Raw genomic sequence first — 141,690 nt, forward strand, 5'->3', positions numbered from 1 at the left:
TGTTAATTTTTATGTTGACCTAAATCCAGGCTTTTAATCTCAATTAGTCATTTACTTCTGCTTAAATAAAGCACTTCATCCGAACACTTCCAAGTGCTTCATGTGGGTTTTGTTTCAATGACATTAAAGTTAGCGTAAGGCGATGTCAACAACGGGTCGACTTCACAGCGAACAACAAGCTAACAACAAGTTAACAACAAGTTAACAACAAGCGAACAACAAGCTAACAACAAGCTAACAACAAGTTAACAACAAGTTAACAACAAGCGAACAACAAGCTAACAACAAGCTAACAACAAGTTAACAGCAAGCTAACAACAAGCGAACAACAAGCTAACAAGCTAACAACAAGTTAACAACAAGCAAACAACAAGTTAACAACAAGCTAACAACAAGTTAACAACTAGCGAACAACAAGTTAACAACAAGCTAACAACAAGTTAACAACAAGCGAACAACAAGTTAACAACAAGCGAACAACAAGTTAACAACAAGCTAACAACAAGCTAACAACAAGTTAACAACAAGCTAACAACAAGTTAACAAGGGAACAACAAGTTGACAACAAGCGGACAACAAGTTAACAACAAGCGAAACAAACTAACAACAAGTAAACAACAAGCGAACAACAAGTTAACAACAAGTTAACAACAAGCTAACAACAAGTTAACAACAAGCAAACAGGGTGGACAGTGATGAAAGCACAGCCACACTCAGTATCTGGTCGTTCTGCTCCCACATGTGAGCTTTCCTGTCTTTGTTGTGGGAGTTTCCTGAACATGTGACGACACCAGTGCTTTTCTGAAAAGTTAATTTTTTTTTAAAAGGCAGAGAGCTCTGAACACAGTTCCAGCGCCCTTTCTCCAGGCGGCCACATGTGCTTTCTCTGCATTGGGAACAAATGAAGGGGAAAACCCACAGTATGAGGCCTTTAACGTCTAGCTTTTTTATAGGTGTCATAAGTCACTGCCTTTTTTTTTGTTACTAAAAAAGTTTGCAAAATATGTGACATAAGGCCAAATGTTTTGTGAGGGTAAACTAGTGATTTAAAAAGAGATTTTCATGCATTTCACATGACTTTGCGTCCACATTGGCGATGAAGATCCCCCGCTATCATTAGAACTGACATCGTTTTACTCAAGTTCTTGATCTTTCAAAGCTTTTTTTGAATTTGAATATCTCTGACTCTCATCCGTCCACGGAGACTATGTGACATTATTAAAAGCTCCAGAACAGCCACTGCATGAATCTCTGGATTTAATTTTCCTTAATTACAAAAAAGGAACTTCAACCCTCAGCTTTTACAGTCCTTAAAGTTTCAATCTCCAAGGTCTCTGTTGCTGGCACCTGTGGTGATAAGTAACCGCAGGTGTGTTTTTGGATCTCACCTCCCAGAGATCCAAACTGTGTCACCTGTGTGAGCGTTAAGAGAGGACGGAAACAAAAACAGTGAGACACTTCACACACAAGTGGAAGAGCCAGAGTCTGTTTCTGAGATATTCATTTTAGTTAATACTTATTTTTGAATATGTATTACATATGTATAGACTGGCGTCCTGTCCAGGGTGTACACTGCCTTAAGCTCGATGTCAGCTGGGATCGGCTCCAGCCCCCCCGCAACCCCGATAGGGACAAGCAGTTGAAGATGGATGGATGGATGGATATTACATATGTTTTCTTGAATTTAACAAAACAACAAATGTGATCAAATGAAATCCTGCCCGTTCACATCCCACACAGAGCCGTGCCATGTCTATTAGTGGACTCATTTCTTTAGTCCTAACTTCGAAACCTCTGTGCTAAAACAACAAACGCTGCCGTGCAACAAAACCTGAGCATATCAGTGCATCACAGCCAAACCAGTTTAACAGTTTTTCTCCAACAGTGCAGAGACCATATGTTTCCCCCCCGCTGCCTCACGCCCGCTTTGGTGCCAAACTTTCGTTCTTTGTTTAACCTTGCCCTAAAGGTTGTCGAAGTGTTTTGTCAAACTGCAAATACTGGTTTAGGTAGTGTGATTTCCTGTCTCAGCAGGCTCACTGGCACCAGATGGTCTGTGAGTGCATGTGTGTATGTACGTATGTGTACATTTTCCTATAGTTACCGAATTCATATTGACACCTTTTTCTTTCTTTTTTTTTGCTTGTTAGATGCAATCTGTGTGAGTGCAAGTTCATTTAAAAGCCAAACTAAACTAGTTTTGCTGTCGTGAATCAATTACAGTAGATCCACTAAACTTCTGACCCTGACAGGAAATCCCTTTGATCATCCCTTAAAGTAATAAACTCATAGAATTCCATTTTAATAAATATCAAGTCACCATCTCTCACCAAACGAGGTAACACAACGGTGACGGTGACCTGTAGATCGAGAGCTTTGCCTTCCTCAGCTCTCTTTTGGTCACAACGGTGCGGTAGAGCGACTGCAGCTCCGCCCCCGCTGCCCCGATTCTCCGGCCAAACTCACGCTCCATCGTCCCCTCACCCATGAACATGATCCCGAGGTACTTGAACTCCTTCACTTGGGGTAAGAACTCATTCCCTACCTTTCATTTCATCCATCGTTAAAGTTTTTGAAACCACTGCGCATGTCGAAGATCATCATCCAAACCATGAGTAAATGGAAGAACTCCTTAAACTAAGTCCAATAATTCAATTGACCCAGATGTGCTGTCACCTCGTCAGCGCTTGCACCTATGGAAAACCTTTAATACATCCATGCACGGCAGCGTTTGCCACTTTAGAATAATAGAAAAAGTCTAATTCTGACCTCCTTTCCACTGTCCATACAGCCACACACATACTAGGAGTAACCTTGGATCAAGGTACTGGTGTCTGGTAATGTAAAAGTACTCCACATTGTGTTATTATGCATGTTACCGTGATTATGCTCACGTCCCTTAAAGGAGCTGTGCTCAACATTCAGAGCATTAGCAGCAAACCAAATAATGGAGTAATGGAGTAATGGAATAATGGCGTCCTGAGCAAAAGAAAATAAATGTGGCAGCACACATCCAAACATCTCCAACGCACCCACTACTTACATTCACTCACAAGCCTTACATAAATGACATGCGTTGGGCAGGTAGTTGGCTAAATGCCACCCAGTGAGAAGAAAACATCCAAAATACACATTTAGATGATTATTTTACTACACTACGCCTCAATGCCTCATTTGCATATTTAAATTCAAATTTCAGAAAACTTGTCATGCTTAAAAACGTCTCAGGGCGCTCTCGCACTGTCCGTCCGTCCCGTGCCCCGTGCTTTAGGGTCCGTGTCCCCCCCTCCAGGCCCGTTTGTACTCACACTACCTGGGCCTCAGCGAATGCTTCTTGCTGCCTATACGTCATCACGCCGTAACACGTCACACGCATTGATTGAGGTTATCACGATGCGTGGCTTTGTTTCCAGATCTTTCCGTAGACCTCAGAGTTTTTGTGCGTCTTGTCGACTGTTTTTGAATCTTTTCATCGACCAAATCTGCAGTAAACACTCCACCTCCACATCACACCAACGTGAACCTTTCACCGCCATTGTTTTAAATATCCGCGCATGGTCCTTCTTTTTTTTTCTTTCTCTATGTCTGAACAGGCGCACATAAAGTGGGCCTTGTGCTCGTACATGTGCAAACGCGCTTTACAAAAGCCCACCTCTCCCAAACGGTCCATGGCCGGCAAGCGTGCCGCAGCTAGGCGCGGTACGGTTGCGCTCACACTGCTCACACTACTCCAGCGCAAAATCATCCCATGGTCCTTTTCAAATAAGCCATCGAGACAGTTGTAAACACTGATTAACTCGGGGCTTTATAACCACTAATACTGCTCATGCTAACATCAAACCTCTGCAGCAGCATGAAAAGAGTCCTTACACATAAAACAAAGCACCAATGGGCTCCTTCCCCTTTGATTGCATTTGGTAAACGACTTGAATGGACTTTACTATGAGAGGAGCTGGTACAGGGGCCAGTAGGTAAGTCTTTCAAAACACTCTTTTATTAAACTCTGGGTTCACTAACTACGCTGTTTGTGCTTTGTTTTATGTGTAAGGACTCTTCTCATGCTACTGCAGAGGTTTGGTGTTATTCTGAGCAGAATTAGTGGTTAAAACAGACGTTTGAATACCTTCACCGTACTGCCCCGAGCTAATCAGTGTTAGCCACGTCCGGCTGTTAGCGACTCTCCCGGATTTCTCCGTTAATAGTTCATACACGAAAAAACTGTCTCAATGGCTTTTTTGATGTATGTATTTTGTGCCAGAATAACACTTTAATGTCACTAATCAACTTGGGAACTTAACCTATTCACCTGTAGTGTCGTGCAAAATGTTTCTTTAAATGTCGTTTTCTCAAAATTAGTTTGTTTTTCTCTCTCACTGAGACAAAAATCTGAACCTCAGCAGAACTTGCTGACACCAAACCTTCTTATTTCATCCATCTCTACATGCTGAAGCTTTTTACAGAGGGCTTTGTTCAGATATAATTTACAGCCTGATGTTTACAACATTTGATTCATTAGAACAAAACTGGAGTTTTTCTAAAGGCTGATTTATGATATTTGTAAAAAACCTTTGACTTTAATATGTCAACAAAATCAAACATGTACTTTGAACCTGGTTTGTTCACATTTTGTGTTCTGGGTCATAAGATAATGCCTCGTATGCATGTTTACACATAACATCGGAAAACTTACAATACATAAAAATAATTATCTTAATGTCAGTAACCAGGGGAAGGTCCATGGTGAGATCTATAATTCAAACATGTCACCCTGTTCACCTGTAGTGTCTGCTCATAAATGCTGAGTTGGAGCTAAAATTGTCCAGTTTTTGTGTTTTTTGCTCCAGTTTTTTTAAATGCAGCAGACCAACTACGGTGTTCTTATACAATATGCTGAGAAGAACGGGTGTCGTAGGCAGCAGATGGAGCAGGTTGTGGTGTGTTTTGATTGCCAGTCTGCGCGTTAGTACGTGCGAGTGCCGAGTATTTCAAGTGCATTTCCTTTAAGAGCGTTATTACATGAATCAAATGTAATAACGAGGCTCTGCCGTACATGCATTATTACTTTAATCACATTATGACAACACTCCTGCTGGGCGAGTAGCCAGTGATCGATGAATGGACCAATGAGTGAGCGGGTCAGTCTTGCCTTCTTTCCATTCGCCGTGGTACTCCTCGCCATTGGAGTAGCTGAAGGAACCTCGTGTCAGGGTCATGGGTCCTGCTGGCACACACACAAAAAACATCATGGAGACCCAGAGCTCATCACCTGTAGCTTTGACATTCTGACACACACACACGACAACACACAAAAAAAGAAACCAACGCAGACACGGGGAGAACATGCAAACTCCACACAGAAGGGCCCCAGCCCGGATTCGAACCAGGAACCCTATTGCTGTGAGGCGACATTGCTCACACCAGTGAATCTCCTGGCATGTGAACAGGGTGTCCACATACTTTTGTAACAGGGCCTAGCATTAAAATACTATTCACTTCGTGCCCCCTCGCCTGTCTGTGCCCCCCGGCCATGATGGGCCCTTCATATCCCGCTGTTCAGTCTGACGTGACGCCCTTTCAAACCCGCCGTTGAAACAAAACAGACGACAACGGCCGAACACGTGAACAAGTACGATCACCTCATTCCTCAGTTAGACGCCTTTTTCATCTATAAGGTCAAATGACAAAAACTCAGATCTGTTCACGCCACTGCGGCGTTGTAGAAATACGAGGCTCGGAGCGACTTGGACCCGGAAATCCTATTTTGAAAGGACGTCAAGTAAAATCTTAAGATTCAAGATTCAAGATTCAAGAAGCTTTATTTATCCCGAGGGAAATTATTGTGCAACAGTTTAGACGTGCACGTGTTGGGTTCATTGATGGCTCTACGAAATCACCCGTAGGTGTGAATGGTTGTCTGTCTCTGTTCGTCTCTATGTGTCCTGTGATAGACTGGCGTCCTGTCCAGGGTGGACCCCGCCTCACGCCCGATGTCAGCTGGGATCAGCACCAGCCCCCCTGCGACCCCGAACCCGGGATAAGCGGTTGAAGATGAAATGAATGAACAGTTTCAACACAAAGGTGGGAAAGGATCAGAGTAACAATAAGCATAAAAACAAAAATAAAATAAAATAAATCAAACAATAACTAAGTGTGACAGAGTGCAACGGACATTGTGGTTAAACGCAGGTTTATACAATATACAACAATACGCAGCGTGCAGTTTAGCAGCAACGAAATTCCATTGCTAGGCAACAGCCTTGGTCCTTGTTAACTTCCTGTCAGCTAACATTCACATTCACTGCTACAGGAAATAAACTAGGACACGTTTAAAATGTTTGTTTACATCTTTGAAAAGGTCTTTATGACAGCATCAACAACAGAGGTGTTTTGTTGTTTGTTTGTTGTCTTATTTGTCTCCTGTCCGTGTTCACTGTCGCCGTTTGACACTTTAAATCCCCCGTTTTTGCTCAAATCCTTTGTCAGCTCTGTGTCCTGTGGTTCTTCCTCTTTATTGTTTCTCAAAATGAGGTTTACGGACAAACTGCCGCCGACAGGAGCACCGAGAGAGACATTTGGGGACTAAAACACACATCCGGGGCCCGTTTATTAGGCTGAATAATTGCCCAAATGCCATCAGGCGCGCGGGAGGAGGAGTGTGTATCCCTCCATCTAATGTTGCCACAGTAACGGCGCCCTAATCCCTCTCATCCTGCCGGCATGACGCTGTCTCACACACACACACACACACACACACACACACACACACACTCTCTCTCTCACACACACACACACGCTGGGAGAAATAACATGAACGGTGTTACCTGTTTTTTTAATTAAAGACCGTCCTTTCTCTCTCTACATCACGGAAAACAACGCGGCGGTTGGAGGATTTCCGCTACTCTCCGTTGACAATTTCGCCTTTTCCGTTAGCCTGTCAGTTCCCCGGCGCGAGCTTGCCTCAGCGTATCCGCAAGGCGCCGCGCTCTGATTGGCTGCCTGTCCTCCACCTCGACTCAAGACGTCCCCTCATTGGCTGCTCTCCCCTCCCTTCCGCCCCGCTGCCCAACCCTTCCGCGGGAGACATCTTTGTCGAGGGCAACGGGTTCAACGACTTAATTAGCCGGAGTGCTCCTGCGTTAAAGCGTTTGCCCTTGCCTTCCTTTACTGTTATGCGCTGCCCGGCGTCTCTGTAGGGTTATAAAACGGCAGCGAGCTCCCTTCCTAACGACACCGTGTCATTTCATGCTTCAATTTGGTGATTAGACTGCTGTTTTGGCGACTTTTGTTACTTGATTTAGTGTTTGCCCCATGTGCGCCCAAACAGCTGCAGCGGGGCGGTGGGAGCGTGTTAATGAGGTGATGTGGATTCACAGCCAATGAGACTTTAATTCACTAAAAAGCTGAGAGGGAGAAAAGAAGAATCAAGGTGACCCAAATGAAACAAGTCTCCAACGCCCTGGTTCTGTTTCTCAGGGGATTTGACTAATTCTGATTATTATTATTAATAAGCCGGCATTGAACTCGCTGGTGAACGTGGCTGGTTAAACACATTATTCATCTTTTATCAATACCCCATTAATCGAGCTACTTCTTCACCCAGCCTTTTAAGATGATGTACTTTAGGCTATAACGGCGCAATTCAAATTTCTGATAGGAAGCCGCAGCTCTTCGTTTGGTTCTTTAAAAATATTCGTAGAAAATAAAACGTAGGCTCTAAATGTGTTCGTGGACGGAGCGATAAAGTGCTGGATTTATTGGCATTGTTGGGCCCCGGTGTTATCCACAGTGCAGAAACCTTTAGGCTATATTAAATAACAAAGCAGAGGGAGAAGCACGGGTGGATTACTGAATGGCCAAACAGGCACGTGCCCAAAGGGACCATAAATTCAGGGGCCCTGACTCCAAATGTTGCTGGAAAAAACACAAAATTACCAAAATGACCACAAAGAGACAAAACAATGACTGTAGGGATGCAAAAATGACTGGAAATACACACAAAACAATGACATAGAGACAGAAAATGATGACAAAGACATACAAAATGATTAAAAATAGATGTAAAATGACCACAGAGAGAAACATAAAGGCTATATAGAAATGTAAAATGTCTTAAATAGATGCAAAACAACTCAAAATGATGCAAAATGTCTACAATAGATGCAAAACCATCACAAAAAGATGCAAAATGTCTAGAAATAGATGCAAAACCACCACAAAAAGATACAAAATGACTAAAAATAGATGCAAAACCACCACAAAAAATGCAAAATGACTAAAAATAGATGCAAAACCACCACAAAAAGACACGAAATGTCTAAAAATAGATGCAAAACCACCACAAAAAGATGCAAAATGACTACAAATAGATGCAAAACAATCAAAAATGGATGTAAAATGAGAACAAAGAAAAGCAAATTGACTACAAATCAACTAAAAGTCGACTCTTTGAATTTGGGGGTTTTGTTCCTACACAGAAAGATGCAAAATTACTAAAATGACTAAAAATAGATGCAAAACCACCACAGAAAGATACAAAATGTCTAAAATTAGATGCAGAACCACCACAAAAAGATGCAAAATGACTAAAAATAGATGCAAAACCACCACAAAAAGATGCAAAATGACTAAAATTAGATGCAAAACCACCACAAAAAAGATGCAAAACGATCAAAAATGGATGTTAAATGAGCACAAAGAGAAACAAAATTACTACAAAACAACTAAAAGTCGACTGATTGAATTCTCTCACATGTCTTTGCCCAAAAGTCACATCATAAAAGACAACAGTTCCATAACATCATCGTTGTAAAGAAACTAAACATGTGACGCTTTTGCTTATTGACTCATTTGCTGATTAAACTTGAATGGATCCCTGAGCAGCGTTTAAAGAGCTTGTCTATGGTGTTGATGGTGTTCTGTGCTGTTTTGTAACTTTCACACAGTAAATGCTGTTGTCAGTGCAGTGGTGCGTGAAATGTTCTTCTTCATATGAAAAAAATGTTTTAATCAAATATTTAAATATATGAAATATGCATTATGCCTGTTGTATGTAATTTGGAGGAGATTACAAACACTTTACAAACTTTTTAGGTCAATTAGAAGTCGGTATTTCTGTGACAGTGTTGGAAAACAAAATGGTATCACCTACAGGCATGACTACCCCCCGGTTCTGCATCTATTTTAGACATTTTGCATCTTCTTGTGATTGTTTTGCATCTATTTTAGACATTTAGCATTTTTTATGGTGGTTTCGCATCTATTTTTAGTCATTTTGCATCTTTTTGTGGTGGTTTTGCATCTATTTAAAGTCATTTTGCATCTTTTTGTGCTGGTTTTGCATCTATTTTTAGTCATTTTGCATCTTTTTGTGGTGTTCTGCATCTGTTTTTGGTTATATTAAGACTAATTTTTTGTGTGGTTGTTTTGTGTTTATTTTAAGTCATATAGCATCTCTTCCTGGTCGTTTTGCATCGATACAGTCATTTTTTTTTTCTCTTTGTGTTCAAATTTTGTTGTTTTGTTTATATTTCATTTAGCATCTCTTTGTGATCATTTTGTGTTTTGTTTTTAGCAACATTTTCTTAGTCAGAGTCCCTGGCTGCATGGGCCCCTGGCTGCATGGGCCCCTGGGCCTTTGTCTGGTACACCTGTCCAGTAATCCATCCACGCTTACAGGTGTGTCCTTTTCTTATTTCCCATGTTCATCCCACAGTTAAAGTCAGATTAAACAGTTTTTTTAAGCACGTCATGTTGAAAGAAGCGTTCAATTCACATGAATCTTGCAGAAAATATAAGAAATGAACTACAACAGATTCAAACAATGACACTAACTTACTAAATGGCTCTAACTCGTGACACTCATATTTCTAAAATCCTGGACACAGTTTGGAGAAATGTGAGTTATGATAAATCCTGCGTTGACAAATTGTTGAGCAGTCAGAAAGGGAATGCAACATAATCCGTTATAAGGGAACTTGTAGTAATCCTCGAATTGGCCAAATAAGAATATTAGTCAGCGTGAATATCAGTTTTATTAAATGGACTCTTTGGTGGCTCACTGAGAGCCTCACAGGGACGACGGGAGTCTGTTTTTTCAGTCCCGTCAAAGAGCTGCGGGCTGCTAAAATGATATTTTTGATAACAATGCCTCTTTGTATGTGTTAATATAAATATGGGCTTTTAAAAAACCCAGGCTTCAGTTTTATTTACTACCTCTTTGGAGCCGCACTGAAACATATCTGTTAATTTCAACAATGCAGTGTCTTTATGCGCATTTTTAAATCCCCGGCACACCCGCGCCCTTTGACACACATAGCTCTAAGCCATGGCAAATTTGGAGCACAGGCGCCATGTGCTGTACTCCCTATACAACATTAAAACAGACAAACATCCCATTAAACGACCAATGACAGCACATCCTCGCGCGGAGATGCTGGGAGGGGTGGAGGGGTGGAGGGGGGAGGAGGAGGAGGAGGGGGGGCGCTCTCGGTGGGTGGGACAAACGAGCGCTATAGAAAGGGGGATGCTGCAGCCCCGTCCCCCTCATATCTCACTCCACCCAGCCCTAGAATAAAAACCACCGGTGACGTGCGCGCAGGGAAGCACCCAGCAGTATGTGCGCGCCCACGGGAGGGGCCGACAGAAAATGGCGAGTCTGTGCAAAAGGCAGCAATGCACGGTAGAGAGGCGCGGCTTTCGGCAGGAACTTGACTCTTGGAGGCACAAACTCATTCACTGTGTAGGTAAGCTCGCTTGGCATTGTGTGTGTGAGTGTGTGTGTCGCGGTCCGGCGCGGTCGGAGGGTGCCGGTAACTGTGTGTTTGTTTTTTGTTTTTTGGGGAGGGTAGAGCAGAGAACCGCGGCTGTAATGTCCACTTGGAGGAACCTATAGGCTCTACATGAAGCTGTCATTTTTCTGTTACGCACGGCTGTTGCCTGGCGCCGCCTGCCTCCCACCGGACGTGTCCAAAAAAAAAAAAAAAAATTCAGCTCCCAAGTTTTCGGGCTCGTGACAGGCGCGTCGGCAGGTGTTTGTCACCTGCACGCTGTGTGTTTGTGACCTGTTCGGCCGCCGGGTGTTGTTTGGATCAGAGAGTCGGTGGTTTTTTTTGGAGACACGGGGGTTTATTTATATATTATTCCAGAGCTGTTTATTTATTGTAAGCAGGGCACGTCACGTGTGCAGATGGAGCTGCGCCTCAGCCAATCGGCTCCCCAGCTATAGGCCGGCCCGTGCCCGCGTGCGCGCCGCCGGGGCTGAGTTTTTGGTGGTGGTGGTGGGGAAGGAAGGAGGGAGGGAGGGAGGGCTGTGCGCGCTCTCAATCTCCAAACATGACCCCCCCTCCCTCCCCCCATCTACTTCCCTGGAAATCGGCTTTTGGGAGCGCGCATTGCTGCATTGGGGGAAATGTCAGTGGGAATAATTTTGTATTTTAGGCGGAAGGTAAAGGCGGTGGGGGGGTGGTGGTGGTGGTGGGAGGGGGGTCGACAGCAGGGAGAAATGCCTCAGTGCTCGCCTTCAAACCGGGATCGGTACTTGTTGAAACGCCGCTCCCGGACGCGGCGGATCAACTCTGCGGTTGAGCTTTTTTGGGTCCGGAGCGGTTTGGCATTAAGACATATTTGTGATTTTAAATGTTTATGACAGCACCGCGTCTCCGTGGCCCCGCAGCGGCCGTGACGCGCGCGTGTGTGTGTGTGTGTCCGTCTTTGTCTGCCTAAAAAACAAAAAGAGAGATGAAGAGCCAGTTCTTGACCTCTCCCTGCTTTTCTCACCAGCTCGCTTTTATTTTGGATTTTCTCATCCATACACCCCCCCCCCCACACACACACACACACACCTCCACCTCCACCGCCAACCACCTCCTCCTCTTCCATTTCTAGTGTATTTCATTAGCTCAGTGTAATCCGGATACACCGACCTATGCCGATATTATGGCAAGATTATCATCCACTCTTCGCCTCTGATCTCCTAACCTCCCCGGGTTTCCTCGGCTCTGCGCCCGGGCTCTGTAATCTGGCTTTTATCGGTGCTATAAAGGTATAAAAAGCACCGCAGAGTCGGGGTGTTGCGGCTCCGCTTGTTTTAGGATGCACTTCTGTGGTCCAGATGTTGCGCGTTGAACTGTCACCTACTTACCCACCCGAGCGCTTTCCTTAATAACCCGCATGGCCTGATTCCGAGCGGGCTTTTTAGTAAAGAAACCCTCCTAATGAAGGGATGTAGTGTCAAATTAAGAGGTTGTGTAATCTCTGACCTCCAGCATAAAGCCGAGGGGAATCAATCAGCAGTGTAAACAAAAGCCCCTTTTCTCCATTTGGCTCACTCCATCAGTTGATGTGTGGGATTTTTTCATTGAGATTATTATGGTACACCAAAATGTGCTTTTTTTTTACTCCACAGAAATGAGCTCTAACCTATTTTCTAGTTCCTTATGTTGATAAAGATAGCAGCGCCTGCTCTGTGCCCTGCTCCTGCCTTCGTTTGGAGTCTAATTAGTGCAGTTTTAATGCTTTTAGTGGGTCACAGGGTGTGAGTTCAAAGCAGCAAAGGGTGGCGTTAACACATTTTGGAGGGTGGCAGTAGCGCTGGACGATGTGACGATGCCGATTATCGATAAAAAAGTGTTTATCGTGCATCGTTTCTATGGTAATGTCGGAAAAACAATCGCTTAATGTGGTTGCAGCAATTTTTACGCCATTTGGACGCAGGTTTACATTCTGACCCTGGCACGTTTTGTTCAGTTTGCACTGAAGTTCTTCATAAAATGAGAATATATATATATATATATATATATATATATATATATATATATATACTTATATATACATATATGGGAACAGAACATTTGGCCATATTGCCCAGCTCCATATGTTGCAGTCATCATGAAAAAGAGATACACGTAAATCTATAAAAACACACACTGGACGGATGTAATTCAGGTATCTGAGTGAGGCTGCACGTCCCTATAGGAACACTATAATGATACCAACGTCAATAGAGACACAATAAGCATGATAAACATACTGTAAGCTCACTATTATGCACATTGAATCTATGTTTCACAATGATACCACAGGGGATACAAGTACCACAAAGCAGAAGAATGGACTCACAGTTGGATGCGTGTGTGTGTGTGTGTGTGTGTGTGTGTGTGTGTGTGTGTGTGTGTGTGTGTGTGTGTGTGTGTGTGTGTGTGTGTGTGTGTGTGTGTGTGTGTGTGTGTGTGTGTGTGTGTGTGTGTGTGTGTGTGTGTGTGTGTGTGTGTGTGTGTGTGTGTGTGTGTGTGTGTGTGTGTGTGTGTGTGTGTGTGTGTGTGTGTGTGTGCGCGCGTGTGTGTGTGTGCAGATATATAGGCTCTGTGTTAGTTCAGCATATTTCTTCATTTCTGGCTGTTGACGTTCATTGGTTCGCTATGCGTGACGAGTTTTAGGGCCGAGCGCGGCGGCCGTGGTTATCAGCAGTCAGATTGAAGTCTGACATGTTTGTGTGTTTGAAGGCTAATTGCCTCGGAGAGTGTGAGAAACTGGAACATCATGAGATTTGTCTTCTGACCAGCCGAAGAACGTGTTTCCAAAAGTGGAAATCAAAGAGTTGAAACCAGAGAGTTGCAGGCTCAGTGAGTTTTAACTTTAATTGGATTTATTTTGAGCAATTTGAGCAAATCTGTGCATTTGTTCGAACATTCTTAGAGCTGAATGTTTTATCATAGAAGCAGCGGCAGTGTTCAACAATGCTACGCTGCATTCAAAATCATATGGTAAAAGAAGGAGCATCAAAATATACTTTTAGTACCAAAAGTAAAGTTACTGTCGTGCAGAATGACCCGTTTCAGAATCATATGACTGAAACGTTGTTATAAGTGTTTGTCACTTTAATGTTGCAGCTGGTAAAGGTGTTAAAAGTGTAGTTTTTTCATTCATTCATTCATTCATCTTCAACCGCTTATCCCGGGGTCGGGGTCGCGGGGGGGCTGAAGCCGATCCCAGCTGACATCGGGCGTGAGGCGGGGTCCACCCTGGACAGGACACCAGTCTATCACAGGACACATAGAGACGAACAGAGACAGACAACCATTCACACCTACGGGTGATTTAGAGTCATCAATGAACCGAACACCTGCACGTCTTTGGACTGTGGGAGGAAACCGGAGAACCCGGAGGAAACCCACGCAGACACGGGGAGAACATGCAAACTCCACACAGAAGGGCCCCAGCTGGGATGCGAACCTGGAACCTTCTCGCTGTGAGGCGACAGTGCTAACCCTGTAGTTTTAATCTTTAATATTACATCATTTTTCAGCAATTTCTCATTAATAATCTGAATCTGCAAAGAATCTGAAGCTGTCAGATGAATGTAGAGCAGTACAAAGTATAAAAAAAGCATCAGAAATAAATACTCACATGAAGAACTAGTCCCTCAAAATTGTACTTACTCTAAGTCCAGTACGTGAGTAAATGTACTTGAGTACTTTCCTCCAACAAAACCAGTACGTCCTTACAGTAAAGGAGCGTAACGGAGCGGATGTTTGGCCTAAAAAGGAAACTCAATGACCAGACGAGTAGTTTCAGCTCATTAAAGAGATTTTTTTGGGGGGGAATTGGAAAAATGCACGAGGTTAAAAACTTAAAAAACTCTCGATTTGATCTTTTTCTTTTAACAGCTTTGTTATTTCAGCAGTGATCAGGTTCCCAAATCCTAGTCTGAAGTGAAGGGATGCAGCCTCATCACGCCGCCGTGTGCTGCACTGATACTTATAAAGTAGGGCCACATGTGCCAAAGAAAGGTGAAGATTATTAGTCGGTAGCAATTAAAGCCGGGCTGCTGATTCCTTTGGCACGTATTCTGGGGGAAGAGAGCGCAGCTAATTTGATTCCTGAAAGGTTGTGGCAGTGCAGGAGAGAGACAGACTGCGTGTGTGTGTGTGTGTGTGTGTGTGAAAGAGAGAGAGAGAGAGAGAGAGAGAGAGGTGTGAGTCTGAGTTGCAGATTGCTTTTTAACTTCTCCCAGCACAGTGACGGAGCCACTGGCTGAGCTCATTGTGGAGGTGGGTTTTACGGTGAGCGAAGTTCTCGCTACAGTGATTATCCGGTGACTTATTCGACCACTGGTAAAAAAGATTTTGGGCTCTTCGACTCATCCAACAGGCTGGGGAGGTGCGATAATGTCCAATGAGAGGATAGAAATGGGTTTTGCCATAGCTTTCCCTTAACCCTCCTGTTCTCCTCAGGGTCAATTTGACCCCATTTAATGTTTAACATCTCTAAATAATGATGTCTTTCTTTGTTTTTTTACTTTATATTTATGACTTTTCCTCATTTTATGGGGAAAACTCATAAAAAACCTAAAATTATCATGATTATATATATTTTTTTATTGTTCTTATCGTACATGTACTTGTGTCATCGGTGTTCCTTTGGGTCAGTTTGATCATCTGGATGATTTAATCATTATTATTATTGTTTATTTTACAATTCAAATATTATATGAGGTCAAATTCATGCTGCTGTCCTTGATAACGGACGTTACTTTCATTCCAGATGTTACAAAAAACACAAAATAGCACTTAAAATAACAGACTTACTTTAAAACACACACACAGAAATCCCTCCATGCAGTTTAACATCAGTGATATTTTTCATTTTGTTAAATAAAAACATAAAGTACCCGACTTCACTTGAGTCACACATTGATTATGATCATTTTCCAGATGTTTAAACTGCTACGGTCAAATTGACCCCAAGAATAAATGGTGTTAGTCAAATTTGAGGGCAACAGGAGGATTAAGGATGAGCTGTTTTGGGTCGTAAAGTGCCAAAATATGTTGAAAAAAACGTGGATCAGTGTTTCCCAAAACCCAAAACGACGTCCTTGAATGTCTCGTTTTGCCCACGACTCAGAGACCTTCTGTTTACTGTCACAGAGGAGGAAATAAACCCTTTATTTTTTTTAATAATGACTCAAACCCATGATTCAATTATCAGAATAGTTCATTAGTTTAATAGTTGACAAGGCCTCTGGGAAGATCCAGGACCAGGTGGAGAGATTAGATCTCCGCACTGGCCTGGGAACGCCTCAGGATCCCCCAGTTAGAGCTGGTTAATGTGGCCCGGGAAAGGGAAGTTTGGGGTCCCCTGCTAAAGCTGCTGCCCCCGAGACCCGACCCCGGATAAGAGGCTGAAGATGCGACGAGATGAGATGAGATGTTATATATTTTCTTGTTATTAACAACCTGCACAAACACAAACCTCTCTCTCTCTCTCTTCCCATGTCCCCTGTGCAACCTTTGGGGTGAAAATCTAATTTTAGATCTGCATTTTTTCTTCAGATTTGATACTTTTGACACAATTTTGACCCAAAGATATCGAAGAATAAGGACATAAATACATAAATATCCACGCTGAGATCAGAGACGCTAAAAAACGGATTTATCAGAATGGTTGCTCATCAATATTCTGTTGATACACCAATCGATTCATTATCCATCATCGCTGTCACATGATCAGACGTGTCGGTCTCTCGCGCTGCAGGTTTTTCGGGTTTATTTCCTTTTTGTCGACTTCTAATTAACCAAAGAGCTGCTGATTCTGCGGGAGGCTTTAAACGTCTATAAAAACAGCACGCCTCTCCTCTACCTCACCTTCGCGTCTCCACGTGTCACATCATCCATTTTGGGTTTAGTGTGTCATAAAGTGAGCAAGATCTCCCTGATTTATTTCTGTATCCACCGAGTCCCTCGATTACCCGCTGTACTCAGGAGTCAAATCCTCGTCTTATCGAGTCAACAAAATCCCTCCGTCCCTCTCCCCCCTCCTCCCTCCCCCCTCCTCCCTCTAAGCGGACGGCTTTTATTTCAGTAATGGACAGATGGACGCCCCGAGAGATCTGCCTGCCACTTTCTCATCTTGCTAATTCTTTTCATGGGCTTTTTTTTTGAAAAGGAAAACAAAACATGGCACATCTATCGGGAGCTGCTGGGGAGAGTGGCAGCGATCCACCCATTTGACTAGACCTGGTGCCAACACTGTAAATCTCTGAGCACCCTCTTCATTACAAATGCACACACACACACACCTCCTTCGACAGTAATGTGTGTGTGTGTGTGTGTGTGTGTGTGGAGCTATCTCAGGGGCCGATCCTTGCCAACCAGGAGCCCCGTGGGAGGAGGGCTGCTCTCTTTGGGGCGGAGGGGGAGAGGGGGTGGTTGACTGCAATCTGTGGAAAAGCAAAATACACCACTGGCACTGACAATGTCGACAGAAGGTGTGTGTGTGTGTGTGTGTGTGCATGTGTGTGTGTGTGTGTGTGTGTGGACCTTTTTATGTATCCAGAAAACGTCCACTGAGCACTGTGCTCTTTTCCAGAGCCATCCCGCCTCACATTCAAACACACTAACGCGCCTTTATCCGAACTGCCAGAAGGATTCAAATCGTCGCTGTTCGTCCCAGGGCTCCCGCGGATCCTCAAAAAGTCTCAAAAGGCATTGAATTAATCAATCTAATACATGAATTGTTATTAAAATATGTTAAATTACACTTTAAAGGGTTTTAAAAATGTTAAAACATGGGAAATGGGACTTTAATTTTTCTTTTCTGACGTGATTAGGCTCAAATCTCATAATAACGCCTCAGGATCCCCCAGTTAGAGCTGGTTAATGTGGCCCGGGAAAGGGAAGTTTGGGGTCCCCTGCTAAAGCTGCTGCCCCCGAGACCCGACCCCGGATAAGAGGCTGAAGATGAGATGAGAGGAGATAATTGACATCCATTGTTTGTTACTGGGAGGGTCAGTCCTGAGCCAGTTTTTAGTAATGGTCTTCATCCCGGCCAGCAGAAGAATCCTGATCAGATATTGGTCTCCATTATGCACCGATCCATCCAAAGGACCGAGGTACAGAACAGGACAAGATGTAGAAATCACACATCCCAACACACACTCACAGAGAACTGAGTGAACCTCCCCCCAGAAGGGTTGTACGGTACATTTGTGCATTTCCAAAAGACTCTAACGACGGTCGTTGGCACTTGGAGCACAAAGGGTTTCAGTGACATCATCGGCCTTGTGAGAGGTTAAATACCTGGATCTCACACCAGTTAGTTGGACCAGTCCCAGCCTGGTCCTCGTCCTGGTCCTGGTCCTGGTCCTGGTTCTGTTCCAGTCCCAGCCTGGTCCTGGTCCTGGTCCTGGTCCAGTCCCAGCCTGGTCAGATGCGTACATGAACTGATGAAGCCTCTTGGATGAGAGGTGAAACGTCTTCCTAGACAAATAACCAAGTCCAGTCGCTTTGGACTGAACTTGCTTTGAGGATTTCAAAAGATGCGTTTGTAATGTGAATCCATGTCGTTACACAATCTCCAAAATGGCTGGTGAGCACTTATCTGATTGCTTTTGATTCCAGTTGTGATAAAATATCAAATTAGATGCTTCCAATTATATATTATTATTACATTCTCTCCATCTCAGTGACCGTGTCGTAGTTTGGTGTGCTTTATAATTGGTAACATTTCGTTTTTTAAACATATATTTTACCAAATGCCTCTCGCCGTGACATCACGATAGCGGAGCCAACAAAACAGTCCTGTGGTTGCAGCCGGGACGCGCAGTGCAAATGCTTTTGTTTATTGTGAAATTGGTCTTAAATTTCCTTCCAGGTGGCATCAAAAAAAACTCTTAAAAAGTCTTGAATTGAACTGACCTTGAGCTGTAGGCGCCCTGTATCCGCCAAACCTGAATCTGTTCCTGATGAGTAAAACATTTCATCGTGTTTTTGTTTGTAGCTTGTGAGAAAACAGTCAAATGTTTCACAAAAAAACCCTTTTTTTTATTCGACGTGTCAAAGAAGCCGAGTGTGACAGCTTTAAAATAACAAACTGGTTTGGAGTCTCAGGAGAGGAGGACGGCAGCTGACTTCCTAAAAAACGGTTGCTGTTATTCTTTAATGCAAAGCTAAGTCTTTGTTGGATCCTGTTTCATTTGCCCGTGTTATGCAGTTCTTCCTCCCCTGGGACTTTTGCGGTGTAACTGATGGGTATCTTTGAATTATTGGCATTGAGCGTTGGAGCGACTTCAAGAGAAGCGCACGCGAGTCTTGAAACCGTACGAGAGGCCAAAAAAGTTTGGTGTTAAAGTGGAGATGAAACTGGTCCGCCCATGAGATCATTAGCCGTCATTAACCTGGATTTAACACAATCCTCGGCTTCAGTTGGTTTCACTTGGAGGCGACTCTGTTAATTCATCAACTAGTGAGTCCATCAAGGGGAAATTAGTCCTTTTTTAAAGAACCACAATAAGTGTTTCAGCTTCTCAAATGTCAGTGTTTGTTGTGTTTCTTAGTCTTCCATAAAAAACGATTATCCGGGGTCGGGTCACGGGGGCAGCAGCTTTAGCAGGGGACCCCAAACTTCCCTTTCCCGGGCCACATTAACCAGCTCTAACTGGGGGATCCTGAGGCGTTCCCAGGCCAGTGTGGAGATCTAATCTCTCCACCTGGTCATGGGTCTTCCCCGAGGCCTCCTCCCAGCTGGACGTGCCTGGAACACCTCCCTAGGGAGGCGCCCAGGGTTCATCCTTACCAGATGATCCTGAACCACCTCAACTGGCTCCTTTCAACGCAAAGGAGCAGCGGCTCTACTCCGAGTTCCTCACGGATGCTGAACTTCTCCCCCTCTCTCTAAGGGAGACTCCAGCCCCCCTCCTGAGAAAACACATTTCGGCCGCTTGTACCCGCGATCTAGTTCCTTCAGTCATGACCCAGCTTTCATGACCACAGGTGAGGGTAGGAACCAAGATTGACCTGTAGATCGAGAGCTTTGCCTTCCTCAGCTCTCTTTTCGTCACAACGGTGCTGTAGAGCGACTGCAACACCGCCCCCGCTGCTCCGATTCTCCGGCCAAACTCACGCTCCATCGTCCCCTCACTCGTGAACATGATCCCGAGGTCCTTGAACTCCTTCACTCGGGGTAAGGACTCATTCCCTACCTTTCATTTCATCTGTCGTCAAAGATTTTGAAACCACTGTGCATGTCGAAGATCATCATCCAAACCATGAGTAAACTCCTTAAACTTAGTCCAATAATTAAATCGACCCAAATGTGCCCGAACCACCTCAACTGGCTAGTTGTTCCATAAAAATAAATGGAGTATTTTGGGGGATTTGGGCTCAAAAAGCAGTTTTTCTTTGCTGTTCATTGACATTTTATAGCCTGAACTGATTGATCAGAAAATAGTCCGCGCATTAATAGACAGCAATAAAAAGCCCCCATGACTTGCAGTCAGACATCCAAGGATCCAGGGTAAAATAAATGATTCATACCTATAAGAGCTCATAGTTGTTCTGTTTGACCATTATTAGTAAAAGGTAAAAACCCAAAGATGCCGTTTGCTCCCGTGGCCTTTAACCTGGTTTGTGTTTGTGTAATTATACTTTGACACCCACCTTTATAATGCACACGTGACCCGGTGTTGTTATTGTTCTGCAGGATGTTACCATATCTCGATGGATACTGTCACGGTAATAAATGATAAAATAATCTCCTTGAATTGATCTCACAGAGGCTGATACTCATCTGATAAATACATAAAAACATAAAGATGATGCAGTGCTTATCAGTTTTGATATCTGACTTCTGTCAGTGAAGCAGTAGCACGGATTCATAACCGCAGTCCTCTTTTGTCCGTGATGTTGTTAAATTGCGTACGTCCACAGAAACACGTCTTTGTGTGTCGTTGGAACCTGATTTCTCTTTTTATGTTTGCGTCTTTTCCTTTGTTCTTCTCCTAATATCTGTTCTGTAGCTGTGTGGGAGTCGATGCCAGGTGCATTTTCTTTCATTCTCGTTCTAGTTTCTTAGTTTGTGCACTCTCTGAACATTAGTGTACAAAATAACATAAAACATAAATAAGCAACGTGGCTATGAATCAATATACAGAACATTTATGCAGATGTATAACATTTTGAATGGTGCATATGATTTTTTTGACGCTTTGGAGAAGAGAAATCACAAATCTCCCTGAAGATTTTGCCAAATAAGCTTCTTCTCTCTCTCTCTCTCTCTCTCTCTCTCTCTCTCTCTCTCTCTCTCTCTCTCTCTCTCTCTCTCTCTCTCTCTCTCTCTCTCTCTCTCTCTCTCTCTCTCTCTCTCTCTCTCTCTTCCCTTTGGTCGTCTCACCAACGACCAAAGTCCTCCATTTCCTTAAACTAAACTGTATACACAGCTTCTGCGCCAAAATTTATGTAAGCGTTCCTGTGTGTGTGCGTGTTTGTGTGTGTGTGCGTGCGTGTGTGTGTGTGTGTGTGGGAGAGAGAGAGAGAGAGATCCTTTTGTTATGTGAGCTACCTGACCTCCTTAGTACAGTTCTTTGGACACTGACGCCATGTGGGCTCATGCACGATGTGGAGTTTATGTTTGGACTACACACACACACACACAAACACACACACACACACACACACACACACACACACACACACACACACACACACACACACACTCATGGAATGTTTACTTGGACCCGCCTTTTAGTGAACTCCTTCTTATTCTTCCATAGTAGCTTCTTTTGTGTGCAAGGTCATATTTGAGAAATTAGCTTTTCAGAGTATTTGCTCAGTGGCACGGAGGAACCTTTGTGCGTGCGCGTGTGTGTGTGTGTACTTCTATCTTTGTGGGGACACTTTTGGAAAGTGCACACATTTCGTTCTTCACTTCTTCAGAGAGCTGCGTGAGACTCGGTGGTTAGTAATGAGGATTACGCTCGGGGAAAAGCCTTATTATTCTAATGAGTGAAGCCTGAAATCTCCGCGCCTCCCTGAGAATTCAGTATTAACAGAATGGGAATAAAAGTGTGTGTCATTCAGACCGTCATTAACAATTAATTAATGCTAAGTAGCACCTCGGTATTCCTGAGCAAGAGGAACCGGCTAATGGGATAATAATGGAGCTGAGCAGTCGGTTAAGCAGTGTTAAGCTGTCATGGTTCGGAGTTAAAGGGACAGACCGCAGGCAACTGCTGCGAATCATTAGAGAAAGACATAAGAATCAGCAACTTTGGTAGGGTGAATAAATGTCTGTCATGTTGTTCCCTGAGTGATATAAACAGTAGAATTACAACAAACTGGTGTTTACAGTGGAGTGTTTTAAAAGGATCTATTTCTTTAGGTGTAATCACTCCCCATGTGCATTGTTTTCCCTATCGGTGGTTCGGCATGCGCAGTGGTATTCATGTTCTACATTAAAAGTAAACTGAGTGAACTTCATCTCCGTTTGAGAATAATACGTTTATTATTATGTAGTCGTAAAGACACGACATACAGGCTACAGCTGCAAGGATTAGTCGGTTAACTGATGAGTTTATGGACAGAAAAATGATCATTAACGCTTTTGATAATCGATTGTACTGAATATCTTTGGACCGTCAGACAAAACAGGACCTTTGAAGGTGCAGTGACTATTAGGGTAATGTGACATGTTGCATTTTCCCACTAGTTTCTAGAACGATACAATACGGGATTCTTGAGGCTCGTACTGATTTTTGGGGAAAAATCCAACATGGATACCGATAAATTGACTTTTTCAGCTCGAATGAAAATAGAAATAAATTCTACGTGGACCGTGCACTGAGGTGATTATGAAAAGGGGCTGCTTTCTGAAACTAATAACTTAAATAAAGGAATGTGTGCAATGTATTGAATTAAGTTTTATATGAATTTAAAGTTCAGCATCCGTGAGGAATTCGGAGTAGAGCCGCTGCTCCTTTGTGTTGAAAGGAGCCAGTTGAGGTGGTTCAGGATCATCTGGTAAGGATGAACCCTGGGCGCCTCCCTAGGGAGGTGTTCCAGGCACGTCCAGCTGGGAGGAGGCCTCGGGGAAGACCCAGGACCAGGTGGAGAGATTAGATCTCCACACTGGCCTGGGAACGCCTCAGGATCCCCCAGTTAGAGCTGGTTAATGTGGCCCGGGAAAGGGAAGTTTGGGGTCCCCTGCTAGAGATGAATTTAAAACGGCTTTATTATTCCTGAAACCAGGCATGGTGCCGTCGAACTCCAAACCATGTGTAACATTGTCAAACAACGCAAGATGAGAACTCTGAGAAAATAAAGAATAAAACATACATACACATCATGTTCAGTATCAGTCATCTGCTGAGGATTTAAATGAATTAAAATACCAGTGATGGCGTCCTCTCCAGGGTGGACCCCGCCTCACGCCCGATGTCAGCTGGGATCGGCTCCAGCCCCCCCGTGACCCCCGACAGGGACAAGAGGTTGAAGATAAATGAATGAATGAATGAAAATACCAAAAAGACGTGCTCTTCTAGTTTCTGACATTTTATGGAGAAATAAGGAAATAAGATGAATCGATGATGAATATAGTTCCTTGTTGCAGCCCTACCGCAGACACAACAAGGCAGTTTGTTTGGAGTAAATGAAGAGCTCTTCATATATTAATATATATATATATGAAGAGCTCTTTTCCAAAACGAGATAAAAGCCAAATAAAAAAAAAACGAGTCTATATTTCCTTGTTTAAAATGGTCTCAAGATGCAGTTCCTTTCCAAACCGCGACAGCGCCAAACCTATTTTTAGCCTAAATGCGATACGTCCTCTCGACCAATCAGAACTCAGTGAGCGTTCTATGCGATCCAACATGGCGGCGCTCTGAAGCGGGAAAGTTTTTTGTTTCGTCCGTCCGTTCAACATGTTCAGACTGAGCCAATAAACCATTCTGACAAGATACATTGAATATTAACCAAATGTGTGGGTCTGGGTAAAAAATGTAATTTTCCTGAAAACTATTAAAATGGATTTATAGCGTTTTGGAAAAGAACTCCTCATATACAAAAAGGTAGAGAAAAGGATCCACAGAAGTCCAAACAGCATGTTCATCGCCAATGATGTCACCAAAATAAAGCAGAATAACAAATGTCAGGGGTCACATTGCTTGTGTATTAATAGTTGACCTTCCTAAACGTAACTGAGACACACATAATGACCATTCCTGCCAAATATAACGATTTATATCAACACATTCAATTCCCCATGGTACAGTTAACGTCACATTTGAAGTTAAAACAGCAAACGGCGTGTAAAGCCCTACATCCGGCCTCTGGATTAGCTCATCTGTCGTGGCTGAGCAGACCTTTGAGGTGTGGGCATACATGTATGTGTTGATGGGGTTTAATCCGGGCATGTTTGTTTAAAGACTCTGCACCCACTGGGAATGGCAGCGTGCCAGGACACTGCTGCGGCGGTTGCCAACAGGTGCACCCTAGGAAATGTAGTTCCCTCAAAGAGAGAGCCAGATGGGCGAGTCGGAACAATAGAGCGAGGCGGAGGGGCAGGGTGAGAGGAGGGAGTGTTTTGGAAGGTATGCTGCTTTTATAAAACAAACCCTGCGAGGACACATGACGGATGAGGTTTGCACAACAAATGACACGGAAACAATGGGCAATTATTTGCAATTCAAAGACTGAATAGGACTTCATTATGATTTGGCCTTGGACATGAGATGAAGCACACGGGGTAACACGCAGGTAAACCCTCTGCTTGCCGCTGCCTCGCGGAGAGAAACACTTGAAATTCAACAATTAAAGGTCATTTTGTTTTCAGCAGATCCTTTGTGTGTTTTTGAAGACATTCATTTGTACATGAATGAAAGAAAAAGCGTTTTCTGGAAGTAAATTAGCCCCCTCTTAACCCAAAATACAGATTTACATAGGAAAACACTTAGATTAATTTAAGATTAGTATTAAAATCTGATATACAGTATAACAATATCTTATCTGGATGAATTCACACATTTCAAAACATTTATTCAAACAAAATTAAGGTGTAAATACGCCTTTGCAATAATAAGATAATTGATTCAAATTATGATGTAAATGAAGAGCTATGTCATCAAAAAATAGGTTAACAGGATTACGACTCTGTCCAGACGTTCGGTGCCAGCTGTCATTACTTGATCATTGTCAATATTCTGTGTTAATGACACATATCAGTACAAAGGAAATATAAAAACAGACAATTACGGGATATATGTGCAAGATTTCTTTCTCAAAAAAGCAGCAAAAAAAGGGAAACATTTTGTTTAAACTTCCTTTCATTCATTCATCTTCAACCGCTTATCCCGGGGTCGGGGTCGCAGGGGGGCTGGAGCCGATCCCAGCTGACATCGGGCGTGAGGCGGGGTCCACCCTGGACAGGACTCCAGTCTATCACAGGGCACATAGAGACGCACAGAGACAGACAACCATTCACACCTACGGGCGATTTAGAGTCATCAATGAACCTTGATTTGCACAAAAAGTACGAGGACGTGTCGGATAATCACACCTCAGATTGGAAAAGTCAGAATTTAAGTTGGCGTACGGATAAAAGCCAAATGCAACAAAGTGCAAGTAAAACCAACTTGGTGAAGGAATAATGATGTCCATGAAGCTTATTACTACGTGTGTCGCGGGTACAAGCGGCCGAAATGTGTTTCCTCAGGAGGGGGGCTGGAGTCTCCCTTAGAGAGAGAGAGCGAGAGGGGGAGAAGTTCAGCATCCGTGAGGAACTCGGAGTAGAGCCGCTGCTCCTTTGCGTTGAAAGGAGCCAGTTGAGGTGGTTCAGGATCATCTGGTAAGGATGAACCCTGGGCGCCTCCCTAGGGAGGTGTTCCAGGCACGTCCAGCTGGGAGGAGGCCTCGGGGAAGACCCAGGACCAGGTGGAGAGATTAGATCTCCACACTGGCCTGGGAACGCCTCAGGATCCCCCAGTTAGAGCTGGTTAATGTGGCCCGGGAAAGGGAAGTTTGGGGTGCCCTGCTAAAGCTGCTGCCCCCGAGACCCGACCCCGGATAAGAGGCTGAAGATGAGATGAGATGAGATGAAGCTTATAACTTCAAAGTTCACTGATGAGATGAAAACTAGCGTCCGACTGAAAACATCAGATCTATGCGGAGCGATGAGGAGGCAGTAAACTTCCTTACATTAATACGTGAAACAATTACAAACGTCCTAAATCCGTCATTTTTTCTGACCGGAGCTCTTTAAACTGCGTGATCGAGTTGCGCCCTCTTCTTCTGCAGTGGTTTTATGGCACGTGACAGGAGAATTGACGCCACATACTTCTCATTTCAAATAACCAGCACCTAATATTCGCATGGTGATCGATTAAACACACAAATTCACATTGTCTGCAGCTCTGCTTGACATTTGCGCTACACTTGAATAAAAACCCGGCTTTAAGCTTCATTTCATTGTCAGTATATTTGATTTTTCGCCTTTTTCCATCTGCACAGTTTAATATCTTTACTGTTTTCACTCTGTGTGGTTGATGATCTTTCCAAATAAACTTCTGTCTGCACATTGTGAGCGAAACCGTCGTCTCCGCGGTGCCACAATGGGCTCGTTTTCAGAGCTGTCGCCGCCACATTCAGCAGCACAATAACCACAGAGGGGGGTTAGGCGATGTCAGCGTCGATAAAAACACACAGCAGTCTTTGTATGAAGAGCAGCACCGAGGATCGTCTCCTGTGACGCTTTCTAAAGCTGCAGGTTGTGTTGGGGTCTGACTCACTCACACCACTCGAGGAAGACTGACCTCCTTATCACTGTTACACACAAAACAATAGTCCGGGCAGAAGCGGCTCGTACGGGGAATGGATGGATCTTTCTCCACGTTTGAGGGATGTTGCCCTAGTGTGTTTGAGCAGTGTGAGTGCACCCGCTCCGTGCATAACTGCAGACAGCGGGCTGTCCACGGCCCGTCTGAGAGAGGCGGGCTTTTGTAAAGCACGTTTGCACGTGTACGAGCACGAGCGTGCGCACGTGTACGAGCATGAAGCCTACGACGGTTCTGACGTCATGTATGTGCGCCTGTTCGGACATAGAAAAAAGAAGGAGGGACCATGCGCGGACATTTAACAACAACAACAATGGCGGTGAAAGGTTCACGTTGGTGTGATGCGGAGGTGGAGTGTTTACTGCAGATTTGGTCGATGAAAAGATTCAAAAACAGTCGACAAGACGCACAAAAGCTCCGAGGTCTACGGAAAGATCTGTAAACAAAGCGACGCATCGTGATGACGTCATCAATGCGTGTGACGTGTTACGGCGTGATGACGTATAGGCAGCAAGAAGCATTTGCGCGAGGCCCAGGTAGTGTGAGTACAAACGGGCCTGGAGGGGGGGACAAGTACCCTAAAGCCCGGGGCGCGGTGCGGAAGGACAGTGTGAGTGCGCCCTCAAAGAGTTCATAGTACCGTATTACCCGACTAGATCGCTGCGCTCTGAGAGTGCAGAGCTACTCGTCGTTCCTAGAGTCTCCAAAAGTAGAAATGGAGGCAGAGCCTTCAGCTACCAAGCTCCTCTCCTGTGGAACCGACTCCCAAGTGTTGTTCAGGATACAGACACCGTCCCGTATTTAAGAGTAAGCTTAAAACTTTCCTTTTCTTGTGACGTGTGAACCTGTGATTCTTCACGGATGGATGTGGATTTTTGGGGCCGATAACACTAATGAAATTTGAGAGGATTGGGATGAGATGAGATGTTTTTTTAGCCCTTAAATTTCTTTAATTTCTTGCTGATTACTGGCTCATATCTGCGATGTATCAGCCACGTTCTACAAAGGAAAAATCTAAATGAAATCAGCAAAAGTTGCTCAGTTTTAACTCCCATAAACCGTCTGATTTTAATTAATCCGCTATCCTCAAGAGAAACATTACATGTGCGCCGTGATAGCCCGCTGGTAAAGATCTGAGGAACGCAGCAGCTTTAGTATCGTGTTGTTTCGTGGCCTCTACAAGCAGCGTGCGGTGGCTTTTAGGATTTATTTTTTTATGATAATAAACGAGGGTTAAGTATAAAAACAGAAATCACTATCAAGAATTAAGGAATCACATGAAAGCTGACAGTTTGGTGAGCGGGGGTCAGACGTTTACGGCGGCTCAAGGGGGAAAAAAGCCTTTTAAAATTCACAAAACAACCAAGTAATTAGAAATAAATGGGAATAAAATGCCCCTGATGTGTAAAAACACACAAAAAAAGACCAAAAAACCTCCTTCCTGTTTTGTTTTCCACCTCGCTCATATGTTATTAGTGGTGTCGACACACACGAGTGCGTCTGTTGTCCCCCGTGGGCCACTGTAGGTGATTCATGGCAGCCAATGAGCGGTCGATTCTTTCTCGTGTGATTCCAGCTTAAAAATAATAGTGTGAGTGTTTTTAATCAGAAAACCGACTTGTTCACAGCCCCGAGGAGGAGAAAACGGCGCCGTACAGCCGGCAGTAGATGAACACACCAACCCCGCATGAAATAACGTAGATTATAAAACAACCGGCATCGTAAAAAATAGTCAAAGACGCAGGGACGTGAGATGTTTTGGTTATGTGCGAGAGGAGGAAGTGAAGGGCTGACGGCAGTTTCAAGCAGGACAGAAGTTAAATCTTCGTGGCCCGTGTGGAGGAAACACTTGATTATTTAAAGGTTAAGTAAACTGGTGTTATTATATACTTTTATTTATACTTAATTTCCAATTCTAATTTGCTGTTAAAGGACCAAAACTAACAATGCAATGCTCTCAAGATGCCCTGACTTCCCTTTTCCTTTCTGTGTGACGTAGCCCCAAGCCCCTAATCTTAAATCTTTAAAGAATATATATTTTTTATGTTTTTAAAGTCTTAGTTATCCCCAAAAACAGCCGGTCACTGTAGTTTGTTTTAATCGAACAAACAAGATGAAATACTGCATTTGTTTGGGACTATTTTCAGCAGTGGATCAATACACGTTTGAGTTTTTGTGGCAGCAGGGCGGTGTGTGTGTGTGTGTGTGTGTGTGTGTGTGTGTGTGTGTGTGTGTGTGTGTGTGTGTGTGTGTGTGTGTGTGTGTGTGTGTGTGTGTGTGTGTGTGTGTGTGTCTGTGTGTGTGTGTGTCTGTGTGTGTGTTTGTGTGCGCAGCCTATATGTGTATGTGTTTCTACAATCTACAATTATGTGTGTGTGTGCGTGTGTGCGTGTGTGTGTGTGTGTGTGTGGGCGGTGTGTATGTGTGCGTGTGTGCGTGTGTGTGTGTGTGTGTGTGTGTGTGTGTGTGTGTGTGTGTGTGTGTGTGTGTGCGTGTGTGTGTTCATGGGGATTAAGTGGAACATCAGCCAGTGCAACAGTTGTGCAACAGTTGCACCTTGTTAGACGGATCCGTTCACTATTGTTTTTGCTGTTTTTGGGATTTGTTGACAATTACAAAAGTATCACCCTGCATCCTCGACAAGATGAATTATCTCTTACCTCTAAAAATGTGCACAATGCATCAGAGATCTCCCAATACTATTGTTGTGCTCGGCTGAAACGAGCACCAATCTTGTTATAGTCTTAAAGGTGTGTCAGTACTTTATTAGAGGTTTGCACCCCGGAACCTTTGTGTCGGGTTTTTGCACCCTGTGGGACTGTTATTGTGGTTGCTCCCCGCTTGTACACATGGATGGCTGGCTACACCAGAGTTTCAGTAAAGTACACAGAACTACATTGAAAGTGTGCGTGCATTATTGCCCCCGGGTTACCACAATCTGATACCAGTGCGTTGAATAAGAATATTCTATGCTGCTCACTCTGTAGGGACGTGATATGACTGTTGTCTTACAGCAGCGGTGTCAAACTCTAAGTCACAGTGGGACAAGTTTAAAAACTGGGACAAAGTTGGGGGCCAAACTCAATATTTACTAAAAAAAATAAATAAAAAAGAAAGACTGCAAATGTGCATGTGTTCCCTTCTCTCCAGATGTGTAACGTTGAACCTTTCCAGTGCAGGTCCTTGTTCTTGTCGTGGTGTTTCTTATGTTTGATTCTTTTGTGGTGTTTCGAGCTGTTTTTTTAGTAATTTTGTCACGTTTTTGTGGTGTTTTCATCAGTTTTTAGTATTTTTTTTCACATTTTGTGGTGTTTTGTGTCTGTTTTTTAGTATTTTTTTTCACGTTTTTGTGGTGTTTTCATCCATTTTTAGTAATTTTTTCGTGTTTTTGTGTTGTTTTCATCTTTATTTAGTCGTTTTTTCACATTTTGTGGTGTTTTGTGTCTGTTTTTAGTAATTTTTTCACATTTTTGTGGTGTTTTCATCCATTTTTCGTAATTTTTTTCATGTTTTTGTGGTGTTTTCATCCTTTTTTGTTAATTTTATCACGTTTTTGTGGTGTTTTGCGTCATTTATAGTCATTTTTTCCACGTTTTTGTGGTGTTTTCATGTGTTTTTAGACAACTAGCAGGTGCCAAGACCTCCATCCGATGTTGTTTAAGAAGTGCAGCCACAATTTTCTTTTCAATTCAAGAGGTATTTGGCCCACGTGCCTGAGTTTGACACCCCTGTCTTAAAGCCTTGCTCAGTTTAAAACCTTTTGTAAAACATGAACAAATGCATTCAGAGAAGGAATCCCATAGAACAGAAAAAAGCAAGGCAAATGTGTTTGTGTAGCACCTTTCAACAACAAGTTAATTCAAAGTGCTTTACATAATCAAATCAAAGGAAAGAGAAGCAAAAGAAGGAATAAACTACTTTAAAGTAGATTTTTTTGTGTGGTTAGATTATTACGCTGATTGGATAAGTGCAGAGGCTGAAACCGATACGAGGATTTAAGCAGTATTAGAGGCATTTACGATATCGACATAGAAAATGAAGTCGAAGAAACAGCTCTGGTTCAGGTTGACATTAGATTGACTGAACGGTAAATGGCATCCTGTGTGCTTCAGTGACGCTGGGATGCACATTTTCTCTCTCAGACTCGAGCATTTCTTATGCACCGCCTACAGCCCACCTTAACTCCCACCTGTCAGGGCCATTTCTGTTTCTTTGTCTACAAACCCGCAGACTGTCACTCACCTAGTTTATTTTTCCTGCAGACCGCCTGCTGCTCTCATGGCTGCTCACATGTGTAGGTGTGCACAGACGCATACGTTTCCTGTCCTGCTCTATCACAGTTGGATGACGCCCTCGTATATCGTTTGTTCTCGCATGAATATTTTACTGTCCCCGTAGAAGCACCGTAGAAGCACCGTAGAAGCACCGTAGAAGCACCTTAGAAGCGCCGTAGAAGCACCGTAGAAGCAGGCTAATGAATTGGGTTTGGCGAAGTCGCTGAGAACGTCGGGCTGAAGAGAAGCCTGGATCTCCTCCAGCGCCGCAGTCTTTTGTGTTCTCAAGAGTCTTCACCTTGAGGTAACGGAGAGACTTCAGCACAAATGATGCCTGGCTTTCAGTGCTCAGCCTGTGCTCAAGATTAGAACAGTAACCTTTGTTCAAAGCTGCCGTTTCTCTCTTGGCTCAATGGTAACCAGAGTCAAAACGATTACGACAGACAGTCCAGAACTCCATGTTATCGGACGCTATTGGCCTATCACGGACATCGGCATCTAGTGGTATCAGCGTGTTTTCCAAGATGCAGAGCAAATAATGCAGAGAAAAGATTCACGGGGTGATTTTGAACAGGGATCGACCTTTATAGATTTTTTAGGGCCTTAGCCGAAAACAGATACGGACTGACGATTCTCTTGAGCCGATATTTGGAGCCGATACGACTTTTTCTCCCTCAATTTACATCATAAAAATTTACACAATGATGAAAACAAATGTTCAGTGTCTTGATTTAAAAGAAGGAACATTTATTGAACTTAAAAATGGCGTCTCCAGCAACACAGAGCTGCCCGTGGGCGCCTGTCTGTAAATAATGCTGGGGAAAACTATCGGCGGACGCAGCAGCCCGCATCGGCCGATACCATACACCTAAAAAAGCAAATATCGGCCAATGTCGGTCTAATTTTTAAATGACCTCATGGAGCTATTTTTTATGTGTATTTAAAGGTCATCAATTGGCCAATACTGAACATGCAATACCATTAAGCCATTTATTTTATTTTGAATGTATTCTTTATTTAAATGGTCGACACTTGACTGATGCTTAACATGATGTTTATTTAACTATTTATTTTGTTTTTTATTTATAATTTATTTTATCAGTTTTTATTTAGAACTGATGAAAATATAAGACATGGTCTTAATATTGTACAATAATGTCAAATGTTCTTTAATAAAGTTTAGGAAAGCAGCGTTCTGAGTACATGTGCAGAGTTGTATCGGTGCAAATCCACATAGAAAAGGGTCTATTTTCAGTCCAGCTCACAAAGTCACTGTATCAGCTGCCGTATCAGTAAACAGTTTACAGTCGACCAAGGTTTACACGGCAACACTCGCGGGTGACGACGATAAAATATTTTATCAAGTGTGCCTTTCGTTTAGACGGCGACTGCGTTTTTGGGGAATAAAAACGCAAAAAAGTGAAACCAACCTCCAGAGTGGAAAATCTTAAAAACACTCCACTGTTGTGTTTCTGTGTAAAGGGGTAAAAACGCAATAGTGCGCTCTGAACTGCTCACGTTGGCTCACGGCGTGTACGTGTTTACGTAACATCCACGTGCAGAGTACAAGTAAACGACAACAAACATGTGGGACTATGTCCATCAGTCGGACATTCAAGGGAGACGAGGCGGTGGGAGGCTGCAGATCCCTGTCACACTGTACGGCCTCATGCTTCTCCGCTATTAGGGAGAGAAGGAGAATGAAGTTTCTACGCATACACAAGCTCCACCTGACGTGCATACTACATTGAGCTTCACACACTTTTGCGTCACCGTATGTACGCAGATTTCCCCCCAAAGACACTCGTCTAAACGCGGAATACAAAGTGAGAACATGCGCCACTTTTGCGTTTCCTTTCTAGTTCATCTTCGTCCGTTCAGGGCCTAATTGATGCATTGATCGATTCAGCTCTCTTCCAGATTTGATTCAAACACTATTGAACCTGCAACTAACCAAAGATAGAATCCCGAAGCTTTACACCCTAGCAACGGTTAAACGCAGCGTGTGAGCAAAGAGTTTAAAGGTGCTGTACTCCAAATACGGACCCTTGAATACTGAGGCGATGTCTTTGTGTGATACGGACGCACATGGCAATCCCATGCACGCACAGCACAGCTGGACCGTCTGTCACAACACACAAAAGAGAGACTCAGGTACCAACACACACAGAGGGAGAGTGACTTCATTCTCCGCTCAGGACGCCTTCACTCCACGACATCTTTACAGAGCAAATATCAGTTTGCTGCTTTATTCCTGCTCTGAATGTCGAGTACAGCTCCTTTTAAAGATGGCCAAAGATTTTCTGGTCTTCTTCCCCACAAGCTCTGATTTATGTAAAGTCATTAGTCGTCAGTATTGAACAAAACAAACCTGGCAACCCTCGCAGATAATTTACGGTTATATAGTGCAGGGGGATAGTAAAATTATTTAATGCACCTTGATGCTCACAAGCCTCTGCATCTGGCTTGTACCCAGCACTGCACTGGATACACACACACACACACACACACACACACACACACACACACACAGAGTTACTGTACATGCAGGCTTGGACTCGTGCAGGATAAGTGGAGGTGACAGGGCCAGCTGTGCTGTGTGAGGGCCGGGCTGGCTGCAAGAGCTGGGGGCTCTCAGCTCTCCTCTGTGTGTGACCATGTCACCCTCAGTTAGGTGTCAAGCCCACCAGGCTGCTACACACACGCACACACACACACACACACACACACACACACGCACACACACACACACACACACGCAGTAATAAAACTGAAGGTCAAGCAACAAACGCCGCTCTGCCGCCGCCATCACTACTGTCAGCGTCAGGAGAAATGTCACTTGCATTTTTATCTCCTCCCCCCCGCTGCATCCCTTCTCTCCTCTTCCTCATCCCTCTCTCCTTCTTCTCTTTACTTTTACCTTCTCTTAGTCTGCATTGCCTCCCCCTCTCCTCTATTTTCTGTCCTTTCACCCGCTCATATTTTCCCTCGTGTCTTCACATTTTTTCAGTCTTTCACGTCTACATTAATTTCTATTCTGCCGACGAATATTTTAACATTTTATTTAAATCGTGTCACGTGATGTCACTACAGGGCCGATTTTTTCAGAGGCAGGTTTAAAGGAATCAATCAGGTATTGTGCGTCCGCTGCTCGCTGAAGGATCTCTTGAGTTACTTTCATTTCTGCCAAGAGGCACTTATATCCAGCAACTTTTTAAAGTGTGGACACCCACCTACCAATGAGTGCGTGTGCATGTGGAGCGTGGTGCAGTGACAGCTGGAGACATTTTTGTCCCAGACTTAATTGAGGCGTAGGCAGGTCTGGATTTTTCCCTCCACGTTTTCTCTGTTTCCATTTTTACGATTTACAGACTTTCTTCTAACCTTCTTCTAACTAATATTATTACTTCTTAAACATGTACAGTACAGACCAAAAGAATTTCCTTTCTTTTCATGACTGTTGACGTTGTAGATTCACACTGAAGGCATCTGATGGCTTTTTCCCCCAAACACGACGCCCGGCTGGTGTCACACTTTGTCCTCAGTGTTCTTTAGTTGTTGTTAACGCTAACCCTAACGCTAACCCACAGCAGCGGCATCTTCTGAATCTAAATAATGCGCGTGTGGGGATTGAGGAAGTGGCGTCGCCCAGACGCGAGACTGGGAGAAAACTACAAAATAATAATAATAACAATAATAATAATAACGTGACTCAACGAGAGGCCACAACGTTATTGCGTCGAGAGATAAGAGACATTTTAGCATAGTTTTTATTTTGTAAACCACATTTCGTCTCGTTTTTATTCGTCAAACGAAATTGCATCATATATTTAGTCTTAGTCATCGTCACATGACCGGCATTCTCGTTTCGTCTCTTCTAGTTTTCGTCACGTGATGAAGGTTCCTTGACGACAATACTTCGTGGTTAGCACTGTCTCCTCACAGCGAGAGGGGTCCTGGTTTGAATCCCGGCTGGGGCCCTTCTGTGTGGAGTTTGCATGTTCTCCCCGTGTCTGCGTGGGTTTTCTCCGGGTTCTCCGGTTTCCTCCCACAGTCCAAAGACGTGCAGGTGTTCGGTTCATTGATGACTCTAAATTGCCATCGTCATCGTCACATGACCAGCATTCTCGTTTTGTCTCGTCTAGTTTTCCAAAACTATGAATGAACACGTGTGGAAATATGTACTTATCAAAAAAGTGTGAAACAACTGAAAACACGCCTGATATTCTAGTTTCTTCACCTTCTGCTCCGATCACCGCTTCGCACACACTCTGCATTCTCTCGATGAGCTTTGAGAGGTGGTCACCTGAAATGGTTTTGTGCCCTGTCACCTTCAATAAGTGGGATTTCCTGCCTTATAAACGGGGTCGGGACCATCAGAAGTCAGGTGGATCCACAGCTGATGGTCCCACTGAACAAACTGTTAGAATTTAGATTATGGCAGAAAAAAGCAGCTCAGTAAAGAAAAACGAGCGGCCGTCATGACTTTAAGGGCGTACTCACACTGTCCTTCCGCACCGCGACCCGGGCTTTAGGGTACTTGTCCCCCCTCCCTCTTCCCCCGCGCCCCAGCCCCGTTTGTACTCACACTACCTGCGCCTCGGCCAATGCTTCCTGCTGTCCATACGTCATCACGCCGTAACACGTCACACGCATTGATCGCGTGTGTGTGGCTTTGTTTACAAATCTTTCCACAGACCTCAGAGTTTTTATGCGTCTTGTCGACTGTTTTTGAATCTTTTCATCGACCAAATCTGCAGTAAACACTCCACCTCCACATCACACCAACGTGAACCTTTCACCGCTATTGTTGTTGTTGTTAAATGTCCGCGCATGGTCCCTCCTTCTATTTATATGTCCCAACAGGCGCACATAACGCTACTGCCGTAGGGCTCATGCTCGTGCTCGTACACGTGCGCATGCTCGTGCTTGTACATGTGCAAACAGCTCCGCTAAAGCCCACCTCTTTCAAGGTGGCCGCAGTTATGCGCGGAACGGGTGCGCCCTAAGAAATGAAGATCAGTCAGTCCCAAAAATTGGGAAAACTTAGAAAGTGTCGCCAAGTGCATCTACGATTTTCATAGTCCTGAAAATAAAGAAAGCTCTTTGAATGAGAAGGTGTGTCCAAACTTTTGGTCTGTACTGTATACAGATGTCGTGCCACTGGGGTCGGATCATTTTAATGTCTAGATGTACGCACACTGTAAATGTACGCACACTGTAGATGTACGCACACTGTAAATGTACGCACACTGTAAATGTACGCACACTGTAGATGTACGCACACTGTAAATGTACGCACACTGTAAATGTACGCACACTGTAGATGTACGCACACTGTAGATGTACGCACACTGTAGATGTACGCACACTGTAGATGTACGCACACTGTAGATGTACGCACACTGTAAATGTACGCACACTGTAGATGTACGAACACTGTAAATGTACGCACACTGTAAATGTACGCACACTGTAGATGTACGCACACTGTAGATGTACGCACACTGTAGATGTACGCACACTGTAAATGTACGCACACTGTAAATGTACGCACACTGTAAATGTACGCACACTGTAGATGTACGCACACCGTAAATGTACGCACACCGTAAATGTACGCACACCGTAGATGTACGCACACTGTAGATGTACGCACACTGTAGATGTACGCACACTGTAAATGTACGCATACTGTAGATGTACGCACACTGTAGATGTACGCACACTGTAGATGTACGCACACTGTAAATGTACGCATACTGTAGATGTACGCACACTGTAGATGTACGCACACTGTAGATGTACGCACACTGTAAATGTACGCATACTGTAGATGTACGCACACTGTAGATGTACGCACACTGTAGATGTACGCACACTGTAGATGTACGCACACTGTAAATGTACGCATACTGTAGATGTACGCACACTGTAGATGTACGCACACTGTAGATGTACGCACACTGTAAATGTACGCACACTGTAAATGTACGCACACTGTAGATGTACGCACACTGTAGATGTACGCACACTATAAAACCCCGTATGAGCATGAGATTTCATTATTCACTTCATTATAAAGCTGCGCAAGAAAAAAAGTGCAATTTCTTTGCGTTCCACATTCAAACGGGGAGATAAATTGTGATCCATGCGGAACAAAGGTTGTCAGAGTAATTGCTTTGTCAATGCTTTTAAAAAAGGAAAGTTCAGATGATGCTCATTGTTTGGGGCATGTGAAAGATTTCTTTCCCCCCGATGTGTGACTCCAATTTGTAGTCATTTTGCACGCTTTACTCAAAAAGCTGCATGAAACACATTTTTCTCGGCTTAATTAACGCGTCAGACTCGCGCAATTTGGAGATTTCAGGCGCCAGTGTTGCAGTTTTGACTACGAAACAATGAGAGCACTGTGAGGCGCGCTGAGGAGCTGAAAACCGTAGTAATGAATGTAAGGGTCAAAACCAGAAGGACAAATTCCTTTGAAATATCATCTAAGGGAGAAGTTGTAGTAAAAGAGTGGAGGGCGGGGGGAGGGCTGGGGGCTGACTTGCCACTAGAGTTTGTCCAAAAACTGGAAGTGCAGCTCTCCAGTCTTTTGAATCATCACTGCAGACAGTCAGAATCAGCATTGGACAACTTTGGTTCACCAAAACCTGAGGAGAGAAGTCAACTACAACCTCCGAGGAGCATTGGGGTGAGAAACATGCAATCGCTTGAAGCTTAAAATGTCGTTGATGTGCAGCTAATCGTTCAACTCGAGGCGCTGTAGAACATATAGAGGCTGCAGCTATTCGGGTTCTTTTCATTATGACTCATCTGACGGGTGTTTTTTCAGTCAGTAGTCATCGCAATTACCTAGAGACAAAAGGGAAATCAGACCAAAACCCAAAAATATCAACTAATGAAGGTATTCTTTAATTTTCCCGCTGGGAGAAATCAATCTAACTACTATTTAAAGAGAACATTTGAAGGCAAATTTACAGCGGAACAAATGTAGACTACATGTACACGTACAAGAGTGTGGACATCCAAATGTCTTGCGGTCAGCCACTGATGTAGATGGTGATAAGTTCTGTCTAGCAGCCGATGTTCCAGTTCATCCCAGAGGTGATGGAGTGGTTTGCGGTCATGGCTCAGTGCAGGCGAGTCACCAAACTGGGAAAAACCCCTCTCCATGGAGCTGACTTTGTGCAGCAGGGTCGGAAGAGGGTCCCCTCCACCCCCCCAACCCCTCAGAGATGTTAATTAATAAGCAAAAGATAGATAGATAGATAACTTTGTTTATCCCTGAGGGGAAATTAGGTCATCGTAGCAGCGGTAGAATAGATAAAATACAAAATATGAACAGAAAAGAAGGAGAAAAGAACTAAGGTGTTAGCCTAATTACCTTGTTAACTCATTAACTACCTTGTGAACTCATCAAAACATGTAAACAAACAAGATAAAACATGGTCGCATTTCTCCCTTTCTTTTTCCACATTTTCCCCCGTGTCTGCGTGGGTTTTCTCCGGGTTCTCCGGTTTCCTCCCGCAGTCCAAAGACGTGCAGGTGTTCGGTTCATTGATGACTCTAAAATTGCCATCGTCATTGTCACATGACCAGCATTCTTGTTTTTTCTCGTCTAGTTTTCGTCACGTGGCAAAGGTTCCTTGACGACAGTATTGCGTCATCATTTTCGTAGACCAAAGCAACACTAGCAGAAACAAAACAAAACTCAAACCCAAATCGTTTAAAGTTATTGTTTCAACTGCTCGCCAACAATCACCAACTCTGGTTTGATCTGGATCCTTAATTCACAGAGAAAGATGTGAAAACATGCTCTAAATGGTGTTTTCCCCGCTGCATTAAGAGCAGTTACTCTTCCGAGATACAACATTAAATTAGCAAAATAAAATTACAACTACGGCATGAAAAATCACCTAAAAACCCTACAACCAGTGATGGACTTAACCGTCATCTATGGATGATATATTTGTCCAGTCGCCCGACCCTATCGCGCACGGGGCACTGTCATGTGGAAACACTATTGCCTAAAGAACCATGTAATGCTATAGACTGAGATTTCCTGTGATTGGACCTAAAAGGTAAATACAGATAAGATAAGATAAGATAAGATAAGTCTTTATTGGTCCCCTGAGGGGAAAATTCAAAAAACAACACACTTTTAGCCACAAAGTGTGCTCCTACGACCAGTGGCTCAGCCTAGTTTGCAATTCTCTTCTTTTTAATCAATATTGCAACTCAGACATTAATGCTAACCCATGTGGAGCAAGTGGTTATAACGTAATTGTAATTTGACACATTAAAAGTTCAGGGGTTTGACCTCTTTATGAATGAAATTAAAGATTTCATACGTTGTGTGACTTTAACTTCAGATCTCTTTCAAAAAGCTGAACGAAACAAATTCCCTGGCTAATTATCATCGCACCGCAATAATGATCAGATCGGACATTTGATCTGCCACTACTTAAGCAACAATGAGAGTACTGTGCTGCACGCCGCGGAGCTGGGAGCTTGTGTGAATCAGTGTAAGAGATCAACAAGGACACAAGGACGAACTCGTGTGAATCGTATAATAGAAAACACACTTGTGAAAGAGGAAAATGGCATTAATGGAGAGGGGGCATTTACACGTGTGTCCGTAACTTGTCTGAAGTAGATGTGATGATACGCACACACAGTCACACGTTTAGGGATGAAATAAACGGATTGATGAGACTTTTTAATTATTTGCTAACTGTGGTGTTATGCTCCGTCCCGTAGCCAGAGGAAACGGCTTGGGCGGCAGCTGATTCCGTAGTTTTATAGATATGATAAATGATGATATGATATCTTACATCTGATACACGCATGTCTTTCTACATCTCACACCGACGATGGTCTCCGTATCTAACCTGTACTAACACACTAACATCCTGACACTTATTCTTCTTCTACACTTTATTCTTGTTGTTAGGCTAAAATGTTTTGTATAGTTGCACTGTCGTTATTTGCTGCTCTGTGTGCCCTGAATTTCCCCCCGGGGACAAATAAAGTTTTTTGAATTGAATTGAATTGATTGGATGGGATTCAGGAAAGATTCGATGAAGTGGTTGATTCAGTTTTGTCAGATGCTGCTGCATGATGAGCTTTATGCAAGACTCTCAATTGAGTCTTATTAAAGCTAACCTGACTCCGCCAGATGGATTGATTCGCAGTTGCTTAGCATATCCATCTGGTTTGGGGATCTTCTGGGAAGGGGCGAAAACACTGATTGCTGATTGGATAAACCATCTGTCTATCACCAACATACGGGTACGACGTGCTAACAGCGTCGGAGCAAAGCTCAGAAAGTAAACAACATGTGGGTGAAGGATATTTGTTGTGTGTGTAACGTGAATTTACGGGTAAAAGGCCCAATTTCAGGAGCCCGGTCGTTATTCCAACAGAAGGATCGCAGAGATTAAGCGACTTGCTCCATAGCTGCTAGCATCCTGACAAAACGGCCGTATGTGACAACTTGGGATGAGGACAGGCTGTTGTGTTGTCAGCTAACGAGAAAAAAGCCTTATAAAACGCATGATACGTAGGTAGGGTGGCTTGGTGGTCACAGGTTTTAGCCCCGTACACAGAGGCTGTGGTTCTTTGCTACATGCCCCTCTCCCTCTCCCATTCCCATTTCCTTTCAACCTCCAGCTATACCGCCAAAATAAAGGCACAAGAAACAATATTCTTATAAAACACACGCAGGATTTTCTTCCTGTGTTTGGAATTCACAATCTTTTGATGTAAAACCAGGAAGTATTTGAGATGATTTGGGTTTTTTTTCTGTCGTTCACGCCCGTTGCTCCGACACACTGAGGGGAAGTGTTCCTTTCTTCTGTTTCACATTGTTCCGCAGTGTGACGGTTTTGGATGTGGTTAATGAGTCATGAACATTTGGTGAACTAAGGTGTGTCTCGGCCTATCAGCGGCTCTTTGGACTGTCCACCTTTGGACTGCGAAGGTGAATTGGGCAGGAGGCTGTTTTCTGAAACAGTTCAAGGATACACGCAGCTATAAACACACTGAGGGGGAACGGCTTCCTGTGTGTGTGTGTGTGTGTGTTTGTGTGTGTGTGTGTGCGCGCGCTCTGAGCTGTAGGTGGAGCTAACCAAGAGAACATTCCTCCATATTAGTGATAATATCATGTAATATTAATGCAAGGAGGCTCCTCTGCTGCTGTGTCAATATTGAACTCTAGAGCAGCCCTCTCTCTCTCTCTCTCACACACACACACACACACACACACACACACACACACACACACACACACACACACACACACACACACACACAAGGACCCAAGAGAGCTTTAACAACTGGTCATAAATATTTCCCTTTTTGCAAATCAAAGGTCTGGTGTGCTCTCTTAGTTTACCACTGTGTGTGTGTGTGTGTGTGTGTGTGTGTGTGTGTGTGTGTGTGTGTGTGTGTGTGTGTGTGTGTGTGTGTGTGTGTGTGTGTGTGTGTGTGTGTGTGTGTGTGTGTGTGTGTGTGTGTGTGTGTGTGTGTGTGTGTGTGTGTGTGTGTGTGTGTGTATTGATGACAACAGATTAGAGAGAGCACAAAACAAATTCTGAGGTGCAGGTCGACCTTTGAGAGCCCACACGTAATCAGATTTTTGAGTGTGTGCAGCCCTGACCGTCCCTGCTTCATCTGTGAGTCTGCTCTCTCAGTTTTTCTCCATCGAGGTTTTGGCTTCTGAACATCTGAGGTCGAGGCATCTTCATATACCGTAGATATTTCCATTTTAGGACCTCCTCTGTACTGGGCATGCTCACTGAAGGTCAGCTGTGTGAGTGTATGCACCGCACGTGTGTGTGAGGATGACTTAAAAGCAGCCATATGGTCGTAACTGTGTGTGTGTGCGTGAAGCCTATATGTGTATGTGTTTCTGCAATTATATATATATATATGTGTGTGTGTGTGTGTGTGTGTGTGTGTGTGTGTGTGTGTGTGTGTGTGTGTGTGTCACATGGTTTCCCCTATTAAACCCACTGCAGCACTTAGCCTCAGCTCCAAAATGGCTTCAGATCGTCTGCTCTCAACATGGGGTGTTCCTTTTATGCTATGGTGTGTGTGTGTGTGTGTGTGTGCAAACTTGTATAGCTGTATTTGTGAGGACCAAGGTCCAAAGGCCTGCGTGGGGGGTTAAGACTTGGTTTTAAGGTTCAGGTCTGAATTAAGTGTAGGTCAGGCTAAGGGTCGGGGTTAATCATTCAGTTGTGGTAAGGGGCAAGGGAATGCATTATGTCAATACGTGTCCTCACAAAAACATTTGTGTGAGAATGTGTGTGTGTGTGTTGGTAGTGCAGATGCACTTTCAATCGCCTTGTGAGGAAGTTGTTTTTTGGCTCGGCTTGTGAACATCTTCAGGATGTGTTTTGCTGCTTCACAAAGAGAAAATAAAAGCTGGTGCCACTTTTGTAAAAAAAAAACAACAACAAAAAAACAATTATAATACTTCGATCGAGTGGAATTTAAAAATCCAAATGTGTTTTCAAACCTTTGCTCCTTTTTAACCCGTCAGAAAGTTTGAATGTTGGAAACATTCAAGTAGATCAATACGTCAGCTCCACCTTACTCTAAAATGAATTCTTCTTCTGAAATCTTTGGATTTTTGTTTATAGTTTCTGAACTGGGCGACACGGTGGAGTGGTGGTTAGCACTGTCTCCTCACAGCGAGAGCGTTCCTAGTTCGAATCCCAGCTGGGGTCCTTCTGTGTTGAGTTTTCATGTTGTCCCCGTGTCTGCGTGGGTTTTCTCTGGGTTCTCCGGTTTCCTCCCACAGTCCAAAGACGTGCAGGTGTTAATTGATGACTCTAAAATTGCCTCCATCCGTACCGTGCCCAAACAGGTTTTACGGGTAAAGTCTAGTTCGTTTGACCAGTGTGAGTGCAACCGTACCACGCCTAGCTGCGGCCAACTTGCCGGCCACGGACCGTTATGGAGAGGTGGGCTTTTGTAAAGCACGTTTGCACATGTACGAGCACGAGCACGAGGCCTACGGCGTTTCTGACGTCATTTCCTGTGCGCCTGTTGGGACATAGAAAAAAGAAGGAGGGACCATGCGCGGACATTTAAAACAATGGCGGTGAAAGGTTCACGTTGGTGTGATGCGGAGGTGGAGTGTTTACTGCAGATTTGGTCGATGAAAATATTCAAAAACAGTCGACAAGACGCACAAAAACTCAGAGGTCTACGGAAAGATTTGTAAACAAAGCGACGCATCGCCATGACGTCATCAATGCGTGTGACGTGTTACGGCGTGATGACGTATAGGCAGCAAGAAGCATTCGCCGAGGCCCAGGTAGTGTGAGTACAAACGGGCCTGGAGGGGGGGACAAGTACCCTAAAGCACGGGGCGCGGGACGGAGGCACAGTGTGAGTGCGCCCTTAGTGGCGAAACCCTCGTGTTTGCGAAGCACTGCCGACTCATTGGAATAAAAAAAGTAGAGTGAAAAAGTCAATTGTCAGTGTAACGTGCAGATGATGTTTAAGACTCTTTGACTGCGGTGTCATCATCTTTTTTGAAATACTACAAAACAAAGTCAACGTGGTAAAAGTTGTTTCTTCTGTGGCATAAATCTGAAGGAACAGCCTCATACCTACACATCCACCCAGGTGTTAAAGAAGCTAAAACATTGCTCTCACCTCAGTTTTAGCCCCAAAATAACTTTCAAAATGCCATTTTTCTCCATAAAGATCTTATTTTTTGCTCGGCAGGGTAATGCCGTTTTAATCACATGCTCTCACGCAAAGACAAAAATAATGGAATATGTAACTGATGACTTTACACTTTGAATTGGTCGTCTCCGTGTCGTGGAATCAGAGGGGACGGCGAGCCGGCCGCTTTGGTTCCGCCCCGCGCTTGTTGACCGGGATCATGTGAGGCACAAGAACATGACTTCATGTCCCAGGTTTAACCCATGACTCTGGACATCTGATGTGGTGTGCACATTTAAAGACGGGATCAAAGAAGCCGCTCCAACACTCAAACGGAGTCGATGCAGTGGAGTGGTTCACACAGAGGAACATTTAAAGCAGATGCCACAGATCTGACAGGCATCTAATTATTATTATTAATAATAATAATAATAATAATAATAATAAATTAGGTTGAAGTCTTTTTGACTTGCATCATTAATGCATCCATAATCTGGTATTTAATAAACTAACACCAAACCTCTGCAGTAGCATGTTATGGGCGGCTCAGTAGCTCAGTCCATAGGTGACTCGGCTCGGAACCGGAGGGTCGTTGGTTCGAGTCTCTGTGTGGACCATGAATGGAGCGTGGACTGGTGGCTGGAGAGGGGCCAGTTCATCTCCTGGGCACTGCCGAGGTGCTGTTGAGCATGGCACCGAATCCCCAACTGCTACAGTGACCGGTTGCCCCCTCGCTCTGACATCTCTCCATTAGTTGCATGTATATAGTGTGTGCGTGTGTGTGTGCGTGTGTGTGTGTGTGTGTGTGTGTGATTTCCCCATTGAAGGACGAATAAAGGAAGTTAAGATAGTTTATTTAGAATATGTGAAAAACCTAAATCATCATACATTAAGCAGTTGAGCAGTATTAGTGGTTAAAAAAGACGTTTGAATGCCTTCACCGTGCTACGCCGAGCTAATCAGTGTTAGCCACGTCCAGCTGTTAGAGACACTACGGGATTTCTCCATTAGCAGTTGTTAAACAATTGGTGCATGTAAGTGTCGAAAAAAAGACCGCGGGAGGGTTTTTAAAGTACACTTTAAATGAAAGGTCCAAACTCTGGGAACATTAAACAGTCTGTTAACTTTCAGGCATAAGATGCAGCCAGCGAGTAAATTCTAATAAGTTACTCCATAAATGATTTAGTGCTTACTGTACTGAAATAATTATTTGATTAATATCAGTTAATAAAGCAGTCAGTTGACAGAAAATCAACATGCAGCCTCTCCGTGTTGCTCACGTTCTCTATTTCATATCAGTATACATGGAATATTTCAAGTTCAGTTGTATTTCAATTTGAGGACATCACCTTCATCTCATCACGACCGAAAGAACGAGGTCACGGGTACAAGCGGCCGAAATGTGTTTCCTCAGGAGGGGGGCTGGAGTCTCCCTTAGAGAGAGGGGGAGAAGTTCAGCATCCGTGAGGAACTCGGAGTAGAGCCGCTGCTCCTTTGCGTTGAAAGGAGCCAGTTGAGGTGGTTCAGGATCATCTGGTAAGGATGAACCCTGGGCGCCTCCCTAGGGAGGTGTTCCAGGCACGTCCAGCTGGGAGGAGGCCTCGGGGAAGACCCAGGACCAGGTGGAGAGATTAGATCTCCACACTGGCCTGGGAACGCCTCAGGATCCCCCAGTTAGAGCTGGTTAATGTGGCCCGGGAAAGGGAAGTTTGGGGTCCCCTGCTAAAGCTGCTGCTCCTGAGACCCGACCCCGAATAAGAGGCTGAAGATGAGATGAGATGAGACCTTCATCTAATTTTTCACATTTAATTTGTGGGACAGTATTTATCATGAACGAGCCTCAAAGTGAGCGTTCAGCTTTGGATTCATCCTCTCTCTCCCTCCAGATCCACTTCAGCCAGACAAACAGATGCCTGATGCGAGCTGAATGTGGATTTTTACCCCTTAACTTTATTCGCTTCTACTGGAAAACCGTCACTTCACAAGTTCTCGAGGCTCCTCTGAAAAGTTTGAGCCCTTCCCTTCCCTTGAACACTCTCCGTGAGTCCGCTTCACCGCAGACTTTGGCTGAAGGATTACCCACAACTCACAGCATTGTGACATTAAACACAGGGTTACGGGTGAAGGTTTTATTTTAGACGGTAAACAAGGACGACCGGCACACGGCAGCTCAGCCCCCATCCGCGGTTCCGCCTGCATATTAGACTCACACAGAAACGGGGACAATAAGGATTTCACAAGGTTCACGATCAAATAAAGCTTTTTGCTGCCGCTGCGCACAAGATCGCTGGATTGATTTATAGGTATTGTAACTCGCAGTTGCTCGTAGAGGAATTGTTGGGTCTCTGTAAATCATGGTGCGGTTTACTCCGTATGTGAACACACGTGAAATCAGAGGCGTGCAAACACCTGGTGTATGCATCAAACCTTTATTTTAATTTTGCGTAATGATGCTCTCTTGACAAAAAACAAGTCTCCCTTCGCTGTAAAGAAGGTAACGTTTAAAAAAACAGTTGTAGCTACAGGGCGTGTTATGGCATTGTCATAGTAATGTGTTACGTCGCTGCAAAATGCTGCTCCCAGTCTTGTTTTCTAGCTTTTAAAGCCCTTGCAGACTCGCACACTTTCCCAGGTGCTGTCGGTTAAATCCGTGAGGATTGAGGGCGGAGATTGGGATTGGGCTTAGGGAGAGTCGCAGGCCTGAAGGGCAGAGTTTTATAACCTCGGGAGGGGAACGGTGTAGCCATGAGGGACAGTCTATTCACCGATGCAGGTGAGGTGGAGACACAACCCGTTATCCTCAAAGCAATTTCAGTCAAAAGCAACTGGACTTGGTTATTTGTCTAGGAAGACGTTTCACCTCTCATCCAAGAGGCTTCATCAGTTCATGTACGCATCTGACCAGGCTGGGACTGGACCAGGACCAGGACCAGGACCAGGCTGGGACTGGACCAGGACCAGGACCAGGACCAGGACCAGGCTGGGACTGGACCAGGACCAGGACCAGGCTGGGACTGGAACAGGACCAGGACCAGGCTGGGACTGGACCGGGGACCAGGACCAGGCTGGGACTGGAACAGGACCAGGACCAGGCTGGGACTGGAACAGGACCAGGCTGGGACTGGAACAGGACCAGGACCAGGCTGGGACTGGACCGGGGACCAGGACCAGGCTGGGACTTGTCCAACTAGCTGGTGTGAGATCCAGGATCCAACGATGACCTGGACAAATGAGAATATTCACAGGCACATCCCATGTTGTAAAAAGTGAGATTTGCATGTCTGTTTTGACTGTAAAGCCGGTCTGCTCTTTTATTTATTTTTTATATAATGGGGATATTGTAACGGACAGCAGATACGTACTCTTTACTCGATCAACATTACCAACAACACATGCGCCCGAAATGAACCCATTAGGTACAATTACTAAAACCCCAGATTCACTCTTTTATTCCAAAAACAATCTGTGTGTACACAAAGTTAGAGAGGCAGGTCACTGAACACACATCATCCCACACAGACAATCGTGTGTGTGTGTGTGTGTGTGTATGTGTGTGTGTATGTGTGTGTGTGTGTGTTTTAGGGGAATTTCTGTTTCCTTAAATCCATATATCCTTTCCCTGTGCGCCCCGCTGTCTGTGAATCGCTTCCTTTGTCTGTTAAACTCTTAAGCAGCACAACTTCATGTGAAAATCATATGATAACAAGAGTCTCACACACACGCTCAAACACACAGTATTCACATTTAATACGCACACACACACACACACACACAAACACACACATAATGAAGTCCAAAAATATGTCTTTGTCCCGTCGGCCCCTGGGCCTCCTGACCTCGTTAACTCACCCAGATTTCCACCAATCCTCACATCTGTCTGATGCTGTTCAATGTCTTTATTTGTGTGTGTGTGTGTGTGTGTGTGTGTGTGTGTGTGTGTGTGTGTGTGTGTGTGTGTGTGTGTGTGTGTGTGTGTGTGTGTGTGTGTGCGTGTGTGTGTGTGCGTGTGTGTGTGTGTAGGCAAAAGTATTTACATAAGCAAACAGCCGTTGTTTACCATGAAGCTCATTAATGCTGCTTCTGAATTTCTCGCTCCAGGTAAAAGTCACTTTCTGAAAGTTTGAGAGGAACTTCAGTGATTTAAAAGACGCAGTTTTCTTCGTTTTAATTTCACCGATTTACCCAAAATTAGAAATACAAAAAACCCATATTGTCTCACGTACTTCCTTTGGGATCCAGTCATGCAGATAATTCAAATTTTTAGTAAGTGCATGGTTCGATTTCTGCCTCTCTGCCTGACTCAACCGGCCAGTCCGGGCTGTAACGTCTCTGCTCGAGTCGGATCAAGTTCACGCAAATTTCCTTTGACTATTCGATTATTGCCTCATTGATTTTCCGCTGTTGTTTCGCAAAAATCATGTCACACAGCACAGTCGTTGCCTAGAACAGTCCCAAGACTCCCTCATCTCATTAATGAGGAGGACTGTTATACATTCTCTATTTAATATGGCTTATGATGATATGAGTTTTTGGGCTGTGATGAACATTTGAGAAGGCACATGACAGAGATCTTGTCACACATGTCTGTTAGTGCACTGAAAGTACTTTGAATGATTTTTGCGGTGTAAATTCACGTAGGGTTGGGTGTTATCTTTAGTCCTGATCGTAGATCTAGTCCTAATGTAACAAAGACTGTGGTTCTGTAAAGATACGTTGCTGTTTCATTTATTTAAGGACGAACTAAATCCCGTTTACCTTCACTGTATCGAGGGGCGGCAGTAGCTCAGTCCATAGGTGACTTGGCTGGGAACTGGAGGGATGGACTGGTGGCTGGAGAGGTGCCAGTTCATCTCCTGGGCACTGTGGAGGTGCTGTTGAGCAAGGCACCGAACCCCCAACTGCTCGGGGCGCCGGTCACTGGCAGCCCCCTCGCTCTAACATCGCTCCACTAGTTGCATGTATATAGGTCCTGTCTGTGCATGTGTGTGTATTTCGGGCCTGTGTGTGTGTAAGAATGAAAAAATAGAGTGAAAATTGAATTTCCCCATTTGCTTCTTCTTCTTCTTCTTCTTCTTCTTCTTCTTCTTCTTCTTCTATCGAGGCGGCGGCATGAATTTATCTTGGTTAATCCTGAGCACACAAAACCTAATCTATCTCGGTGGCTTGAGACCATTATGTGCATTCACACCGACTGCGTTTCATTCAAATCGGGCGGCGCAAATACTTTCAAAGTCAATAGAAAGATGGGAGAAAATAGTTGAACCAAGAACCTTTCATGTCTAAATGGTGTCGGACCAATAAACATCAGCAGGGTCAGCGCAAAACTAGCTTCAAAGACATCTGGGGTGAAATGAAGTGTTTTATTCAGCGGAGCTCTTTTCATGAGCATTGGAGAAATATATTTTTGTAACCCTTATAACTTTTAATAAATATATAGACTCAAGGTTACTGTTAAAGCGAAGTGGTTGTAAAGATTTGGGCGTGTTCACCTTTTTTTATATTGGTGATTTTAAATGTTAAATAAATCAAATATCCACATTTTAAGCTCTGCAAAAGCGTAGTCCACTGTAAAAGTCTGCAGCTAATATGGGCATTAATGAATACAATGAATAAGATTTAAGGTCGTACCAAGAATGTTCCCAAACGTAGAGAAGGATGTAATTCAGTTACGCGGTCCGAGCTCCGTAACGTCTGAATAACAAACTGCTGTTTCACATGTAATCATATCAAACTGCAGTCGAGGAGTCTGATCTGTTTTAGAATGAAATTACCCGGTGAAACCTCATTGTGCCGAAAACATGACCGCAGAAACACTCTCTCTCTCACACACACACACACACACACACACACACAGACACACACACACACACACACACACACACACACACACACACACACACCGACCTGTTCCAGTCTTACCTTCTTTAATCTGGGACGCACAACTTTTCAACATTCATGATACACAGCCTGCGGTCACTTGCGTGTTTTAGGTACAAGTGTAGCGTTCGCGTAATATTCGCTTATAGCCGGACGTGGACGCTCGCTCCGTTTGCGTTAATCTTCCTCTGTGAGTGTAGGGAAGGGTTTTTTTTGGATTAAACACCATTAGTGCGTCTGTGGGTTTCACTCTTATCCCTGTTCGTATGCACGCACACACACACACACGCACACACACACGCACACACACATTGGCATACATAAGTATAGTGTTGGTCAATCAGTCAGTTAGCATGAGGCCTCAGTAAAAGCCTGCACCATGTGTTTATGGAGAGGGGGGGGGGGAGGAGGAAGATGGAGCTTCACAGCGGGGCAGTGGCTCTCTGGTGGAGGAATCCCTGCTCCATCAGATCCTTTGTGTCTTATTCATTAAAGAGAGAAGGCGCCTTCTTCTTCCATCTCCAGGGCAGACATCATGTAGCTGTGTCTTAACTCTTTGTTGATGTGAATCGGGCACGCCCACTCCCAAATAACGACAGCGGTAGGAGCTAACGAACGTGTTACCACCGTAATCGAATGTTGGTGCAGCACAAGTCTCCTCTAAGTGACGTTCACCTGCAGCTGTTCTCTGCTAGATCGACAGCAACGCTCGTCTGTGTGCGAGGTATGAAAGCTCTGTCGTCCTGGCTTCACGTCCCATCCCATACGTCTCCATTTCAGCATTTTTATGATTTTAAATCATGACCACGATCCTTTTTTTCTCCTTAAATAACATCAATTGCCCAAATTCCCTTCATACCATCACCGCGATGCAGTTATTGTGCGCAGATATTTGAGGAATGACCAAGTGAAAAATGGTATTTCTGTAAAAAATGATGCCCTTTCTGATATTTTAAAAACATTTCTTTAACCCTCCTGTTCTCCTACGGGTCAGTTTGACCCCATTTAATGTTTAACATCTCTAAATAATGTCATTTTTTTGCTTTATATTTATGACTTTTCCTCGTTTTATGGGGAAAACTCATAAAAAACCTAAAACTGTCATGATTATATATATTTGTACTTGTGTCATCGGTGTTCCTTTGGGTCACTTTGATCATCTGGATGATTTAATCATTATTTTTATTGTTTATTTTACAATTCAAATATTATATGAGGTCAAATTCATGCTGCTGTCCTTGATAACGGACGTTACTTTCATTCCAGATGTTACAAACAACACAAAATAGCACTTAAAATAACTAAAATAACAGACTTACTTTAAAACACACAGACAGAAATCCCTCCATGCAGTTTAACATCAGTGATATTTTTCATTCTGTTAAATAAAAACATAAAGTACCCGACTTAACTTGAGTCACACATTGATTATGATCATTTTCCAGATGTTTAAACTGCTGCGGTCAAATTGAGCCCAAGAATAAATGGTGTTAGTGAAATCTGAGGGCAACAGGAGGGTTAAATGTAATTCTGCGTCAGGTTGAAGGTTTGGGAGGACGGGTCAGACACGCAGACCTTTTGCGGTTCTTACGGTAACTTTTAAGTCAACTTTCCCAAACTTTCCTCAACCCAACCAAGTGGTTTTGTTGCCTACACTGAACCAAGGAACGTCTGTTATGTTTGAAATCACAACCAGACTCCCAGACGGCTTAAAAGCGTCAAAAACGGTTCCTAACGACGACCGCTGCCGTAACAGCCGTCTGAACCTTCTTGGAGGTGTAGCAGGCTTCTTCTAACCTGTAACTATGAGTCCGCTGACCACTAATTACTGCCATTTAATGGAGTGAGTGGGTGGTTTAAAAAAAGGAAAAAGAGAAATGTCAGTGTAAAACCTGCAGCAGTGCCGTGTCACTAATGTCTCCAGTTGGACACTTTCGCTGGTATTGTCCAGTACGACACAGTTTGACGTTTTTCCGCGGCACTTTCCTGAGCACTCGCCACCAAAGTGCAAGTTTAATCCATGACACACTTCTTAGAATCTACATATCAAATTTCATGTTAGTACAGGAACATTTAAGCGTCTAATTAGTACAGGGAAGTGACCTCGATGAGAGAAAGCAGTGAGAACGTTCAGGCGAGGCTCAGGTGGCGGCTTACAATGTAAGTCAGCTAAAAATGTAAATTACGGAGTTTTTACTGCATCATTTGGAGTTTTTGAAGCAGGTTATTTTATTGTGAAGGGCTGAAGTAAGTATGGTCCCAGATGTGTTGACAACATTGATGTTAATGTGGACGACCAGCAGCTCCAAGTGTTTACGGAGAGGAGATATAAAGTAGGGTTGAGGGTAGCACACGGCTAATTCACCGGTGTTAGCGTCCTTTTGACTCCTTGGTGTGTGTGTCTGTGTGCATGTGTGTGTGTGAGCCATCTAAGCAGCAGGTATATTGTTGGAGGCAGCTCGTCTCAGCTCGTCTTGTCTCTCGAGGCTGTGATAGTACGGCTGGAACAATGGACGGGAGAAATAAATGTGATATTGAAGAGAGAGAGAGAGAGAGAGAGAGAGAGAGGAAATAAAAAAGTGGAATGATTCAATGAGGGAATAAAAGAATACGCCACTCTATTAAAGAGAGTGAACAAAGGGGAAAATAAAAACTAGAAAGGAAAGGTAAGTAGAAGCAACTTAGATGGACGTAGAGGCGAACAAGGATGGAAATGAATTAATTAGAGAAAATGAACGACTGAAAGGAAACAGAGGGAGTAAATAAAGGGTGGTTCCTGAGAGGAAAACGGTATAAAACGTATGAAGATGTTATGTGATGAGTCTCCAGATCAAGGTCGCCTCCGACCGTCACACACACCCTACAGCAACCGCGTAAGCTCTCCCGTGAACGAGTGTGTGAGTGGAGCCCTCTCGCTTTCTTTTGTCTCGTCCAACGTTTTAAATCTCGTAAGGAATTTACCCACGTGCCCCGGGGCGGGTCAAGAGGAGAGGGAGTAGGGGGCCCGGCTAAAAAAAGGTTTAGCCGCGTCGACCTTTAGACCTTTAAACAGTCAGCGGGACGTAAAAAAACGCCCCCGAAACAACGTGAAATATCAAAACAGTCAGTGGTGAAAGAGTGTCAGCGGCTCGTCCTTCAGCTTTAGGCTGTAATCAAACAATAACACACGTCATAAAGCAATAATCGATAGAAGAGCGAGAGGTGTAAGCGCCGAAAACAGAAACAGGAGGGCGTCCCCGTGGCAACGACAGTAAAACTGTGTACAATAGGAGATGTAGTGCTGTAGTTTCCTCGTCTGCCAGGCGGTGCGTGGTGCTCGTACACTGAACAATGAGGGCTCAGACGGGGGGTTCACACATTAGGATTCAGCGCCGTGTTTGGTTGCGAGGGATCCGGAGGTCCTGCTGTGTCACCAAAACAAACGGCGGGGCGGATTTTTGTGTCTCAGCGGGAGTTTTTTCACTGGTTTTGAAAATGTGAAAACGCATCTTTGCCTCCGTCCACGTAGAGCTGTCTGTGACAATGGTGTTCAGTGTGGACGGATGTAAAAAGGACAGTCAGGTGGTTTTAATGTATAAAAACAAAGTTTATATCGTGCATATTTTGAGTTTAACCTGCTGAGACGACCTGTAATATCTGAGCTGTCTCTGAAGGGAAGTTCAATTCAATTCAATTCAATTTTATTTACAGTGTCAAATCCTAACAAAAGTGATCTCAGGACACTTTACAGAGTAGGTAAAGACCCCACTCTATGACTTATTTATGATTTACAGAGACCCAACAATTCCCCCGTAGAGTACGGTGGAGACGAAAACCTTCACTATAACAGACAGGAACGTCAGACAGACCCAGCTCTGTGGAGGACGCACATCCGTCTGCACCGGTTGAGGAGGTCAAGACAGCCACTTCTGACTACATTAGATACCTTTGTTTGTCATTTAAAGGATGAAAAGAAAGAGGAGCTTTTTCTTTTTTAATGTTTTGAAGTGTCAGTTTGGGCAGAAAACAATCTGAAAGTGTAAGTGACGGACTTCCCTATTTGATAAGAGAGAGAGATACTTCGTGCAAAGTCTTGAAAGTTTGGAAAAATGCTTCATTTTAACGAATTTTGTCGAGGTTAGGGATAAATAAAATGTTAAATTCAAATATACTCGTTAAAAAATTCTTGACTTTTTATCTGGTGTTTGCTCTACATACACACGTAAATGCAAAAATATTTACAGGCAAAAAAAAAAATCTATATTTTGAGATTTTTGGGCTATTTTGATTCCATTGCACGTCTTTTTTTTTCCGACTGGGGGAAAGAAAACATTTATTTGACTTCACTTTGTTTGCGTCTGTAGATTTCCCCTAAATTTACCAAAAGTTAGCGTTAGAAAATGCCTCATTTACATATTTAAATGTGACATTTCAGAAAACTTCATCTCATCTTCAGCCTCTTATCCGGGGTCAGGTCTCGGGGGCAGCAGCTTTAGCAGGGGACCCCAAACTTCCCTTTCCCGGGCCACATTAACCAGCTCTAACTGGGGGATCCTGAGGCGTTCCCAGGCCAGTGTGGAGATCTAATCTCTCCACCTGGTCCTGGGTCTTCCCTGAGGCCTTGTAATAGAAAAATATTTGTCTTAAAGTGTAATTAAGGCACAAAATCATCCCATTGTCTTTTTTTGAACTTATGAACTTATGAACTTATGAAACATCAAATAAGTCATTGAGACAGTTTTTTTTTGTTTAACAACTATTATCGGAGAGATGCCAGAGAGTGGCTAACAGCCTGACGTGGCTAACACTGATTAGCACGGGCGGTAAGGTTGAGGCATTCAAAGGTCTTTTTCAACCACTAATACTACTGAAAATAACACCAAACCTCTGAAGAAGCATGAGAAGAGTCCCTACACAGAAAACGGAGACCCAACAACGTAGTTAGTGAACCTGGAGTTTATTAAAAGAGTGTTTTAAAGACTTACCTACTGGCCCAGGTACCAGCTCCTCTCATAGTAAAGTCCATTCAAGTGGATTACCAAAGTCAATCCAAAAGGAAGGAGCCCATTGGTGCTTTTTTTTTTATGTGTAGGGACTTCTCACATTCTCATTTATACATTTGATTCATTAAAATACATTGAAAATAGATTTTTTTAAGGTTGATGCCAGTATTTTCTCATTTATGGAGGGCTACAAAGACATATCTGTAAAAACCTTTGACTCTAACGTATCAACAAAATAGAACGAGACTTTTGAACGTGGCTCTGTGGCGTCACGAGGGCTCAGAATGTCCTCTGACCGCTCACATCTGCATTGATAATAGCCATTCAGATGTGATGGTAAAGGCTCTTTGAGAGGCTTTTGGTTCAGGTATCTTAAAAGTGTTTCACTCTTTAAAAGCTGATCCACCCCTGATGGAAACAAGAATCAAACGTCCTTGTGCAGACGAGGACGTAGGTGCAACTCCTATTATGGGAGCGGGTGATGGGGGATGTGGTGGCATTTACATTGGAAATGGTGCGGTGCACCTGGATTTACCTGTTTGGCTGCTTTGCTATAATCACTTGCAGCTCCTTTCTCAAATAGTAGAGAAGAGCACGTTTTTGCGTCCTGCAGCTGCTTCACTGTCGAAAACTGTTCAAATGGAAACTGTATTAACATCGCAAAGCAACAGTTTGCGTCTTATTCTCATTCTTCTGCAGCACTTTGCCCCTGGGGCTGTTTTTCTAGCGGATGAACCACAACACTTACAGCCCACATTGATGAGTTCATACCTGAAGAGATACAGAAAACAAAGACCTCTGAAGAAGAAGAGAGCAGCTGAACAGCTGCAGGGAGCATGAGCACTTTGTTCTCTCAGAGGTAAATTATAAAACCTCAATAATGAGCCGAACCATTCATCATTTAATGATCAAACTGCGATGTCTCGTGTGTAGCGCTGTGAGGGGAATACAGCGGTATTTAAAGACATTATCAGCTGGTGTTACGATGCTCTCGCAGTGCACCTCTGACCACAAAACTGTGGCGAAAAAACCCATCTAGAACTTCACACGCCATGATTATGGTCACATCTGAGTTTCGCGTTTCGTAAAACGTGAGTAAAATTTGGCGTAAAATCTGCCCAAGGTCTTTTTCGGCGAATACATTCTTGAAATAAGCCGCTGAGACAACACGTGAATGTTCTCATTCGTCCAGGTCAACGTTATCCTCGAAGCAGAGGTTAAATACCTGGATCTCACACCAGTTAGTTGGTCCAGTCCCAGCCTGGTCCTGGTCCTGGTCCTGGTCCTGGTCCAGTCCCAGCCTGGTCCTGGTCCTGGTCCAGTCCCAGCCTGGTCCTGGTCCTGGTCCAGTCCCAGCCTGGTCAGATGCGTACATGAACTGATGAAGTCTCTTGGATGAGAGGTGAAACGTCTTCCTAGACAAACAACCAAGTCCAGTTGCTTTGGACTGAAATTGCTTTGAGGACCATTGAGACCATTGTTTTCGTTTAACAACTATAAACGGAGAAATCCTAGAGAGTCGCTGACACTGATAACTCGGGGCAGCGCGGTTAAAGAGATAAAACATAAAACAAAGCACCAATGGGCTCCTTCCTTTTTGGAACAGGACCCTCTGGAGGCTGTGGTGGAGAGGAGGACACTGAAAAAGCTGTTCTCCATCATGGATCATCCTCTCCACCCTCTCCAACTCACACTGGTCAGACAGTGGAGCGACTTCTCCTGAAGGCTGCTTCAGCTTCGCTGTCGTAGCAACAGATACAGGAAATCTTACCTGCCACAATCCATCACTTTTTATAATGAAGAAGAATTACTTTATTTATCCCGCAACGGGGAAATAGAACTTTTTCACTCTTATTAATAATCATGTTACACACACAGGCCCGAAGTACACACACACGCACAGACAGGACCTATATAGATGCAATTAATGGAGAGATGTTACAGCGAGGGGGCTGCCAGTGACCAGCGCCCCGAGCAGTTGGGGGTTCGGTGCCTTGCCCAACAGCACCTCGGCAGTGCCCAGGAGATGAACTGGCACCTCTCCAGCCACCAGTCCACGCTCCATTCATGGTCCACACAGGGACTTGAACCAGCGACCCTACGGTTCCCAGCAAAGTCACCTATGGACTGAGCTACTGCCGCCACCTAATAACTCTCTCACCTTTGCCTGACAGAGAACTCTGCTCTCCCTACTGTTTTTTTTGTTTGTTTGTATATATTATTATTGTTATAGTATATTTAGCATATTTTTTTGTATATATTATTATAGTTTATTGTTTATAGCACACTGTACACTGTGTATATACACTATGTATATATTGGATTCTATTTATGTTATGTACAAAGTGTTTTATTTGCTGACCCACTGCTGCTGTTACAGAATAATTTCCCAGTCTGGGATCATTAAAGTCATTCTATTTTATTCTATTAAGGCATTCAAACGTCTTTTTTAACCACTAATGCTGCTGAAAATAACACCAAACCTCTGCCGTAGCATGAGAAGAGTCCCTACACACACAACAAAGCACCAATGGGCTCCTTCCTTTTGGATTGACTTTGTTAATTGACTTGAATGGACTTTACTATGAGAGGAGCTGGTACAGGGGCCAGTTGGTAAGTCTTTCAAAACACTCCGGGTTCACTAACAACGTTGTCGGTGCTTCGTCTTTTCTTTAAAATTTTGAGCGGGGCCAGAATAAGATGCATCCATTAGAGATTAAACCGTGATCACATCTGTTCCGGACGGCGGATGCCTCACATCTGTCCGCTCACATTCACTCTGCGCTTAGTGGAGAACCTCGAACCTCGCCTCTGGCTTTAATCACTGGCATTAAAAGCTTAAAAACAGAAACACCCACCCCACCCCGCTGCTGCTGTGTTCGGACTAGAGGGTGGAGGAGGGGGAGGTGTTGCCCCCGTCGGTGTGTTAGGTGGCCCAGGTCCTGCCTGCACAAATTGGATTTTCTGCTGTCCAGTAGCTCAGCTGTTGGCTAAGCATGATGTCTCTCTCTCTCTCAGTTTCAATTCAAGTGAAATGTAGGTCAAGTGGGGACCAGATGAGATTGTTTAGCAGTAACGCTGCCTGCTGCTCCGAAACAAAACAAATAGTGTGTTTGATGCAGCGTGTGCGTGTGCGTGTGCGTGTGCGTGTGTGTGTGTGTCAGGCTTGTGTGCTGAAGCGTTACTCAGTTGCATGTATAATGCTGCAGTGAGTCACTGAATCCTATTAGGTGTGTGTGTGTGTGTGTGTGTGTGTGTGTGTGTGTGTGTGCGTGTGTGTATGTATGTGTGTGTTACAGTTGCAGCTCAGTGTCCAGTGAATTCTTCAGACTCTAAAGATTTAAAAAACTCTTAAATAATGTTGTTGGATTCTTTCGTGTGTCAGTAGCGTCCTCTGCTCCTGGACAGCGTCTGCCTTTAGATTCAAGATTCAAAGGGTTTTTCGTCGTGTGTTCGGTAAAGAAACAAGTTTCCTTGTGCAATGAAAGTCTTAATCTGCTGTCCACAGAATGCCAAACAATGTAAAAAATCTAAGTATAAGAAAGAAAAATATACAAAAACAAAGCAATTTTTAAAACGGTAGCTTATTTATAGCCTCGTGAGACCGTCCTGATCTCTGAGCGCCATTGTATTTTAGTCACAGATCAGTCTGGTAACGTTTGACCATCGACCGAACCGATCAGCGTTGGTTTTTAGGTTGATTTAAGTGTAATGAAACGAGAAGAGACTGTTCAGCGTAAACAACATGGTGTGATTGGTTGATTTGGCCCGTATGTCGGTGATAGACAGGTGGTTTACCCAATCAGCAACCGGCATTTTCACCCCTTCCCAGAAGGTCTCCAAACCAGAGCTTCCCACATGGATCTGCTGAGCAAATCTAGCAATCTATCTGTCGGAGTCAGGTTAGCTTATTTAGCAAGTAAATGAAACAACAATGACGAGGAAAACAGTGCAAATATAATTGTAAACAGTGCATTTGTGCAAACTGTGCAGTTATGGCCTGTAATGTAGTCTCTGATGATTATACTCCTTTCAGCTGTTAAAGAGTCTGATGCCAGTGGGAAAGAAGGAGCTCTTTGCTCCGGTCTGAGGGCACAAGTTCCAAGTTTAAGGATCATTAAGAGCCTAAATAAGGTTTTATTAACATTACCTGTCACTGTTTTATAAAGAGGATTTTCCTCCAGACATTCTGAATGATAAAGACCTCACTTCCTGCCTTTGAGTGGATGTTAGTGCACTGATTTATGGTGAAAAAAAATTATTTTATGACTTGAAGGAACCTATTGTATCATGACTTTATTCTGACTTATTCTTTTTGTCATAGTATTCTAATATAATTCTTAAAATCTCAGTAATTTCTATTTTTTTCGTAGTTGACAGACTTGAATTCAGCCTTTGAGTTTTTATTCTCGCTCCATCTCGCGGCTGTATTTTGTATTATCGGACATCGCCTCTTCTTTCCGTCTTATAGCCGATTGCAACCTTTGCTTTTGAGGTTGTTGTTTTGAAGGCATCCAAACTAGACTCAGGTTAGTGTTGACAATAAATCACCCTACTATTATACTCCCAAGCTTTGTAGTTGTGTTTATGCTGCTTTCAGGAGGTTGCATGCAGCTCCTGTGCTTTACCTGAGCATTGTGTTGCATGCGTCTATGAGTCGGTTTTTGTAGTTCCTCTCCATGAATAGTTGCAGTGTTCATCAGAGATCATTCATTCTCAAGAGATCAGTGTAATTTCTGTTTGTTAGAAACCACGCGTTGTGCTGGCTGATGTTTTGGGTATTTATTTGACACCGTCTCCCCATTTTTCTCTTTACGTTCTGCAAGTGGAAGCACGCTCGGAGCTGTTTCCACCTCAACACAACACTTTTTTGTTGACTGTAAACTGAACTGAAGCTTTTCCTCTGCCAGCACCAAACCGCTTTTTTTGGATGGGAACATAAAAAAAGTGTGAAATTGATCCCAAACTGATGCACACTGGTTCTCAGAGAACATCCCGTGCTGTTATTGTGCAGGGAAAATGAATTTCCTTGTTTGAGTTCCAGATCATTGATTCATCAATGAGATATGATCCCAAATTACGATTCTGGTTAACATTTAATGCGTGTGTTGTTGTTCTCCTCGGGCGCTGTTTGTTCAGCTCGGCTCATACATGACACATGCAAAGTGATGATTTCAAGGCTCATTTTTGACTCGTGACCAGAACATCGCTGATTTAAGTCTCCGGGGGGAAAAATTCAGAGTGTGGAGAGTTAAAAGATTAAAACTCTGCCCTCCGTCAGAGACGTGTTGATGGTAGAAAACTACGGGAGTGCTCTGGATCTCACAATGTTCTCACAAGATGACTGGAAAAAGAGGAAATGGGTGGGAAAAAAGAAACCCATTGAAAGATCTGGCCAGTAATTGTTGAGATTTCTTGGTCTGGACTGAAGTTTTTGACAAACTAATCACAATAAATTGACTTGTTAGTGCAAACTCAACACTTCCTGTAGCTGTCTCACACTAAAAGCACCCCCTGCACCCTTAGCCATCACTGTAGCCACATTGTGAGCCAGGAAAAGCAGTTACACGACCTTATAAGTTATATTGAAGGCATCCAAACTAGACTCAGGTTAGTGTTGACAATAACTCATCCTTCTATTGTACTCCCAAGCTTTGTAGTTGTGTTTATGCTGCTTTCTGGATTTCATTTGAAGGACACTTCCCTGTGTCTGCAGCATTTAATATCATTTTATATTATTAAGCAGAATATATAGACCCCCGCCAATGCTTTCTCGCAATGTTGAACTTTATGATGCAGAAGGCATTTTTTATGAAAATCTAAATAAAAGGAAAACAGCAAATTCTCCACTTTGGAGAGAATATACAAGACAAATTGTCATCCGCTATCAAAAGAGATCATTTCTCCGATAAGACAGGATGTTGGAGATGTGGAAGCAAAGAGGCGAATCACTATCACACTGTTTATTCTGGTGTTGCCCTGTTGTGACCACATTTTGGTTGGGCGTACATCAAATTCCAGAGACTTTTGTTTTCAACCAAAATAACTCTTGTTTAATTAGTTGTATTCGGTGGATCTGGAGGAACTGGAGTGGAGGAACAAAGATAAATATCTGATGAGAATGTTGCTGGTCGTGTCGAGTGTGGAGAGTTAAAAGATTAAAACTCTTCCCTCCGTCAGAGACGTGTTGATGGTAGAAAACTGCGGGAGTGCTCTGGATCTCACAATGTCCTCACTAGACTCAGGTTAGTGTTGACAATAACTCATCCTTCTATTAAATTCCCAAGCTTTGTAGTTGTGTTTACGCTGCTTTCTGGATTTCACTTGAAGGACACTTTCCTGTGTCTGCAGCATTTAATATCATTTTATATTATTTAGTAGAATATATAGACCTCCGCCAATGCTTTCTCGCAATGTTAACAAAAGAGAAAATGGATCTGTGTATCTGTCCATGTGATAGGGATGCGCCTCAAATTGAATGTGTTCGTCCTCGGCCGGTGCTTCACTCTTCCACCGAGTTCCATGAATATCGAGCCAGTGGTTTTTCTGTAATCCTGCTGAGAAACAAACAAAACAAACCGAAAAACAGCCTCTGTGGCGGAGGTAATAATGTAAAAATGTCCCTCTATTCCATTTTCTTTATATTGTATTATGTATATATGAATTGCACAGATGTGGGTAGTGACTAGAGCTTTCACTCTCTTCACAAACCTGATTTGGCCCAATTTGACCCCTCTGGCTCTGATTTCTCAAAATTTTTGAGTTCACACAAATTTCTTAGATGCATGGATTAAAAAAGCAGTGGAAATTCAGGTTCTGGTGGATTTTTTGGGGCCCAATCATAGCCTTAGATCTCTTCACATAGCCTCTCTTCCAATACATCGTCCATTAAATTTTGTAGAGAGAGTAGTGACCGTGCGTACAAGTCCGAGTGGTGGTACGCGGGTGTCGACACAGAGCCTACGCGGACCTGAGCGCAGATGCATACAGGCTTTAAAAGAGCTGCTGATTGGCCGCATAATGATGGTGAAGTTGTGAATGCTGCAGCACACACCGTTGCCTTTACCACAACTAACAAGATTAGAGGTCAGGCTCGTTTGCTCTCCATCTGAGCGCGGATGTTTCTCATTTGATTGTAGAACGCCTCATTTGTGCCGTGGACTTCTTTTTTTTTTTTTGTTACACAGTGGAGCCATTATGCTTTACTTCGTCCAAACCCCACCTCCCTTTGCGGAGAACTTGATAGTAATTACCAGAGGAAGATTGGGCTCAGAGGCGCCGTGTTAGGAGATAATGAAGCGGGCAAAGGCTTCGGCTTCACAGCTCTTTGATGCTAACGAGGAGATTCAGCATGTGATTGTTGACTCGTGCGCCACCGCCACACAACTTTCCCACAGTGTCGCTTTCAATCGGGAAACTTTGCCACGTGCCAGAACATGCAGTCTTCATTCAAAGCTTCTGGAAGCTCGGGTGATGAACACCCCGACACAATCATCTCATCTGTTCTGAAGCTAAAGCTCCTCCGTGATCCTCCTCCTCCCGATTTACTCTGAGTGCCTTTGTGGTAGCGTTCAAAACTGTTGACCATTCATGCTTTCTAACACACAATAAAGGTGCAGGTGTAACATTTTCTCACTTACCTCTACTTGCATCTATCAGCTAGACTGCTTTAGTTGCATGCAGTGATGCAAACAGTGTCCGATATCCTACTTTGAACCTTTCACAAGAACTACTTTCTAGAAATATTCCCTGATTATAAACTAAATGTTTACTAACGTGACCAGCATGACTTCGCCTTATTTGAAGGTTGACCAGTGGACATAAGAATAGAAAAGAATAAGAATAGACCTCAGGAAAATTCAGTGTGATCCAAATGTGGACATCATTTCAGGTTGTTGCATTCAATGAAGGGGCATTTTTGCAATATAGTATTGCATTCTCACAAAGTTAAGGGATTCAAGAGAGAGATTTAACAAAGAAAAAGATCAAAATTGAAGCAGCAGAGCCTGAGATTGTGACTTTAGTCTCAGGTAGGTTGGATGAGGCCACACTCAGGCTCCAGATTAGTTTCCATGAAGAGTAAGGTTGTCACAATACCAGCGGGAAAAAAACGTCCTAGGCACACAAATCAACATCCTGCACACAGTGCTGGTGCAGGGAAAGCCATTTCTAGATGGTACAAGACTCCTTCACGACAACAGTTGAACTTTCTCCAGGGTGCACCTGAAGGTAGCACAAAGTCCTGTCGTTGATGCATTCTACTGATGTTAAAGTCTCAGTCGGACAACATTTGTTTGATCACTGAAGCCGACACTATCCTCCGATGCCCCAATAGAAAAACATACATACATTTTTTTAAATGCGCCTCTGCACCTAGAGCTTATTGTTCGTTTTGCAAAAATCCACCGGGCCCGTATCGTTCTGTCCAAATGACGTTTGTTAGCCAGCCTACCTCGGTGTAGGTGGTACTCCATGCTGTTTATAGATGAGAGAAGACACAGGTGCGCTCACAGGAATCTGGTGCACGCGCACTGACGAGCACTTGATGGGAGGGAGCGGAGGAGCTCGGTGGTAGTGGGGGACGGGTGTGAGAGTTGTAAACATTCAAAAATAAATTTTCAACTTGATTTCCCAGACCTGCTGACTGCAGCTTTAAGCAATGCTGTGATGTTGCTGTCGAGATCATGGTAAACGATAAAGTATCGATACTTTTGACAACCCTAATGAAGAGATGATGCGCTTGAATTTTCCAATTCCATTCATCTGCATTGTATTTGTACCTCAAAAAAAAAAAATTCTGCACAACCATACACCCCCTAGATGTAATTGAGAATAATTTTGGTGAACTTAGTCTTCATCTGAGACCTCAGGAAATGCTCCTGAGTGCTTGAAAGAATAAAGAAGATGTGTTCCCCGACAGAAAAATATTCCTCAATACTTATCGTCCTTAATTACAGCAAATTACACAAGCTGCAATTATTTTTTCAGGTCTGTGTTCAGTTTTAGTTCATCCATTGAGGCTTGTTTTCACCGGTTGCTATGCCAACTCTTTCGGGTAACCAGGGAGTTCAAGGTCATGCTTTCTATTGTTCTTAAAAGGCTCCACAAGTCTGTTCTCTTTCTGTGGAGACTCTGCTTCTGCTGGTGCTCAAAAAAAAAAAGGAGGCTGCATCACGACAGGACCAGTACAGAGCTCCCCTTTAGGAAGCTGAAGGTGAACAAGCAGGTGGATCCAGTTAAAACCTGCAGCTGTGCCAAGGAAGTCGTGTTTGTTGGTGCCCATTAGGAGGGGCGACAATGTCAGCCAAAAACAAAATAAAAACTAGAAAAATTCAAGGCCAAAAGGACGGCCTTGTGTCGCCCTCTTCAATCTGAAAGGGTTCTGTTTCCAGTGAATTGCAAATTGCTGCCCTTTAGAAATGATAAAGTCTTGAGTGCTCGTCGGAGGCCCTTGGTGCATTGAAGCAGAATGGTCTTTAAAAGGCAAGGTCTCTGGCTCAGTAACAGTTTAAAACCTTTTCTTTCTTTTACATTCTTTCTTCCTCCCCCCCCCTGCTGCAAGCTAATATTTTAGATTCTTTTCATTCCTGCTGTGAATAATTTGTTCCTCCGACTGAAAAGAACTTAAATGGAGGTCGATAAGCGAGAAAAATGTTTCTCAGTTCTCCGGCGTTTGCGAAACTGCCTCCACTTCCTTTCATGTCTTATTGTTGACTCTTTGTGACATTCGTTTTCTGTATTTTTTTCACTCCTTCTTTTGCGACCTTGTAGCTTAATGAAGGACCAATACAGTCCATGTGAAGAGGAACATTGGCCCATAGAGACGAGAGACTCTCTTCCAAGGGAAAGAAGGAAGGGATGCACATTTTTAATGTTTGGCAGCTGGATCAAAAGTTCAAGAGTACTTCAAGAACTCATAGAAGTTAAATTACTTTCTATGCACATGTTTTATTTTATTATTTCATCTTTTGGCGACAGTTGACGTGTCAGCGTGCAGAAGTACTACAGGGGGTCACGGTGAACAGAGACGAGACATTGACCCATTTTACCTCTGGTCAAGTCAATGACATTTTATATTTCGTACTTTGATGCTTTTATCAGAAAAAAATCACACGGCAAGGACATGAAAACACGCTATTTAAGGGAGGGTGTGACGGGAAAGGTACCAGCTGAGCCTGGACCTTCATTCTGCATGCATGTGTGTCGGAGTACAGGTCTATCTGATGCTGTTGGTGTAACGCTCGACATCCCGCTTCCTTAATCAGCAGAGTTAGGGCACTTCCGAGCACTTCTAGTTAGAAATCTTTTCAGTAAAGCGCTGCCGTCGTCGTCTTCGTCGCCGTCTCAAAGACAGAACAGCAAAGACAACAAAGACAGAACAGCCCCTTTGTGGGAGCAGATGGACTGAACACTGACTGTTGCTGGTGAGTGTTGTGGATTTTGTCACAGTATGTGTTGTAAAATCGGTGAAGCTGTGCAGTCGACCCCTCCGTGTTAACATTAACATAGCATTAAACAAGCTACCTAGCTAATGCTAATGTTATTATAGAAGCAAACCCCACTGGCAGCACTTGGAAATGCTAGGATACGTGGGACCCACGCCCTCAGTGGTTAACAGATAAATGATGAAAGTGCAACAAATCATGATGATTCAACAGAAAACTAATCTACGTGGATATTCATGGTCCATTTAAGTCTTTTATCAGTTTTTAAAGACAGAATAATCCCTGGTTGCAGCTTCTGAAATGTGAATATTTGAGGTTTCTTTCATTGTTAATTGGGGGATTTCGGCTGTTAGAAAAGTCAAAAGTCAGTGGGTTTTATACATTTTACACAGTAAAATATTCATTTATTTGTCAAAAAATACAATCAACAGCTTTAACAACAATGAAAATGATCATTAGTTGCAGCTCTGACTCAAAGCTGCCAAGATCTTTTGCACAACTCTGTCACGTTAGATTAAATGATCCTTTTTGATGTGTAACCTTTAAACGACTGATATTATTTATATTTCCATCCAAAGGCTCTTCAATCATTTCTTTTGTCATGTTCAAAGCGTGACATCGGCTTTTGTGACTTTCGCCCAGTGCCGAGCTCGGCCGAACTCTCTTCTAAACTGTCATGTAAACTTCTAATCCAAACAGTAGCATCTGTTCTTCAGCTCCCGTATGTTACAAATGAACGTCACTCCCGTGGTGGTAACACTTAGCAGGTGTGAGGATACAAAAATAGAAGAACACGAAGACTGGCATGATAGACATATGACCGAGAAGCTGAAATCTATTTCTTTCCCTTTGTAAAAAAACAAACTTCTCGGCCTCTGTGTGTTGTCAGACCATGAAGTTAATTCGCAGACAACGCCGGTGTGTTTTCGGGGCTCAGAGGCAGATGGATGAGAAACGTTGGTCCATGTGGTGCCAGTTTGGTTGCCACCAAAACTGTCGGCAAACACAGCGCGCGCTCTGTGGTCTCAGGACTATTATTTGGCTGGAAAACAGCCAAGCCATCTAATGGAGTGGAGATACATGCAGAGAGTGAGAGAGAGAGAGTGTGAGAGAGAGAGAGAGAGAGAGAGGGAGAGAGAGTGCAAAAACAGAAGACGGGAATTAAGAGGAGGTTGCATGTTTGTGTTGGGGGTCATAAAAGCAAAAAGCAATGCAATCTGCACGAAAGACCTGCGTCCACAGCAGAGGTCCTGTGCAGAAAGGTAATACTTTGCAGCATTTCCAGGTGTCGTCCCCAGGAGCGTAGTTCAGGCGCGGGGAAGCAGAAACCATCCTCGTCCTCCTTCCTGCTCTCCACCACATAATGAAATAATTAGATAATTAGATGAGTAATTGGACTTCTTATTTCTCTTTTCCTCCTGCTGTGACGTCTGCTCGGCTGAACAGATGAGAGGAGCGAACAGAGAAGGAAAGGAAGCGCAGATTTAGAGCAGCGCCACACCCGAGTCCCAAGCGTGCTCCCGGTGCATTATGGGGGAACGGGGACCCCAAATTCGCCTCAACCAATCGTTTTAAAATTGCATATACGCTCTGTGTGTGTGTATGTGTGGGTGTGTGGGTGTGTGTGTGTGTGTGTCAGAGGAAAGTGATTCGTTGCGCACATGCAGTCATCCGACGTGTTGCTGTTTGATGTTAGGGGGGCGATTCGTCAACCAATCGGAGACCTCGACCTAGTTTTTTTTTTTTATCCTCCTTCCCATCCCCAAGCCATGACCACGTTTAAATGTTGAAAGTGTGACTGGCTCAATGCCATGGCAACACAATGTAAAAACCGCCGAACGCAATGTTTAAAGTGGTTCGACGTGGTGCGTGTTCTCAGGGTTGATTCACCTTCTTGTGAGACACCACCCGATTTGGATTACGCTTACAGTGCCTTTGCTTCGTTAACAAGAGCGCGCGTGTGTCTGTGTGTGTGTGTGTGTGTGTGTGTACGTGTGTGTGCACATGTGTGTGTGCACGTGTGTGTGCGATGATGGTGCGTTAGTCACAGAAATAGCTGCCAGCGCACATCAGCCTCCTTTGAGCTCATCACCGGATACTTCAGAGAGAGAGAGAGATGAGATGAGATTAGGGATTTGGTTTGCCGAGAAGCCGTCAGATTGAATCGACACACTGTGTTTAGGCTGTGTTTCATTTTGATTTGTGCGTGTGTGTGTGTGTGTGTGTGCGTGTGTGTGCGTGTGCGTGTGCGTGTGTGTGTGTGTGTGTGTGTGCGTGTGTGTGTTTATCTCTCTCCTGCAGTTCGTTTGAGTTCTTGTGTTTTACCACGCCTCTGGCCAATCATGCACATATTTGCTTTATTCATTTCCCCCCCTCATCGTTCCCCAGGACACACACACCCACATGTACATGCACACATATGCATAGATAAAGACACAGTGCTCACGCTGTGCCAGAGGTGGTCGTGACTTATAGTAAACAAGCTTTTATATTTGTATTTGTTCTCACACACACAAAAGCATTGTTTCATCAAATCCACTGAAGTTGGATTCCTGCAGGAAAAAGGATTCTGTTGATCTCTTCTCCGCTGCGATGGTTGTGAATCACTGCTCCCTCTCTCTCTCTCTCTCTCTTTCTCTCTCCTTCTTTTCCTTTTCTCTTTCCCTCAGAAAATGCACTTGTGCCGCTGCAACCCGTTCTCATCCACTACTTATCACATACCGCTGCTTTTTGATAACGTTGGGAATTCAAACAAAAACTACTTACGTTGCTTTAGGATTAGGCATCACAACTATCTTCACAGTGGCCTCCGGTCGCTGGACTTCATCTCGTTTGCCGTCCCGTCAGTCCGTACTGAGCTTGGCAAGAAGGCATTTTCCTAAGCTGCGCATGCGACCTGGAACAAGCTCCAGCAGAGGCTGAAGCTGTCCAGCTTTGTTACTTTAGGAGACTTCAAACTGCTCATAGGAAGGCTGTTGAGACAGTCTGTGGGGATCTGCACTTGTACATAACTTAACTTGAACTTATCTTGTTCTTTGCCCTCTCAGGTCTCTCTTGCCAATGAGACCCTGGGTCTCAATGAGATTTTACCTGTATAAATAAAGGTTAATAATAAAAAAAAACAGTTAAAATTGAGGAAGATGGTCGTTTCGAACGCGGTTGAGTGGGAAAAAGAATTTAAAAAAGTCCCTGTTCAGTCACTGGAGGTATTCATGTCTAAAGAAAGAAAACTAACCTGCTTGCAAATTTGAAATCATAGGTCTCGAGGACTATAACATCAATTGGCTGTAAGCTGTAGGTGGCCGATTTTGACATTTGACCCAGAGAAATACATAAAACCCTTTGAAAGGTCACAATAATTTGTCGCATTAGAGGATATGAAGCTGGTAAACAGATGCAAACCACACAAACCAGCATAAAAAATCAACAGAACATCTAACAATATGAATAAATTAGTATTATAAGGTTAAGAAAAATAGTGTTTATTCATATTGGAACTGCGTATTCATGTAAAAACAGACCTATTGTTATTTCCAGAGGAACCCTGTGACACTGAAAAAGGTTGGCCTGTAATCATGTGCGTGTGTGTACACAGCAGAAGATAGTAATCTTCTTTATGCTGCTTTTGGTGGTGTGTCAAAATGGCCGTCCCAATAATGAAGACCATGCAAAGGAACATACTGTAACATAAAAAAGATCAACTAGAAGATTAATTATCCATCTATGTACAGTCCACTGCACTGTACTGTACCGCCAAATTAAGCAAACACGCTCACTTAGCTTTGAATCCAAATTACAGTAAATATGGAACATGTGTGGAGAGAATAGATTAGTCTGCAAGTAAATTTCTGTTTTTGTGTTTTCTGGTCGCACACTTGTCATGTGACGTCCTCGTGTCCTTCCGAATCCTGAGTCCCCCCCCCCCCTGCCACGTCCCTCATTGTCACCAGAGTGGATTATATGTTTTTTTGCTGCATGGAGGTTATAATCGGGGTCAAAGTGCAAAGACTTATACAAAATAATGTTATTTTTACTCTCTGTTTTTTTTTTAAGCAGCCTCTGTGGAAATGGCCGCAGCTAATTGGTGTGCAAAGATCATTAAGATCAAAGAGGTCTGTTGCACCATTGATTTTTAGAGCTTTGTCCATCTTGGAATAACCACAGCCTTATAGTTCACAGTTTGTTATTTACCTAAGACTGGTGATTGTCAGGCGTAGCTTTTGGCAATAATATAACATCCATATTTGGTTTTTAGTTTACGGCTAATGCTCACTACTCTGTAAGGCTTTGTGAGGAACCATCTAACTTAAACCATTTAAAACCAATGCCTAACCTCACCACTTTAACCATTATTGGTCAATGCCTTACCTCAACCACCTCACTTGAACCATTCTTGGTCAATGCCTCACCTCAACCATCTAACTTAAACCATTCTTGGTCAAGGCCTTACCTCAACCATCTAACTTTAACCATTCTTGGTCAATGCCTAACCTCAACCATCTAACTTTAACCATTCTTGGTCAATGCCTAACCTCAACCATCTAACTTAAACCATTCTTTGTCAATGCGCTACCTAAACCATCTAGCTTTAACCATTCTTGGTCAATACCTTACCTCAACCATCTAACTTTAACCATTCTTGGTCAATGCCTAACCTAAACCATCTAACTTACACCATTCTAAGTCAATGCCTAACCTAAACCATCTAACTTTAACCATTCTTGGTCAATGCCTTACCTCAACCATTTAACTTACACCATTTGTGGTCAAGGCCTTACCTCAACCCCCTAACTTTAACCATTCTTGGTCAATGCCTAACCTCCACCATCTATTAACCATTTGTGGTCAAGGTCTTACCTCAACCATCTAACTTTAACCATTCTTGGTCAATGCCTAACCTAAACCATCTAACTTACACCATTCGTGGTCAAGGCCTTACCTCAACCATCTATTAACCATTTGTGGTCAAGGCCTCACCTCAACCATCCAACTTACACCATTCGTGGTCAAGGCCTCACCTCAACCACCTAACTTTAACCATTCTTGGTCAATGCCTTACCTCAACCCCCTAACTTTAACCATTCTTGGTCAATGCCTAACCTCAACCATCCAACTTACACCATTCGTGGTCAATGCCTTATTCAACCATGTTGTGAGAGTTTTGCAAAACTTAGGGTGCAGCATCTAGACAGAGATTGGAGAAATTAAGAAATGGTTGCATCCTGGGTAGTGGTACAACAGAAAGCCCCTTCTAAGCGTTTCACATGTGCATGTCTCAGGCTACAGGACCACTGGCTACAGGAAGAACAGGACTATCTTAACTTCTTTTTCACATGTGTATTTAGTTGCCCTCAAAAATCCAACACTTGTTTTAAGATCTCATGAATACTTAACTGCCCATAAACCGAACAAGAACAGACCTCAGGTCAAGTTGTGCTTGCGTCAGCTGACTGGATACCAACTGTTTAGTTCATGCTTCACCATTAGTGGCTCATACATTGACCGATTCCTCTGACAAGTGATATCAAATCCTATTTCTACAGCTGAACAAGGCAGTCTGCCAATTAGTGGTGTATGCTTTTGGTATTGCCAACATCCACATGGACTAGAAGACTTGAAGTGCTTCTTATCTTTTGTTTTTTGGAAGAAACCCTGAAAAGAAAGGTCTAACCAGTCCTGTAGGGGCGTCAAGATACTTAAACTCAATGGCCACAAACAGTGCCAGGTCTTAGGTGCCACGTTTACTTGGCTTGTTGATCCTCCCCACCTTTCCTTCATGTTGTTTCACTCCCTCTTCTCTTAAGCCTAGACCCCTGTTAGGGTTAATTAGGTATTGATTTGATCAGGGCCAGGCAAGGGGCCCTGCTCTGAGGGCTTTGGTCATGCTAAATTATTAATGCTCATGCAGCATTATATATAGCTTAGGTCCAACGGTCACAAGAAAGCCAAACGACAGTTCCTTATCTGCCTTCCCTGTTTACTCACAGATGGATCGCGATGCTCCCTTCAGTGTCCAGTTCTTTTCCACGGCTATTTTGAAATGAGAGAGCGATGCTGTTTCTTGTGTGTGTGTGTGTATGTGTGTGTGTGTGTGTGTGTGTGTGTGTGTGTGTGTGTGTGTGAGAGTGTGTGCTTTGATTTGATAAGCATACCCTGAATTAATTTTTGAGCAGTCCAGTTGCTCAGCAGATGTCGCTCCAAGTGCACTGGGAGTGTTTTTTTCTTAAATGTTTCGGTGTAGTACTTGCTGGATTTCCCTGTTGCCATGTCCACACTGAGGCAGATGAATCCAGCACTTCCTGGATGATATCTGCTGGTTTCAGGTGACCTCATTTCAAAATGATATGAGAAAACCATAATATTCAGATATTATTTCAGCTTTGAATGAAACTAAGCCGTAAATACAGAATTAGTCAGGTGTGTGTGTGTGTGTGTGTGTGTGTGTGTGTGTGTGTGTGTGTGTGTGTGTGTGTGTGTGTGTTAACATAATCCACCACGCTTTATTATTATTGAATTCATGTTTCAGCAGCTCCTCTATCAACGAGGTTTCATTGTGTCATTCGTATGTGCACATCTCATATTTTGAGTCTATTATTAGTTGTTGTTTTTTTGTCTTTTCTGGTGCAGAGGAGGATTAGCTCCATGTCTTGTGATTCCCTCCATGCATGTATTTGTGTGTGTGTGTCTCAAAGTTTGTGTCACGCTGCTCTCGGCTTGACACAACGATTTGGCTCTTTGTGTGTGTATGTGTGTGTGTATACATTTACGTATATATGTGTGTACATGCACATGCATCGTGCGTAACACTGACAGATTCCCAGATGCCATAGTGTGTGTGCGTGTGCACGTGTGTGTGTATGTGTGCGTGTGTGTGGTCTCTTTCTCTACCATGTCATGTGTGAACGCTTTTGGGCCCAGAGTGTGTTTCGCTGACTGACCTACATTTCTGGAGCTTTTTTGCCCGTGGCTCAGGAGACTTTGTCGCTGTTATCTCATCGAGCCAATCACATCCCCTAATCTCGTTTGTCCAATTACATCCTCGATGTCGTCTGTCCAATCGCAGCCTCAGCCTCGCGGGGGAGCCGGCACATCCTCTGCCCTTACGCTGGCCCCGCCGCTGTAGATGCATTTGTGACTGTCACTTTAAATATGAAAACGCTCTCCATCTTGTGGCCCAAATAGCACGGGGCCCATGTGCAACTTTTGACTTTCAGTGCTCATTTTTCACGCTGCAAGCCTAATTATCCCCCCTCCCCTCCCCCTCCCCCTCCCAACTTGAAAGGAGAGCGGTATTTCTGTGCGTATCGGCAGCTGGAGAGGAGGAAAAAAATTTAAGCTTTTGAAAATTCTTTGAAGCTTCCATTTTTTTGTTATCAAAGCTGCCTTTGTAGGCCGCATGAATTTTGCATGTGCAGGTTTAAGGGAACTTTGTGTGTGTATGTGTGTGTGTGTGTGTTGGGGGGGGGGGTGTTTCACCCTACACAATACTGTAGTAATCTAAGACAGAGAAAGGAGATAAAAAGGAGAATGGAGAATATGGGACGAATTTCCCCCGATAGCGTTTGAGACGCTCAGGGTCAAAAATCTAATAGACCAATTTGCGCCCCATCTGTAATGACAAGAGACCCAATACGATGTTGTTTTGAATGATTTGTAATCATGAGCAGTTTTGTAAACACTTAAAATAAATGTTTCACAAGATTTGGTTCCTTTTTTCCACATTTTAAAATGCGATCTTGCAAATTTCAATTCTAACAAAAAGTCGATTTTAGCAGCAGTTGGTAAGTGGTACGCCCACTCAAGCTTCCCTCTGCCAAGCTCAGGTCCTGTGTGTGTGTGTGTGCGTGTGTGCATGTGTGCGTGCGTGTGTGTGTGTGTGTGTGTGTGTGTGTGTGTGTGTGTGTTGATGTGTCTATCACACCATCCCCACATGATAGTTCTTGCTGGAATTTAAAGGATAAGACAACTTAATTGTTACTGGCATTGGGCCAACACAAGCTGAAAAGACTAAAGGATTGGTAATGAGGGATTGCACACACACACACACACACACACACACACTCAGACACCATCCTACGCACTTATTGTCAGGGCAGTGTGACTAAAATGCTGCATAATGACGTTTCTGCATGTCCAAGCCCATAATCAGGAATGCGCAGACTGATTTGAGATGAACAGACATTTCCAAACTGAAATGAACTGAAACAACTTTATGTAGAAATTGGTCTGGTTGTCTTACAGACAGCCCAGTGTGTTGCCAGATTTACTTGGCAGGTGAAGCGAAGAGCTGCCTCCTCTCTTCCTCCTCCGTGTTTATGTAAATATTGTGACCACAAGATTGTTGAATTACTGCAGCTTCTGTTAAACCTGGAGGCTCCACATGGGCTCCATTTTTGTGCTACGGCCTTTAAAAGTCCTCCTTTTGACCCTCTCCCTTGTATTTGAATTATAGTCCATGGGAGGGGAATGTGTTGTTGTAGCCATATGCTTTAACTATTCCCCTCACCAACATAGTAAAAATGTACGGTAACACAACATAATATGGCCCGTGACTTAGAGCGCACCTACCGCCTACTTTCCACGTAGGTTGACCCATATTTCACACAAGTACAGAGTAACTCCCGCTCACTTCGGCCCCTGTTTCCCCCATGGCTTTTACAGTATAAGTTGCCTCCTGGTAATATCCCTAAAGATTGTGCAGGTATTGTACAGTAGACTATTTAATTTCTAATATACCTGGTAGTTAAAGTGATGGGTGGGAAATGACCAGGAGTTAAACTGTAAGTCCGGGCAAAGTAGCACATAAGACACGGCCTAGTTACGATGTAAAACGCGGGATAAAGTAGGGGAAGTGAGCTGCTGAAGATGGTGTAAAGCAGGATGTAAGTTAACCGGAGTTACGTGATGAGACGCAGCCTAGTTCAACTGAAAGTGCACAGGGGAAACAGCGAGGGAAGTGAGCAGGAGTTAAACTGTAAGTTCGGGCAAAGTAGCACATAATTGTACGGGAGTTACGCTCTAAGCCACGGCATAGTTACACTGTAAAACGAGTGGAAATTAGTAGGGGAAGTGAGCTGTTGAAAATGGTGTATAGCAGGATGTAAGTGATAAGACGCAGCCTAGTTAAACTGAAAATGCACAGGGGAAACGGGGGGGGGGGGGGGGGGGTGAGCAGGAGTAACTCACTGAAAAATGGGGTAACCTACGTGGAAAGTGCACGGTAGGCACGGTCTAAGTCGCGGGCCGTATTAAGTAGTGTTACCAAATGAACTTAAGTGAAGCCAAAATATCCCAGATATGTGCGCCACAACGTTGTAATTTTTGAACCAGAGTCTTCGCATTCGTGGCGATGGAACCACAGTATCGAGGTCCCACCCGTACAAACACGACCAATCAGGAGTCAATCACTGCTGTCCATCATGATGTTTCACCCCGTTATATGGCATCAAATCATTCATTAAAACCGAAATTATCAGGTAAACAAACACTCGAACAGACATCAACATGATAAAAACGACCTGAAATGACAGAAACCAGATCATGTTTGTAGCAAGATGAAGCCCTGCTAAGATATCGGGCTGAAACCTCATAAAACCACAGCTCTTAGTCCTCGAGTCTTGCATGTTCCTTCCTTATGCTGGTGCTGCAGGAGCTGAGGCGGCGTCGCAGCTCTTCATGAGGTCAGCCGTAATGATTTTATAACTGCAAAATAAATTTCCACCCAGGCTGTGGCTTATCAAGAGTTTATTCCCCGCAGTGTTAAGTATGGGGCCCGATAAGTGGCTACACTTGAACTATGCATATGTGCTCTTGTAGCCTTTCCATTCCATGTTAAAAAAAATAAAAATATGCACACATTTATACACACACACACACACACACACACACACACACACACACATGTATGTGTCTTTGTCTCCGTTTCTCTGCGACGGCCTCCATTTCCATTTAACGGAGGATGAGGTGGGGGGTGCAGGAGTTGGGAGGGGAGGGGGGGGGGGTGTTCAGGTTGAAAATTGCAATATTTATCTATGTTTCTCTGTATGTGGTTGCCAGGCAACAGCCGAACCAGGGTATTTACAGTTAATAAAATGTGAGTGACATTAGCTTGGTGTATTAGAGGTAAAGCACTAATTTGCTTTAAGAGCTGAGAAGAAAGACCAAAGGGTGTGTGTGTGTGTCTCTGTGTGTGTGTGTGTGCGTGTGTGTGTGTGTGTGTGGTTGTGTGTTTGTGTGCATAGTGACTAATAAATGCTTCCACACCCTGTCTGCAAAGGCACATTTGTGTGTGTGTGTGTGTGTGTGTGTGTGTTTGTGTGTGTGTGTGTGTGTGTGTGTGTGTGTGTGTGTGTGTGTGTGTGTGTGTGTGTGTGTGTGTGTGTGTGTGTGTGTGTGTACGCGTGTGTGTGTACGTGTGTGTGTGCGTGTGTGTGCGTCTATTGTGTGTACATGCATAATAAGCGCTCCCCCAGCCTCGTCGTTGCAGATATTTGGCGTTTGTGTGCCACAGCCTCCTCTTTTGTGTGTGTGTGTGCGTGTGTGTGTGTGTGCGTGTGAAAAGAGCTTCTATTGTCTCAGTATATGCAAGTGTGTGTGCTTGAGTGTGATTTTTATTTTGCACTGTTGTCATTTGTTTTGTCATTTATTTACACCCTCTAAATTCACAGTGAAGGGAATGCATCAGCAAAATATACCCAGCGGGAAACGCACGTTGTCATTTATGTTCCTAACCCTTCAAAAAGATGAAATAATGCCTCAGAAATCCTTTAATATTGCAGTTTGACAGTGTTTTTTTCTTCCAGATTGTGTTTTACGTAGTGTTTAAGCTGCTGTCGTTTGTTGTTTTGATGGTAAACATGTCAGCATGCGCTAAGATCACGTCTCTTCTCTTTTCCGTAGGCTTTGAGAGCATCTTGGAAGGCTTGTTTGGGCCGGGACTAGTCAAAGACATCACCCTTTTCCAAGGTAAACAAGCTCAAACACACAAACAAACAAACAAATATGCATCCGCACCCGCAGCTTTAAACAAATAATAATAAAAAACCTTAGCCGCAAAGCACATGACAGATTTCTGCTCAAACATATTTGCTTATATTTTGCTCCTCAAAGCAGAATTACACTGTGTGAAACTGTGAACATGAACTAAATCAAATCACAAATCAATAAATTCATCTGTGTTTACAAGGACCGAATGATTTAGATCTGTTTTCCTGTGCGTTACCGTTTACATTTTACACTTATTCTGCATGCATTGTTTAATTGACAGCTCTTATTTACTGGGTGTGAGAGACAATATGGACGCTCCGTAAATATTCCAAAATGACAATAAACAGCATCTATCTATTGATCTATCTCGCAGACGTGTATTGCCATGCCAATAGAATCAACAGTACTGCCAAAACGGCTTATAACACATAACAATATGATTAATTCATACGGCAGCCATGTTTAATTTATGCCTAACATGCTGGAAAGACCTGACAGATTTTACTTAATAGAGCTGGAGAAAAAAAAAAAACACGTGAAGCTGGTTTCTGATGGTCTCGACTGGGCAAAGATTTTCTCATTCCTGCAGCTGAAAAGGAAAAGGCTCCTGGTGAAGCAGCATTCACGGTGACCTACAGAAACTGGTGTCCGGCAGAACCAGTCCGTCTGGTCCTGTATTGTCTTTTTTGACAACACTGGCGGGCGCAACATCAGCTGATTTCACACCGTCTAGGTTGCATTCAGGCCTATTCCACACGTAGCCGACTCCTGGATTTTTGAAAATGGGATTTTAAATTCTTTGTTCTTAAAAAAATAAATAAAAAAATGTCAACACAAAAACTAACCTGACTCCGGCACATGGATTGATTCCCATTTGCTCAGCATATCAATCTGGGAACTCTCGTTTGGGGACCTTTTGGGAAGGGGCATAAATACTCGTTGCTGATTGGATAAACCATCTGTCTATCACCAACACGCAACCAATCAGATCAGGGCAGATGAGATGAGCGCAGCTATCGAGCAAGCCGCTCATGCTAAAAGCATCTAACAGCATTGGGGCAAAGCTAAGAGAGTAAACAACATGTCAGTAAAGGATATTTGTTACGTGAATTTACGGATAAAAGGCCCAATTTCAGGAGCCCGGTCCATATCCAACAGAAGCATCCAAGAGAAAAAAAGAGTTTGCGAGCGGCTAACTCCATAGCTGCGCTCATCTCATCCGTGGAAGCCGCCATGTCGTTTACACTGAACAGTCGCTTCTCGTTGCACCACACTTCGAGCCGCCTCAAACCCAACGCTGATTGGTTCGGTCACTGTCTCTGCCGCACGTTACAAGACTGACCTGCCATTACAATACAATGAAGCTCACAAGACCATCCTGATCTTGCGAGGCTACACAAAAACTGCATTTAAACATTGTAGTAGTGAAAACCGCAAAACTCTGACGAGTCCACACTGACAAGTGATAACTTCAAAATCAAACTTGAATCAGACTTTCTTGCCGGTCGGGGAAGAAAACGTCCTGGTCGGTGCAGGACAGTGTTCCTTAGGGCTATAGGCTGTTCTAATGTCTCATTCTGGCTGCTGGTGTCTGTCGTGACCTTTCCGATCCCCAACATGAACATTAACCTACTCAGGAGTCACACATGACCATTGGTCTTTCCTTTCCTTCTCAACTAGGTCACAATTGCATGTTCATCAGTCTGTTTTTTTTTACATTTTTTAGGTGGATAAATCCCTGAACACCCGTCCTAAAAGGAATTCAACTCCTGGGCTACAGCCCTGAATGTGTTCACTAGCTAACGATGCACATACGTTTCCCTTTTATTATCAGTGAACGGCTGCATCGATCCAGCGATTTCCTACTTGATCCAATCAGGAAGTGCCAAAAACGTCAGTTCTCCAAGTGTCCACTAGGGGCAGGTTTCATAATAGAGCAGTTTCTCATTGAGCCCCATGTTAAACAGGCCGTTTTCACAGCATCATTAAACCTTTTTTAAGGCCTGGGACAAAAAAACATTCTAGTCTGTATGTGTAGGTCATATCTCCATGACAACACTGAGGGGGGTGAATTTTTTTGTACCAGGCTACATTTTATTTTATTGAAGGTTAAAGTTTATGAATAATTAGGGGCTTGGCCTCTTGAGTGACAGCTAGCCTCTGGCCCTCACTTCTCCTCGGAGGTAACGTCAGCCAAATGGACATATGCCCCTCCCCTCAACGTCACATACATGCCCTTTTTTTAGTGAGAGAGTAAAGAGGAAATGAGGCGGAGTCAAAGTCTGACAAGATGGCGACTCCCGTAGGCGAGGAAGATTGGCTTAAGTTGAGAGAACGGACCTCGACGGAGAGGCGACGTCCATTTTTAGAGTCTATGCTGCATCCTCAATGTCTATTTATTGAATTATTTGTTTAATTGAAGCGGCCTTGTTTGTACTTGTCTTTCACATCAGCAGTGATTCATTAAAACGACACTATGTGTATTGAGTCACACGTAACTGTAAATGTTTGAAGGAGAACTGAAGGAGACAAAGATCCTTTTAGTTGTTTCAGTAACATGCTGGAAATAATCAAATGTAGCTTTTAACGGATTAATAATTGATTAAAAGAAGTAATAATCAACGGTATAGCATTTAAATGGAAGTATGTATGTTATTAAGGCTGCATGGAGCCCTATTACACACTCCATAGGTGTGCAGCAAGCCAGTTTAGTTTTTTACAGTTTGGTTTAAGCACTCAATAATAATACTCTAAACCCCTACTCTCTCTCTCTCTCTCTCTCTCTCTCTCTCTCTCTCTCTCTCTCTCTCTCTCTCTCTCTCTCTCTCTCCCCTCCTGTCACGGAGAAACAAGGTCAACATGGTGTCCTGGAGTCATGTGATCCCCTCCCCCACCAACTTAAGGCATTTTTAGAATATTTCTGGCTTGTCTACGTCATTTTCACTCATGCATTACACTCAGCCGCACACACACACACACGCACACACACACACACACACACACACACACACACACACACACACACACACACTTGCTTCTACACGGAGCTGCAGATAGTGAAACCTGTTTAGACTCACACACAAACACACTAACACCATTGTAATTTATAAACTACCCAGTTAAATGTGTGGAATTTAAACTTTGACACCCTTCAAAATGTCTATCAAATCATTTTCCCTCAAAGAGCCTTTTTTATCCTCGTCCAGATCAGTGATTCACTACGTTTCCCAGAATTCCCTTCGGCTTTAAAGAAGGGTGCACACGCATGTTGCCTTCACTGCAGTCCGTCCTCATCATGTCTGAAATGTGTTACGCGACCAAATTCATATATTTACAGTGACCCTGGTACATAGTTTTAAATAACTCTGCTGTCGTGGGATTTTTCTAGAAAATCTCCGGCCCTTTTCTTTCTAGTTTGGCAAACGTCATTTGCTCAACAGGCAATTTGTAAGGAAGTTCAGGGTGTGTGTTTCTGTATAACTTTCTTTTTGTCCGTGCAAAAATCTTGTTCTCTGCTGCAGCTGCTGAAAATGTAAAATGTCGAAAAATTGCAGTTTTATAAATAACTTTTTGTTGTATGATTCTGAGCAACTGACACTAAAAATGTTGTTTCTACACTGATCTCAAACTCCAAAATACTGCAATTTGAAATGGTAATGGTAAATGGACTTGTACTTATAAAGCGCCTTTCTAGTCTTCTGACGACTCAAGGCGTTTGTCACATTCACCCGTTCACACAGACATTCACACTGATGGCAGTGGACATCTACATACCATCTAATCTGACCATTCACACCACATTTACACACCCATGCGCAGCACGGGGAGAAATTCGGGGTTCAGTGTCTTGCCCAAGGACACTTCGACATGTGGGGAGCTGGGGATCGGCCCGCTGATCTCTCGAATGGAGGACGACCCACTCTCCCACTGAGCCACAGTCTTTGTCTTTAGTCAGCTATCCACAGTAAAGAGAAAAAAACAACACATCAAGCAACAAAACTAGAGGCAGACATGTTCGGGTGGCTACACAGACTGTTGCATACTCCAAATTGCACAAACATATGTATAATCCCCTTCCCTGGCAGACACACACTGATTTCACCAAACAAAAACTGGACTAGGAAGTAAGTGATGGATGGTGCGGTACAGTGAGCGAGAGACAGATCGTTAACCAGGTGTCATCTGAAATAATGAAGCTGTTTTTTTCCATTTACATCATGTTTAAGAAACCCGTCACCTGGTTAATTAAGTGCACGAACACCGCGCCGACTGTGGAGCTGGAACTCAAAGATTCACAACGTGTCGAGGTCTTCCTGACGCTCACAAACTCACGCACACACACACACAAATAGGAACTTGACAACCGTGAGGGTTTGGAGGTCACGTTAGCAGCAGGACTTCAGCTAATTGGCGCCTCACCGGGGATATTGTAAGTGGCACAATCACAGGGTTCAAGCACGGCTCACCTTTGACCTTTTCATCACAGCGATAGAAGTAGAGAGACAGGGAGAGTAATGGACCTTCTTTTCTGTCGCACCTCTCACGGCAGTGTGAGGAGAGCAGACTGTGATTGGAGAAGCCAGAGATGCAACCTGCTGTCGGCTCCTACGCTATAAGGGATGTATGAACCGTTGCTTGGTTCATACAGAGAATGAAGTGCGAGCACAGCTTACGCGGTCGCTGTTGTGATTAGTGCCGTAACTGCCGCAGAAGTTGTCAGTGCTCTTAAAGGAACATATAAGTGTTTTTGAAAGTTTGGATTCATAAACAGCAGCTGAAAGACACCAGTTTAACTTTTCACGTCACTCACTTCACTGTGTTCACTGTGAACAGTAAGCACCGCTACGTTACGGTTGCATGGTAACGCATTTTAAGGTTTGAGATTGATGTGAAAGGTCTACGCATTCGCGTTACGAGAGAAAATAAAAAAAGATGTTTCTCATAATTATTGTAATTATGTTGTACTGTCACTGACAAAACACAACAAGTTTTAGATTGTGCAGAAATGAATGGAGCCTAATTGCTATTGTTCCATCCATTACCTTTTTTCTTTTAAATATAGCAGTGTACTAAATATACATGTAGATAAGCTGCACTACGTCCACTACAGATGACTCCCATATTTCAGCACAGAGACTATCCAACAGCTTTTAGTCTCATGTTCTGGCATCTCCTAAATTAGGATTCATCTCATTCATTCATCTTCAACCGCTTGTCTCTGTCGGGGTCGCGGGGGGGGGGCTGGAGCCGATCCCAGCTGACATCGGGCGTGAGGCGGGGTCCACCCTGGACAGGACGCCAGTCTATCGCAGGACACATAGAGACGAACAGAGACATAGAGACAGACAACCATTCACACCTACGGGTGATTTAGAGTCATCAATGAACCGAACACCTGCACGTCTTTGGACTGTGGGAGGAAACCGGAGAACCCGGAGAAAACCCACGCAGACACGGGGAGAACATGCAAACTCCACACAGAAGGGCCCCAGCTGGGATGCGAACCTGGAACCTTCTCGCTGTGAGGCGACAGTGCTAACCACTATTTATATATTTTTTTGTTTCTCTTCCTTTTGGTCGTAACTGTGAAAATGTCCTCTTCTGTATCAAACACAAAGGACGCTGCGTAGGAACTTATTAACGACAGCGTTAATTCAGAAGTCTAACAAGGAAACGAGGAGGGGAAAGTAACACGTTCTCTGAAGTTTCCCTTTCAGTTACTGAAACTTAACAACTTAACTGCTCATTTCTTCTCCGCTCCGACCATCACCAGCTACAGCTGTGTGCTCTGAGTTCATCCGCCGTCTCTCTCTTCACCGGAACAAACACACAGACTAACCTACGTAAGCCTAACTGAGCTATTCCTGAAATGAGCTACGTAATAACTTCTTACGCACTGCTGCCAGCCTGTGTCACTAACAGCGCGTAGGGCAGGAAAGCAGTGGATGAAGACACACGACTTCTTTCACTTCCAAAAGACAAAACTGAGTTAGAAGCTCCGATAATACGGGTCAGTGCGACACCTGCTGCGGCCGCCGCCATTTTGCACAGATGTTTAAGTGAGGTGCGTGTGGAGGAGTACCTACGTGTCCGACTGCATGAATGGGAGAAGACAAAGCAACCAACTGAGATGTATGGGCTTTTAAGGCTTTCCTTTAACCCCTCTCTCTCTCTCTCTCTCTCAAGAATGATAAAGAGTGCTATGCAGAGACAACAACCCCGGAATCAGTTTGTGGCGCTCAGTGTTGATTCTGTGGCGCTGTGCCACACATTGGTCTACGTATGGGAAACTCTGGTGAGGGGAGGCAGCTGGGTAGACGAGCAGGAGGCAGGACAGGACGCGGATTAGACCGATGTAATGCAGCTGGTTTGTAAATAACGGCCGAGTCTGATGGTCTGATGGATGAACAGAAGTTCCTGAATCTCGTTGTCTCTCCAGTCAGACATTTTCTTTGTCTTGTCTTCGTGTTAATCGCCCCTCTTCTTCTTCACCTTTGGATGTTTGTAATCTTCAGGTTTTTGTGCAGGCTGCGTGATAGCAACGTCGTCGACGCGCACACTCCTTTTGCTGTGATTTCTTCGAGCGCCTCTAGTCACACACAAGCTCAATCAGATGCTACACACTTTGCAGTGATTCGGACACTGACGTTCTCACATGACTACATTATTACGGTTTCCTACTGCTCGTTTAAAAGTGGCTATGAGACTGAACATACTGTACATAGATTTGGGTGAGAGCATTTTATCTTTGAACAGGCTCTTGTAAGTTTTAGTCACATCTGTACAATAATGGGATTATTTCAGTCATATTCAACAAAGACAATATAAAGACAGGTTTGATTATTCCAACATTTTAAAGTGGAGGGAAGGACGATGAGACGCTCGACCGCCCTCCTGAAACACTTTTTTGAGCCTCTGAAAAGGTGACATTTTAGAGACTCTGATCACGTACTGTACGTTCACAGAATATTGTGACCATATTGATTTTGTTCTTGTGTTGCTGTGTTCTCTCTCTTCTTTATGTAACACACTCCTCTTTTCCTTCTCTCCTGTGCTTCCTCTCTTCCACTGCATCAATCTCTCTATCTGTCACTCTGTGGTTTCAGACTGAACAACCTGCTGTATTGGTAAAATGCATTCACATTGGGAAAGATGAACATGCACACACACACACACACTTGATTATGACCTGACGCAATACTGAGCTGAAATGCTTCTCAGTGAAGCTGAACTGACAGTTGGCATCATCTGAATCAATCATGTGCCCACGAGCGCAGGATTAATGTTGATATAAGCAGCCACTTATGAGTACTAATTGCTGATTAGTTATATATACATATGTATATGAAATGTTGCGCTGCAGCTAACGATTATTTTAATCATTAATTCATCTTCAAACAATCTATTGTTTGGTCTAAAAGACGTCAGAAAATAGTGATAAACACCTATCACATGTTCTTGTCCTTGTTGATATCATTTAATGGCAAACGAGCACGTCCCGTGTACCTTAAACACAGCACAGGAACAGTTAATGTTGTGAAATGGAACCACTTAAAGTGTAAGTCCAGTGAAAATGGACCCTGTGGTCGTTCTTGGCATGAAAATATATAAAATTAGCCATGGAGTTTTCTTTAATCAACCATGTATAGAGAATGCCGGGAGAGACGCTAACAGCTAACACTGATTAGCATGGGACGGTGCACTGAGCGCTTCCAAAACATTTCCAAACCAAAGCATTTTTTAACCACTAATACTGCTTAAAAAAAAAAAAACTTCTGCAGTAGCACGATAAGGGTCCCTACACAGAAAGTGAAGCAGTAGTTAAAGAACACAGAGTTTATCTAAAAAGACTGTTGCACAAGTCCTCGCCTTACCAGTAGGTCCATGTTGACAGGTTGTCCTTAAAAGTACGTAGATTACCGAATGCACTGGAGTTCAGTCCTTTAATTTTGTTTCTTTCAAACACAAACCATTCTGTCTCTCTTCACTTCAAGGTGAACGTTAGTCGTCTGTACCGGTGCTTGCACTTTCTTTCACTCACATGTGCTGTGCGTCTGCAGTGCATTGTTCACTGTTAGCCCTTTGGGGCTGTTAGCTTCTCTCCGGGCATTCTCTATACATCGTTGATCAACATAAAAACCTGTCTCCATGGATTATTTAATGTATTTTCATACCAAAAAAGTCCATTTTCACTGGACTTAAACTTTAAGTTAGGCAACAAAACCTTTTTCTATCCCTAACCAAGCAGAGTTAGAGACAGAAAAAGGTCATGGATTGGCTTAAAGTCAGTCGGTCAGACGTAATATATCACAAGTGTCAAAGACTTAAGTCTGTAACAAAGGTGGTAGATGTTGACTTTTGGTTTCACACAGTACACAAACACTCGTCTCCTAGGCTTAAGTCCTGTGCTTGTTTGTTATTTTACAAAAAGTTCTGCACAACCATTCGTACGATATCGTACAACGCTCTAATTGATGTCGTGAAACCGCAACGGTTAAGTTTAGGCAACAAAAGGTGAGGGTTCGGGTTAGGCCACCACCTTTTCCCATTGCCTATGTGGAGTTTAGAGCTCTCATGCTACATCACTTGATTTCCTACTTTGCTCCGGACATAATTTCAAATTGATAGTTCATTATTTACGATTATATTGTTCCGCAAGATCTAATGTTGTCACAGGAGCCTGATGCCGGAGAAACCCCTGATGCTGATGTATTTTTGACCGTTGTTTTTTAGGATTTGTTTATGTTTCTTCACCTCCTTGCATACGTAAATGCATAGTATTGTTAAACTACCCAGAAGACCCCTCTGTATATTTGTAGATTGTCAGTGAGGTGGAATACCTTCAGAACTCGAGGCTCCGCCAACTTAGAGGATGTTTTCAGTTTCTTGATGTGCAGCAGCTGAACTGCCAGGAGACAGCAGAGAATCCCTTCATCCCAGTAAACATGTTTAACAGAACGCATGCTTGGAAAGGGGTAATTAGTTCTTCGCAAATATGGCTTTAGGGCATGAATACTTCACAGACGGATACAGTCATATTTACACACACACACACACACACACACACACACACACACACACACACAGGCATTTATACATTGTTTGTGGTCTTTAGGCATTAAATGTATTCCATATCGACTCGAGCTCATCTGTCAGTCACTGGTTTGGTGAGTTTTCAAGCAGAATACTTGACATATGAAGTTAGTCACTGCTGTAATTTAATGATCGGCTGTCATTGAAAGTGAATCATTCTAATGCTCTTCGTTTGCAGCTGTCGCTCTCTCCAGGCTTGACGTCGATGTTGAATGAATGAGAACAGACGGTGTGTCGGGATTTCTCTGTTGATTCATCTACACCTCGCTTACAGCTGGCTTTTTCTTTTTGTTTGTAATACTCAGCCAGTATCTGGATGTTTAAACCGAGCTGATGCTAGAGCCAAACAAAACACAAAATATGCACCTGAATCGGAAAGATAAAGTACTTTAATGCCACCTGCAGAACTCAAAACAACAACCTCATACTAAAGCCCATTGACGATGTGCACGGAGTTGGGAGATACTGAGGGATTATGGGAGTTGGAGTGTGTCATGGTTTAACCCGTTGCTTTCTGTCTCCCTCTCTCTTATCCAGACTGCGAGCCCGTGGAAGTGTCAGACTGGTCCTTCGATGAAAACTGTCTCTTCTGCTGCTTAAGACGTGAAAAAGTCAAGGTAGGAGACATCACAGCATTTTTTGTGAGAAACTGGCGGGTGTCATCGCTGTCGCCTCACCTCGTTAAGGTCCTGGATTCAAACGGACCAGGGTTGGCCTGGCTCTTTTGTGTGGAGTTTGCATATTCTCCTCGTGTTCACAGGGCTTTTACACAGCCGATATAAATTAGGTATTAGCAGTACTCCTGCCATTGTGGGCATGGTTGCAGTAGTGGATTGACACAGTGAAGTTAAAGCTGGAGCACAGGTACCAAAGACTTTCATACAACGCTGCCTGGTAAGGCTCTCTGTATTTTGCAGCATACCCGGGTGTTGTTTTGTGTTGTGTGGCAACTGTCCCGCATTGGCGAACCGAAAGTGATGCTTTTTAGTTCAACCAGCCAGAGCCTAAGGGTGCAACAAGGGGGGACAGACCAAAGTGTCGGAGCAAAAGTATGGCAGAAATCCTGAGAAGTGTTCAAGAAACATTTCTGGAGTGGTTGATCCAGACACAAAAGAAATTCTGTGTTCATAGTAATGATTAAAGTGAAAAAGAAAGCAGATGTATGAGTAGTCAAGAAGACCCAGGCTAGTGGTGTTCCTCAGCATTGAGTCTTTACGCTAAGCTAGGCTAAGCTAAGCTAGTCAACTCACAGCTATAGTTTGTCCTCTTACTCCCAGGAAGAAACAAATCTTCTTATTTATGAAGAATGTCCAACTCTTCCTTACAAAAGACGTCAGTTTTACAGAATGAAAACAATGTTTCATTGTAATGTCGCACACAGTTCTCACGTTGATATTGTGCAGAGATAGAGATGAACTCTAATACAGCCCATATGTTACTTTTGTGAAGTAATTTTTTTTCTTTGTCCCCACGTTTTTTGTGTGTTTTTGTTCTGCCACCGTTTTCAAGCTTTTTGTTGGAGGCGGCGCATCTTTGTCTCTCCTCCTCCTCCTGCGTACTTGTGTTATTTGTGTTGTTCAACCATCATGGTCTTGACCCCAATTTAGCTTATGAAAGGAGCGTGACATAATGATTTGGAGGTGTGTGTGTGTGTGTGTGTGTGTGTGTGTGTGTGTGTGTGTGTGTAGGAGGTGGAGGATGGTGACATGGGTGTAAATTAGTGAGACTCCCACAGCAGCAGAGAGTTTCTCATCGTCTCAAAAGTGATCAGAGCAGAATAATAACGAGTGCACTGGACCGACTGTGACATATGCAGATACATGCACGGTGTGGTACCTGCTAAGACAAAGCATCCATGTGACGCACAGCTACACCCCCCCCCCCCCCCCTCCCCCCAACCCCAATGCAAATAAAGAACCTTGCATCGCCGTAGTGGGTGTTATAAACGCCACAGGGTGCACGTGGTTAAAGAGACAATTTAAATGAATAAGGAGAAAACCGAATGTTAGGTGGGAAGCAGTGATGAAAGCTCCGTTAAGGCACTTCATCAATCTTATCACATCCTTTTAAATTAATTTTAGTAGTTGATGAATTCATAAACTTTATTTTGGAGAAAATTCTTACCTTTCTGGCATTTTTACACTTTTATTTCGTAATCTTAAAATGCTCTTAATAAGCGTACGGCAGACTAAAATTAGAAAGTAATCCACCAGGTGTTGAATCGTAAAAATATTCAATTCTCAAATATGTCTGATAATGTTTATTTGGTCTGAATACAATGATTTGCCGAGCGTCCTGCCTGTCATCTGTTGCTCCGCTTCACTTGCGCTGCTCATGCTGCGTTCAAGTGCCGTAGGAAGTCCGAAGTTTCGGACCTCCAACTACGCAAAGGGCGCTGGAAAGCATTTTAAAGTGGAACCTCCAACTAGTGAAATCGGGGTAGATTGATGTCCCCCAAATTCGATAGTAGGAGGTTCACTTTGACAGGCATTTAAGTGAACTTTGCCTAGTTGGAAGTCTGAAATTTCGGACTCCCGTGGCACTTGAACGCAGCATTTCTCTCTCAACGCACTTGTTGGGGAGGAGAGAGCGTCAGAGGTCAGGCAGGGGGAAGAGGGTGGGACTTTGGAGCGAGAAAAGAAATAATTGCTTTAAGGTTGGACCCAAATATATTGTTTTCAAAACTGTAGAACATCAAAAATCCTTTAAAAAATAATGACTTGGATTAAAGTGAAAGACACGCGTCACAGTGTTTCTGTTTCAGCTGAGTTTGAGAGTCTTTACTGTGTTTTGCTGTCATTTACAACGGCCTTCTTCTCCTCAGTCTGAGAGCAACAAGCCAAACTGCAGCCACTGCTCTCAGACTATCAGTGTTAGTTGCTCTGTTTCAACAAGGTCAGCCTAAAAAATCAAATCAAATTCACAGCAGCGTTCTGAGCAGAGGAAGTCCACTGAAACATTGCAGCGCCGTGCCGTCCGTCTCAGCTGAGGACGGAGACATGTCGCGTTATAACCGACCATTCAGATGTGTGTAGAGGTGCTGTGCGGTTTACGCTGTAGCAGCCTGCTTTTGTAATTGTAATTAGGGAAATTTAATGAAGATGGACACATTTTACGGCCGTGCGCGACGCCAATAAGTCCGATTCATGCAGCTCACCAATTAATTCAATTCAATTCAGTTGCTTTTATTGGCGTGACATCTGCAACGTGCTGCCGAAGCACAATTACAAAATACAATTATTAAAGTTAACACACACACACACACACACACACACACACACACACACACACACACACACACACACAAATAATGACATAAAAAAAACGTATATATACAAGCAGCATAAGTAAAGGAGTCGATGGTGGCGATCAGAAAAACACCTCTTCCCCATGTTTCCATCTCCGTCTTTATTTCTGGGATGCAAAGTGAATGAGGGAGGGAAGGAAGTTAGAAGGGGGCGTCCTTCCCTCGGCAGTTGCTTGTTTTTCAACTTGACCCCCGTCTGACCTTCGAGGTCGGCCATCTGTCTACTAAAAACATCCTTGCTCCGCCACCGACACCATCCCCCTCCATCAAACCCCCCCCCCCCCCCCCCAATCTGTCCCCGCGTCCCTTTTCTCTGTCTCTTTCTGCTCACGCTCATAAAGCAGCAGCACACTCCTGTTGTGTTTAAAATGATATAAATATATAAGTTCCTGCGTGTAATACAGTAATTACGGATGAGACTTGAACACAACAGAAAACAATCAAAATCAATCAGCGGAGCGAAATCAATTTAACAAAGCCTGGCAGGGATTACCAGAGAGATCTTTTCGGCAGCGTTGTCTGACTGGTCAATAATTACGTTAGCCACTCAGTGTGCAAATCATAATAAAGGCAAATAATAAGAGAAAATTCACAGCAGCCTTAATTGTATTCCTCTTCTCACTCAATACAATCTTTTATTCATCTGTTAGGGCTTGAAAGCTCTCGCCGCCTCACTGTTATAGCCCTCTGCTTGTGTGTGAAATGCCAGAGGAGCTTCGGTGGGCGGGAATCATTGATTCATTGATCTGAAGCCGTGCATACTGCCAAGAGAGAGAGAGAGAGGGAGAGAGAGGGGGAGAGAGAGAGAGAGATATGAGGGGGTTAAAGGGAAAGCCTTAAAAACACACACATCCCAGTTTGTTGCTTTGTCTCCTCCCATTCATGCAAACGGACACGTACGTACTCAAATTCCCCGTTTAGTGTCGTAGACAATGGCGACGCACACCGACAGTGGTGTTAATCCCTCCTTCGATCCGGAGGCTGGATTCACGTTCCCTCTTAGCGGCTTCTGCTTTCATAATTATCTCGCATTGGCAGAGAGGCGTCTCGTCAGGCGTGGATGTCCTGAGGAAGACGTTTGATTGGCTGCAGGCTTGAAAAAAAAAGTCATCTTCCAACAACAAGAGCACCTCGATTGAGAAGTGAGCTGACATTTTAATGGCTCATCTTCACATGACACTTTCACAAGTGCCTGGAGTGGACGCATTATCAATTCTGCACGTTTTGCAGTGCAGTTTAGATAGTATTACAGTATATTTCACAAATATGTGAGTGCATGTCGCAGCCTGAGAGACTAGAATATATAACGTCTGTAGTTCATCTCCTCACATCTCATTTACTCCTCGACTTCATGTTTTTTTGTTTGTTTTATGTACATTTTTTATATCAATTCATCTTCATTCATCTGCAACCGCTTATCCCGGGGTCGGGGTCGCGGGGGGTTCTGGAGCCGATCCCAGCTGACATCGGCCGTGAGGCGGGGTACACCCTGGACAGGACGCCAGTCTATCACAGGACACATAGAGACGAACAGAGACAGACAACCATTCACACCTACGGGTGATTTAGAGTCATCAATGAACCGAACACCTGCACGTCTTTGGACTGTGGGAGGAAACCGGAGAACCCGGAGAAAACCCACGCAGACACGGGGAGAACATGCAAACTCCTCACAGAAAGGCCCTTTTTCCTTTTCTATATATATATATATATATATATATATATATATATATATATACGTTTTAGATTACGTAATGAACTGTATGTATATATATACATACATTTCCTTTCCTCTCATCTTATTATTGAATTGTATTTATCCTTGACGCTTTGCGGTTTTGTTCATCTGACATTCAGGCCAGTCAAGCATATTGAATTGAATTGAATTGAATTGAATGAGCACAAAGACAGACAGGCAGACAGACCCAGGGATGCAAAGCGGTCACAGATTTAACGACCTATAATCATATCTATAGTAATAATCTGAATATGACGAACAATACTTATGGCAGTTAATATACTAGAATGATATAAAAAGTAGGAAAAACATGGCAGTTAAGCTAATAGTAATACGGATAATAATGATTATGGTGGTGGATATGATAGAAAGATGTGAATAGTAGCAATAATAGCTGTAATACTACTTACATAGGACTAATCATTTTATGGCAGTGAATATTAGAATATGTCAAGCAGGACCACGATCTGCAAAGACGTGTGAGACAAAACAAAGCACATAGACTCCGGGGAAGAAGTGAATTCAGTAACGTACATGAATGGGACATGAATGATGGAGACAGAGAGAGAGGCAGACTAGACCTATGGCAGCGGTCCGAGGCTAACCGGAGCCAGCCCTAGCTATGAGCGTTATCAAAAGGTTTGTTTCCATTAGGGTAAAATGTGGCAGCTCGGAAAGTTTCAGGCCACGCTCTCTCAAATGGCCGTTCACTCGCCGGGTTTCCATAACAAAAAACGGCCCCAGAAGGATTTACGAGACTCTGGAGGTGACGTATCACTCTGGAGGGGTTTTGATCACCGGTGATCAGCTGATCAGTGATACAGCGGTGCTCCAGTTGCTTCTGACTTCAAGTGAGAAATACAGAGTAGGAGTAGTTTGATTTAAGGTAGCCCGTATGATTTACAACGTAAACTTATGTACAAGTAACATGAAAGAAAACACTCCACCTTGAAAATTCCAGTCACTGTAAAAGTGTGTTGATTTGCTGTGTGTGTGTGTGTGTGTGCGTGTGCGTGTGTGTGTGCGCATGCAGCAAAGGACCTCAGGTCGGCAACCCGACCGCTGCAGCTCTCATTTTAACAAGCCCGTGCAAAGATGCTCGTGCACAGATCATTTACTGCGCTGCGTTCGACCACACCGCTGGATAAAAGCGTCTACTCTACTTTGCCGCGTTGTTGTGGCGTCAAGTACTACCACACGTCACATCCCGCTGAGAGTTATATCCAGTCAGCAACTGGGCTTCTCTCAGGGGACAAAAATGGCCCTGCTCTCCCACAGGTTAAAATAACCCAAATTAGGGGCGTATCGGCGAGATAGACCTGCCTCATTTCAGGTTTTAGACCCTAATGGAAACGCACCTAAAGAGGAAAGTTCAAAGTCCACTCCTAAATGTGGAGACGGTGAAAGTTATTTTGTCATTTAAACATTATTATTGTGAAATGTTCGATTTTCACCAACAGCAGTAACGTTACACGCTCCCAGAGTAGCTGAACATTAAACGTAATAGAGCAGAGAAAGTGCAAGTTGCATTGAAACAAGGTTGGAGTGTAAGTGTCGAAGCAAATGTATAAAAGTTTCACCTTTATTTCACCACAAATACACGTAATTGACAGGTTAGTCAACAATAGTTCTAATAAAAATAGTAAGTTGTAACCCTACAGTTATGATTGTGGATATAAAAATGAAAATAATCAACATTCAGAAGATGCTTGCCAGTGAAATGTAGTCCAAAAATGAATAGATCAGAGTGCAGTGGAGCCACAGCTTCACCACACTCAGGAAAAAAAGTGCACCAACAGATTCAGAATTAACAGATTTCAAGCCAAAGGATGGAGAAGCTACAGCACATGTTCTGTTGGCAGAACATCTACAGCTGCACATTGTTAAACAATCACAATTCAATAAAACAACTGGTGTTGGAGTGTGTGATGGGAGAGTGTGTGATTGTTTCTTCTTTGACAGAACAGGCCTTAACTCGCTCATTTGTCTCTGTGTGTCTGTGTAGGAGCACGGTGTAGAGAAGGGTGGAGGCAGCCAGGTGCTGTCGGAGCAGTCTCGGATCAGCCGGCTGGAGAGACAGGCCCAAGACTTCCTCAATGCTGTGTTCCACAGAAAAGGTAACACACACACACACACACACACACACACACACACACACATACAAACACACACACACACACACACACACTCTTCTTCAGTCTTTTCATTATCTTAGAATTTCCAGAGGTGTATTTCAGACAAATTAAGTGAGAAAATTTGGTTTATTCTCAGGGGAAATCAGTTAATATAAGAATATTTCACTAAAAATGTTCTCTATACGGGAACATAATACCTGAGTGTATTATATACTTCAGACACTCATTGCATTTAATTATTTTCCATCCCGACTGGAGTTGAAGCTAGACCATGTATAGATATTTTGTAAAGCCTTCTCCCATGGACAGTAATGACAAAATGAAGTAACTGACCACAGCGGTAGTCCTCTTTTCATAGCTCAATACAATTGACCATTGCCGACAAATGTTCTTCTGCTCAGTAAAACCAAAGTGGTGAGAGTGCTTAGAGTGAATAGATTAAACTTTTCTTCTCCTTCTCATTAGTATTGTCTTTAATGTGGGTCCACACTATGCGTCATGCACAACTTGAGGACTTCAGTACACTTGATCAGGTGTTGGAGACTGACGGCTGAAGTTGTGTGTCATCTGCATAAGTATGACAATGTGTGCAGTTTGGATAAAATGGGGGACTCCTGAGGGACACCGCATGAAACTTTATCAAAGTTTTACAATTGGAACAAAGGCATTTCTGCCCTTAGGTAGACCCTAAATTGTTAAAGATCTGGGCCAGAGAGGCAGACCCACTTTTCCGACCTGTACTAACATCATTACTACGAGAGGCCATGTGGGGAAACTCTGGAGAAGGTTATTTTACATGATTGAGAGCCGAGGATGATAAAGAAGTGCTGAATTTGGGAGGGAGGAGAGTTTTAAAATAGGGGATTAGTTGACTGTAGAACCAATCCCAAGGAGAGACACCATGATAACATAACAGAAGTACATGAAGACAGCTAAACATATTAAAGACTGAGCGTTTTTGGGGCTCCAATCAGTGTTTTAAAAGGAGTCACAGAGCAAATAGGCTGACTAGGGACCGAAATGAGGCCATGGGAGATGTCCAGCTAACTGAAGGACTCACTATCATAAGTTACATGATGATTGCAGCATTAAGCCCCAACCACAGACTGGAGTGGCTTTCGATATTTGTTGTCAACGAGAGTGAAGCGGTTTTCTTGCTGCATTTGCGTCACTGAGGGACTTGTGCTTTTTCTGCTCTCGAGTTTTTGCAGGAACTCATGATCACACTCAAAAAACACTCATGATATTTGACTTCAGAGCAAGATAACTGCTGAGATTATGAGAAAAAGGTGCGACCTAATGTTGAGAGCCAAATATAAAACTTCTCTTTGGTTGATGTAAACGTACAGTTATCTTGAGCCTTGTTGGGGCTGATTACCCATCAGGCAATTTTAGAGACATTTCCATAAGCTTTGACATCGTTTTAGAGACGTTGAATCTACTTTATGATGATTTTTGCAGGATGTTGTTTGTGGTGCTATTGAGTTATATTGCATTTTACAGAGAGATGTTTCTGTTTTGTATTATTATTCATAGATATCATGTGATTTATTCTTCTTTTCTTTATTCTATTTTCATTTCACTTCATCTTATTTGTATTTGTATCGTGTTTATTTTGTGTGGAATCAATTAAGTTTATATTTTCTCATTTTAACTTATGTAATAGATGCAAAGACTAACAAGTTATAGTTAATTCCCTATGAATTACCATAACAACAACAAATTTACTAGAGATCAAACTTTGTAGTGAATCTTTTAACCTAAAGGAAATGAGAATCCTGGTTTTCCGTTCAAAAGCGATGGTCGACGTGCTTTAACGTTCTTACTGGTTCGTTTGTATGTGCATGTATTTACATGCTTACAGCTTTGGTGCAGGTCTCTCATCAGCACCCATTCAAAGTCAGGATATTTTCTGAGTTGCCATAATAACCCCCCTCCGAATTGAGAGCGTATCATGTTCGGCCCAGGGGCAGGCAGCTATTTTGTGACACAGGAGAGCTGAGCCTGGTCGACGGAAACTCGTGTGTTGTGTTTTTTCCGGGAGGGAGGAAGCAGATGTCTGTCCAATCAATGCCCGGCCCTAATCACTCTGGCTTCACTCACACAGGCAAAGCTGCCTGTGGAGCTGCCATATATAGCCCAACACACACATACACACACACACAAACACACTCACACAGCCGTTAATACAGTAACAGAACTGTCAGATGCAGAAACAATGTCAACGATCTGCCAAACGAACTGTACTACACTGGGTTTGTGGTCAATTTTTATGATGATACAGAAACATCCGACCCAACAATAAGCACATGTTTGGAATAGGGCCCGACCAATACGGGATCTGATTTTAAAGGGGGAAATTTACAGATTACCGATACATTCAACTCAACTCAGGAGCTTTATAGACGTGGGAAACGGATGTTTACAATGACAAAGCAAGTGTGAAGAAAACAAAACAAAATATGTATGCATAATAAGTAAATAATAATCATAACTGTATTTATATAGCACTTTTAAAAACACAAGTTGGGCTTTGACAGACAAAGCAAAGGCACATACAAATCCATCCATACATACATATATATACATATATAAAGGATGCTTTTAACAAACAGTAAAAACAACAAATGGATAATGAAAATAAAATTAAATAAACGGATGATAAGGTAAAAAGACAATAGAATAAATCTCTTAGAGTAGAGTGTAAACAGATATGTGCAACATTATATATTTTTGAACATATAAATTAAAATAGGTCAAGTTTAATTTGAAAATATAAACAGAATATTTGTGATTTTTCATATATACAAACAGACATAGATAGATAGGTAGACAGGTAGATAGATAGATAAATAGATAGATAGATAGATAGATAGATAGATAGATAGGTAGGTAGGTAGATAGATAGATAGATAGATAGATAGATAGATAGATAGATAGATAGATAGATAGATAGATAGATAGATAGATAGATAGATAGATAGATAGATAGATAGATAGATAGATAGATAGATAGATGGATCTGTTTTCGACTAGCAAGTATATTGGCATTGGTTAACAACATTACAACCATAATGCTGAGATGCTCCTTTCTCATGCTGATTAAAAGTCGCAGAAACTTTTGCTAATAGATAGATAGATAGGTAGGTAGGTAGATAGATAGATAGATAGATAGATAGATAGATAGATAGATAGATAGATAGATAGATAGATAGATAGATAGATAGATAGATGGATGGATCTGTTTTTTGACTAGCAAGTATATTGGCATTGGTTAACAACATTTCAACCATAATGCTGATTAAAAGTTGCAGAAACTTTTGCCTTGCGCGGTGCAAACATTACACGCCTTCTCAGGAAGCTCCCTACTCTCCGGGTGGACGGCAGAATTCCTGAACTACTCAGCTGCCACATCGCTCTGCTTTGTTGTCGCGAGGCGAGACCTCTCGGTTACCTTTGCACGGACTTTTACAGCGTTACACAATGGCCATTTCCTAGCGAGCACAGCAAACACATTCACTCCACGCTGGGGTTTCCCCACGTGGAGATTTCCCAAGGTGGCAGCATGAAACCTGCACCCGTCAAAATGGAGCTGCATACTTAGGGCTCATTTCCAGCAAACTAACCCGCTTCCTGGGTTTTTGTTAGCATTTTAGGCTTGTTTGATTGTGACAGAGTGGGGGGAAAGGCCACACATGTACATGCTAGAAGAAGTGAGTGAATGCACAACAGGCACGTCTGTATAGTTTAAGCTCTTTTATTGCTATGTCAACAAGATCATTTCAGTGGCAGGGATTACACAGGGTGATGTTTAGGTGGAGCACAGAAGTCAAATAACATTAACAAAGGGATTAAGCTGTCTATCACAACACCGCCGCACAGCAACAACACTTCCACACAGATCTGTGGCACAGTACAGCCGCCTGTGGTTCATATCGAGACACAGTTTGATGATTATAAAAGACCAACAGTGCTGAAACACAACTGAAATAAAATATGTACAATGCTAAATACAGGAATGATGAAAATGCTATGGTAGTTATTTGAATAAGAGATTTCTATAAATGGATTTTTTGGATCTGTACAGTTTATAGTTTCCCCACTTCTTGTATTCGTTATTGCAGCCGAGTGATTGTGCCTAAATACTCCTAAAACATATTCTTGTAGGTGTCGTGTTTTTATTAAATACAGATTAAAGGAGTTCGTAATTTTATGCACTTCTGCGTTCAGAGGAGCTCATCTGTGTCGTCTTTAAAACAAATGGTAGAACAGACAGGCTTTGACGTGATACACTTATTTATATCTCTTTGTTGCTGTTTGACTCCAGTTTTTTCCTTCGTCTGTGACAGTCGATTGTCAAAGCGGTGTGAATCATCGGTAAAACACTACTTTTCTTTTTTACAGTGTGTAATATAATGATCAGAAATCAGAGCGACAAATGCTGCTATTATAACTGCAGGTTATCATTTGACAAAACAGTTACATACTTAACACAGGAGAACAATTTAGCGATAAACTACTGGAAGGACAAAACAACAACTATATAAAAAAATAATAAAATACATTAAAAATGATTGGGAACTGACTCGGTCAGCCTGAGATCTTCATTAAGAAGTCACCTTTAGTCTTGAGCCCACACTAAGCAGAGCCTCGAGCTGTTGTTGGCCTCAAAAATGAAAAGTTCAGATGAATAAATATCATTCTTAATGAGTGGGTTTGCAGTATTTTTCCACACTTTTACTTTATTGATCTTTTAGTTAGAGCAATCAAGCTATGAAAGCTCCAGAACTGGTACAAGGGAGTTGAGGAAAGCTGGGCGATAATTTGATATAACTAACAAACAATTCAGTGTTTAAAACAGGAAGCATGCTGGGAAAGCAGATGTTTAAGGCATGGCTGGAAAATAGCACCATGCAACTGCTTTACACTGATATTATGGTGCCTTGTTCAATATGAAGGATTAAGTTGTGTGTATTTTTTTGGATTATTTGCATAGCTTCAGGATTATATTTTTTAGGGCTAATGTATTGTTTGAAGGATTTAGGGTTTGATACGCATGGACGTATCCAAATAATGTAGCTGCTGGTTATAAAGAGATAAGTGCAGTTGACTTATCTGGGACAATGCCAGATTAATGCATTAATAACAAATGAGTGTCTTCTTTGTCACTGTTTTCCTCAATGTGTATTAACAATTGAGATCAATGGACGATGTTTGATGTTAGTTTGTTTTGTCGCAGCAGGGGATGATGTGAGGTTTAGTTTCAACATATGTATTTTCTCCCAGACTCTTAGTGGCCTCCAGGTACTTGTTGCACTTTGAAATAGTTATTTTATTTAAGGCCTGTTGTGTATTTCACTGTAATGGAAAGTAGTGTCTTACAGCCGGAACAGACAAAATGCTCTGATTAATGATGCAATCTGAAATGATTTCATACAGTACTATGTGATACAATATGATAATATGTAGTATGATACAAAAAGATATCCTATGATACATTGGGCCTCATGTTGAAACATGCTTGTGAGTCTGTTAAGAGAAACAATACAGACAGAAACACCAAATGATCTTAACACTCCAAACCTGCTTTACCCAGGTGTGCTAAATGATGAAACCCACTTGATCATAATTGTTTATTAGCATGCAGTAGGCAACACACGCAAAACACTTTATGAGGGCAGGTGTTGTACCATGTGCAAATACTCTGTCATATGCTCAAGAACTGGAGCGATGCCATCAAAGAAAGGATGTAAGAAGAAAAACTTCAGCAGAAATTTAATGAACTTAAACAAAGTATGTGTGATTTTTCCGAGGTTTCTCCAGATATTCCTGTCAGTACAGAAATATTCAAAACATATAAAGAATAAAAAACATAATTATAAAACATCTACCTGTATATATAATTATACAGTATATACGTATGAGAATATATTTGGGGATTATATTCATTATTATTATTGTTTGTTCCTTAAAATTTAATTTATTGTATTTATTGTATACTCCTTACAATTATTTTTGAACTGTGAAAACAAAATTATCTTGTTAAGTGTGCGTTCAACCACTTCACAAAAATAAGAAAATATTAGTGAATCCCCGAAATCTGATATGAAAAAAAATTGGAGGAAATGTGTTTGTACATATCACTGTACAGTTTTCTATAACATGATTCAATACCACCTGATACAGTAACAAACATAATATTATAGTTGTGATTTTCCAGTCATCTGAATCTTCATCTGCTCTCTATTAACTACGTGTAGAATTTACTGTAGTAGCTTAAAATAAAAAGAGATTTACATAGAAGGGTAAGCAAACAATAACTTTCATTAGCTATTAATCGTTTGATCATAGTTTCGGTTAATCGTTTAATCTTTAAAATGTCAGTAAATTGTGAAAATGTCTATTACAATTTCCCCATAAGCCCCAGGCTATGTCTTCAAATGACTAATTTTGTCCAACCAACAGTCCAAAACACACAGTTTACATTGATATAAGACAGAGAGATGAAGCAAACAGTTAACGTGAGAAGCTGGAAATACAGAGGATCATTATTCAATTCATAATTAGTGACTTATTCTAAATTGTGATTAACTTTGTGTAAATCGACGGATGAATTAGGCGTTTTTCAGAACTATGGATTGTTATGAAAACTATGATGTCCGTCACCACGTGTTTGTCCGTGCAGACCTATTCTACTGAACACAATGTTTCCATAGCAGATCATGGCTGAACTACATTTATCTAACATACAATTTCTAGTAGTTTACAAAGAGCTCAATGTAAGAGTGAAAACGAGAGAGGATCTTTGGAAAATTTAGGGGGAAAGTAGAAAAGCTGCAGGCAATAATCTGTTGTACACATGCTGATATCATGGGATTTTTCATCGTGGTCATTAGGCCGGATTAAGTGCTGCTTCTGAGTGATTTTTGGATTATTTCAGCGTATCACCAGGATTACATTTTCAGGATGAAATGGAATAAATAACCATGGTAGTGACTGAAGAAATTCCTGGAGGACGGGGTTTCCTGACATGTTTTTTCCTCTGTTTTGTTTCTCAGCAGACCTCCCAAGTTTCTCAGAACCTCACATTCCTCTAGTGGCTCGTGAGATCATGCAGCGAATGATCCGCCAGTTCGCTGCCGAATATACCTCAAAAACTACTCAGGACGACTCGCCCCTGCCCAACGGCACCATGAAGGACCAAAGCCTGTCGAGAGCGGCGTCTCTGGCCCCGTGCTCCTCGCCTGGGCCCCTGCCCGCGCCGAGCTCCCCTCAATCGTCTGCCTCCGCCTCCCCATCCTCGACCCCGGGAACTGGTCTCAGCCCCAACTCCGCTGCCGCCGCTGCTGCCAGAGACGCCTGCACCCAGGGCAGCAACGGTACGGGAGCCAGTAACGGGGGAGGAGGAGGCACGGCCGCTGCCTCTGCACAGAATCCCGTCCTCAGCAAGCTTCTCATGGCTGACCAGGACGGCCCACTGGACCTCTCTGTCAAAAAGAGCGAGGTCGACCCAGAGCCCACTCAGCAGGGTGAGAGCAACCACTCACGCAGACTTGTCACTTATAAACTTTAAATATCTAACCCTACAACTTTAACCCAACCTTTGTTTTTAATCTATGACTACCAGCTTGAATTGCAGTCCCCAAAATGATCGTGTGTATATATGGTCCCCACATTGTCATTAATACAGGTTTACGCACACACACGCACACACACATGCACACACGCACATTCACATCCATGTTGTGTATCTAAAAGGGTATTTTCAGGATTTTTTTTACTTTTTAGCAACACTGACTTCCTTTATTCTACTCTTTTCTGTTCTGGATTCTCATTCTTATTTCTTTTATGGGCAGCAAGCGTCAGTTAACAATGTCAAGGTGATGGAGGGTTTTATCACCGGTTATATAACACACACATCGAGTCACATTCAACGCATTCAGCTCACGAACAGATCAGTGAAAAGCCATCGTGAGCTGTGTCCTCTCAGCTGACTTTTTCAGCACTAAACTGAGCTCTGAAATATAGCTTAGGGTTCAATCTACGTTTAATCAAACCAAACCAGCAGGGGGTCGGCCTCTCGTTCACCGAACAGGCTGCAGGGTTGAAGCCGCAGCTCGCCCTTTCAGCCCTGCAGCAACAGTGTGACCGGTCACCCGCTTTAATACCAGCTTTTTGGAATCTGCTTACAGTAAGCCTCCTTAATTTTTACAAAAAAAGATTTGGGCATTTACATCCACCTCACACGTTATCTCTCTCTCTCTCTTTCTCACACACACACACATACACACACACACACACACACACATGAACACAGAACACCTTTTTAGACAATTTCTGACTCGGATTATCCTCAAATCTGGATCATACACACAGACACACGCATGCACTCCTTTAAATTACACAGATGTAATTTTAAGAAAAGTGTAATGCTCCGCCAATCGACATTTTACATGAATTAAATGACTGTGAATCCAATGACTACATCTAATATGACAGATCAACCCACTGAAGTCTACCTGTCCGGCAGCAAACAGCACACAGACACAGTTAAAGACTATTTACAGAGTGGAGCAATTCATTTCTTAAGAGCCAAGAGTGAATCCTGAACTAGTTTCCTCATTCAACCGCAATTACAGTTTGTCAGACAAGAAATTAAATGATGACTGAATATGTAGACAGATTTTGATACTGACAAAAACATTTTTTAGGCATCAAATATCTTGTGACCCCAGCAGTTCATGTCAAATCAGTCTGAGTACTTTGACAGTCTATTTAAAGCCCAGTTCAGACCGAAGATTTGAGATGAGATTCGCAGGTCTCTGCTGATGGTGGTGGTGCCTGCTGCCGTGGTCCTGCATGACGCTTCCTGCTGCTGTTAGAATCTATAACCTCAGCTGTGCTTGTTTCTACTATTCTGCTGTATTAATAAGTCATATTCACATTACTATAGATATTATTATAGTTACTGGAAGCGTGTCTGTCCCTCTCTGTCTGTTATAGTGAAGGTTTTCAACGCCACCGTACTCTACGGGGGAATTGTTGGGTCTCTGTAAATCATAAATAAGTCATAGAGTGTGGTCTTAACCTACTCTGTAAAGTGTCCTGAGATAACTTTTGTTATGATTTGGCACTATAAATAAAACTGAATTGAATTGAATAGATGAGACGAAGCTGTTTTCGAACGTTGGTGTGAACTGACCCTTCTGGACTCAAACCGGCTAATGGTGTCTCCTGGGCCTTAGCTTGTCAGATCTCCAGCAGCTGGTTGGAGAACGTACGACATGTCCTCTTTTTCAACAGCCACTCTTAGCAAAGTCTGGCTGCTCCAGTGACTTACAAACTGCCAACTCGTTGAAAAGACTGTTTTTGACGGAGGCTCAACGAACGTGTGTGAGAGAGAAAAAGAAACGAGCAGTACAATAAATAAGGAGAGGGAGCGCCGTAATAGAGAATAAATCAGTGAACCAGGGAAATAAAACATTATTTCCAACGTTCTATCACTACTAGAAATGCAGCTGTAGCAATTATCTCACTGTCTCTGTCCTCATTTATATTTTATAATGCTACAAGTGACATCCAGCTATGAAGAAAAGCCTGAGAAGTCGGAGGTTAAAACAGAAGTACAGAGAGGCGTTGCTATGGAGATGATACATCGTCTCGTCTCACAGGTGTGAACTGGCAGGTTAAAGAACGTTGCAGACCTGCACGATGCAAGTGGTTGCAAGTTTTAACCCATCTCGTTATGAATCTTTGGTCTGAACTGGGCTTAAAGGACAGTAATATACTTCAGGACATTAGCATGGACGGATTTCTGAATGGGCCTATCAGGCACAGGTCCAGGGGCCCATAAAGTCAGGGGTCCTGACCCCGAAAATGCTGCAGAAAAAAACACGAAATGATCACAAAGACATGCTAAATGATCACAAGTACACGCAAAATAACCAACAATTACCACAAAGAGACAAAAAATTACTTTAGGAATGCAAAGTGACCACGAAAGAGATACTGTGTGGCAGAAGAAGAGCAACAAAGAAAAGTTCATCTCTATTTTCCTGCAACTTCTAGCCTGGATCACGTCGGAGTCACCGGTGTAGAAGCTGCAGGAAAATAGAGACAAACAAAAAAGCCATAAAGGTGTGTGTCTTTTTATTCCAGCACAGATTCGAACTAATCAAAACTAAACCGTTGAAAAACAACAGTAATCAGCAGACACACTGTGTTACCATAGAAACACACAGATGCTTGTTTCAGGCTTTAGAAATTGTAGCCTGTGAGTTCAGAGAGAGAGAGAGAGAGCGAGAGAGCGTTCCTGTTGGCTCAGGAAAGGAAAGGGAGGAAGATGTCTCTGTCTTTGAACTATTTTGAGTTCTCAACAACATAACAACATAATATCTCGAGCTTCATTTTGTCACAGAGCAACAGAAATGAGAAAAAAACAGAATTACTTCAGTCATATTCTTATGCAGACACATACAGCTGCAGAAGCTGGTGTTATGTATTAGATGCCGATAGATTTAATTAATTTACACAAAGATCGAATCATGTATAACTCTGACATGGTCTTCTCTTCTCATGCCATTCTCTTTTTAACACTGAGAACCTACAGTTTACAACACAAATTCATAATCAGAAGTATTACATATGTGAGTTGCTGTGAGTCCCACCAACTCCTCAAAGCCGTAATGCTTTGAATAGGATTTGAACTCTTATTGTGCTAAATCTCTTTTTCCTGTGTGTGTTGTTTGTCCTCAGATGGCGTCCTGGACCTCTCCACCAAGAAGACCCACAGCCCAGGCAACCTCAAAACCTTCCCCGGCTTCTCCCCTGAGCCCGGGGTCAAAGGGTAAGACAACAGGATTAGTCGAAACTGGCCTCCGTTAGCGGAGCAGGCGGAGTTGTGTGCCTAAAACAACACCGGAGAGGTTAATGCCGTCACGGCTGTTGTGTATTCTGCACTGCACTTCCCAGACGGCACTTGCCAGTCTAACACTAAACGCTGTGTGCAGATTTAGCCCGAGGGGATGATGTCCTATTCTGATTCTGATTCTGTTCGGTATCCAGATGCCAAACCGCAGTGAAACTGAGAAAGATTGATTTCACAAGCGGATGACAACCATCACAGGCGGATTTTATCAGCTGTGGCTATTTAACTCAATCAGATTAGCCAAGTCGTCGGAGGAAAGTGCCCTGCATGTCAGTGTAGATACAATGTAGGTTCTTGAACCGTTAACCCAGTCAGACTTAAGTCCGTCTGGAAAAACAGCCTCTATAACGTCGGCAAAACCTGTGGGTTCATGAAAACCTGCACAGAACATCAACGTTGTTAACATTTTATTCTGGGTCATGGTCGGATCGCTGTCAATAACCCTGTAGTCTACCTCTGTGGTGCTCCCTCATTGTCTGTCACTGTAACTTTATTTGCTGTCAGTTCTCCCGTGTGGAGGCGCAGAAGAATTATGCCTTCTTTACGTATATTTCACAGAATCTTGTTGTATTTCATCGGTCAACGGTCTTAAAAACGACAAAACACGCAGACATTGCATCCGGTCTTGAAAGGTAAATATGAAGAGCTCTTTTCCAAAACGAGATAAAGCCAAATTAAAAAAATGAGTTTGAGCCACTTTGCTGTTTACAGAACCTCTTCACTGCTTCATCAGTGTTTCTGCCAAATCGCTTTATTTCCCTGTTTAAAATGGTCTCAAGATGCAGTTCCTTTCCAAACCGCGACCAGCGCCAAACCTATTTTTAGCCTAAATGCGATACGTCCTCTCGACCAATCAGAATTCAGCGAGCGTTCTATGCGATCCAACATGGCGGCGCTCTGAAGCGGGAGAGTTTTTTCTTTCGTCCGTCCGTTCAACATGTTCAGACTGAGCCATAAAAACCATTTTGACAAGATACATTGAATATTAACCAAATGTCATTTTCCTGAAAACTATTAAAATGGATTTATAGTGTTTTGGAAAAGAGCTCCTCGTATATGCAAATGTTGCATCCGGTTTAGATGGGTTAATGGCTGTGAGATTAATCTGAAGTGTCATAAAATGAGGAAATAAGCAAAGAAAAACACATTTTGGCTAGAAAAAAAGATTATTTCCTTTTTCTCCACAGAAGTTCTTTGCTTTTTTTTTCATAATACTAGATACAGTATATTTACCACCTTAGACCTCTCAAAGCAACTCAGATAAAACCAATTGAGGAGAAACTTCTTAGTTTAACTGCTTAGGTTTCATATGCACACGGCAGTGACCTCACAAAATGCATTTTTGTCCGTAACTCAAGAATTCCTACGCTAGTTCTCACAACATTTCACACAGAAGTCTAAAATGATGAGGGGATGACATTTTATATCCAAGAAGCCAAAGGTTAACTTCACTGTGACATCATAGTGTTTCATAACTCAGGAACAGAGAGGGAGACATTTGGTCAGATGGTGACTAAGGGCGCACTCACACTGTCTTTCTGTCCCGGGACAAAACCGTTTTTTCAGCTAAAGCCTAGTACCTTTAAGCAGTGTGAGTGCACCCGTTCCGCGCATAACAGCCGACAGCCGCCCACGGCCCGCTTGAAAGAGGTGGGCTTTAGCAGAGCCGTTTGCACATGTACGAGCACGAGCGTGCGCTCGTGTACGAGCACGAGCCCTAAGGCGGTAGCGTTATGTGCGCCTGTTCGGACATGTAAATAGAAGGACGGACCATGCGCGGACATTTAACAACAACAACAATGGCGGCGAAAGGTTCACGTTGGTGTGATGCGGAGGTGGAGTGTTTACTGCAGATTTGGTCGGATGAAAAGATTCAAAAACAGTCGACAAGACGCACAAAAACTCGGAGGTCTGTGGAAAGATTTGTAAACAAAGCCACACACACGCGATCATGCGTGTGACGTGTTACGGCATGATGACGTATGGACAGCAAGAAGCATTTGCGCGAGGCCCTGGCAGTGTGAATACAAACGGGGCTGGGGCGCGGAGGGAGAGGGGGACAAGTACCCTAAAGCCTGGGGCGCGCTGCGGAAGGACAGTTTGAGTAAGCCCTTAGTGATACTTACCTTCAAACTGTGCTGATTGTTTAGATCTGAAGGTGTGTGTGTGAAACATTCAGGTTTTACCAAAAAATAAATTTTATACCCTTTGTTAAATTCCCTTCAAAGTCTCCGCTGCATATAGTATTTAAGTCTGGACGGTTGGATATAAGCTCCAACTTGACTGGTTTACAGAGGCGTACAAGTGCAAGGTGGTATTTCTGGTCGTAGATATTTCGGTTTTGTTGGCTTGTAAATTGAAGCTACAACAAAATTGAAATTGTTGAAATGTTAAAAGTGACTCCTTGGCCCAGTGCACATGATCATGGATGCCACATGCTTTGTCTGTCTGGTGCTTTAAAGTGCCTGTGGGGAGCTGCGACATCTGAAACTTAAATATGCCGAAGAAAAAGTGAAGAAAACAAAAAATAAACAGGTAGTAAATTTTGTAGCTTCTTCCATTAAACAAGGTATTTAAGTGTCTGAAGTCTAACATTCTTCTAGCGCAGGAATGCCTCACAGTACAAACTAACCGATTTCAGCACTGCCATTGAGCAGCTTGCACAAGACTTGAAAATCAATTGGTGAGATCCTTGAATATTTGCAGAAAGGAAACACAAAGCAGCAGCACAGGGCGCAAGTTTAACCTCCGACGGAAGGACGATGCGCTTCATTTGTAAGCATTCTGTTCACCTCCGCCTGACTGAAAAATGCAATATGTTGCCGTCAGCCACGGCCATATTGGTAAACGTGTCGTGCAGTCTTATCCTGAAAGTCACAAAAGCTGCCGTCGTTGTTGTTGCAGATGCTGCAGATTTCTTCTGATTACTAAAAGTGTAGAAACGTTTTAACCTTTCAACGTTAAGCTTTTAGGAATTTGGCAAAAGTTGAATCACAACTGAGTTAAAACAGTCTGAAGGACTCAGTATCGTTGAAAAATGTTCCGTACTGGTACCTTGACTATGATACCTGTTCCTGAATTTTTATTTTTATTTCCTTTACACCCATGCCACGCACATTTTTACACCCCGTGATGTGTAACGTCGGACAGCCAATCCCCAGCATTATTAGATTGTGGCACAAGGGGAAATTTGGTATTGAATGATTAGGCATTTTTCTGTAGTTAATACTTTCAGGCTGTCCTTAGTCACTGTTCGTACATATAACTATGAAAAGTAATGCTCTTGTATTTGTATGTAACCCACATAACGACACCAGAGCCGACCACTTTGTCACTTTGAATGTATCGTCAAATAACGATGGCGGCTCCTAAAGAGGTTAGCTTAGGTGCTACAATAGCATCAGTTTTATCAGAACTGGAGAGTTTTCCTTCATCGTAAGAAGAGATTCTCGATGGAAAAGATGTTTTCTCTCTTCTCATGATTGACTTTGGCGAGAGTTTGATAGACGGATGCTTCATCGAAGCCTATGTCTGTGTTTTGAACGTGTACGTTCAGGTTAGGTTCAGTGGTGAATCCCAAAACACAGACGACTGAGTTTTATGTCCCGTTAGTACAAAGCCAAAACACAACCTTTTCCCAATCTAAGTCATTTTGCTGCTGGTAAAATGTAAACCGTCATCTTGTGTTGGCTGAACTTAACCTGCCACAGTGTAACATAGAATTTCATATTTCTTGAGATATCATACAAACTTGTTTACGTTGTCGGTCGTAAGATGGTTGTGTCTACATTCTCGTATGGGCGGCTGTGGATCAGAGGAAGAGAGGGTCGTCTTCCTTTCGAGAGATCGGCCGTACAATCCCCAGCTCCTCCCGTCTGCATGTTGAAATGTCCTTGGGCAAGACACTGAACCCTATTTGCTCCCCTTGCTGCGCATGGATACATACCTGCGTTAGCTTAGATGGTATGTAGATCTACTGCCATCAGTGTGAATGTCTGTGTGAATGGGTGAAGGTGACAAACACTGTGAAAGCGCTTTGAGTAGTCAGAAGACTAGAAAGGCGCTTTATAAGTACAAGTCCATTTATGATTTCGTGCCTTAAGGGATCGAAGTACGTTGCCAGTGATATAACGTAGTCCATAAGAATCAGAATCAGCTTTATTCAAGGAATTTGACTTTTTCTGTCCTCTGTGTACACATTACACAAAAATACAAAAACACAGAAAAATACAAAATAAATAAAGTAAAGTTTTTAAAAAAAATTGAGTAATACATTCTATGTGTGCAGACAGACTTAGATAACTCTGTTGAACTGGATTCGACTTTCGTCTAATTCTTTTCTCCCTATTGTACGTTGTTCATGTCCAGTCGTACATCGTTCTGCGACTGGAGTAATATGTTGTTCACATACAGTCGATAAAGTTTCAGAGGTTGCGGAAAGGTTAGAAACAACCTTTTGGAAGTTGCAGCATTGACTTCGTGAGAATCGACTTTGTGGGGAGTGAAGCTCTGCAGGTCTTTAAAAAGCCTTGCCCTTGCTTGGTCTCTATACATTTTGGGGGCGCATACTTCGATCCCCCCGTGGTCGTCCTCGAGCAACTCCTGCCAGCGCCTCCCACCTTGCATCTCTTACTTATTGGTTTGGATCAATGCTTGGTTGCCATCGATGCAATGGCAAGGCAGAACATACTTCTGTACAAGTATTTATAATTCAGACCCCTCCCTCGTCCGCCCCCTCCCCCACAGAAGCGAGAGTTCAATGGCAGTATGTGTCAAACCCATGGCGGAGGCTTTGACTGCGTTTCTCTTCTCCACTCCACGCCGGTGAATTTATTGACAATCCTCAGCGTTGCAGCTCCGATCATTTATTGATGGATGTTTACTCTGCCTTGAAGTCATGTTTGAATCAGCAGCCATCACACTCACTTCTCGCATCAAGAGGGAATAAACAATCAACGCTAATCGCGGCTGCCATTTCCAGGAATGCTTTTGATCCGCAGGTCAAAGATGGATTAGTAGAGGTTCGATACACAGAGGAGCCCTCAGACGCTGGATTGCGGCGAGGCTGCGGTGGTGGAGGATGTGGGCATAGGACAACCTGCGCCCACCGCGTGGGTTCTCTGATCCAGCCGTAAATACACCTCCGGTTGCTTTCTGAACTGAGATTGGAGAAGTGTATGCATTGACATTTCAGTTAACATGAAATCCCAAGCGGCCACTCCATGAATGGTTCTTCCTGGTTAAAGCGAGAAACGCCAAGAAACAACGTTTATTTTCTCGGTCTTCATTCCTAGAATTGGTTGACAGTGTAACACATTGTATGTCTAATGTATAATAACGCCAAATATCCTTTAAAGTGAAACTTCGCTCTCACGTCTGAGCATAACTCCACCTATCCCAGCATTTGGCTTGCAGCTTGCATCAGTTTAGGATTGATTATAAACAGTAGAAGGCGTGTTGAGCCATTTCAAACCCACACTGTACAGTCATATCATTTAGTTTGCAGCTAAAACATTTCAAAGTGTGCAGTAAATCTTTAATAAAATGATTATTATCATTACTTAACATTAGTTATAGCCTTTTGAGTACCTTTGCAGAGACACATCGGTGCACAATCCACATAGAAACGGATTATTTCCATTCCACTATATCGGCCATCATACAGTATAGGTAACCTGTCTATTTTTAGCCTCTAAGTTTGTATCTTATCAACCTAAAAAATATTGAATTAGGCCCTAAAAATAATAAATGGAGCAATAGCAGACACATATTTTGAATTATGGACCTGACATTTAACCTGGAGCTTAAACCCATATACTGTATTTGGTTGATTACACTCTATTACATGTGTCTATTACCTGCTGTATTTGGGGTATTTTCCTCTCCAATGAGGGATTTTTCTGACATTTCGCATGTGGTCAATTCGGGTTTTACCCTCCCCCCTAAAAATAGGGTTTGGATAGATAGAGTAAGGTCGCCATTAATGATTCAATGTATCCAGGAATTGACCGTTTTTCCCAGGAGAATGAAGTCTGTATCTAATGTAGTCAATGTGTATCAGATGTGTTTTCCCAGATGCGTTAAAAAAATGTATTCGTTATAATAAATATAGTCGGCAAACACCTTTCTACATAACCAAAAGCGAAGCTCCCAGCGGGTAAACCTCGGTACGGTGAAGTATTTCCACAACAGGACTTAAAGCTAAATTAGAGACAGCACCTTAAGCCCCTCAGGACGGGACTCTGTCTCTCCTGCCTGAGGGTCCGTAAAGCCCCAAAGGCCCTAAGGCCCCGAGCCTCACCGGGAGTCTCTAATGATCCGGTCATACAATATTAACTACAGGAGGAGCTGGAGCCTGAAGATCCAACCCCACCGACACCACTTCATTGTTAGGGTTAGTGTGTGCATTACAGGTTACAGGCTTTAATCTAAAACAGTTCTCTGACCATGTGTGTGTGAAATTATATATATACAAATAAATGTATATAAATACATCAGTATGTCCTGAGAGCTCATAATACTATAACTTGTACAATGGACAATATAATATTTATAAAAGCTTTTAAAAACGCTGGCGCTTCTTCCTGGAATAATGTTTTGATGGTTTAATGATTACTTTGAAGAAAGTCAAGTGGATTTTAACAGATTGAGAAAATAATGCCTTTTTTGTTTGCTTTTACGCTTGAAATGTCATTTATTTATGCATTATGACAGTTTCCTTATATTGCATTTGAATTGGATATTGTTCTCGCGTATTTATTCTTTGTGGCAGTTGTATTTGTCTAAACAGTTTATTATTGTTATTATTATAATTATTATTATTATTATTATTTATTGTAATGTTTATGCTGCCTTCTAAATTTTTACTTGTTTAAATAAATCATATATATATATATATGGTCAGTAAATACGTTATTATAAGTTAAATGATATGTTATATGAGTATAAAGCGGGGGTAGTTTAAAATAAGTATATATTTCTTTCTATTCCTTTTCGGACACATAAGTCAAATATTTTGTTGGTTCATTTTCTTTGTTTAGTTTATTTGTTATTTAAACATTTTTTTTTAAGTCTTTTCTTTATTTCCTTTTTCTCATGTTCCTAATAAAAAAAACCTCAACCTTAAAAAAAACATATAAAGATATTTTATTGCAGTTTTATTCAAAAGCATTACTGTAAATTCAAACTTTTACTGTTACTAAGTAGGTTGGTCAAGAGATACTTGGGAGCTACAAACCTATAAAAGAAAATAACTTGTTTTGGTTTTAGATGTCCCGTGACAGTCTAAGGGCGCAATCACACTGTCCATCCGTACCGTGCCCAAACGCGTTTCACGGCTAAAGTCTAGTTCGTTTGACCAGTGTGAGTGCGACCGTACCGCGCCTAACTGCGGCACGCTTGCCGGCCACGGCCCGCCTGAGAGAGGTGGGCTTTTGTAAAGCACGTTTGCACGTGTATGAGCACGAGCGTGCGCACGTGTACGAGCACGAGGCCTACGGCGGTTCTGAGGTCATTTCCTTAGCGCCTGTTGGGACGTAGAAAAAAGAAGGAGGGACCATGCGCGGACATTTAACAACAACAACAATGGCGGTGAAAGGTTCACGTTGGTGTGATGCGGAGGTGGAGTGTTTACTGCAGATTTGGTCGATGAAAAGATTCAAAAACAGTCGACAAGACGCACAAAAACTCAGAGGTCTATGGAAAGATTTGTAAACAAAGCCACGCATCGCCATGACTCATCAATAAATGCGTGTGACGTGTTACAGCGTGATGACGTATAGACAGCAAGAAGCATTCACCGAGGCCCAGGTAGAGTGACTACAAACGGGCCTGGAGGGGGGGACAAGTACCCTAAAGCCCGGCGGCACAGTACTGACGGACAGTGTGAGTGCGCCCTAAATACTATTTTAGAGGATTTCCCCCAAATATGAAGAACACAGTTATACATTAAATCTACTCGTGGCCTGAAAATGAAAGGTTTTGAAATGAAATGTTGGTCTAGAGGATAAAACTCTCTCAGATCGTACGTCCTGATACTGAAACAATCTTTCAACCCGTCTCATTGTCCCTCCTCTGTTATTCCTCGGCTCCTTTTTATTTCCAATGTGTATGCTCTCATTGAATCCTTCAGAGCCACCATTACTGTCTGGCGCAGCCTCCCCGATGACTGTATGCTTACTGTAACAGAACATTCTATTAGCGTACAGACTCCAGAGCCTCTCGTTAACCCTGTATTGTCTTCAGCGAGCCCGAGACCGCCCACTGTGGTAATCTGTCTTTAAGCTCCTGCTGAGGACTCCCCACACCGCAGCCAGTCGTACTGCAGCTCTCCACACTATGTTTCCAGTGGAGACGTACAGTATTTCCCCTCAAGTTTCTTCTCCCATGTGCCGACTGCTGACATGACAAGCTATTTCCTGTTATTATGAACCTAAGGGAGCGTTTTTAAGAGCCTCTCCACTGTTGCTATAGTTACTTAGCAGGAGGAAGACTGGCTGCAGCAGTTCGAGTGGAGGCACTTTGCATGTAAACGCACTGTATGTCTCAACACCTGAGATGATTTCCAGAAATTCTGAAAACACTGAAATGTGAGATGCTCACGGACCATGGACGTATTCTGAGACAACAGGCCCCTGGGCACAGACCTGTAAGAGGCCCCCTACTCTGTCTACGTGGACAACCACATTCAAAGAGTCTAAAAGACAACAAATATCTATGTGCTCATTTTACATCCATTTTTAGTTGATTTGTCTTTGTAATGCTGTTGATCTCTGTGATTGTTTTGCATTCATTTTTTAGTAATTGTGTATCTTTTTGTGGTGGTTTTGCATCTGATTTTAGTCATTTTGCATCTTTTTGTGGTGGTTTTGCATCTTATTTTAGTCATTTTGCATCTTTTTGTGGTGGTTTTGCATTTTATTTTAGTCATTTTGCATCTTTTTGTGGTGGTTTTGCATCTAATTTTAGTCATTTTGCATCTTTTTGTGGTGGTTTTGCATCTTTTTTCAGTCATTTTGCATCTTTTTGTGCTGGTTTTGCATCTATTTTATTCTATATCTACTTTAAATGTATATGTTGTCGTTTTATTTATCTCACATCTATTTTTAATCATTTTGTGTGTCTTTTTTTGTCCCTATGTGGTCGTTTTGTCTCTATTTTCAGTCATTAAGCCTCTCTCTGTGGTCGTATTGCATCTCTATAGTCATTTTTATCTCTTTGTAGTCATTTCTGTTTTCTTTTGTGTACTCTTTGTTGAGATTTAATTGATCAGGGATTAAAACATAATGACTGTAACATCCCCCCCTATTGTGAATGCAGTTGCAATGGTTTTTTTTCAAATTGCAAGCCTGCTAATGTTCTGCAGGAAAGATATATGTGCAAGATATTTTGGGTATTTGTTATGTTTTACCAAGCACTTCTGTGTGGGCATGTAAAGCTTTATTTATGCATTGAGTATATGGTAAAAAGAAAAGAAAGAAAGTCATATAATGCTCTATTTTTCCCCATTTACCACTCTGAGGTTTATTTACAGACGATGAGATTTTAAAACAGAGATCATTTTGTTTATACTGCTCAAATAATTACATTTTAAATTTAGCTACAGCTACAGAAATGATGTTTCTCAGAAAAGATGCTGCTGTTTATTTCTGGTTTTGTTCATTTGTTCGTGTCATGTTTGTATCTCATGTGTAGGAAGTAAAAAGTCAAGTGATTAATAATTGAATTCTCTTTTAATCACTTTTGTTGTATAACGAGATCCCTGACACTGTTTCTCTTTTTTTTCTCCGTCCAGACGTTCTATCAAAGCGGAACAAACCCTGCCAGAAGTGGACGAGGACGGCCTGCTGCAGAGAAGCTTGCAGGACGGACTGAGGGAGAACTATGTCAACTCCAATTCCTTCAAGCCACCGATGGCCCGCTCGCTTCGTATCAAAGAAGAGCTCCTCAGCCAGAAGCACCGCCTCCTGAACCAGCCCGCTGCTCTTTCATTGGCTAATCTAGAGTCAGCTGGCTTGCTAAGTCACGCGCAGTCCTACTCCTTGCTTGGCCAGAAGGGCTCTTCCTCTTTCTGGGGAAGCAAGGCCCACCTGGAAAGCCTGATGAAGCTAAAGCAGACCAGTGGAGCTCTGAGCGGGGCCCTCAGTGACCTCAAAGACCTGCCTACATTCCTGGAGAATCACCACAACCACCACGGAGCCTTCTCCTTCAAAAGTTCCCTCCACCATCACCACCACAATCAGGTCTCCAAGGCCCAACACCACCACAACGAGGGCAAGAGGGACCAAGGCCACTCGCCCCCTGTCGACCTAAAGATCCCCCAAGTTCGGGGCATGGATCTCTCCTGGGACTCCCATGCCTCTGAGCTGTACGGCTATGGCGCCATGGGGGTAGGGGGTGGTGGCCATGGGGAGAACACCCTGAGCCGGAAGCTGAGAGCAATCCTGCCCAAGCAGAACCGCCGGGGAGGAAGTCTGGGAAGCCTGCTGGATGGGGCGGCCGACTACTGGAGCTCTGACTTGGACCACTCCAGTTCCGGGCCTGCGTACTCCACCTCCGACGCGGAAGGGGACCCGAACTCCAAGCAGCCGAGGAAGAAGAGGGGCCGTTATCGCCAGTACAACACGGAGATCCTGGAGGAGGCCATTACCGTAGTGATGAGCGGGAAGATGAGTGTGTCCAAGGCTCAAAACATGTACGGGATCCCGCACAGCACCCTGGAGTACAAGGTCAAGGAGCGAATGGGAACCCTGAAGAACCCCCCAAAGAAGAAGCTCAAGCTGATGATGAAGATGGAAGCAGGAGGCCAGGATTTTCCTCTCGCAGAGTCGGAGAACACGCCCACCGCAAATCCCCGAGACGACGGCGCGCCACTGGCGGCCGCTGAGCTCAAGGACAATGTAAAAGAAGAAGAGATTGATGACAGTTTCAAACCAATCGAATAAGCGACTTACACATGTAAACCTCAGTCAAATGACTTAACAGAATTTGAAAAACGGATGGGGCTTTATTTGTGCCAATTTACTTTGCAGTATCTGGGTGAGCACAAACGCAGGGATAATATGAGGAGGATTCTTAAAACAAACTGGAGATAAACAACTAATCGGATGGTTTTTAACAAGCATCGGATGCTGTAGAAGCATTTGTTTAGCTTTTATATCCAGGGGCTTAACAAATGCAGCTAAAGACATTAGTTAAATGACAATTAATGAAGTTTCTCATAAGCATGCTGATAATCCCCAGCCCAAAAACCCAATCCCCCTCTTTTCTGAACTTGATACGCTGAACTTATAAATGCAGTTTGGGCTTTGGACCATTTCAATTTGGGGGGAAAATGAGGGGAAGGTTGAAAATTAACTCCTTAAAAAACTGACAAATTGCTCCCTTTACTGCTCCCCTCTCTCGTGGAGCACTAGCTGAAAATTGGTAAGTGAACTGTCTATTACCTTTGAAGCCAACTGTAAGGTTTAATCACACCACTGAAATTCCTCACCAGGGTTATGAATCAAAAACCCACTCTCTTATTGCCAGGTAGCCATGAACGCTTTAACTGCAAACCTTTTCTTTCCTCCTTACGATATTCTGCTAATCTCTGTGCGGAAAGCAACATTAACCCGTCCTTTTTGAATGAGAAAAAGACACACAAAAGTCATTCAGGGATGCATGTTTGTGAGTTTCGTGAACACTACTGACTTCTATAGACAACTTCTTTTCCTCTTTTATCTTTTCATTTGTTTTGCTTTCTTTTGCACTACACTTTGGGTCTGGCGCTTACAGACCAGGTTACCTCGGCATTGTTGCCCTTGCATCATGCACTTATTATGGTCTGTCTCCGAAGCCCAGTCGCAACCTTGTAACGGGTCAGAGGTGCACATCGTCTGCGTACGTTGATCCTTAATCAGATCCGGGTAAGCTCTAAAACCCTTTTTTTTTTTTTTTTGCCAAGAGACAAGTTTAGGGTTAATCTGATTAGGGATCAGCTGTTTGAAGGCGCAATGCTACCTCATGGACCTCCATCAATCAGTGTCTCACTGCTGATCCTTGAACGCTGGTGCCGCCATCCGGTTGCCCTTTCAAAACGGTGACCGAAGTGAGCTCATCCCCTTCATGGAGATCTTTATCGGATGAAGGCCTTTTAGGATCAGAATGTGAAACTCTGCTGCTATCCGGTTGATTATCTAGCTCCTCTACAAGGCTTTAGCTAGCCTTAGCTAATGGGTTTTAGCTAGTTTTAGCTACCAACAACACATCACTGATGGGGTTTTTTTTTGTATTTGTTTCTTTCCAATCAAACTAAGCAGAAGCTGATGAGTTTTAAAAAGAAATTATCGCCCTCAAACCTCAAAGACAGTTTTAATGGCAGTCTACTTAAAACAATGTGCATTTATAGAGGGGGTGTTCATTTTGGGATGGTGGGTGCGCAATATGCAGTGGGGAGGGGTAGTTGATAGAAGCGAGGGAAACACAGATTTAATATATTATAAATTATTATGACTGATGATGTAAAAGCCAATCCGTGATTCTGGATGATTTCTTTCTCTCCTCATTTTTAACTCAGGGTGACTGAGACAGATGACCTGGGTTTTCAAATATGGTCATTTCCTGTTGGACCTATAGTAGACAGACACAGGAGGACGATACACGCCTCTCACTAAAGCTTTGTCAGCGAGAGGGGCCATGTGAGTAAAATATGGCAGCGCCATAGCAGCAAAGACTCGCTAACGAATCATGACAAAGAACAGAAAACACTGACATGGGTTTTGGGGATCGAACTCATGGCGCTAAACTTCTAAAATAGCACTTTTCAAAAGTACGCGGAAACACAAGAGAGAAAGAAAGCTGTTTGAGGTTATGCACGTAGTGTAGCTCTTCTCTGGGGGGGATACGGAGCAAGGGAGCGATCGGGAGGGAAGAGAGACGGCAGAAAAAAGCTTTAGTGTGTGAAGACTTTCAGAAAGCTGCAGCTTGGACCCAAACTACTCTTTTGTTTTCCTCTCAATTACCTCCATGATTAAAAAACAAAACGACAAAAAAAAATGGAAAAAAATTGGTCGACAGCTTGAACAAGTTGAGTTTTGTGTCGTGTTGTCTCGTTGTTTTCCCTCCCCCCCTCACCGCTGAAGGACCGGGGATAGAAAAACTATCATCACGTTTGACCAGGCGGGGACAGAAACTCCCTCAGAGGACACAGGTGGAAAGAAAAAAACGCTCTTTTGGTGTTTTCCAGCAGGAAAAGATCGAAAAGAGATGACAAAAGCTGTTTTTGGTCGTCATGTATTTGTGCTCTGTGGTTAAATGTTGCTCTTCGCTCCTAACACTGCCTGGTGCTCACCCAGTCTGTGAGATCTTTAACGAGAATTGTACCTCTCTGTTCAGATGAAACGATGATGATTCACTCCTTTTGAAATGTATTGTACGTTTTTATTTATTTGATTCATTTTTATTTCTTTGATTATTCTCTTAAAAAAAATGGCATGCACCACTTTCTTCTTGGCTGATTTTGGGCTCGGGCCAATTGAACATATAATGTTAAGTCTCAAACTCGTACTAAGTTACGAATGAATCACAGTCTGATTAGAATTAGAATAGTGTATCACCTGTTGCATATAATCTTAATTCCTTAATCCATGTGGTTATTGGTTATCCACATTGAAGCTTTGTAGCTCCCTCGGCTTGATCGGTAGGTTTGCACGGCCACGGGAACATTTCTAGAAAAGATCCCTGGGACAACAGTATTTCCGGGGGGGGGGGACATCATGCATAAAATGCGTCCAACACTTTGACAATGCTGAGCATTTGAAGTGTCTAAAAGGGGTTGCTTGGCGCGTTGAGTTGGACCCAGCGAACGACAATGCACCGATCCGCTAATTAAAAACAGGATCGAAGCCCCAGTGTCGATATTAAAGCACTTGTTAAGAACTCCGAATGCAGCCGGCCGAAAAACGTGACGCGCGCTGTGTGCTCTTAAAAAAAACAGCAGGACACGATATAAGTTATCCTGTTTCATGGAATGCATGTAAAGCATGGATTTGTGATGAATAATATGTGTAGAAATAGTATAATTGGCACTTAATGCACAGGCTTGCATGGATAAACTCCAACAGCACTTAGACCGAATTCCCCCTGAGAGGGGCGATTCCTCGAGGGGCCAAACTATCTCCGTGTACACGCACATCTTTAAATCCTTAACAAACAAAAAAAGAAACCTTCCTGCGAGAGTTTCTCGACCCTGACCGTACATTTGGCTTTCAATTTTACAATCCCTCCCACAAATTTGGGTCCCACTGTCAGCCCGCTCTTATCTACTGAGGTGCATGCCATTTAAGGTGTATTTATTTCAAATGTTATTGTTGGTTTTTTTTTATTTTATTGTTTAAAGTCATGTGGTTAACGGCTCCCCCTGTCCGAAAAAGTCCTCCTCCTTGCAACTGAGTCTCACTGCTGTTTTTAAAAGAAACCTCATACTATATTATATACTTAAGAGAACAGTATATATATCTATTTATATACATATATATTAACAAATACTCACGTAATGAATGTAGTGAACTGAAACGAATATCTCACAACTTACGAAAAAACCGGAACAGTTATCTCTGCAAAAAAAAGGATTGCACCGTCAGTTCATATTTTTTTTTTTTTTTTACCAGACTGTTGTTTTTATCATTTTGCTCTTAGTTTCACTTTACGCTGCTTGCATTGGAAACGCAGTCGTTTTCCGACGCGGGCGTGCGACAGTAGCCTTCAGTACTGTAAATGTCTCAGGATCGAGCCAACGGGATGGGCAGCAATATTTGTCAGTCGGAAAAAAAAAAAAAAAAGAAAGCGCAGACTTAACTACCTGTACTAGATGTAATTTACGGACGTGTATATAAAGTATACGTCGACTCGGTCAGCAGAGACGAAGTGCTATACCTCAAATCTCAGAATAATGACTCCTTTCTGTGCCTCGTACTTTTATGTATACCTTACCTGGGAGCCTGGCGAAGGGATAGCCGATACTCTGGGAAATATAGTATCCTCCGCTGTTTCTTTTCTTTTATTATCTGTTCATTTGTTTCTTCTCTTTGTTTCGCCTCCCTCTCGCAAAGGGAGGAGGGAGACGCTTCTAGTGTCTGACTGACCAATATTTGCCACCCTACCTCTTTTTCAGGTATTTCTTTTTTTTTTTTTGCAACAACAAAACCTTACAGAAGTATATAATGAACAACAGATTGAGGAAAAAGAAAAAGAAAAGAGCCACAGGGACGATACAGCTGATCCTGTTCTTAGCTGGGGACGAGGTGGGTAGCGGGAGGGCTGCGATCCTCTCGTTTCTTCCTGTAAAAGTGGAAACATTTTGGGATTCAGTCGTCTGGTTTCACCCTGGAGGCGATAAGTCGCGTCGGTCCCACCCTGGTCTGAGAAAGAACGGTGTTTTTGTTCACTGAGGGTTTTTTTTTTTATGGTTTATTGTGTGTTTTTAGGTGTAACGTAACTCCAGGTTGAAACTCGACAGGGGGGATATTCTTTTTTTTCATTTTTATTTCTCACACTCAGAGAAATCAGAGACCCAGAGGTGGAGATTGGGGGACAGGTGGACGAGTTAACCTTTATCTGCTGTCGTGTAAAAGAGAAAATATACCCAAGATCTTTTACACTGCATTCCAAAAAAAACACCACACAGAAAACAATGTACCTTTATATGATGAGAATGACAAAAAAAAAGCTATATACTTATGAATATATATGTATTTATTTTACTGTCTTTTTGCATCTTCAGGTAAACCAATCGATTCTCTCTTTTGCTTTTATCAGGTTGGTTTTTTATTTGATGTGATTTGTTTTTTGTTTCTCTTCCGAGTGAAAGACTGTCAAAAACGTGATAAAAGAAGAAAAAAAAAATGTCAAACAGCAACTACTGTAACCTCACTTAGTAGACGCAGCATGACGCGCCATTTTGTCTCAACATGGCGCGTCGTGATGCTGCGGCTGCCAGGAAAAGAAAGACCCACAATGTATATGATTGCCATGCTCCTCTCTCCGCCGAGAGGTTTCTTCTGTTTCTCTTTCTCTGTCACGCTGCACATCTGGTTGTCATTTATACCTCAGGTCCGACCACTTCAAAGCAGCTGATTGTACATTAGAAACACACACAAACAAAGAAGAATCAGGATTTTTAGTACGGCTCGTTTCCAGATTTTTAGACGCGACCAACGGGAGCAGTTTTTTGAATAATTGTCGTTTTTCTCGTCGTCGTTCGTGTTGTTGTTATTCTGACGGCATCTGCTTCTCCTTTCTCTGTTTCCTCGTGGAAAAAGAAAAGACGCATTGTTTCAAAATCACAATCCAGGTTTCTGTGAATACAACGCCGTATTCCTCTCTAGCACATACAGCTGTGGAGGCGCACGTAGAGAGACACGATGCACCTACAGCGACACACGCGCTCTCTCCCTCCTCATCAGGTAGCCACACTTTGCGTGGGCGGGTTATATGTATAATTATGAAGCTGGGAGTCTGGCGTTTTCTCTTTTAGAAAGCAGGTGGGTGTGTTTTGTCCACACAGCCTGCAGAACATCGGCCCTGCCGGCTGATTTTGATCTGGCACACTGCAGGTACGGCCTCTGTGAAAACCACTTCTCTTCTCGTTTGTTGCTTTCGACAAAAATCACCTTTTTTTCCTCATCAAAGAAAAATTCCTCCCTTCAGTCGCTCTCTTCTGTGTGACCAGTCTGTGATGTCGCTCGCATCCCTGCAGTTATTTTGTTGTAATTTCACTTTTTACATCTTTTCCTTCAAAGTCGATTTCTGCCGCTGTTGTGAGTGACAGATGTCGTCGCAGGCGTGTGTGTGTGTGTGTTTGAGCTCCCATCGTGGACACACACACACACACCTGTGATGTTTTGTCCGGTTGCTAAAAAGCACAAACATTTGACATTGATTATGCTGTAACTGCTGTTTAAAACAATGCAAGGAACTGAATTTAAAGGTGTAAAAACACAAATTGAATCAGTCTCAAACTGCCGGACCATACTCGAGTGCTAACTGCACAAGTCAACATTCAGGTCTGGGGGGGAGGATACCCGGTTAGCCATACTACTCACAAATTCCCATTTGCTTATAATGCACTGCGAAGGGAGCCATGTCCTTTTTACAGTTCATTGTATCATTTATATTTAAGAAGTCTTTATCTTCTAGTTTGAAATTAAAGAGAAAGAGCGTCTTGTAGTAGAAATTCTCCCCCTTCAGACACAAACAGCGCTACATGCTTCAAAATACATGCAGGAATGCAAAGAACATCAGGAGAAGCTGAATGAATCAGTACTTAAGTTGTTGTTTTTTAGGAAATGTATCTTAAATCCCTGCCTGAGGAACTACCTGCTGTGCTCTCGGGTGGCATCTTTTAAAACAGCATATTCAGGAAGACTTTCTCCCTCTCTCTCTTTGCAACAGGATCCATCTTCATGGGAGAGCAGTTTTAAAAGATGATAATCCGCCCATCTACTGACAGTTACAATTATCCTCGTGTGTCATAAGCTTCGCCGTGCTGTTGTTTTCCCCCCCTAGACATTTGTCAATGCTGGCCCCTAACAGATCTGTTCAAATGTGCGTCTTCTCTTGTCGTGGAGTGTGATGCCGAGTGCTGTAAATGTCAAAGCATTTGTGGAGATGCGGCGAGCGGTCGCTCTGTCGCAGTTTGGCTTTGAAAGCAGAGCTGAGTACGAATCTTAAAGGCCAGATACGCCTCTGGGATGATGCTCATCCGCAGCAATCAACACAACAGACACCTTTGCTCCCTTTCGGGTATGAATTTACTGAACAATGCATTCGGAGGAAATGCAAAAATTCTGGACGGAGAGCCTTTAAAAACGGACTCCCGAGTATTACCTGTTAGTCAAAACCGCCTGATAGCTGAACCTTGAATTTGCCGTTTAACACAGTATTTAATATTGATCTTTTATCAACAACAGCGTGTGCTTTGGAAATAAGAAAATCAGATTAACAGTCAGATTTTCAATATATTTACGGGGCTGAATGTTTTTAAAGTGCAGGCTCATTTCCCTGCTTTAACATCGATCAGAGCGGTCATTCGTGTCCAAACACACTTAAGTTTCGTACTTTCAGTCTGACGGTGTCGTCCAGGAGTCAGTGATTACAAATGTGTTGTTCTTCAATCAGAGGAATCAAAGAGTGCCTTTCGAAGACTCTAATCACAAAACTCAAATCTAACCGTCGAGCGTCGGTTTCTCAATCACGTGTAATCTAACGCCGCCCGAGTGAAATCACGGAGCTGCGTTCCCCCGGAAAAAAAGTGAGATTCAGGTCAAATTTGTGGACTTAAATTCCCCCCCGTGATTATGTTGCGCCGCGAAAGGCTCGCAGCAGACATTTTCTCACACTGGCTGTTCTCGCCTGCGGAGCTGGCGCGCTCCTCACCCCTCCGCCTCGGCAGAAAAGCCTCCTTTACAGATGGCGGTCGGGTAGACTTGGCAGCAGTCTGAGGAGGTGGATGGGAGTGCAAAGATGAAATCTAAGTGAAGTACAGCAGAATAAAGGCCGCTGAAGGTCGGCATCCCCGCCCCCGCGCCGCAGTTAAACAACATGCTTTTAATGGAACAATGCTGAAATTCACTTCCAAACGAACAGACGTTACTTCGACACACGGCGTCTGCGATTAGAAGGTGCCGCAGTCGCTCTGAAGCTCCACTTAGAGAGAGAGAGAGAGGAGAGGGGGATTATTAGGGACAAAATATCAGATCTGATGCGCAGGTTGAGCAGATTTAGAAAGTAAAAGCCACAATCGCGAGAAGGAAACTGGTCAAAATGCTCTGTGATAGAGTGCATTTCATGAGGTGACCTTGTGTGTTGCCATGACAATCTTGCAGCATTGTTCCCACGTGGAGGTGTGTCTGGCCCTTTAGAGCCACCTACATGGACCAGCTGGTCTCTGGCTCTGAACTCAAATCCAGCTCTGCTAACACTGCTTCATCTGCCGCACTCGAGCACAGAGGTTTTGGCTCGGAGTTCGGGGGGAACAGCAGCCATTAGGTGTAAATGCTGTGTCCCATGTTGACCCTTTTGACAGAAGACACGACTATACAAACTATTCGTCCAACGCTGGTGAACAAACATGTACCGCAGAATGTCCGTTGTCCTCTCCCTTTGTTGTACGTCCGGCCAGACTCTTTTGTTTGTCTTAGAGCCTTTACCTCCTTCTCCTCGCCTGTCTCCGAGACGTTGCTTCTGCTACCTCAGTCTGTCACGTGGACTTGCCTGTACAGATCTTTTCAAGTGGGTCAGTTGATATGAAAATTAAAGTCTGTCGATGCCAGTGACGGTCCATGATCTAATCTTTTGAGGTCATGTTGGCCGGTCCGGAAGGGTTTTGATGGAAGCGAAATGCTTCGAAAGAGTTAGCCGGAGGATTTGTCAGGCCTCCCACTGGTGGACCTCTTGATATCCTCTTGATTGTTTGCTGACCACAGCCGCCCCCTTTTCTTCCTGTTATTCCTCTCAGAAAAGTGTCATATCTTGATTGCCCTGTCACTCAGAAGTGTGAAGTTTCTGCAGATGCACTGTGCCGTCGCCGCACTGCCTGCAGAGGTGGTCGGGGTAGGGGCTACGCATCACCCTCCACACCTCTGTAAACATTGGATTTTTATTGTCACTTTCTTTGATGAAAAGTCATAAACCCCTTCGTTCCCCTTCGCCCCCTTACTATCCGTCATCCTCGCAGCATCCCTGGGCAGCGGAGCGTGAGTACCTTGGGGCTGACAGGACCCTCGTTTATCCCAGGAGAGATGGGGTGTTCCTGAGCAGCCCTCGGGTCCTTCACCTCTCATCAGCCCTTTCCGCAAACCTCACTGCCGCCTCCTGGGATTGTAAACACGACCCAGAGGCCTCTGAACACGGTCTTCCCTCCACTTTTTCCTCATTTCTTTTCTCTTTTCACAGAGGCTGTGCCGCGCTCTCCTCTCATGAGGAACATGCAGATTTCGAGGCCCTGTCAGATTTCAAAGACAAGGCTCGAGGTTCTTTTAAGCAACAAGGGGGAGGTCATTATCCTCCACAATAGTGAGAACAGTTTATTAAAACAAACACACTAACATACACACAGTGTTTTGGCCATTGGGTAATATTTCAGCCTTCAGCTTTCATAGTCAGTACTTTGAGGTTTGGCGGTTAATGTTGTACGATGTCTCTGATCTCTTGTTTTGATGTTTCCGCGGGGAACTGGCTTGGGCTCGACTTTTGGTTTCTGTGATTTAAAAAAATTGGAAAAAAAAATCAGCTAATGAGCGAAAAGGTTGTGTTTTGTCGAACTTGCCAGTGCATTGCTGTGATCCTCCTGTAGCTTCTTTTTTTTTTGCGTTCTTTTCCGAGTTATGACGTCTTCTACATTTGAGCTATTGGTGCATCTTGGACGACCACGTACCTTTCTCCGTTACCTTATCACTTATGAAGTCCACACTACATGCAGGTAACCACACCAGCCGGTGTATTTAGAGTCACGTTGAGGCGCGACACTGGCTTATGAGCACGATCGTTAGTCAGGTCATACGGACCGGCACTGGATGAGCGCATATCAAGAGTTCGGTCCTCAGCCGAGAAGTTTGGTGGAACAGAAGATTAAATGTCATGCGGATGATTCCCACTGCCAAAACAGGAACTATTCAGAAACTCCTTTATCAAACACCGCAAACTCATCTGGTGCAAGTCAGAGCAACATCACTTAAAAGGGTCTTTGAAAAGCCTTTTTAAAGTTATTTGTGACTGATTTAGTACATTGTTTTCAGCCAAATACTTTTTCAGTGCTTTATAAAAACAGCAAGGATTGTAAATATGATTAACTCTTAGCAGGGGCCAAGCTCAAGCGGAGCTCCCTTAACGCTCCACCTCGTCGGTCCTCTTGAGATCTAACTTACAAGACTTTGGACTAAGCGTCGCCTTCCCGAATGTCACAGAATTTAGGAAAAGCTGCTCAAGACGACAGTAAAAACAAAAAAATGAGCGCTTTGTCTTCGATCTGTGTTCGGGAAAGTAACGCCGAGTGTTCTTTCTCTCAGTCTTTGATGATAATGTTTTCCATCTTGGTGTTTCTCGGTGTGCAAAAATGTAAAGAAGAAGAAGAAGAAGAAAAAAAACTTACAACACAGAATACCTCAGAAAAGAAATCCATGTAACCTTGACAACCTCCACATATTGTCAGATCCTGACCGTCAACACTCATCTCCTGGGCACTTTCATCTCCTCTTTGTCTTTGTCCCCCCCCCCTCCCACATCTCGCTTCTTTTGCCATGCAGCAATGCGCCCAGTGGAGGTTTCATAGCTTTTGTTTATGTATCGCTTCACTTTCACATCCTCGTGTGTGTCCCTTTTTTTGATTCGTGAACATTCTCGGTCTCCAACCTCTTCACAGCCCGCCTATCGTTTCCTCATTCGAACGACGGAAAGGAGGTCGTTTTTTGAGACCATTTGATGCATCGCCATTATTCCATAACGGCTCGGAAATACCCACACGAAAACCACCTCGAGAGACGAGGGGGGGTCGCATCAAAACAAAAACAACAGCGGGTTTGCTGACAGGGCGAAGGCCAAACCACACGGTCCCCGCGTTGTTTCCTTTTCCATACCTCTTTATCTACTTCACTTTGTCGTTCTTAAAAAACTGAATGTAAAAAAAACAAAAGGCAAACACAACTAACCTCTAATTTAACTATACATATTTAAGAATAAGAAATACTCTATATGTGCACATAGATATTCCTATACAAGCCCAACACAGACAAAGACACACAAACAAATGCATAATGTATATACAGATCTCTAATGTCGTATGCTTTTATCTTGAAAGAGGAAGAGGGCGAAACCTTTTTCCGTTAATGATTCAGGGAAACAATACAGAAGTCCAGTGCAGTATGTTAGGTAAATTCACTCCCACTCTGTTGCTTCTAGTGTTCGTTTTCTTACGCTGTTCTTGCTTGTTATCCCCCCCCCCCCCATGATGTAGCATAGGGTGAAGGGGCGGGGCGACTTGACATTTTTTTGTTAACAGAAGAAGAAGAAGAAGAAGTAGTGGAACTAGGATCTAGTGTAGTCGTAGTCTTTTTTTTCCCGAGCCTGATTCTGTGAAAACTGGGGGAGGGGGAGGGTTTTTTCTAAAGTGGACACTGTAAAGACGGTATATTTATGAAGATGACACGGACGCGAGTCACATTTTGGGGAGGGGGGGGGGGTGTTTTGGGGGGGAGGGGGTCTTCAGGACAGTTGTATATAGAACCGCTTTACCCGCCAACCCTTCGCCTGTCTTTTTCACAGGTGAGGTGGAACTGTATATTGAAGGCACTGAGGAGGAGTTTGTGTGTTTTTATGTCTAGAAAAAGTAAAGACTGTTTTAAATGAAGGAAGCGGAGCAGATGGAGGGGGGAGGGGGGCGGGGTCGATGATCCCCCCCTTTAGGTTCCCCCGCAGAACTCCAGCAGACGTTCGAAAAACGCATCTCCCTCGCCGGGAGCGACGGACGGATTTGTGAACGTTGACCCCTCTCGATATTTTTGCATGCTGGTGTACATACCCCCTCCCGTATCAGTCCTTTTTTGTTTCCAAGAGGCTGGTTAATCCAAAAAAAAAGCGCTTTTTGGATGTTGTCCGCGGGACAGATTCTGATGTTTTTTTGAATATGAAATATTGCCCCTAAGGAAAAAACAAAAACAAAAAAAAAGAAAACCTTTCCTGAGAAGAAGGAGCACCTAAGGTGTTTTCGTCGGCACTGCAACAGCTTTCGTAGTGGTTCTTTGGCTAAAGCTCTTTTTCAATCATTGATTTTCCTCGTGTAAAGTAACAAAAAGTACGTGTGTGTGAGTGTGAATCCGTGTGTCAGAAACAATGTGAAAAGCTTGCTCTTGTTTTGATTTCTCCATATCGCGGCCTCAGGGCTGCGTTTTAGGAACATGAATCTACCTGCGCTCTTATAGCAACTCAACGGAACGGCGTACGCGTTCGAAGGTTTCGCATCTCTGAACGTATCCGTAGGAAAACGCGCCTCTCTCTGGGGCGCCTTACTGCCCCCGAAATGACATTACCCACACACACACCCTCAGGGACCCTCAACAACACTGCTCTCACTCTTATTCAGGTACTTAATCTACGCCGAGTTTTAGCAGTGATCGACCTTAACTACGGTGTTCTTATGAAGACAGAAATTAGCCCCAAACTCTTTAACGATCACACGTAGATGTCCTCAACCTTAGAGTTTTTTTTAATTTTCTATTCATGTGATTGCTTTTCTATCCTTTAGCTGTCCGTCGAGATATTTTTGGTATCTTATGAATGTCAATCTCAGTTCAGGAGACTTCGTTAGCACGATCATGTTCTGTCTCTCTTAACTTCAGGTGTCGTGGCTTTTCGCTCCGCGCCGTGCGTCGACGCAAAAGCACCAACGTAACGATGACTTAACGCCTAGCTAACCTCTTAAACACAAACATTTCATACAAGTGCACATAACGGTGGTGTTGGCTTGTGAAGCCTCCACAGTCCTTCATGTAGGTTTCTGTTCAGGTATCCGTCTGATTCTTTAAGTGCTACGTTCTTTCTCTCACACATAACGCGGAGGAATGTGACAGATCTGCCTTCAGTTCTTCTTTACGCTTCAGGGAAAACTTAGTAAGCCTCTCTCTCTCTCGCCGCGAGCGAACCTGGGAAAACGTCCGAGCTCGGCCCGGGACGTTGTGCGATCGAAAACCCGCAGGACTGTAGAGTTGTGAAGGAGCAGAACGGAGCGGAAAGAGTCGTCGTAGAATTTGTTCTTTGGCTTTTTAGACGGCCGCTCTTCTCCGCTGTGATCGGTCGAAACCTTTCTCTGTCTGTTGCTACGGTAGCCTGTGTGTGTCCGTGTTGCTGCACACAGCTCTGGAAGATGCCATGGGGTTTATTTGTTGGAAGTCTCTTGCAGACTTTAGTATTTCACTAAGAACTAGTCATGCAAAAGCAGTTATTTATTGGCGACAGGAGTGTATTTTTGCCTAAATTTTGTACCTCTTACAACGATTAAATCCGCGACATTTGGTGATAACTGTGTAAAGACGCTCTGTGAAGTTGTACTTCATGTTGTAAGAACTCTTAAGATTACTTTGAACATTCCTGATGTTGGCTTTTTTTGGTAGTGACCTGATTTTGTTGTGATAGACTCTGGGTTTGGAGATATTTGGGTGGACGGACGCAGGACGCGTTGTCCGCGGGGGGGTTTGGGTAGAACAACAAACCTCTTCTTCTCTTCTGTCTCGATTTTTTTCGTCCTGCTGAGGTTTTTAACGTTTCGTAATCTCACCTCGGTTCTTAACGGGTGGCTGGATGCCCCGCCGCAGGGCCCGCTGGGCTTTTTATTCCCCTCTTGTCCGCTGAGATTTAGTTTTCGGGTTTGACGATATACCTCATTCCTCCAGTCCGGCGGGCCCTAGGGGGGCGCTGTGCCGATGCTCAGGACGCCCAAGCCCCCCTCATTCACAATTTGGTCCCACTTGGACTGTACCTCTCATACGAACACACACACACATGTACACACACACACACACACACACACACACACACACACACACACAGGTTCTCCAAATACCCCAATGGACCTCATTTTTTTCAATATCTACTGTTTACAGTTTGACAATAAATTGTATAATTTAAAAGATATTTTTTCTCATATTGTAGTTTTATTTATGTAGAATAATTTTTTTTTTCGTTCTTATTTTGTACCTTGTGAGTTGGACTTTTATTCACCTAGGCTTATGTTATTGATGTCCGTGTAAATGAGCACTTAACAAGGATCACAATGATTGGTTTTTAGTTTGATTGACTGCACTATCTTGTTTTTTTCTCTCTCTCCCTGTTTTGAATGCTAAATCTGATATTTTGATCGGGCTGATGAATTATAAATCGTCTCATAATGTCTGTGATTTTTTTTTTTTTTTTGGACAAAACGATGATGATTTTATTTCCCGTTCCTTTAATTTTTTTTTAAACTTCATTTTGCATTGAACGTCAGGCGATGCTGATTAGATCTGTCTTTGTGCATGTGTAAAAAAATATTTTACTGGTTCTGTTATATTCAATTTGGTAACAAAAAAAAGAAGAAAATTGCCATTTTTGCCACACATTTCAGCTGTAATGTTGTTAAAGGTAGTATTCACTGGATGCTAGAACCTTCTTTTCAAAACCACTATTCTTCTAATAAATTTTGTTGTGAAAATAAAAACGTGTCATTTGTGTTGATTGTGGTGTTTATTATGATGAGGATGTGAAAGTTACAGGTGTGTGGAGTTTCTACTAGGACACACGGACTGACCTTTGACCCTCCCCCTCCCCAAAAGGTCCTCAAAGGTTAATTACGGCCCCTCTGAGGGAGAAAACAGGAAGTGAACACAGCATCTCTCTCTCTAACAGACTCCACTTGTTACTGTAGGTCAGTCTTTCCCAAACTTAAGCGTATGGATGGACATATTTTTGTTGTGTCGCCAGTGAGCTGAGTAAAATGCGTAAAGATGCCTTGATATAAATAGAAGAAGAATGTTTTTTTTAGTCCTGAATGATTCATTTGCTTCATTTTCGTCTCTGTTCAGGCCGGAGGTAGTTTCCACTTTTGTTGTCTACGGGCAACGTAAAGATAAATGTGAGTTGAGGCCAGACACAGAATGAAGCAGATTCACTTTACTGAAACAAACGGTTGAAGATGAGATGAGATGAGATGAGTTTAGAGGTTTTCCAAAGTAAAAGTCTCTAGAAGTATACGATTTTACTTGTCACCCATGATTTAGTGTTAAAAAGTAAACAAAAATCCCAATAAATCTTAATGTCGAATACAGGGGCCTGTGAATGTTCTCATTCGTCCAGGTCATCGTTATCCTCAAAGCAATTTCAGTCAAAAACAACTGGACTGGTTGTTTGTCTAGGAAGACGTTTCACCTCTCATCCAAGAGGCTTCATCAGTTCATGTACGCCTCTGACCAGGCTGGGACTGGTCCAACTAACTGGTGTGGAGATCCAGGTATTTAACCTCTCACAAGGCCGATGATGTCACTGAAACCCGTTGTGCTCCAAGTGCCCACGCCCGTCGTTAGAGTGACAGTCGGTGGTGGGCAGTTGGTTTCGACGTCGTTAGTGCTCTATTGAGTCTGAACGACAGTCGTTGGGGTCGAATACAATACACAAGTCCTAAAGCAACAACAACGTAGTGAGTGAGTTTATGAAAATAGTGTTTTAAAGACTTACCAACTGGCCCAGGTACCAGCTCCTCTCATAGTAAAGTCCATTTAAGTGGATTACCAAAGTCAATCCAAAAGGAAGGAGCCCTTTGGTGCTTTGTTTTATGTGTAAGGACTCTTCTCATGCTGCTGCAGAGGTTTTTTGACTGTGTAGCAATGTTGGAGCATCAAACATGTTTAGACCTTTTACGTTTCTATGTCGTCGTCTTGTTTCACCCTGTGTTCATTTTTCATCCCTTTCTAATCATTTTGTGTGTCTTCGTCGTCATTTTTTCTCCCTATGTTGTCATATTGTGTCTATTTTGTGTCATTTAGCATTTCTTCATGGTTGTTTTGCATCCCTATTGTATTTTTTTTGTCTGTTTGTGGACACGTTACGTCCATTTTAGTTGTTTTGTAAGTCTTTGTGGGGGTTTTGCATCAATTAAATCCTACTGTTGGGAAGATCAAATGTTTCCAGTTGAATCATCTCACCGGAGAAACCCGGTTAATTCATTGCTTTTAAATGCACTGACTTTGCAGCAATGCCACAACAGGAGAACACAAGTTAACTCAGGCTAATACAAGCTAAACCCTGGGTCCTGAAGCACCAACCCATTCACTTATATGTTAGATGCCCCAACACAAAAGCCATATTTTAATAACGCAGATGGCATATTTTACCCACTGTTGGATTATTAATCTATAACCTCCTTTATATATCACAATGTTTTTGTTTTGCTTTGACCTTTTGACCCACTTGACCCCACCCACCACTTGCACTGTTCTTCATACGATCGCGCTTCGAGAAAAACAAGTGATGAACAGAGTCGCCCGCCTCATGACAGGTCGTTCTCTGAAGCGACATTAAGAACGACAAACTGCTGCAAATGGCTGATAATGGCCGCGTAATGGACGAGATTAAAGTGAAGGTACTCGCCGCGCATCACGTAAAGGGACAGAGAACTGCAAGTTAGGGACAATCTAAACATCTAAATGGCAGCATAGAAGAATAAATGCACCGTTCAATTGTTATAATCTCGTCTTTCAGAAGGGCACTCGGTAGTCACCTGACTCGTCAAATGGTTTCACAGAACCACCTTTCCATTAAAGCGTTTAAAACGTACCTGGCAGGTGATTGGATGAGCCATCTGCCAATCAAACGCTCTCAAAAAGAGCCACCATTGTTCTTTCGAACGAGCGGTCGCCTCTCGTGTCGTCGTCGTCGTCCGCCTCAAATGCCACTAGCTCCTCACAGGACTAGGACTCTGATTGGCTGCTCACTTTTGATCCGAACACAAACTGTGACATGTGAACCCGTGATTCTCATGTAATTTGGCTGCAGCGCGAGGTAAACTCAGTAGAGCTGCGAAGATTAATCAACAACTATTTTGATAATTGATAAATCGCTTTGACACTTTTTTTAAAGACAAAAAAAGCACAAAAATCTCCATCTTCTTAATGTAACATGTGAATATGTCTTGATTTCTTTACCTTCTACCTAAAAATTTAATTTCCCTTGCGGGATAAATAACAGTAAATGTTCTTCTTCTTCTTCTTCTTCTTCTTCTTCTTCTTCTTCTTCTGCCACCGTACTCTACGGGGGAATTGTTGGGTCTCTGTAAATCATGAATAAGTCATAGAGTGTGGTCTTTACCTACTCTGTAAAGTGTCCTGAGATAACTTTTGTTATGATTTGGCACTGTAAATAAAATTGAATTGAATTGAATTCTTCTACCTATCTACTCATGAATAGTTATAAAGTATAGCATATAATAATAATAATAAACTGTATTTGTAAAACACCTTTCATACAAGAAATGCAGCTCAAAGTGCTTAACAACAAAGAAATGACATGCACCAAGTGCTTCATATTAAAAAGAGGCAGAATAAACATAAAAACAGCAATAATGTCTGTGTATATCTGTCTGTGTGTGTGTGTGTGTGTGTGTGTGTGTGTGTGTGTGTGTGTGTGTGTGTCTGTCTGTGTGAGTCTGTGTGCGTGCGTGTTTGTGTGTGAGTCTGTGAGTGTCTGAGTGTGTGTGTCTGTGTTTCTCTGTATGTGTGTGTGTGTGAGAGAGAGTCTGTCTGTGTATATCTGTCTGTGCGTGTGTGTGTGTGTGTGTGTGTGTGTGTGACGAATTCATGTAACATAAGATGAAAGATAAAACCCACACATAAAGATAAAATATGATAAGTATAAAATACATCTTGTCACATGGATAAAACCAACTTGATAACACTATAAAAAAAAGAGAGTACGGATTAAAAACAGATAATAAAAATATTAAAGTTCTGAACTGAACTATGAAAAAATGGACAAAAATCAATTCAAAGCTCTAGTGAAGAGATACGTTTTTCGCTTCTAAAAATATTAAGAGAGCTGGGCGACTGTGGCTCAGTGGTGGAGTGGGTGGTCCTCCATTCGAAACATTGGCGGTTTGATCCCCACCTCCCCCGGTCCACATGTCGAAGTGTCCTTGGGCAAGACACTGAACCCCGAATCGCTCCTTGTGCTGCACATGGGTGTGTAAATGTGGTGTGAATGGTTACATTAGATTAGATGGTCTGTAGATGTCCACTGCCATCAGTGTGAATGTCAGTGTGAACGGGTGAATGTGACAAACACTGTGAAAGCGTCTTGAGCAGTGTTGTGGGAATTTGGGATATTTGTAATTCATAATCATAGTTTTGTCAGGTCAGACACAGTTCAGTGTCTCCTCTGTCTCTCCTTCTTAATGGATGATGCAAATAACTAACTCATGATGGTATAACGGCATATTTGTGCATCTGCACCCTGTGTTAGAGACCTTGTGATGAGAGAGGTTCAGAGTGTTCAGAATTGTAATGTCTAAGGCAGGTTTTTGTTTGGTCTAAAGACGTCACCCAACCAAGGCTATTCGCGTCCTGTCCCTTCCCCTAAAAGACTGTGCGAGACTTGGCGCATCGTCATTCCTGCTAGACTCTAACTTTGTGAGGACGTAGGGGTGAACGTATTGTTGTCTGCAGAGGAAAAAAACACTTTGGCAAAATAAACCACGGAGAAAAAGCTGATCCTGTTTGTTGATCTTTATTGAAGAATCCATTTCCACAACAGTCGTCAGAAGACTAGAAAGGCGCTTTATAAGTAAAAGTCCATTTACCATTTACCAAGCCTCCCTGACATGTAACACCAGTTTGTTCCACAGCTTTGGTGCAGAAGTGACAAATGCTGCACATTTATATAAATATAAAGACACTTGAGGAGTTCACCGTGGGCTGTGAGAATCACCATGTCCTGACATTTTATAGACCACATAGCAGATCGATGAATTGAGAAAATGACTGGCAGATGAATCTATAATGAAAATAATCGTTACTCGCAGCCCCAGACCTCCGCAAAAGGTCACGGCCTATCTCACAATATTCACCAAAGAGAGAAATCATTTGTGTACCCGCCCTGTAATTTGCATCTGCCCCGAGGTGTAATGGGGTTTCTCCTCGAACCCGTGTGGCGATATGATGAGGAGCTCTGCCCTGAGCAGGTACCCGACCCTGAAGGCACAGATAACCGTTACCGGAGGCAGCGAGGAAGAAAAGCGCGGGGTTTGGACACTCAATCAAACATTAGTTCTGTTTGCAGACGCGTTACAAACAAAGCCAAAGGTTCACTAGTTGATTGTGTTGCTTGGCTTCACATCGGTGGGGTGCAGCCGGTGTACCCCGGTGCTTTCAGGTGTAATTCAACCAACGAGATCACTTGTACCCGCGGACTTCCTCTGCCTCTGGAGGGACCACGAATCCAATCGACCATTTATTCTCTCTCCATCCCACCTCTTGCTCTGCTCGCCAACTCTTTAGTCGTTCTGTATCTCCTCCTCCTCCTTCTCCGCCTCCTTCTCCTCCCCTCTCTCTCTCTTTCTCTCTCTCTCTCTCTCTCTCTCTCTCTCTCTCTCTCTCTGGCTCTCATCGCTGCAGGGCCTGAGGAAAGAGGCCTCTGCAGTGGATGGAGGAAGACGAAGACAAATAACTTTTCAGGGCACAGGAAGTAGGTCATCCTCCTATCAAATATTTATTTCTCATACTGTGCCTAAGGCTCCAAAAGGACTCCCTCTTTAGATACTGTACGTGTGTGTGTGTGTGTGCGCGTGTGTGTGTGTGCAGGGTTTAATGCTTCGCTCATTTGCACACAAATGGCTGCTCGTGGTGTGTGTTTGACTGAATTTGATTGCACACACAGATGTTATATATTTGAATGTTCCCTTCTCTTCAGGAGTTCTGACCATGTGTTGTTTTTAACCAGTCTTTGTTTTATTAAACAGATATTTAAAGCGTTTTTCACCACAGCTACAGCTAAAGCACAGCTATATGTGCAAGGGTAACTCCAAGGCTGTTATAAATAAATGGAAAGCAGGGGTAAAAATCTGGATTATATATGGATTTAAATTCACACTGTAAGGCTTTTGATGCACCTTCTATTGTGGAAATCATAATTAAAGCAGTTTGGCTTTTTTACAGCTGCTTTACGGATAATGTGACGAACTACGACCCCCAAAAGCAATGTTTGTGACGAGTGAACGTAACAGAAACATCCCAACACGTTACTCCTCCGTCTTATTTCTTCTGTTGTTAGAACTGAAAAAAAATCACGTCACATCCACGGACGTATTCTGAGCACAGCCTTGAGAGAGCCCCCTCCACTCTGTCCACAAAGGAACAAGACCCCTTAATTCAAAGAGTGGACTTTAAGTCATTTTGTTCCTCTTTTTGGTCATTTTACATCCATTTTTAGTCGTTTTGTATGTCTCTGTGATTGTTTTGCATCTATTTTTAGTCATTTTATGTGTCTATGTTGTCGTTTTGTTTAACTCTGTGGTCATTTTACATCTATTTAATACTTTTTGCCTGTCTGTCTTCATTTTTTGTGTCTTTGTGGTCGTTTTGTGTCTATTTTTAGTTGTTTTGTAGTCATTTTGTTTCTCTTTATGGTCATTTTACATCCATTTTTAGTCGTTTTGTATGTCTTTGTGGTTGTTTTGCATCTATTTTTAGTCATTTTGCACCTTTTTGTTGTGGTTTTGTATCTATTTTTAGACATTTTACTTTTCTATTGTCGTTTTATTTCACTCTGTGGTCATTTTACATCTATTTTTAATCATTTTTGCATGTCTCTGTCTTCATTTTTTGTCTCTTTGTGGTCGTTTTGTGTCTATTTTTAGTTGTTTTGCATCTATTTTTAGTCATTTAGCATCTTTTTGTGGTCGTTTGCATCTATTTTTAGTCATTTTACATTTCTGTGTCATCATTTTGTTTCTCTCTGTGGACATTTTGTGTCTATTTTCAGTCATTTAGCATCTCTTCTTGGTCATTTTGCATCCCTATGGACATTTTTGTCTCTACATGGTAATCTTTTGGTTGTTTTGTGTATACTTGTGGTCATTTAGCATCTCTTCATGGTCATTTAACATCTCTTTGTGATCATTTTGTGGGTTTTTTTCAGCAACATCTTATGAGTCGGGGCCCCTCACTTGTAATCCATCCACGGTCCTATCACACGATGTTGCTCCACTAAAAACTCGGTCTGCAGTTGGAGCTGCAGCGGTGGCGGTGACACGCAGCTCACGGTGGCGATTAAGGTACTTCAAAACTCTCAGCGCCTGATTGCTGCACTTTCCATCAAAATTCACAATTGAAGCTGTCTCAGTTCTGTCCGAGGGGTGGCCCACACTGCCAGGATGACTGTTTGACCATCCAGCAGGTTCAGACCACGGCTACATTTTACAGCCTCTTTACATAACGGCGAGCTGTGGCTGGGCACTGTGGTTTGAATGGGTATTTAGTTTAGTTTCAGAGTACAGTTTGTTTGAAATCATTTATTTAGAAAACAAAAATGCTTGTTACAGCCTCTTAAATATGTATATTTGCAAAATGTCTCTTTTTAAATGTTGTACACTGAATGGCAAGATATATGAATTCATCACCTTGGGTTGGATGTATTTCACGAGACAGTTTAGAGACAAAACATTAAGAATAATAAGAAAAAAGCAAGCAGCAGATGAACTGATAGTGAAAACAATCATCAGTTGCAGCCCTACAAATGAATCAATAATGCTACAAGTGATTGTGTTTGTGTATGTGTGTGTGTGTGTGTGTGTGTGTGTGTGTGTGTGTGTGTGTGTGTGTGTGTGTGTGTGTGTGTGTATGCAACACGTTCAGGTCCCTAGAGCTGATTTCCCCGTTCATGGTAACTGTACCTGAGGATGTATTTTTACACAACTCACCCGTTTAAATGATATTAAAGCTAAAAGCTGCGTACTGATACCACATACACAAGTTCAGGTATTTTGTTCTGAAAACCCACATTTTTAATTTAACCAGGTATCCTGCATCATAAATAAATGTCGGACATTTGTAACGAACCAAAGCGCTTGAACATCAGTGGAAAATTCAGCGAGAAATGATGATTTGAAGTGGATGGACTTCCTGCTTTGATATGCATATATATATATATATATATATATATATATATATATATATATATATATATATGTGCATATGCAAGAGGAGGTGCAGCTTCTGTGCATCGGCCATGATGATGTATTGCTTCGTTTAAAAAAAGAATAATAAATGAATAAAAATGAAAATAAATTATTAAAATAACAAAGATTTTCATGTGTTTTTTGCACTTTATTTTGAAATTGATTTTACAAACATTCTGTAACATCAGTTCAATGTAAATTATACACAGACAAATAATTGTCTCACAATGTCGTGGTGATAAATAAATAAATCAGAACAAAGGTAGATATTAGTGACTTTAATGCCTTTTGTTATTACAAATTTAAATCCAAAGTACATCAATTTTAATTAAGAACAATTAAAACACGGGGATTGATTTAGAGCATTTAACTCTGTGCATATGAAACCTGCCTAATAAAATAAAAAAATCAAAATAATACATAAGTCCCTGTCCTTACATTTGAATTAGGTGATGAAATCTTCCCCCTGATGCATCGCTTCAATGAATGAAGTCACGTGACCTTGACCTTTGACCTCTGGCCTCCAAAATCCAATCAGCTCACCCTCGGGTCCAAGCGGAACAGACAAAGACACATTCTTTGGTCGATAAAATAGGAAAACAATGATTTGATTATCAAAATGATCTTTTTAAACTGAACGGCTAATGGATGAATCAACTAACTGTATGAGCCGCTGGTGCACAGACACGACAGAACGTGGAGAGAGGAAGCAGATAGTTCATGTGTAGCATTCAGACGAGATGCTAAACTGCTAAACTGCTAAACTGCTGCTGCTACCGCTGCTACCGCTGCTACCGCTGCTGCTGCTGATGCTGCTGCTGCTGCTGCTGCTGCTGCTGCTGCTGCTGCTGCCGATGATGGCGCAGAAGTATTGAAGCAGCAACCTCGTGATAAAAACCTTTAACGGCTCCCTTTAAGTCCCTCCCGCACGGTGCACGACAAAAATGTGCTCTTAAGAAACGTACAAGATTTTAAAAAAAACACATTTGATATAAGATATTCTCCTCTTTCCGACCTTTTACTCCTGAGACGATTACACGCTCCTCCTGTCTCTGCCTCGCTTTGTTTTTCATGCACACACTGACTGCTGTGAGAATGTCAGAGGCCCCATCAGAAGCCCCTCCTGCTGTGGCGTGCGGTGGCCGGGCCCAGCAAGGCTCCCCATTACTGATTAATGCAACCACATCAGCTGCATTCAATTAAGACTCAGCGCCAGCCCCATGCGGTCATCTCCCCAGGCCTGTCTGAGCCGCCTTTAGCCGTGACACACCGACGACGGCGGCTGCTAACAAGCTCCGCTGCAGAAAACTGATGGAGCGGTGGAGGGTGAAGCACCTGAAATCACTTCACTGTTAACCTACTTCCCTCAACACGTGTCTGAGTTTCCCTTTTAAACGTCCTTTTATGCCTCATCTGAAGCCGTTTGGACTTGAAAGGTGGCGTACGAATGAAAGTGGCATTTTGCCCGTTACCCACATGAAGGACATTCATTATTCATCCATCGCTCCAGCTGCAGATACGCAGTGTTCAGTGTGGTTTCTATCGCTCTCACTTCATCACGTTTATTTATCAATGACTTTAGAAGAAGAAGAAGAATTACTTTATTTTTTCACTCTTATTATTAATCATGTTACACACACAGGCCCGAAATACACACATGCACAGACAGGACCTATATACATGCAATTAAGGCGAGATGTCAGAGCGAGGGGGCTGCCAGTGACCGGCGTCCCGAGTAGTTGGGGGTTCGGTGCCTTGCTCAACAGCAGGTCACCTATGGACTGAGCTACTGCCGCCCCTTTAGTAGGACTTTTATTTATGACTTTTTTGGCATGTTATATTATGACTTTTTTAGTTTTTAGACATGCTTTTATGACTTTTTCATGACTTTTTTCGACATGCTATTATGACTTTTTTAGACATGCTATTATGACTTTTTCTTGACTTTTTTAGACATGCTATTATGACTTTTTCATGACTTTTTTCGACATGCTATTATGACTTTTTTAGACATGCTATTATGACTTTTTCATGACTTTTTTCGACATGCTATTATGACTTTTTTAGACATGCTATTATGACTTTTTCATGACTTTTTTCGACATGCTATTATGACTTTTTCATGACTTTTTCATGACTTTTTTTCGACATGCTATTATGACTTTTTCGTGACTTTTTGACATGCTTTCATGACTTTTTCAGGTCTTTTTCGACATGCTTTTATGACTTTTTCATGACTTTTTTCGACATGCTATTTTGACTTTTTCTTGACTTTTTTTGACATGCTTTTATGACTTTTTCATGACTTTTTCGACATGCTATTTTGACTTTTTCTTGACTTTTTTAGACATGCTATTATGACTTTTTCATGACTTTTTTCGACATGCTATTATGACTTTTTTAGACATGCTATTATGACTTTTTCATGACTTTTTTCGACATGCTATTATGACTTTTTTAGACATGCTATTATGACTTTTTCATGACTTTTTTCGACATGCTATTATGACTTTTTCATGACTTTTTCATGACTTTTTTTCGACATGCTATTATGACTTTTTCGTGACTTTTTGACATGCTTTCATGACTTTTTCAGGTCTTTTTCGACATGCTTTTATGACTTTTTCATGACTTTTTTCGACATGCTATTTTGACTTTTTCTTGACTTTTTTTGACATGCTTTTATGACTTTTTCATGACTTTTTCGACATGCTATTCTAATCTAATAGGTAATTTGAAGACATCAGCTGGGAACTTGTGCAGACCAAACAAAGAGGAGGTACTGGGATTGCCTCCACACAGTTCTAACCTGATTTGGTTGTCATTTCAGATCCATGGCCAAGAATGGCTGCACATTTTCTCTTTATGTAAAGGTCTGGGAGGTTTACCAGTTTCATCACTGTCACTAGGGTCAACTTTTGAATTTAGCACGCACAAGATGGAGATCTACTGCCTCTCTCAGATCTTTGCTAGTTTGCAGCTGTTGTCTAAAATAATTCAAGTTGTTTTTTTCCCCATTAATTTACACACAGCACCACATTTTGACAGAAAAACACAGAATTGTCACACATTTATACTATCACTTTCATTTGATCATATTTTTATGACAAACTATACTTTTTATACATGCTATGCTATCACTTTAATGGAATTTTATCTCACCTTTTTTAAACAAACTATTCTATGTCTAGGACTGTTTTCGACATGCTATAATATGATTTTTTTTTCAGATCCAGGCCCGGAAGAAACCCACAGAGCCCAGAGCCTCCTTGTTTACCCACAGATTTCAGACTGTCCTGAACTCCCCATTTCCGGCCGGTTTTTCTGCTCTTGACTTGAAGTGACGCCAACACTCATCATATGGTCATCTGCTCCAGACACATTATGGCAGCGTTAGCATTACATGCATGTAGCAACATGCTAACATGAAGGAAACTGTAATCTTGGTTTGTGGATGTTGTTAATAATCTCTTCAGTATCGGATGACACTCATGCTCAAACATGTCTGGTTGTGTCTATTTTTTTTCACGGTGGAAACAACTGCAGACACGTGAGCACTGACTAATCCGAGCAAAATGAAATGTCTTAAGGAGACGAGAAAAGAAAAGAAACATTAAAGCACGTAATCGTTCACACAAAATCAAAAGTTTGACTCTGAAAATGAGCACAACACTGCAGGTTTCCTATCACAAATAGTTTATTTATATATCAGACGTCATAAAAAGCTTCACAATAAAAGACGGAAGCAATGAAATAGCACATAGATGATTCAATTAAAAAAAACATCCTTGCTACATTACATGGTTATCAGTCTGAAACTCTCCTACATTAGTGCTTCATTGTGTCGTCGTCTTGAATGTGGCTGAGCCGAAGAAAAAAAAAAACCCCTCTTCATTCTCGGTGAACCTTTAACCGTGAGACTGATACACACGCGGAGACCTCCGAGCCGCCGCCGTCGTCGAGCCTCCACTTGTCTGATTGGACGTCTTCAGCTCCTTTACAGCGTGGCCATGACACGCACATGAAAATAAAGGTGACACTCTCAGGAAACTCAATGAAAACTTCATTTGATACTGAAAGGAGAGCAAATGTTCAACAAGGTCACGCCTAATTGAAAACGATTGAAAACACTCTTCTATGGGAGACTTTTTTTTGTATCGTTTCTCCTTCATTCTTTCTTTTTCTCTCCAACAGGAACTCCTCCCAGGTCACCTTGGTAGTTTCGACTCCTTTTGGCAACCGCCTGAAATATTCAGTTTGCCTCCGGCGCTTTCAAACCCCTTCCCCCCATCGTTTTACTCTCTCTCTCTCTCTCTCTCTCTCTCTCTCTCTCTCCGTCACTCATCCCCCATCCTCCTATCCAAACTTCTTTTCTCCTCTTCTTCACATCTTTGCCTTCATCCAAACCTCCTCTGTTCTCCTCCTCTTCTTCTCTTTTGTGGCTCACTGTATCCACACTGTAGCCAGAGGGTGTGTGTGTGTGTGTGTGTGTGTGTGTGTGTGTGTGTGTGTGTGTGTGTGTGTGCGTGCGTGTGTGTGTGTGTTTCGGGCGGCTGGCTGCAGGAGGTTATACAGTGGATCCAATGAGCACCTGGAGACCACTAACCATGATCATATCAATAAAAGGACATCTGCTCTACGGCAAGAAAGACCTGCATGAGAGGAGGAGGAAAGAGAGAGAGAGAGAGTGTGTGTGTGTGTGTGTGTGTGGATGGGGGAGGAAATAGAGGAGGAAAAGAGGGGAATGAACAAAGAAGAAGGCATAGAAAGAGGAGAGAGGAGATGAACAAAGGAGAGCAAGAGAGAAGTGGAAGAAAGGCGATGGAGAGGAAAAGAAAGGAGAGATGAAGGAAGAAAGAAAGAGTGTGTGTGTGTGTGTGTGTGTGGGCGGTTGGGAGAAGAGGGGATTGAACAAAGGAGAAGAAGAGGGCATAGACAGAGAAGAGAGATGGACAAAGAAGAGCAAGAGAGAAGTAAAAGACAGGTGATAAAGAGGAGAGGAGAGAAAAAAGAAGGGAGTTTGAGGGAGAAAAAGGATGAGAAGAGAAGGAGAGGAGGGGTGCGGACAAAGAAGAAGAGGATGATGGAGGTAGACGGATGAACAAAGAAACCTAAGGAGTGGAAAGGAGGATAAGGGAAAAAAGAAGAAAAAGGGAGAGGATAGAAAAATGGATGAATAAAAATAAAGTGTAGAGAAGAATGGAGAGAATAGATACATGAATAAATAAAGAAGCAGCAAAAGAAGGAATAAAACAGGGGGAGAGTAAACACAAGGGTTATGGTTGGGGTTGGGGTTGAGGTTGGGGTTAGGGTTGGGGTTGGGGTTGGGGTTAGGGTCGGGGTTAGGGTTAGGGTTGAGTTTGGGGTTTGGGTTGGGGTTGGGGTTAGGGTTGGGGTTAGGGTTAGGGTTGAGTTTGGGGTTGGGGTTGGGGTTGGGGTTAGGGTTGGGGTTAGGGTTGGGGTTAGGGTCGGGGTTGGGGTTAGGGTTGAGTTTGGGGTTGGGGTTGGGGTTAGGGTTGGGGTTAGGGTTAGGGTTGGGGTTAGGGTCGGGGTTAGGGTTAGGGTTGAGTCTGGGGTTGGGGTTAGGGTTGGGGTTGAGTTTGGGGTTGGGGTTAGGGTTGAGTTTGGGGTTAGGGTTGGGGTTAGGGTTGAGTTTGGGGTTAGGGTTGGGGTTAGGGTTGAGTTTGGGGTTAGGGTTGGGGTTAGGGTTGGGGTTAGGGTTGGGGTTGGGGTTAGGGTTGGGGTTAGGGTTGGGATTAGGGTTAGGGTTGGGGTTAGGGTTAGGGTTGGGTTGGGGGTTGGGTTAGGGTTGGGGTTATGGTCGGGGTTGGGGTTAGGGTTAGGGTTGGGGTTAGGGTCGGGGTTAGGGATATGGTTAGGGTAAACCTCTTTTTTAATGAGTATTCCAGGAT

General features: G+C 43.0%; 2 protein-coding genes across 2 annotated transcripts in view; one reads left to right on the forward strand and one right to left on the reverse strand.

Annotated features, from left to right (window-relative positions):
- The window catches only part of LOC310963584 (MORN repeat-containing protein 4-like), a gene marked incomplete at both ends in the record, with an annotated part of 20,140 nt that extends 14,927 nt beyond the window's left edge, over nt 1-5,213 (reverse strand). The window contains one exon of the mRNA XM_083936458.1: nt 5,147-5,213. Within this exon, the coding sequence (XP_083792584.1) occupies nt 5,147-5,213 (67 nt within the window). The remainder of the gene's footprint in view (nt 1-5,146) is intronic.
- A 5,432-nt stretch (nt 5,214-10,645) lies between these two features.
- lcor (ligand dependent nuclear receptor corepressor) lies at nt 10,646-113,996 on the forward strand (the record flags this gene model as incomplete). The annotated part of the gene is made up of 7 exons (XM_083936470.1): nt 10,646-10,742; nt 75,767-75,832; nt 85,484-85,563; nt 91,997-92,108; nt 99,188-99,655; nt 102,882-102,972; nt 112,847-113,996. 7 exons carry the CDS (start codon nt 10,646-10,648, stop codon nt 113,994-113,996), a joined length of 2,064 nt encoding a protein of 687 aa, XP_083792596.1.
- Between the last annotated feature and the right edge of the window lie 27,694 nt (nt 113,997-141,690).

Source organism: Echiichthys vipera (assembly GCF_963691815.1).
Source record: "Echiichthys vipera genome assembly, chromosome: 2".
NCBI lineage: Eukaryota > Metazoa > Chordata > Actinopteri > Perciformes > Trachinidae > Echiichthys > Echiichthys vipera.